Source organism: Pinus tabuliformis, chromosome 7 (genome assembly GCF_031772625.1).
Source record: "Pinus tabuliformis cultivar Carrire ecotype Pingquan chromosome 7, CPIR1, whole genome shotgun sequence".
Taxonomy (NCBI): domain Eukaryota; kingdom Viridiplantae; phylum Streptophyta; class Pinopsida; order Pinales; family Pinaceae; genus Pinus; species Pinus tabuliformis.
In genome coordinates, this window is record NC_142293.1 from 1396249300 (window position 1) to 1396393478 (window position 144179).

General features: G+C 37.9%; 1 protein-coding gene and 1 pseudogene across 1 annotated transcript; one reads left to right on the plus strand and one right to left on the minus strand.

Annotated features, from left to right (window-relative positions):
• Positions 1 to 9013: 9013 nt before the first annotated feature.
• LOC149252881 (formate dehydrogenase-like) lies at positions 9014 to 100138 on the plus strand. The gene is made up of 4 exons (XM_089454301.1): positions 9014 to 9337; positions 51229 to 51438; positions 51602 to 51753; positions 100069 to 100138. Exons 1-4 carry the CDS (start codon positions 9014 to 9016, stop codon positions 100136 to 100138), a joined length of 756 nt encoding a protein of 251 aa, XP_089310427.1.
• A 27505-nt stretch (positions 100139 to 127643) lies between these two features.
• LOC149252882 (purine permease 1 pseudogene) lies at positions 127644 to 129117 on the minus strand (annotated as a pseudogene).
• Positions 129118 to 144179: the final 15062 nt, after the last annotated feature.

A 144179-nucleotide genomic window follows, 5' to 3' on the forward strand; every position in this document is an offset into this window, starting at 1 on the left:
TTGTGTAATGTTTACAGTTCATATTTATATTGACAAGTGTAAGGATGTTGACGATGCATAAATATTCAATAGTACCCTGTATTTCATGAAGTTCAGGATGTGTTTCTAGAAGAGATTCCAAATTTTCCTCCCCACAGGGAAGTGAACTTTTCTATTGAGTTGGTACGAGGAGAAACATCAGAATCAAAGGCACCATATAGGATGAGCACACAAAAGTTAGTTGATTTGAAGTTCCAGCTAAAGGAAATGCTTGATAAGGGATATATTAGGCCAAATGTATCACCTTGGGGTTCACTAATATTTTTCGTGAAGAATAAGGATGGTACTCTTATGTTATGCATTGATTACAGGTTACTGAACAAGGTGACGATTAAGAAAAAGTACCTGTTGCCGAGGATTGATGACTTGTTTGATAAGTTGAAAGGAGAAGCAATGTTCTCAAAGATTGATATGAGATCAAGATACCATCTAGTACACAATAAAGAAGATGACACCTACAACACTGCTTTTAAGACCAGGTATGATAAGAAATAAAGTTACTACAGGAGGTTCATCACGGACTTCACACATTTCATATCCTATTACAACATTGTAAAGAAAAGGTAAGAAATTTGAATGGATAGAGGAATTTGTAACCAATTTTAAGCTGTTGAAGCAGTTCTTGACAAATTCTCTAGTTCTTAAAATTGAAGATCCAGATAAAGAGTTCATGGTGTGTATAGATTCTTGCAAAAGAGGCATTAGTGGAGTCTTGATGCAGGAGGGATAGGTGGTGTGTTATGAGTCCAAGAAATTGAATGAGCATGAGAAGAGCTATGTGACTCATGATCTTGAGTTGGTAGCTATTATTCATGCCTTGAATATGTGGAGGCCTTATCTACTTGGTAGGAGGTTTGTATTGATGAGAAATCACATTAGGTTGATATATCTTATTCACCAACTAAATCTGAATTCCAGGAAGGTTAGGTGGTTGGCCACGATCAATGAGTTTAACTTTGAGACTAGATACATTAAGGGTAAGGAGAAAAAGGTTGCGAATGCTCTCAGTAGGAGAGTGAAGATGAAAAATGTTGTAATGGTGAGCTCGTATGGGACAAATTTATTGGATCAGATCTTACAGGCAGGAAAAAAGGATGACAAGTAAAAGGAGCTTCGGCATAGGTTACAATAGGGTACAGGTGATCAGGATGTGGACTATCATCTCACGGCAGATGGTTTGGTGAGATTGAGAGACAAGATCTATGTGTCGAGTGATAGTGGGGTGAATAAACTTATCTTGAGGGACTTTCATGTCAAGCCATATTCTGGTCACTGCGAATATCAAAAGAAATTCAGAGTAGTGAAGATGTTCTACTGTTGGCCAAGTCTGAAGAAGCAAGTGGCAGAGCTTGTGGCTATATGTTTATACTATCACCAGGTGAAACTAAAGTGTAAACATCTAGGTAGTTTGCTTCAGCCTATTCCAATTCTAGAATGGAAATGGGAGGTCATTTCCATAGATTTCATTACTGTTATTATGAGGACATCGAGGTAGCATGATTGTATCATGGTTGTGTTTGATAATTTAAGAAAGGTAGCTCACTTCATTCTAGTCAAGACTACTTATTCATCTAGTGAGGTGGCATAGGTATTCATCAAGGATATCATGATATTACATGGTGTTTTGAAGAAGACTGTGAGATAGGGATGCTAAGTTCACTTCCAAGTTTTGGAAGGAGTTGTTTGCATTTCTGGGGACAGAGTTGGCATTGAGTACAACTTATTATCCGCATACAAATGGACAGATAGAGAGTGTCAACAAGATTCTAGAAGATATGTTGAGTATGTATGTCATGCACCAACAAAGGAGATGGGAGGAGTACCTTCCATTGGTCGATTTTTCTTACAATAATGGTCATCATGAGTCACTGAGGATGAGTCAATTTGAGGCACTATATGGGTGGAGTTGTAATACTCCCATCGGCTAGATTGATCCAGTGAACAGGGTATTTATTAGATCAGAGATGTTGGAAGAAATGGAACAGGATATGTAGGTTATAAAGGAGAATATAAAGGAAGCACAGGACTGATAAAAGAGTTATGCAGACCAGCACAGGGCATTTAAGGAGTTTTAAGTTGCGGAGAATGTATATTTTTGCATCAAGCACAAGAAGATCTCCTTGAGGATTAGATCATGTGCCAAGCTAGATCCATCGTATTGCAGGTTTTCGAGATCCTTGAGACGATTGGACCAGTGGCCTACATACTTGCACCGACTCCGACAGTGAAATTCCATTATGTTTTCCATGTTTCATTTCTTAAGAGATATGTAAAGGATGTTTATAATGTTATTGAATGGTTATTATTGCAGGTGGAACTAGAAAGAGAATTCTAGTTGGAACCTCAGTGCATGTTTCAGCTAAAACAACTCATGCTTAGGAACAGAGCAATCGAGCAGGTTAAAGTGTAGTGGAAGCACTTTTGGCTAGATGAAGCTACATGGGAGATGGTTGATCAGATGTGGGCTATGTATCCTTCATTCTTTTTTGGTGGAGGCAAACGTTTTTTTGGTATTTGTACATATTTATGCATGGTTTATCCTGTAAATACTGCAATGAGTTGTGTTATAAAGCTGAAATAAGTAGTATGGTTGCCCTATTGTCATGATGGTTTTTCTTTTTAGCAAGTTGTTCATTATAAATACTGCAACGAGATCGGTTATAAATCTCCATGGGCATTATGTTTTGGTTTTCAGTGGTTTTGTTATTTGTAGGTGTCATTAAACATCAAGGATGGTGTTCCCCTAAGATGGAGGGGTATGTAACAAACCAAGGTTAAAATTTCATATAATAAAGTTAATAAAGGAAAAATGAGACCAAGGTCATGGGGCACATATTCCAAATTGAATGTTGCGAAAAGCATCCTAGTGGGCATAAATTGTTATTTATTATGGTGAAGGAGAAATTGATAAAGGAAATGGAAAAGGCTTTGAAAAAGAAAAAGGGCATTATTTGGTATTTTATTTATTAAAATCAAGGAAAATAGGAGAAAAGGGAGGTGAAAGATCACAACTTACATGTGAGGAGGAAATTGAAGGAAAATTAAGGAAAATGAAGAAATTAGGGACATCAATAATAAAAATACATCAGAGCATCTGTTTGGGGCCTTTTTTCAATTTTGATTTGGAATTAGACTCAAATAGGAGAAGAGCACCAAGAGGAGAAGGAAAGAAAGGGAATAAAAGGAAGGAAAAGGAAATCAAAGGAAAGCAAGAATCAAGCAAGGAAATGTTGGATCAAGTAGCTTGAGTGAGAATAATTATAGGTAACATGTTTCAAGTATGATTTCCTAGCTTGTTTTTTCATGCATGGTATGTGCATGTGTTTATTTGGTTCATTTTATATCATTGGCATGGGTTTTGTCGGCTTTTGACAATGGTTTTAGCCTTGCCTTGCCACTTTCGGACAACCATGGTTGGATGTGATTCTTTCTTGGTTGAGCTTTGGATTGCTATAAGGTTTTTTATCCAAGTGAGGTTGTCTCAAGAAAATAACAATGGTTGGCGGTGGATATGGGTTTCCCCTGGAAGCCCTCAATAGGGGGATGGAGACAAGAAAAATCCTTAAGGGATCGTGAAGAAATTTCGAGGCATCCAAGCTTATTTTCCTTTTGTGATATTAGGACCGATTTAGGTGAGATCACAGTATGGTGAGGGTGGAGGTGGTTTAACCTTCAGATTCCCCGCATTTTTTATGGATTGGTTTATCCCATGAGATCCCACATTCATGCTAGGAATATAGCATGGGGATGATCAACTGAAAGAAAGATTCAACTTAGCTCAATCTCTGGTCGGGTGTACGTGGAAATCCTTGACTTGGTTGGATTTTTCATATGGTTAATAAGATCTAAGTTCCTATTTTTTTTATGAGTAATTATACTTGCTAATATGTGGAATTAATGGTCGTTGTATCATTGTTATCTACCTGGTTATTTGTTGGTCATAAGAATGGTTGTATGACATATTCAATTATGAATCTTATCACATTTTAATTAATGAATGTTTGGTTAATGAATTTAACACCTAATTGGTGTTATGGAATCTATTGTGAGAAGGCATTGGTCCTTCTTGTTAATCCTCAGATAAGTTTCAGATCCCTATTTTCATATATGCATTAATGACCTGTAGGTCACATGTTCATCATGTGTTTGACGAAATGGATGTCCTAGTTGGGAGGGGTCAGGTCAAGTGCTTGATCAACTTTTTGGCTTATAATATTTTTTTCTATGTTATTTATCATTTATGGAAGTTTCATTGAGTTATGGGCAGAGGCTTAAGTCCTATCCCTAAAATGGTGGCTTAGAATTCAGGGTCACTTACACAGAACTGACTGAAAAAATCCATAGTCGCTGGGAAGTAGGAATATCAGAGTGACTGGAGGCTTACATTCACTTAGAGGTCTTTTCAATGGAGCGACTGAGAACCCAAGTCAATGAAAAAGAGAGTTATCTCATGGGTTGGACACTTGGAGGGGTTGGGTAGCTCCTAGAGGTCCTGTAACACTTGAGGGAAGTCTGTAAGGTCTTAATTTTTCGACTCCATTTCCTTAAGGTCATATACGAGGTTGAGTCTTATCATAGTGACCCTCAACTCATGTTTACTCGAGGAAAACCAGTGAAAGGGGTAACTGTGGGAGGAGGCATTTACAAAGATGATCCTCTTGGGCTTGATGAGAAAGTACACATGCTCTCCAACCTGAAACTCCTTGAATGCTCTGTGATTATTTGCATAATTATTTTGTTTGTACTATGTTTCCCTTAAGTTCCTTTTTATAACCTGTATCTCTTCTCCATCTCTACAAACATATATGGTCCAATTAGCACCCTATTCATTGGATCACTCTAGATGATAGGAGTATTACAAATTTTCTTGTAGAGAACCTCAAATGGACTCATCTTCAAGGAATCTTGATATCCATTATTGTAAGAAAACTCCACTAATTGAATTTACTCCTCCAATTTCATATGTTGATGCATGAAATACATTCTCAACATATCCTCAATAATCTTGTTAACACTTTTTGTCTGCCTATCTATCTACAGATGGTAAGTTGTGCTAAAAGCTAACTATGTTCCCAATCCTACAAACAGCTCCTTAAAAAACATGAAGTTAACTTGGCATCTCTATTTTATATAATCTTCTTGAGAACTCCATGCAACCTCACTATCTCCATGATGAAGATATGAACCACTTCACTAGCTAAATTTGTAGAATTCACTACAAAGAAGTGAGTCACCTTGCTCAACCTATCAACCATAACCATGATGGAATCATGTTATGTCTTTGGAAATCCAGTAATGAAGTCTATGGAAATGACCTCTCATTAAATTCCATTCTAGAATTGGAAAAGGTTGCAATAGATCAGTTGGAGTCTTTCATTCATCTTTCACCTACTGAAAGTCCAAGCACCTTGCAACAATATTAGCCACATGTTTCTTCAAATTCATCCAATATTAGATCTTCTTGATAAATTTCAAAGTATGATGGTATACTAGGTGGCTTGAATATAGCTTGACGTGAAACTCTCTCAAGATAATCTTCTTCAACTCACTACTATCTAGCACATAAATCCTACTCATGGATTTAACCAAGTCATTTTCTGAGAGGTGATACTCCTCATCCTGATCACTTTCACTCTGTTGTTGTAATATCTACCTCAATTGTTGGTACTTTTGATCATTTTTCCCTTCATGTAATATTTTCTCCTATAAATATATCCCATAAGAGCTCACAACTAAAATATGATTCACCTGCACTCTCCTACTGAAAGAATCCGCAACTTGATCCTCCTTACCTTTAATTTATATGATCTCAAAATCAAACTCACTAAGAGTATCCAACCATCTTTCATGCCTTGCATTTAGATTGGGTTGGTGAAATAATTACCTCAGTCCGCTATGATCACTCATCAATGAAAATATTCTTCCAAGGAGATAATTTCTCCACATCTTTAATGCATGAATGATTTTTTCCAACTCAATATCATGAGTCACGTAGTTCTTCTCATTCTCATTCAACTTCCTTGATTCATAGAAAACCACCTACCCTTCCTGCATCAGGACTCCACCAAGTCCTTCCTTGAAAGCATCTGTAAAAACCACAAACTCCTTATCGAGATATGCAATATTCAAAACTAAACCATTGTAAAGAATTTGCTTCAACTGATTCAAACTAGTTGCACACTCCTCAGTCCATTCAATATTATTTCCTTTCTTCTACAAATATGTAATAGGATAGCTAATATTGGAGAAGATTTTTATGAACCGCTTGTAATAACCTGCTAAACCCATGAATGACCTAACTTCATCGACATTTCTTGGAGTGGCTACTCCATTATATATTTAATACATTTTGGATCCACTGTTATTCCTTCCATGGAGACAAAATGTCCCAAGTAATGAATATAAGACTGAAATAAATTTCACTTGTTGAGCTTGGAATATAGCTTATCCACTCTCAACAATCTCAACACTATTTCCAAGTGTTATGCACGATCCTCCTCATTCTTTGAATGTACCAATATATCATCATCAAAGACTATCACAAAATTATCCACGTAAGGGTGCAAAACAATATTCATCATACACTTGAAGGTGATTGGAGCATTGATAAGACAAAAAAAAACCACCACAAACTCATAGTACACATAACTTGTACATAATACATTCTTGTAGATGTCTTCTTATTTGATGCCCTCCTAATGATATCTTAATCTTAGATCAATCTTCGAAAATATTGTTTCTCCCTTCAAGTGATCAAACAAGTCATCAATCCATGGAAATGAATACCTATTCTTAATTTTCACCTTATTCAACTTCCCTTAATCAATGCACAATATGAGATATCTATCCTTCTTCCTTATAAACAACATTGGTGCTCCCCAAGGAGATACACTTTGGCTTATGTATCCCTAATCAAGCATTTATTTAAGCTGTAACTTTAGTTCCACCAACTCTGGAATACTCAACCTATAAGCTGCGTTAGATGTTGGTGCTACTACTAGTATCAAATAAATAGATAAATCCACCTCCCTATGAGATGAAAACTCTCAAATGTATGCAAGAAACACATCCTGAATCTGTTGCAACTCAGGACTCCATCATCCTCATCTTCCTTCCCATTGTCACTGGAAACATTTACTGCAAACAATAAGCATCCTTTCATATGGTTGTGCTTAACTTGCATTGGTGTAACCATTCCCACTGATGTAGACTTCTTCTTTCCCTTCATTACTATCTCTTCTCCATCATCATCCAAACGCTCAATGGCCTTCTCATAGAAATCCACCTTAGTCTTATGAATGAAAATCTAGTTCATGCTAGAAAACATGTTAGATGAACCCAAAGGAAAAATATTTAGATGTGTTGATGTAGCCATAACATTAAGCTCAAATGCACAAGATCTCACCCAGTGATGAAATGTTCTCTTAGTCCCTATCGCTAACTACACCAACCAAGATTCAACATGCCCTTCCTTATTCAACTGGCACTGATCAACCAAGTCAAGACTAATATAACTATAATTTGATCCAGGATCAATCAAAATAGAAACAACTTGATCACAAAGCCTACCTTCCATCTTGATAATGGATTTATGATGAACTTCCTTCATGTTATCCATTGTTGCATAGATCTTAGGAATTCTTTGACCTACATCCCAAACTATTTTCACTTCCTAATCACTGCAAATCTGACGCCTTCCACAGTGATGTGATGGAAAATCCCTCTTACAATGGTCTCCACCGTAGGTATAACACCTCAAAGGTTTTGTACCATCGCCTTTATTTTTTTTCTCCTCAGTTTGAGACCCATTTCCTATCTCTGTTGCATTGAACATCTTATTAGGTGCCACATTTTCCTTGTCACTTGCATCCTAAGATCTTCCTCCTTATTGAGCCATTTTCCTTTAGTTTCCTCACTACCATTCTGTTGTAATGTTCAAAAACCCCCCCATTTATTGATTTAATAGTTAATATTCTATTGATAAATGGGGACCCTTTATAAAAAATTCTCCAAAAAAATTAACACTTAAGCACTTTCTTTTTGAATTCTTAGGAATAAATTAAGATATCAAGCCAAACCCCTTTGTGACTAGCAATTCTCGATTTATCGCATATCTTCGGATCATGTGTGTTAAAGGTTAATTAACCAACCGGGATTTTCGATTTTCGATAAGAAGGGATCACCGTAATAAACTTATGATATCATTAAACTTTTATTTAAAACTAAGACTTAAAGTATTTCTTGCATAATAAAGTGCTTGTCGCAATCGCATATCGGAATTCACAAAAAAAAGAACTAAAAAAAACCTTTAAAATATGTGAATTGTGATATTGCGAAATAACAAGCCAAAATTCATTGCATCTCGATGCTTTACTCATAGACCAATCTTGTAAACTATGAAAGTTTGTGAAATGCAATATGACCCAGACCTGATGAAAGTATGCGATAAATGTTATAAACTTTGGTTAAATCCAGCGCATAGTAAAAGGTCACTTTATGCAATAACTATTCATTTAAGCAAAGTTCTCTTTAAACGATAAAAGGTACACCACTCACATCGCATCTGGCAAAATTCTAAACAACTCTGAAATAACGCATAATAAAAAATGTGATATTCAGATTTGCAATATTGTGATAATCTTTATCGCAATCGCATAATCGATAGTTCGCACTTTAAACTCCTGACCTTAAATTTTTTCCTTGCATGTTTGTGATGGAATGGCTTAAATGATAAAAAAGACCATGATAAAAGATCTTAGTGCATATTTAATGAGTTTTAATGGCATTTATGTTTGAAACTGCTCGATGTGATTTGATATCTTTCCTCTGCATTTTTGAATAAAATCTTCTTCCTTGTCACCTTTCGAAATTAATTGTATCATTGAATTTTCACTGTCTTTTTCGCTCTCTGTTTATCTTATAATCTCCATTGCTCCATTCCAGGGAACCTCCGAAGAAAACAATGTTGGAAAAGATGGTGAAGAAGGGAAAAGCTACTGCATCTGAGAAATCAGACATGATACCACTTTTCTTCGATACCACTTGCAACAAAGATGGAGGAACCACATCTTGGGAAGCTATGTATAACCTACTGGAAGAAGAGAAACCCATGCCACTGGAAACAAAGGAAACAAATGATGTCGAAGAATCATCAGACGTTACCTACTTTGAGGCAGCATGTTCATTTTTACATAGAACAACAGAAAGACCTAAGATATTACCATACACAAATATGGTAAAATGGGTGATTCATGATGTAGATTTCTTAGACAGAACTTTCAAGAATTCAAGACATGAGGTAATGGGGTCTTTCACACCAGACAAATTGTGCCAAATGTACCATCTACTAGAGCCTCAAAATCTCTATAAGAAAGGTTTCCTTGAAAATTTCGCCAAAGAGAATGAGGACCCATTGGACATTACACAGACCTGGAGGTCAAGCAGAGGAAAACTCAAACGAGAGAAATCTGGTATGTGCCAAAGAGCATCCCTCTCTTCCCCACATAATTTCGCAACTGCGATGTTGTGTAGATTATTTGGTAAAGCTGGTAGTACCAAATTTTCTATAGAGTGGCTTCCATTAATTGATACAGCAGTTAATGCAACAATTACAAACTGGAGTCAGATTTTATCAGATAATTTAAAAATGGCTATTAGGGAATATAAACAAAAGAGAAGTGTTTTGTCAAGAATTTTTTCCCCTTTCTTCATGAGTGCTTATGTTATGGACACGATTTATTTTTTTCTCAATTTCCAAACATGGGGTAGAAGTGGACTATACAGAACCCTCTCCCCATCGATGTATACCATAAAATCTTGTGGGAATCCCAATTCAATCCCTATTTTTACAAAATCTTCCAGGGTATTATGCTGCCTATTCATAAAACCATTTTTGATAGAACAACCCCTAGGTTTTTTGAAGAATCCAAGATAGACATCTTGCCAGTTGCAAGATGGTTCGGTGAAGAAACGTTCACCTATATCAGAGTTTTTGGGAGCATTGTTCTTCCACACGTCTTCCCATATTATGTTCCAGATAAGCCATTGGCCAAAGAGATAGCTTACAAGACAACAAGGGAGGGCGATTTAACCAAAGGCTTGAGGGAACAGAAGAAAGCCATTTGGCCAGCCTTCCCATTATAATGTGGCACTTTCACACTACATGACTATGGGCACATAGTAAAATAAGTAGAGATTATTATGTCTCTGAAATTGGCCACAGTTCCAGGGAGACAATATGACCCAAATCAAGTTGCTAAAGACTTTACCACTATGGTTAAAGTCAAACAGTTTACTCATGAAGAGGATCTCTTTGATGACCTCTTTCAAGGAGCCGAAACATTTGCACAGGTCCTACATTTGGCATCATTATAGTTAAGCCCAGATGATATTAATGTTTTTCATGTATATAAGAATAAACTATTGTTAAAGGTCCCATTGGACCTATTACATATTGAACCAATAAGAGAACCGTCTCCTTGCGTAAGCTGGGAGGGAAGTTCAAAGGAAAATTCTGATGAGGATACCCAAGAGAAGTTGACTCATGAGTCAAAACACTCAGAACAAGAATCTCATAATGGAGACAAAAATCCTAATAAATATTCTGAGAAAGATATAGAAGGAAATACCGAGGAAACGTTCGAACAGGCCTTGGCCAAGAAGCAAACAAAGGTTCGTTCCACTTCAGCTCAATCAGGGAAGATTCCAGTCATTGACTAGACAAAGAATGGAAGAAATTCAATAAGAAGCTCCAAATAGGCACAAATCTTAAGGAAACATCTGAATTGCAAACCCCCAAACAGGCTCAGCACAAAGAAAATCCAAAGACAACGTAACAAGGGTCTACAAATACTCAAGATATTGAGGTTATTCCTGCTTTTCTTACTTCTAAAATTGTCTTCAAAATTGACGAGATACCTCCATTAGATATATTCTACAGTCCTACTCATAAGGTTGTAGTTAAAAGACAAAGAAAAAATAGGAAGCTAGACACCACGATTATTGCAACTCTAGAGAACGAACCAATGGATTTTGTGTGGAAGGACACTCCTATTGACCCATCAGAAAATATTACGAAGTTGTCACAGTTTGCAGGAGCTTATGCCACAATGACCATTGATAAAGTAACAGAAGTCCAACTATTGCTAAAAGAAAAAAAAAAATAGAAAATTATTTTTCTTGAACAACAATTATAACAAGGAAAAAATAATCAGCAAGCAGAAAAACATGTAGCTCAACTTCAGAGGGAATTCAAGAAAATGAGGTTACAACACCAGGCCATATTATCATAAAAGGATTCGTAGATTCGCCAAATGCAAGCCATGGTGGATAGATTTAAAGATAACCCTCAAAATGGCGAGTTCATCAAAGAAGAAATCAAGCTAAATTCCCTATTAATATAGCAAGAAGAAATGTTCTGCCAGAAAATCTCACAGATTAATCCTTATTGTGAGACAAGTGATAACTTGAAAAAACCAAATGACTGATATGAGGTTTGAATATGAATAAATACATAAAAATATTTTTGAATTTATTACCTGGTAGGAATCTGATGAGGGAAGAAATATTGACCTACCAAAAATAGAAGAATCCCATAAAGGCATTCTGTTTACAAATTGGGATACATGGTTAAAACAGGTAGAAAGGGTGATATAAATAGCAACAGGTGCAGCAAAAAGTATAATAGAATTCATTAATGAAAACCTCCAAAGCGTTAACCTTTTGAAAGAGTGCATACCAGGGTTTCTACCAAATATCAAACAACTAGAGCAACAATGGAAATAGACAACACAGACCAAGTAAGAAGCAATTAAACAGCTGACCAAAATGGATTGGGAGACATAAAGGCAGTTCTAGTAAAACCACATAGCCAGTGGATGACTCTGCGATGTTTAACTACCTCGGCACAAAATATGATGCCAGTTTTGTCAGATGCCATATTTACTGGATAGTTAAAATCCACAATCGGCCAGCCACCTTAGCTCAAACCAATGATAGACATTTGCAATCTCAAAGATCAAGTTAGTTGACTAAGATAGTTCAAGTTGAAAGGAGCTTGTCATTAGTTTAGTTCTATTTTTAGTTTTATTTTTGCTTACTCTGAGGAAGGTTGTTTGAAACCTCCTTAGCATTTTTTGTAATTAATAATCTATTTTTGAGGCATGTATTTTAGTATTTAAACCCCTCTCATGCATTTAGATAGGGGTCCAGAATTTCATCAAAAACACTTTTGAAGACATTACACTTTTGTATTTTTGGGAAGGTTTTGATGAAATTGATGGAACAAGATCTATTTTTCTTTGAATATCGAGCATGCTCTACTGAAATTACAATCCTGTACTCTTAGAGTGTATTTGATTGGATGAAATTGGATCAATATTGCTTAGCCCATGAGCATCACCTTTCATATATGGTACTTCTATCGAATGATTGTGTTTTATTTATGCATTAGCAATACTCTTTCTTTTGATTGTCTTATGTATGAAAATCTAAGTTGTAGTTCTGCATTATTGCACTTTTATATGATGTTTTAACTCTGATTCCATTTTGAATACATGAACAATTATTATATGGGATACAATTTTCTCAATTTTTTTGTCTAACTATTTATTCAAAACAATTATCATTAAACAGTTTCATTTCTTTTGGCAGTTGAATGATCTTTATTACCAATTTCTTTGAGACATCTTTGTAGATCACATACCTTAGTTTATTCCCGGGTATATTTATGTTTAGATATTGTTAGATTAAGATATATTCATGTGTTTATTATTTAGATTAGATTATACTTAGTTGAATCATTCCTTGTTACATCTTATATCACCCCAACAACATCATCAAATCAATCATCTCTGTGAAATTGCTCCCATTATCCCCAGTTGGAGTCACTATACCAAACATAAAAGAAGTTGCTTTCAAGGTCTAGACTGGGTGGTTATCCCCCATGTTGTCGCAACGAATTTTGAGGCTTCAACACATACCAGTCACGATTGGACTTAGTTTTGCACTTTGACTACTCATAACAATGCTTTGGCTTGCTGATGGCTTTCTCTAATGACCGAGGCTCATCAAACTCAATCTAGTCTTTGAATTCCAATGGTAATCCATTGATGATCCTTTGGATCTTCGCTTTCTCATCCTTGAAATAAGGAACATATCTCAATAGCTCTAGAAATTTGGTTATGAAATATTCGTCTATCATGGAACCCATCCCAAGCTCATAAAATTTCTTGGCATTTCCGTCATAATATCTCAAACATATACTTCTTCATGAAGAGTCGTTAAAACTCATCCAAAATCAGCTCCTCTTCTATAATCCATCTGACATGCTTAACACCTTCCCACCAGATATATGATTTTCCCTTGAGACTAAAGGTATCTAAATGGCTTTCATGTTCTTTGAGTAATCATGCAATATAAAGAGTTTCTTAATCCCAAGAAAGCATGCTTCTACATCTTCTGATTTCTTCATTTGTCCACCAGAAGTAGGAGGCTTGGATTTATTTAACTCCTCAGGAAAGTATCCCTTCTCACTCCTCCTACAAGGATGTTGGCGGTGATGATGATGATGTCTCTCAGAACCAAAGCTAGAATAAAATCCATGAGTTATATTCCTCCTCTCAGGTGTATCCAAGTATCTTCCACCTTTTACTATATCATTTATGTCCACCCTGTACCCTTTCTATGACCTACTTCCATCCACATTGTTAGTTTCTTCTTCTTATCTGTCCCCATGACTAATCCCCAGTTGTCCCTGATTTTGTAAATATGAAAGGTTCTATAGGATGACTGCATTAACCTCAGCTTGCATTTCTTGATCTCTGATAATCCTTTCTTATGCCTCATTGTTTTTCTAGAAACTCGTGATTTAAGCCTTCAAACCTCTCAATGTATCTGCCAAACTAAGAGAGTATCCCTTTCCCTGATTCTCAACTGATCTCTCCCATCCTACCAATGTCTCTTAGGGCTTGTACAAAGAGTCATATGAATTGTACCCAACTATTATTCTCTTCATCACATCACCTTCTATTGTTTCAATATTCCATTGTTAGTTAACTAAAAACATAATAAAAATCATACCTAAATGTATCTCAGGGGGGGTTATTGCATCTACACAGGCCAATCCATATTAGCATAATAAAACATCACAAGAATACCATCTCATACATGGATATCATAACCATAACAATAATTAGTTAACATGCTTGCACAATAAACATATAAACAATTGACATGCATGCATAAAAATCTGAATTCACCCTAAGGTCTAGTGTTGCAACTTTTCTATGATACCACCCTGTAACTCCCCACCCCACATTTTACCCCCTTTAACTTACTCACCAGAGTAAACATGAGATGATAGTTACTATGCATGAGCCTATTTCTAATATGAACTTATGGAAAATGGGGTTCACATGTCTAGAACCGACTACAAACACCCAATGACACATGCTCACACTATTATCATCCTAACTTGATCCAACACTCTTTCCTTTTAGCTTTGTTTCCTTAAATTTAATGCAACTTTATATTTTTGGTAGTTTTTCAGGTCCTAAACTTCAGAGGTCATTTTGAGGGCCTAAATGACATTTTCAGGGAAAACAAAGAGATCGGAAAAGTGTCGAAACGAGGTATTATGATAATTATATGGAGATCGTATGGAAATGTTATGACCCTAGAAATTTGATGGTCCAAGTTATTCATTTATAAAAACAATTTGTAAAAAAATGTACCTATGGGTCATTAATTCATATCTATTCATTGATTCATTAGTTTCATCAGAATTTCCTCAAGAAGGCTTACTTCCCTCTTTTACTAGCTACAACAAAACAAAAATTAGCACATGCATTCATATAAATCAACCATGAGCCATCAAACCATGAATTAGACCTACATAAAGGGCACATAATATAATAAGTAATATACCATGCATGTAACCAACATTTAACCAGAATGAGTCCATGACAAACTAGTCATATAAACGACAGTAAATCAACAATTATGTTCATTAATCATCAATAAAGAATAACACATATTAACAAATGCATAGTGCCAACCAAGTCAGGTACTTCCACGTACCACTTGACCATATATTAGGCTGAACCAAATCTCTCTTTAAATCAATCACCCCAGTGCCATATTCAAAGCATGAATATGGGATCATATGGGATAAAACAAAACAAAACCAACCACAGAATCTATCACCTAAACCACCTCTACCTTAAACCACGACGATTTCACCGAAACTGGTCTAGAAATCACTAGCACCAAAATAATTTTGGATGCCTTTCGATTTTCTTCACCATACCCAGGGGAATTTTCCTATCTCCACCCATCCGCCAAGAGTTCTAGGAGAAGCACCATTTCCACCCTAAACCCTTGGGTATTTTCCCAATACCACCTCAACTAGGATCCAAAGTCTATCAACCACCTAAATATTAATAAAAATATGGAACCCACTACATCATGTATATATAAGAAATGGAAAGGCAAGAATGAAACCACTATCAATCCAAGAAAATGCCATGTCAATGAAAACATAGTGACCAAATAACCAAATACATGTACCATCCATCCAAATTTCAGAAAGGAAGTCACATATGCAAGCCGTTACGTGAAACATTATCCTACTATAATTTATTTTACAACCTTCTCCTTCGTTGCACACAAATTCATTTTCGTTTCTGCTTTCTTTTCTCCAAGTGCTCTTTTTCTCCAAGTCCAAGTGACAATGCTTGTATTTCCAAGTGAATGCAAGAATGCTCCCAAAGTGTAAGTGTCTAAGAGTGAAAAAGTGACTAAGAGAGATATAGAATGTAATTACTCTCCTTTTGTTTCCTTTTCCTTTTTGTTTTCATTCATTTTCCTTCGTTTTCTCTTGAATGCATATTCTCATCTCTTCATCTTCCTTTTCTCCTATTTTCCTTTATTTATTTTAATTAATTAACATTTATTTCCTTTTGCCTTTTTCCAATGCCAATGAAAATTTCCATAGTCAATAATAAATCACAAGTGATGAACACTACAATGTTTTCCCCCTCATTCATCTTGGAATACGTGTCCCATGACCTTGGTTTAATTTATTTACATGGAAAATCAACCCAGGGATGTTATAGTGAGAAGATCGCCAACCATTTGGATTGATTCTCTAGTGGTTCTAAGTCCTCTTCTTCTAGTTACTTTGGGTGTCAAACCATTATCCTAACCATTTTGGTCTTGAACTCCTAATCCCATATTAGCTGTTTCCTATTTCTCAGTTCCTAGTCTGCCTAGGGTTTTTAGATTTTATAGAGCTCCTAGAATTGATATTTTTGTTGGTCTAGAATAAACGTCAGATCCAATGTCTACATTCTACTACTATACTAGCTAATATTTGTCCCTCATTACTGAGATTTCCCCAATCTCCTTTGTTCCCATTCTTTCCCTTTCAACCATGGGTGTTTTCTCCTGATTCGGGATTTCTAACAAAGCCTTTGAGGTTTTTTCTTTGGCATTGCTTTCTCAAGGGAATTGTCCCTTCTTGATCCAAGTTCGTTAGATCCTCTAGAATTTCTAGGTTACCTTCTTGGGTTGAGAGCAAGACATATTTATTTTTTGTTGGGATCTCATTTGTTGTTGTTGTGCCTTGTTGACTTTTATGGTTTTTCCTTTTACTAACCACGTTCTAAAACCCTCAAGAGTCATATTTTCCAATTGTTTTCTTCATTTTAGCTTTATTTAGTGGGAAATCATAGAAAATATTCCCATACCCATGGAATATCCTACACTTGAGGGGAACATGTTCATAGCCAAGAGGTTTTTGTCATACCTCATCATGGTAATCAGTCTCTACTAATGTCGGCAAAGGTTGTTATATATTCATGTGAATGGAAATCTTAGCATAGGAGGTATATCAACCTATTTTTCTAACATTCAAGTTTCTAACAAATTTTCCAATGGATTTACCAATACATTCAAGAATTGTTGGAACCCATAAATTTTCTAGTAGAGAAAACAATTTCACCCATACTGGGGCCACTAGGAATTGTTCCTTCTATAGATTGTAACACTCCTCCTAAAACCTCATGAACAAACCCACATTATTGAAAAAATATGGTATTTTTTCAAAGACCTAAGCCTTATCTTCCATACTAGAGAATATCATTATGAAAAAACCTTTTTCCCTGAGTTTAAAATCTACATGACTCTTGGGTTTCCATTCATTCTCAATCCATTTAAAAAGATATCTCTCAAGAGGCTAGATAATTATGAACTTTCAGATGAGTAGATGATCCTTCATGTATTGACTATATCCTTCCAACTTATTGTTTGGAACCACATACTTAGGGATTACCACAACTTTAGGAAGACGTCTTCATTTAAGGTGAGATTTCAATTAAGCTACAAAGATAGTCTTGTCCTCAGTATTGTCATTTCCCTTACTAGTGCTTGATCCACTTGGATTGGATTGGATTCGTGATTCCCTATCACAGTCGCTATATATGAGGGGTTCACACCCCTCCTAGCATGCCCACTCATTGATTCAATCAGTGATGACAATAATGGAAGTCACCAAAAATGGTATGGAACTATATTATAGTATCGATTTTATTAGCAATAGAGGGATGATTTAGAAATTATTCAAAGCTAAATATTATCCCGAGTAGGAACATATTTTAAATAATTTCCTTCTCCAATTTCACAGTATGCTTATTATTATTATTTTTTGTGGGGTAAACACCCATGGGGGGATTTGAACCTTGATTCTCACAATTGACATATTACTTCATAACACAATGGTCACCAATTGAGTTCCCCCCTACGTTGAATGTATAGTAATTACTGTTAGCATAAATAATTAAAAATTTAAAAAAAAAATTACTAAGCATAGAGATATTGGAAAATGTGTATTTCTTCTTTTCTAAAAATATTTTAATGTTTTTCAAAATAAAATATTTAAACTTATACTGTAATTGAAATATTATGTTATTCCATGCGAAAAAGATATATAATTATTTTTGTACTTAAAATAAAGGTATAAATGTTATTTAAAATTAATTTAAAAGAACAATAATATGAAATTTCAATAAAAGATTGAATATCATTTATAAATATAATATTTCAATATCTAAGTAAAATATTTAAATCTTAATACTAGTTTACATATGAGCTAAATGTATAATTTCCTTTCGTACATAATATGGATTTGAGATGTGGTTAGATGTGCAATATCCTTCCTACATAATATAGAGTTTACATATATACACACACAAAAACCAACTTATTTACTTGATTAAGAACAATTTTTAATAGTTTTAATTTGTTGTAATCTATCTATTTTATGTTTTGGAAGGTTTAAACATATTTTCCAATCTATTTTTCCCAAAATAATTCAATGAGCATTTTTTGTAATATGATTTTTAAACTCTCCGCAATTTGATTGCCCTAGGGGTTTTTTAGAGTGCTAAATCTATACATGCAGTCGAAAACCCATTTTAGACAACAAAAATTAAGATTTGGCCAAAAAATATTAGGTAGGCCAAAAACTCTGAAAGGTAGCATGTTTAAACAATGTCTTTTAATTTTGGATGGTTTTCATGTAAATATTAAAATAGGCGAAACAATTATCCACATGGAATTATATTATGCAAATTCTACAATAAGACCTTCACTTTATGGTTCAACCAAATGTTTCAAAATAGATTTTTTTATTGATATTGAAAAAACAATATTTTTTCAAAGTTAAACAATATAAGTTGCATGGTCAATGTTAAACTAATAGTGCCACTGCTACAAAAAGAGGGATTTTAAGACATTTATTTAAGACTAAATTATCATTTCATCTTAAAATTTTCAATTTTTCTTAAACTAATTTCATCTTAAAAAAAATTGTTTTCTCTTAAATTATTATTTTTAGTTTTGTCACTTCTTTTCCTTTATTTCCCTAGTCCTTTGGTGTCTATTTATTTTTTTGATTTGCAGTAGCTCACTACTCCCCTTCCTCTCAGAGGGAGCGGTCCTCCTCTGCTTCTTCTGGGCAAGGGAATCCACCTCCTCCTATAGGTGGGACTCAAAGGTTACAAGCACAAATTTACAACTAGATGAAGGCATCTGCTTCTTCATCCTTGTTCGAAATCTTATTCTTAGTTGTGAATGGATGGGATTAGAGACTGCGTGGGGATTTTGTTTTGCGAGGAGTTAGAGTTTTCATTCATAGAATAGGTAAGGAAAAGGAGAATCCCATCTGATCGATAGTCGGGCCCATGCTTTTAAGACCGATATCTAGCCCCTCCCATAGGCTATTATACTCATCTCATTTGGTCTGCAAGGTTAAGGTTTGTCTGGCCTCAACCTAAGGTTTGTCTAGCGCCAAACTTCCTTCCTTGTTGGAACAATAATTATCAATTAGCTATGGGATCAAAAATTCTGGGCTATGAAAGTGCTCAACAAATTTCATGTTTGTAAGTAAGAACTTCCTAAAGACCTACCTTCAGCAATTTAGCATTTTCGTGCCCCAATGGAATTGTCTACCTAGAACATGCTTTGGGAAAAGCTTCGTATGTATGCCGAGAGGGATTTGTCTTTCACAAGATATAGCTAGACTTTTATTCTCCCTTCATCTTTCTCCAGAATCCATAGGGCCTGGTCCACTTTTGGACTCCATAGGAAACTTCTCTAGTTTGCAAATCCTTCTTCTCAGTGGTAATGGAAGTTGACTGCATTCCTGAGATTGGATTTTTCCTGTGATGATGTGATTGAGAGGTTAAAGGGAGGGAACATTATAGGTAAAGGAGAAGGGATAGGAATATTATACTAGGGCGTTATCCTTAGTGGAGAAGAAATTGTTCTGAAAAGGCTTCCAAATATAGGCAGATGTTCTTCACATGATCATGGGTTTTTAGAATGGATACAAACATTGGGTAGAATCTTCCATAGTCTTCTTCACATGATCATGGGTTTTTTACAGATATCCAAACATTGGGTAGAATATTCCATCACCACATTGTGAGACCTCGCTTCTTCTATGCTTTTATATGAATACATGCCTAATAGAAGCTTGCAAGGAGAGATTTTGCATGTGAAAATGGGTGGTCATGTTCACTGGGATACAAGATATGAGATTGCACTAGAGGTTGCCAAGGGACGTTTCTACCTTCATCACAATTTCTCTCCACTTATCAATCAGAGGGACATAAGATCCATCAACATTCTCTTGGATTCCAATTTTGAATTTCACATTGCAGATTTTGGCCTTGCCAAGTTTTTGCAGGATTTTGGTACTTAAAAATACATGTATGAAATAGAAGGTCATTTTGGCTATATTGCACTACATAGGTATTTACATGATTTTCAATTTATCTTTGGTTTTTCCCCCTAATTACATCCATGTAGGAAGTGCAATGGCTACTCAAATGCATAACATTATGGACATTAAGACTTGCATCTAGGTAATTAAATTCCAACACACGGAGGTTTTGTTAAGAAAAAATGTAAAGTATTTGTATGAAGGACCTACTTGTCTAAAAATATTCATTTGGTTCTTCAAATAATTGATAATATTGGATTAATACCTTTGAAAATCTCCCCATTGTAGTGGTATCCAGTTTATTGAAAACAAAATCTGAATGTGTTCAAACAGTGTAGTGAGTTTATTATTCATTCTTGAGAAATGAAATCCATTCATTTTCCATTTCCACATGTGTATTAGTTGTGTGCACTACGATGTCTTCAAATATTCTAGAATGTGTAACACCACACCCAATGAGGTGGTTACTATAAAGAGTTGATTCCCAATGTACAGTTTTGGGAATGGGATCTACAAGTTTAGTTTTATTTATTTTTTTGGATTCATTTTATACATTTGGTGCATGTTTCATCACTCAAATCCCCATGTTCAAGGACATAGACCTAGTCTATCTATATAACATGTTAAATTCCAAAGCAGCTAGCAAGCTAAACAAATATTGTTGTCTTATAGGAACATGTAACCCGATGTATTCAATCAAAAATTATTAAGACAACAATGAAAACATAAAAGGTGAAGTGAAATGATATGTGTTTATGTGTGAGAAATTTAACCATAACTAATATTTCCCTTTCTAATTAAATTTACCTCTAGAGGCATGAGATGAGCACTTTAGAGATACTAGGCACCCTCATAATTTTGATCCCACTAACTGCAAAATTTGGAAGAACTATGGAATATTTTAATATTATTCCAATGTTTGGTATTCTCAACATAATGCACCATCCATATAGGGAAATCATTGAGTTGGTACTCATCACAGTTTCTTCCTACAACAATGTATACCCCTCCTTTGTTTGTAATCATAAAGGCAAGTATCACCAGGGATATCAACAAAATAATGAACACAACCATGAGAATGAGATATATGACTAAAAATATAGGACCCTCCAAATTTTACCCATGAACCATACTTGAACATACAAGTTAGTGTTAACCCACCTTACTGAAAATAAATATATACGAGGAAAGATAACAGAAATAATAGATTCCGAGCCCTAATTCACTTTTCAAGAAAAATGAAAACTAATGCAACTCTTATTGATAATGTAATGACCAAAGAGGATTCAGAGGTAGAGGACTCAAGAGACCCATGGCGGTTATATCTTTTGAAGGGAGAAATTTCATTTACTCCAATATCTAATATAGATACATCTTGATGCACCCTTAAGTCAAAATCTCAAACAATTTTGTGCCTATTTTTGCAATTTATTGTATTTGAGATTAACTAGTCTAGTCTGTCATATATGTAAACAATTTAAATAAATTCAATGTAGACCAACTTGCTTTTACCGTAGAGACAAACCTTGCAAATATTTTAGGCAGACAAGGTAAGGCATTCACAAGTTCAATTGAGGGAGATAGAGACCTTAACAATGTTAGTAGGACATAAATTGCTCCAACATGTACCAAAGTATCTAAGGCTTTAGTGTAAAATACCATGGCATCCCCTGTCACCTAATGTACAATTCTTATTTTTTGCACTTTATCATTTTCTAAATTGGTAAAAGATGCATAGTTTTTCTCTACAATTTTGCAGGAATGAAAGATAGTATCATATTCACTTGTCAACACATTTCAACAACAATCCTTATAAGGATAACGAAATGGTATTGGAGCCCCTATTCAATATTTATAACTATGTAACTTCTCTTGTTACACTTACCTTGTCATTATTGTATCATTTCCTGGCACTAATGTCGATGTAGTGCCCTATGCAGGTAATCATTTTCCTTTTTAGGATGAGAAAAAGTGTTTACCCTACCTGTTACATTCCTCAAATGAGTACTTGTCCATATACCGACAGTGCAACATTATGATTCTCCCAACACACCATTTGGATTACATTCAAACTCCATAACTCCTCAATGCCCATAGGTGCACTATTTTTTCCATGTTTCTAGACCATTGGGCACAAAAATATATATATACCTTGCGCAAGTGAGTATATGTCACTACTCCCAACTAGTGCAAGAGTGTGCATGATCCCATAAGCAACAACTTAGATTTATGAATAGTGGAGATCCTATTGTCATTTGATATAATGAATGGAAGAAATTGTTCCTTTGTTTAATCTAAAAATAATGCCAATGGGCAAAGGTTAGAGTTGATAATTTGAAAATAAAACAAATTTACCTTACTCTTCTTCTTTTTTTGCATAACTTTGATCCTGAGGTGAGGGGTTGCACTATAAATTTGGAGCTCAAGGATTATCGACAAACCCCTCCCCTTTCTCCTAGGTTATGAAGAAGAGTACTTGGAGAAAATTCTTTAAGATAATGAGACACATATAGGAGAGCCATCCGGTGGATACCTTCTCCATTGCGTGTTCCACAAGTCATAATTCTAATGTTGTTGTTCCAAATGGAAATTTGTTCTCAACATTAAAAAAACGGGAAAAGGTTTAATAAACATGTCTTTAAGTCATTTTCACTCAACATGTAAATCCAATGAAGAAGGCATTATTATTTAGTTGATATTTAATGGAACTCAAGTCTCAGCCATTGTTATTCATCTAATTGTTTTCCTTGTCATTTTTCCCTCTTCACTAAAAATTTCTCAAATTACTATTTAGCAATTTAGTCTACCAAGTTTTTGGCCCAAAAACTCATGTTATAGATTTATTTTAAACCATTTTTATAGTCATTTTATTGGCTTTTAGGTCAAGCATAATATCTCTAACTAGTTGCAGCACTAATACCATATTTTAGTAATATGGTGAATTTGCAACTTATACACATAATAGGTTGTAAGGAAAATACATGACTTTTTATAATGTAAACTAGGGTCATGTTGACGGTGTTGGACCTACTAACATTCAAGGGATCTCCCTGAAATGAAGTCCAAATTAGACCTCACACCATTTGGTGTAGGAGTCCCATCCAAAATATGGTCTGGTTTCCGATGCAATGGGTTTTAATGATGTGCCTTGGCTGCAAGAATGCATAGAGTGATGTATAGTGACTTTGGTAAGAGAAAGTGTGTGACCTTGCAGAAAGTCAAGTGTGATGCATGGAGGTTCTAACACATGAAAGGGAAAATGAGTGAGCCCATTAGAATCCTGTAATAGTAAGCAACTTGATAGGAACACACGAGCATAAATGAAATCAGAATCCAATATACAAAGTAGTTCATGAGTTAATAATGATGGAATTAAACAACAACACGCATAGTTCATAAGAATAAGAGAAATATTTCATAAGAATAAGAGAAATTTAAATAACATGCATTGCAAACATAACAAGAATAGTCCTACTATATTCACAACACACACATGAAAATGTGTCTTCTCTGATCTTTTATTAAGTGAAAGTTGCAATCATGCATACACCATTGAAGGGCCACTAGCCCCAATAGTGGAACATGAAGTCAAAATCACATGCTTCTCCAAATAAATATACTCTCTCTATGCTACAAATAAGTCAATGCTCTAACAAAACTCACAAGCTCCTTATTCTAAGCCCAAGCCTAGCCAAAAGCCCTTTGCATGAGTTATGAGGGTGTATTTATAATAAGAGGGGGTGAATTTTCAACTCCCCTTTGTGACTTTTAGACTTCGCTCATGACACTTCAACTTCTTTACAAAATGACTCATTACATTACGTTGTGACTCTTCACATTCCCATATTGACATTTAGAATTCCATTTACAAATTAATTACAAAAAATATTACAATTTACACTCGTACCCATATAAGAAAAAAATGGGTAGAGCCAACTAGACAACCTAATAAGACAAAACATAGCATGCTTGAGTTTGGGAAAACTCCAGCTCAACAACTTCCACCTGATGTTGTTGAAATATGGCAACAAGAATATTCCAACAAGGATAATTTTAGGGGCGAATGTTCGCCCTTTGGCGAAATTAAGGGGTTTTAAATTTCTAGTGGGCGAATATTTTGTATCATAGTACATTTTTACAAATCACCTCAAATAGCCCACCTTATTTTAAGGGAGAGGGTAAAAAAGGTAAATTTAGCCCTTGAAATTAGGACTTACAACCTTCCATTCGCCCATTTTCAAGAATAGGTTTTATTTAAGTGAATCCATTTGCCCATTTTCAAGAATAGGTTTTATTTAAGTGAATCCTATGGGCCAAATACCATATTTATAAAAGAGGTATGGTAAATTAATAAAAATATAAATAAATGAGAGGTATGGTAAATAAATAAAACATTTTTTATATTTACTCCATAAGTCACCTTATATACATGTAAGGGTGTAAACAAATAAAAATATAAGTAAAGTGGAGGTATGGTAAATAAATAAAACGGCTTTTTATACTTACTCAAAAGGTATGGTAAATAAATAAAAATATAAATAAACTAGACATATCGTAAATAAATAAAACCTCTTTTTATATTTAGTCCATAACCCTCGTTCTATTTATGAAGGCTCAAGAAAGAGGTTTTATTTAAGTGAATCCTATGGGCCAAATACCATATTTGTAAAAGAAGTATGGTAAATTACTAAAAATATAAATAAACGAGAGGTATGGTAAACAAATAAAACATTTTTTTATATTTACTCCATAAGTCACCTTATATTTACGAACACTCAAAAAATGGGTTATATTTAGGTGAAACCTATGGCCAAAATACTATGGGACAAATACCATGGACTAGATTGTTATTAATACCATGCAAAAATCCCATTATTAACCCTAATATGAGAATTAATAAAAATAAAAATGGCACATGGTATTGACCTATGGTATTCACCAAAATGGCACATGGTATTGATCCATGGTATTCACCTGGAACGTAGCCTATTTAAATGGGGGAATTAAACGAGCATGTAGCCTATGCCAAGATTCACCAGGACTTTACAAAGTTTTATTATTTAGTCAAAGACTCGCCAAGATCTTACAAGATTTTATAATTGAGTAAAATATTCGCCATGCCTGGTGAGAGATTCGCCAAAAAATTATATATACATATTATATTATTGATAAAATCGCCTTCCATTTTTCCTATATACCAAGGAGATTCGCCCATTTATTATATTTATAAATTTAGGGGGGTTCTTAAAATTTTCCTTGAATTTAATTTGTCCTTGAATTAAATTGTCAATTAAAATAAAATTTAGTCTTAACAGCTACTTGGAAATAATTAATTAATTTATTTTAAATTAATTAGTTGGAGAAATTCAAGTTAGAAGTCTTTCCGAAGTCATGCAAGAGTTATCCCTTAAATTAAGGAGATAAGATTGAGTTATATTTGAGTTGTAATTAGTTAACTCAGTTTACTGAGTTAAGTCCAATTAAATTAGTTCCAAACTGTTTGAGGAACTAATAGTGAGTTAACAGTTAGTCTATGCATTAATGCACTCAACTAGTGCTACTCCAGTTAACTGAAGATTCCCTCATCAAAAACTCATGCATGTCTATTTTGAGAAAGACCCAGTTGAGATTAAAGTCAAGGATAGTGTACTATCAGTTGCATGTGTTTTCTCATGGAGAAAACTCATGCATGCAGTAAAGGATTTATCCTTGAGGATTGCGCAGTTTTTGAGGATTAGTTTTCCACTTGGTAAGAGAGAATCATCCACACGGAATAACGCAAGGAAATAGGAGATTGGAGGGCAGAGAGGAAGGTTGGAGAGAAGCCAAGATTTACTATGAGCATCTATGATGATTGTACTAATAAATGGCTAGCTATGAGAGCTAAGGATTTGTATAATTCCTATGTATTTCCACCATGTATGATAATACAATAGTGTGGGGTTTTTAGCTGAGCCTTTCCCCAAAGTATTTTCATGTGTATTTTGTGATTGATTCTTCTTCTTCTGGTTATATTGTTCAGTTCAATCTTTAAGCTTCTTCAAATTGATAGTAGAAATAGGTTATAGTATTCTGCTTTGATTTATATTGCATTATCGGGTTAACCTACATAGATTTTTTACATGGTATCAGAGCTAGATTTGTAGAAATTATCTACATGGTATTAGAGTTGTGAACAGTATACTGAGAAGAGAATTCGAAGTTTGAAGTTCGAGGTTGTAGGTGAAAATCGAATTCATATCATACTTCAAGGTTGGCCAATGATGTTCTATGGATTGAGACTCGAGTATGCCTTGGAAGGTAGCTCGAATTACATAGCATGGAAAGATAGAATGGAGGCTATATTAGAAGACAATGGCTTGAAGGAATTCATTGATCAAGAAATCCCAAAGCTAGCTTCAACTAATGCACAAGAGTTGGCTGAGTGGAAGAAGTGTGTGGCGAAGGTGAGACGGATCATCCTTAAGGGAGTTCGAGACCATATTGTCTCGAGTCTCCATGGGAAGGATACTCCATTTTCAATGTGGAAGACATTGAAGGACCTCTACTAGAACAGTAGTGACCAAAGTAAATTGGCACTCAAGGATAAGCTTCAAAGAATAAAGATGGAGAAGGGCAATACTATTTCCACATATCTGAACAAGCTCACCACCTGCAGAGATGAGCTTGGCAGTTTGGGAATAACTATTATCGATGATGATATGGTGAGCCTCACTCTCCTTGGCCTTCCAAAGAGTTGGAATAGCTACCAGGACTCTGTGAATGGAAGGGAGAAACTACCGAATTGGGAACGAATATGGTCGGATCTTATGCAGGAGGAGATCGGGAGGAGCACACAAGATGGTTCTTCATCTAGGAATGATGACGAAGAAAATCTGGCCTTAGCAAGTAAGTCAAGGAAAGGGAAGGGGAAGGCTTCCCATTTCAAATCGAATTCTTCTCATGGAGGGAAGAAGGGTGACATGTCTAAAGTAAGATTCTTTAATTACCACAAGATGGGACATTATGCGACTAATTGCCCATCAAAGAAGTCAAAGAAGGGATCCTTGAAAGGATCGAAAGGTGAGGCATTAGCCTCTCAGTTCGAAATGGTCTTTACCCTCATTGCATGCATGGTGTCATTGATGATGGGTTGTGCTTGGTATCTTGACAGTGGACCCTCATTCCACATGACCGGTGATAAAAATTTATTCAATGCCTTGGAGGAGAAAGACCTCAAGATGCGCATAGAGATGGGTGATGACGAAAGGTATAATGTTTCAGGAGTGGGCATGATTGCTTTTCAGAGGGATCATGGAGCTCCTCTCACCCTGACATATGTGATGTATGTGCTTGGACTGAAGAATAACTTGGTATCGGTCACAGTGTTGAAGGACAAAGGCTATGATGTTGTCTTCAGTAAAGGAAAGGTGCTCCTAAGACACATAGCCATGGGTCATACCAAGAGGATAGGGATTTGGGTGAAGAATCTCTATAAGCTAGAGGTAGATGATTGTGGAGCATTGAGTACGAAAGAAAAATTGGTGCAAAGCCAAGACATTAGCGAGTTGTGGCACAGGCGGTTGGGCCATTTGCATCATGGGGCTTTGAAGATAATGTAGCAGATATCTACAGGACTTCCCAAAGGTAAACTTGAGCAAGTTGACACATGAAAAAGTTGTACCTTGGGAAAATAAACCAAGTCTTCCTTACATGATCGAGATAGTCAAGCAAAGGCTATCTTAGGGCAACTTCATAATGATTTATGTGGACCATTCTCGACAGAATCCTCAGCAGAGCAAAGGTATTATGTGATTTTCATTGATGACTATTCTCATAAATGCTGGATTTATTTCATGCAGAAGGACCAAACCTTCACAAAGTTTTGTGAGTTCAAAGCTTTGATCGAGAAAGAGTCAGGTAAGAAGATCAAGGCCTTGAGAAGCGACAACGGTGGAGAATATGTCTCTCAAGAGTTTAAGGACTTCTATGCAGCGGAAGGAATTAAACAAGAGTTTACGACACCTCAAAACCCACAGCAGAATGGGGTGGCCGAGAGGAAGAACAGAATTATTGTAGGGGCAGCACGGGAAATGTTGCATGACCAAGGCCTACCACTTCACTTGTGGGCTGAGGCATGCAACACAACAGTCTATTTTCAAAATAGAAGCATGCATCACATACTTGGGATGAAGACACCAACGGAATATTTCTTCGGTAAGAGACCAGATGTGGGTCACTTCAAGATCTTTGGCTCATCGATATATTTCCATGTGACAAAGGATGCACGAAAGAAGCTTGAGTCGGCAGCAGAGTTGGGGATGTTTGTGGGGTACACTAATACACCTCACAACTATCGGGTTTACTTGCCTACCAGTTAGAGGAAATTGGTTCGCAGAGATCTCAAGTTTGATGAGCAGAAGGCCATCCGAGCTTCCCTTGAGAGGGAGCTCCAACTACAGGCTATGGAGGAACTGTTGGTTCCTAAGGAGGAGGAGCCTCAGACTGATGTGGAGCAACCACATGTAGAAGTTCCAGGAGTGGAGACATCCACTCAAGCAGTGTCTTCCAGAGAGGGACAGAAGTACACAAGAGAAGCTGATAGATTGTTGGAGGATGTGAGAGAGAATGTTGGAGCACCATCTTCTCAGAACAGACAGAGGAGGTCACCTGAGAGGTACACTGGATACATGGCCCTTGGTGGGGAATGTGTTGAGACCGATCCATCTTCGTTTGAGGAAGCAGTGCAGCAACCGATTTGGGTTGATGCTATGGTGGAGGAGTATGACTCCATAGTTTGTAACAATGTTTGGGACGTGGTTCCGAGACCAGAGAACAAGTCAGTTGTGAGTTCCCGTTGGCTTTACAAGGTGAAGCGAGCTATTGATGGTAGTGTGGAGAAGCATAAGGAAAGATTTATTTCCTGTGGCTTTTGACAGGTCGTGAGGATCATGTTGTTGCAGTATATTTCGACAAAGGAGCAAGATGCTGACATTTTGACAAAGGCATTGTCAAAGTGTAAATTTGAGTTCCATAGAGACAAGATCGAGGTGGCAGATAATCCCATTCTTGTTGAGAGGGAGTGTTGAAATATGGCAACAAGAATATTCCAATTTAATTTGTCCTTGAATTAAATTGTGAATTAAAATTGAATTTAGTCTTAACAGCTACTTGGAAATAATTAATTAACTTATTTTAAATTAATTAGTTCGAGAAATTCAAGTTAGAAGTCTTTTTGAAGTCATGCAAGAGTTATCCCTTAAATTAAGGAGACAATATTGAGTTATATTTGAGTTGTAATTAGTTAACTTAGTTTACTGAGTTAAGTCTAGTTAAATTTGTTCCAAACTATTTGAGGAACTAATAGTGAGTGAACAGTTAGTTGATGCATTAATGCACTCAACTAGTGCTACTCCAGTTAATTGAAGATTCCCTCATTAGAAACTCATGCATGTCTATTCTGAGAAAGACCTAGTTGAGATTAAATTCAAGACAGTGTTCTATCAGTTGCATGTGTTTTCTCATGGAGAAAACTCATGCATGCAGTCAAGGATTTATCCTTGAGGATTGCGCAGTTTTGGAGGATTAGTTTTCCACTTGGTAAGACAGAATCATCCACAAGGAACAGTGCAAGGAAATAGGAGCTTGGAGGGCAAAGAGGAAGGTTGGATAGAATCCACGATTTCCTGTGAGCATCTGTGAGGATTGTACTGAGAGTTGGCTAGCTATGAGAGCTAAGGCTTTGTATAATTAATATGTATTTCCACCATGTATGATAATACGATAGTGTGGGGTTTTTAGCTAAGGCTTTCCCCAGAGTATTTTCATGTGTATTGTGCGATTGATTCTTCTTCTTCTGGTTATATTGTTCAACTCGATCTTTAAGCTTCCTCAAATTGATAGTAGAAGTAGGTTATAGTATTCTACTTTGATTTATATTGCATTATCGGGTTAACCTACATAGATTTTCTACAGATGTCTCTTAATGAAATAACGATGCTAATCTTTGAACTGCATAATGTTATCCCCAAAATATGTGATGGTGTCAAGCTAGAAGCGGACTCTAGCGTCCATGGCATATGGGTACACTAACTTGGAACCAGTTTCTGTTTCCTTCTTGAGTAGGAGCAACATTGTGTGTATTTGAAATTTTGAACAGGGCCATCAATGTACTTTTGCATATTATATCTATTCACTTCAAGGCATTCCTTGATGGTTTCCTATCTCCACTATTCTAAATATTCTTCTATCTCCTCCCTGACCTGGTTCATGTGCTTGATCTTTCTGAGCGAACCGAATGATGGGATCTTATGGGACTTCACCAGGGAGTCCAGGTTGTTGTATAACCATGCATATAAGGCTTGAATGTTACCAATGAATGAGGCGACATGTTTTTTCTCTGGATCAGAGTTTGAACTCTTGCTTTCTCCATCTTTGCATTTTTCTTTGTTTCTTTCCTAATTCAAGTGGTGCCCCTTTATATCACATTGACCATTCATGCATGACAGTGATGGAATCTTGTACATTCCTAAGAGTTTTGAAAAAAAATTACACTACTATTGCAATCCATGCAAGTAGACAAATTCCTTATGCATGGTAATAAGCTCCTCATAAATATTATTCATGGTCTCTCCAAGTGTCAATACTTCACCAAGCATCATTGCCTTAAGCTCTACTAGATGGATGACCTGTGCAGAAGCTTCATTCTGAGCTATTGCTCGAAGCTATTCAGCCTCTTTCCTAATATTCTACAAGTTCTTTGTCAATTTTCTTATTCTCAACCAAAAAATAATATGTATTTGACTTTGAAGCACCTGTGAAGGCCAAGTAGGTTGCGGAAATGATACCTGGATTTCTTCTGGTGTTGGTCATGATCACCCTTTCTCTAATGAATGTAGGAGATGCAAGGTCATCTGGAAAATGTTTCTTCCTCGCTTGTACAATATTTTTTCTGAAGCTCATCATAGGTCATATTGTATGTATCCATCATCGAACAATCTTTGACAGGATCAATATCCTCTTCCTGACTTGGAGATTGCTTTGCTGGAGGATGGGGAGATTGAATGGTGATATGTTTTGCACTCGACATCAATTCGAAAACCTGGTTCTATAGATTTGGTTCCTCCATGTATTCAATTTCAATCAACTCCTCTATCTCTTGAGCGACCTCTTTATCCATCTATTTTCACTACTCATCTGACTGTTGGTTCTTCTCTAGCTCCTTAGATTTCCTCTATGTTTTCTATTCTGCTATTGTGATCCAGGTGGCTCTAGACATGCCTAGAAATAGAAGTGATCTTGAAAAAGTTTAAAAATAAAAGTCTTGGATTGAACTGAAACCAAGACCGTATAGTAGTGCATGTTTTCCTCATTACAATGTTGTGAATAGTACTCAAATCCGAGTTCATATGCTCAAGATATCACCAATCAAAGTTTTGGTCAAACTAGGCCAAGTGGTAGTCACTAATGAGGCAACAATTTGGAAAAATACAGCCGCATCGAATCCGGCCAATGGAAAGGGAGAATTTGTCGCCTCTTTAATTTTGCTGCTAAACCCCAAAAATTAGTCGGAAATGTTTTGCTAATATGCTATTAAAAACAAATATATATATATATATATATATATATAGATATATATATATATATATATATATATATATATATATATATATATATATATATATATATATATATATATATTAAATGGGTGGCGGGTCGCCACCCCTGTCACTCTCGCCCAATGACCAACACATATATTATATATGGTGGCAGGTCGTCAAACCCCGCCATGAAACAACAACCATTACCATATTGTATTTTGGGGTCAGTGAGTGTCGAAACTATGCCAACTAGTGGGTCGGCCCACTGGCAGTGGCCCCACTCCAAAAAACAACAAACGTTAACATAAACCGCCAATCGAAGTTCACATAACCACAAACCATTTAAAACACCAATGGTTACATTACACCAAACACGTCGTTTGTTTGTTAAAAAATATTTAATGTGTGTTATTTGGAGGAGGCCTACAGGTTCGACCCCGGGACCTCAGTCCACCAAATATGTCCATCCACCAACAACCCAAGTGAGCCTCTCCTTGAGAAATCTACCCTACCACACATATTTAAAACCCTGCTCATTTCTCATTCCAAAACAAAGGAAGAAGCGTTGAACGAACAATATTGAGCAAAGTAGAAGAATGACTGGTGGAACCCAGCCTATGCGGGGCACATTTATTTGGGAAGGAACATTTTGCCAGGGAATATTCCAAGAAATATTCTTATGCAGAATCTTGGAGGAATCTAAGAGATTCCCTCGAGGATGATTTTTCACACTGAAAGAAATATGCCAACTTTCTACTCAAACTAAATAGAATTTCATAGGGAAGGTGATGGTGTTGTCCGCTTCCCTATTTGAGCAGCAAAAATTCAAGAATCCAACACCAAGGAATCTTTGCAGAATCTTGTGGAATCTAAAAGTTCCCTTGGAGGCTGGCTTTTTACAAAGGCAAAAGGATGCAGACTTTATAGTCATTTTTCATAGAATTTCACAAGGAGCATAGTGGTATGCTCATAATTTTCATCCGAGTAGCGAATCTTTTGGCCATATCCAGGAATGAATCTTTGAGGGAATCTTCAAGATTCCCAAGGATCCACATTTTGACGTGTCAGAAAGGGGCCAAGTTTATAGTCGTTCAACACGATTTCGCACCACGAATTCTATGGTGATGTTTGTTTCAACAACTAAGCTTTGCATTTTCAGGCCATCCCCGAAAGTGGACATATATGATGCAGTTATGCCATGTCTTTCTTTAGATTTGTTGAGATGATGATTTTTTTCTCGAGACCCTTGTTACCATTATGTTTAAGGTTATTTGTATGGCACTCCACGTGATAATTTTTTAGCTTTTCATGCTAAAGGATGGCCCATTTGAGTGAGAGTTCCTATAGGAAGAACGTCTCATGGAGAGACATACCACTCTAGTTGAAGGAATTTATCCATGTAATGAAAAATAATGTATGATGTACTTATCATCATCTTGAAACATTTAATGAAGTAGCCTCCCTACTCTTGACACCAGGCCCGGAGATGTAACCCACACTGGATGAACTCTATTATCAATGTGTGTGCGTATGTTTTGATTTGATGGTTTCCATCATGTTTCATCTTCTTTAAAACATCCACATGTGGATTTTCATACTCTTTCATATGCAATTTTTCTAACATCACAGAAGTAAAAGATCTTGGTTAATTTTGGTATCTGAGGAGATCTATATCATATTTCCTCCTCCCTTTCCCTTTTGTATTCTTCTTGCTTCTACTTCTCTTCTTCCTCTTTCCTCTTTTGCGCCTGTTCTTCATTCTTCTTTCACTCTGGTTCCTGCATCCTTTTTTTCCTCCTTTCCTTTGCTTCTAAATCTTCTTTCATAATGGTTGGACATGCTTTCATCTTGCATTTTCTTTCTCCCCCTGGACTGTGCACAACCTTCCTCTTTCCCTTCTTTTGCATTAGGTCGCACACTTCAGCTGGTGTTGCCTCTGGAGTAGCTTCTTGCTATGGAGCAACCTATGAAGTTCATGCCAAATTGATTGGTTCATGGAAATTGGAGCCATTATAACAATTCCTCCATTCATCCTCCTCTGGTGAGTGAAAGGTCCTACTTAGCCACTAGAAATGGATTCTCACACAGTGGTCCTTGCAAATACTCATATCACATGGATTGACATCTCAAGTACCGAATGAAAAGTTATCTATCACTTTCGCTTCGGTATTTGCAACTTTGGATTTATTGATCTTGTACAATCCAACATGCATAGAAAGAGCTGGACAAGGTGATTTCTTCTTCCTATGCAACACTGCTGATAACCCCATGGAGAGATGATATGAAACTTCTTGCATGACTAACTTATCAATGGCATACCTTGGTAAAAGATGCAGCGACTTATGTTCATTGAACACTCTAAGGAAAGTGCCATCAGACGAGGAAAACCAATATGATATTTGTGATACTACTTTCATTGCCCCATGTGACATGCAAGGTGGCTCTTCCTCAAATATAATCTTGTATAGCAGAATGAGGAAGTGATTAGTTACCTTCTCCATTACTCCTCTATGGTTGCACTCCGAAATAAGCTTGAAATAAACATACATGTAAGGCTCACATGGTGTCAAAGTCCAATTCATGCTAGGGAATTCATTGTGTGTGCAAATTGCATCTAGTATATATGTAGACATATAAATTATAGCTTTCCCGCCCTTAGGAGGACTAAGGGCATTAGACACATGGATCTGCAACTGTTGAGCCAACAAATCTGACCAGTTGAATGGTTTATGTTCGTTCACAACCTGGTCCAATAAGAAAACCCACCCTTCGAGAAAGGTCTCGGTGCTCTGGTGACCATAGATTATGCAACATAACATGATCAAAAACTTATAGACCCTTCTGAGAGATTTTCTTCTTGTATGTGTTGGTGGGTGTCTGGCAAAACTTCATTGGCTCTTTCACCCAGCCTTCAACAATCTCCTTGGTGCTCAGGTGGTTGGTATTTGCATAGAATTATGAATCCATCAGAGATTCTGGCTCAGGTAAGTGGTACAGAAGATGATAATGTTCTGCTAGAAAAGAAGCAAGCCTTTGTCCGATGATACTACCAAGATTCATATTCGTTTTATCAGTGTGAGACAATATCCATCTAATAAAATATGCACATGGAATTGTTGGGTACCTACATGCAACCCTGTGTAACCCTGAATTCTGAATATTGACATACACTTGTGGGTCTTCCAGATCTACTTTGAAGTTTCTTGCTGAGAATATTTCAATAACCTTATACCATGTGATATCTAATTCCTTTTCTACAAACAATTGAATTTATGAGTATACTAGCAAGTAAAATGTTGTACTCTCAACTGCCTCCCAAGTGCTTCTCTATGTGGTATCCTTTGAAGTAGTTATTGTGTTTGCCATGTTAATAGTGGCTAATGAAGAGAAATTCCCAACACCTCTAATACCTTTGACAAGACACAACACTCATGGTAGGAAAAATTAGCTTCAGTAAATCAACTTACAAAGCAATATTAGGCACAACCATGTGCATTGACTGGGAAAATTGTGCAATTATGGAAGTGACAGGAGACTATTTGTAGGCTAATTTTCTATTTATTGGGAATTCTCATCCCAACTTGTTTGCAAATGACATGATAACTAACTACATTCTCCCTAGGAATTCCAACACAAGAATAACTTTAAAGTCATCCATCTCCAATATGTTAGAGTCTACAAGGCCCTTCCACTAGTCTAATTGTACATGAACTATGGATGCAACCCTAGTTGTTTGCCTATCCTTAGTATTGACTACCTTCATTGAAACATGAATCCACATTCATCAGGTCACTTGACATGTCACTTAGTGGCTTGAGGTGCTCACTACCTAACTTAAAGAAGACCAAGTGCCCCACTAAAAACTCCATGTTACTAACTATGTTGTGTAACTATTATTATGATCATAAGATAGTTGCCACCTTAGAATTGTGATTTATGATCTTGCATTTATGTTACTAATGTTATATCAACTATGTTATGTTACTAATGTTAGATCATAATGATAGTTGATTACCGACTGGGTCTCATAGTATGTACATATATTTAATCAAAGTAGGAGTACATGCATCATCAATGAATGACAAGCAAACATACAATATACCATCATCATCATAGTATCTCATATACATGTACATCATAAGAGTATCATTTGTTGGAATAATAACAAAATGCTAGGACGATAATCATTGCTTGTATTTCTCTCTTCACACTCCACTGAGGTACCTCTCTATAGCTCTTGAAGTATATAAAACTCTACTTTCCGTGATGCTTCCTAGTCTGTCGTATGTATGTAGGGTGACCTTGAATTTGAGTCGTTCTGTAAATGTCTAAGTCCTTCTTTGGGTGAGGTGAAGTGAAATGGAATTGGTCTAAGAAAGGTGAATCAATCACTACAACAAAACCAGCGATTAGCGTCCCTTTTTACTTCTTTTTTTGCATCTAGAGCCCATTTTTGGTGCTATTTGCATCCATTTATCAAATATGGTGCAAAACTTGACACAAAATTTGCATCAAGTTTTGCACCAAATCTTACACCAAGTTTAGCACCAGGTATTGCAATAGGTTTTGCACCACGTTTTGCACCAAATTTTATGCCAAGTTTTGTGTCATCCTTTACACCAGGTTTTGTTCCAGGTTTTGCATCAAGTTTGGCACCTAATTTTGTTTGACATACTTTTGCATCCTCATTTGCATCCACTTTTTGCACCTACACTTGCATCAACTTTTGCATCGACTTTCGCATCCTTTTTTGCATCCTTTTTTGCATCCTTTTTTAAATCATTTTTTGCATCCATTTGTGCATCCCTTTTGCGCCAAGTTTTACATCGTGTTTTGTGTCTAGTTTTGCATAAAATTTTGCATCTACTTTTGTTGCATCCACTTTGCCCTCTTGTTTGGCATCCATATTTACATCCTCTTTTGCATCTATTATTGTACCCACTATTGCATCTAATATTTTTGTGCCACAATTAGTGCCTAGTTTGGCACCTCCTTTTGCACCCACTTTTGATTATAATTTTGCATCCACGTTTGCATCCTCATTTGCGTCTAGGTTTTCATCAACTACTACATCTATTTTTGCATCCCTTTTTGTATCCAATTTTGGACCGGGATTTGCATCGGGTTTTGTGTCTCGTTTTGCATCTACTTTTGCATCGACTTCTATTGCATCCACTTTTGCACACAATTTTGCATCCACTATTGCACCCATTTTAAATTTCACTTTTTGCATCCCTTTTTACATCTTCATTTGCATCATACTTTGATTCTTTTTTTGCATCTATCATTACATCCACTTTTGTTATGCCACAATTTGCACCATGTTTTGCACTCACTGTTGTATCCACGTTTGCTTCCAATTTTGCATCCATGTTCACATCCTCTTTTGCATCAAATATTGCATCTATTTTTGCATCCACTTTTATGTCAGGTTTATGCATTGGGTTTTGCATCTCGTTTTGTATCTACTTTTGCATCTACTTACATTATATCCATTTTTTGCATCCAATTTTGTTTTGCCTGTTGCATCAATGTTTGCTTCCACTTTTACATCCATTTTTGCATCTTATTTTGCATATTTTTTGTCTATTGTTACATCCACTTTTGTTGCACCATATCTTGCGCCTACCATTGCAACCACATTTGCTTCCACGTTTGCATCCCCTATTGCATCTACTTTTGTTTCATCCATTTTTGCATATACTTTTGTTTCCGTTGTTGCATCCACATTTGTTTCACCACAATTTGTGCCAAGTTTTACACCTACCATTGGACCCATGTTTGCTTCCACTTTTGCCTTCATGTTTGCATCCAAGTTTGCATTGACAACTGCATCTACTTTTGCATCCACTTTTGTGTTAGGTTTTTCATGTTGTTGTGCATCTACTTATGTTGTATCCACTTTTCATCCAATTTTACTTCTATTGTTGCCCCCATTTCTATGTTTGCTTTTGCATCCCTTTTCCAACACTCATCATATTTTCTGCATTGATGATATTCCATATGGCATTGACAATTATGAACAATTGATGACAATGTCAATAATATTGACAATGATGAAAATGAAGATGATGGCGATGACATGAATTGTGATTATGATGATAAAGACGATAGTGGTTACAATGACAATGATGATGATGGAAATGATTATGATAATGACGATGCTAATGACGTTGGTGAATCTTCCCAATTTTAGATGTTGTCATTGTCATAATCATAAGCATTATCTTTGGTGTCATGATCATCATTTTCATCTAGGTCATCATCAAAAACAATAATGGCATGAATGATGATGATGCATGATTACAACAATGTTGATAGAAATTACATTAATGATGATGATGGGGATGATAAAAATGACAATGACGATGATAATGGTGGTGATGATGATCATCATCGATCATCTGTCAAAAATAGAGTTGTTATTTCTCTTACGTATATCAATGTGTCCTAAACAACCCTTTTCTAGCACTGATCACATTTTTTGGGTTGATGATATTTCTTACAACATCTACAATTATGAACAATTGCAAACAATGTCCATAATGATGATGATGATGGCATGAATGGTGATTATGATGATAATGTAATGATGGCAATAACAATGACAAGGATGATGGTGATGATGATTGCAATGATTATGATAATGAGAATGACCTTACAATCTTATGGATTCGTGAACAATTACTAGTTTCAATACCATCTTCTGGATACGTATTACTATCATACTTTTTAAATTTTCTGTCTCTCTTGAGGTATCTTACTAGAATGGTGTTGTCAACACTAGAAAGATATCTTGTTGTAATGGTGGTTCTAATGTTAGCACTAGCAAAGTTTAGTAGGGAGGATGCTACTACAAGAGGAATTCCTTCTAAGTGACTATGGCATTCAAAATGAGGCTTTATGGGCTGCTTGTTAACACATGTTCTCATGCTCATATAAAATTAATGTGAAAAGTTGCTTTAATTGGTTCCCATGCATAATTGATATTGATAATGGGGTGGTATAAAATTGTAATGGGCATATCCGTTAGTTAGTTATGATGGGTCAACAACATTGAAACCATCCAAGTGACATTTCACCTTGGAACAATCGTCGCTCGTGCGAAAACACGAAGTTTATGTAAATGAAAGTTGTGATTGTAGTGGAATTAAAACCATCGAGAAATATCAAAGAAGACGTTGCCTACCAGTTTTGAAAGACAACCAAGGCATTGAACAACTATTTGCGTTAGGATGTAGTGAGGGAATCGAAGGAAATTTGGCAGCCCTAAGTTGCCATTACTATTGCCAATCACACATTCAATAGTAACCATAAAAGGTAGCCACATATAAACAGAACCTCGAGGTGTTGACAGTCAGAATCTATTGTAATAGATTTGGCGTATATATAGTTTTGTGTTTAGATGAGAATGAAGTGGGATTCATCCAGGGTTCGGCTCAATCCTCATCCATTCCATGCAGTGGTGTTTAATTCGCCAAGCAAGAGAATATTACGTGAGTGTTCAGAGTTAAATCAACAGAAATCAAGGACGTGTGATTGTCAAATTATTGCTCCTCCCTTATGATTGAGCGCTTGATGCAATGGTCATTATCCTTGGGTGATACTTTTATTCCCCATTTTCTATTGACAAAGTAGCGTTTTTCTGTTCGATTATGATAGGATTGGATGAACGTCGGTTTGGGTGGATGTAGACCCATGTTTTTTTGTGGTGATCTTCAAATGTCTTGAGGATAAGAAAAAAATCCTTGACCAAGGTCCATGGTTTTGGGGATGAGTTGGTCTTCTAGTGAAGCCATGGTTTCCCAACTTCAATCCTCTCACTATGTTGCCGATGACTACTCTAGTATGGGTAAGATTCCCAGTTTTCCCATTCACTTTACCCATCTAGATCTCTTAGAAAAAGTGGGCAATTTTATTGGAAGATTCGTCAAAGTAGACAGGGAAAGACTTTTGAAAGGCATTTTCACCTATGTTTGCATATGTGTTTAGGTAGATCCCAATGAAGTTTTGCGAGATAAAATTGAGCTCAAGTGGATGGGAATTGTGTATTCCCAACCCCTGGACTATGAAAATACAACTTTTCGATATAGGAATTACCAACAAGATAGACACCTTCAAACTGTCTGTCCCTTTCCAATAGGGGCTTCCTCCTTATAGTCATCTAAGAACTCTAGCTGCAGTTGGAGGGATCTTAAGGAAAGAGAGGGATCCAAAATGTAACACCCCTCCCTTGTGTGTCAAACTTTGCAAACCTAAGCTGAGAAAAGCTAGGTATGATGTGTAATATAAAAAGTAAATACATTATTAATAAATTAATCACTTGGAAAAGCGAGACACCAAGAGATGAGATTCTTGCCAAATCACATTGGTGAATGGGAAAGGATAATTCTTTCATGGTAAAGCTTCTCGATTTAATTCTAGATAAGTTGGATGGATTGGAGATAAATATCCATTGAGAAAAACATAAAAGTTGTGCGGGAGACAAAGGCAATCTTCTATGAGGAAAATCCTCATGGGAGAGAAAGGTGAGCTTTTATGAGATAAGCCTACGCAAATGGATAAAAGGATCCATAAAAGCGAGACACCGCTAATGGAAACCATATCATGAAAGAAGGTATTAAATACCCATTGCATAGATCAATTGGAGGCGGTTGATCCATGGCAAGAACCTCGACTCGGTGGTGAACTAAAGAGTCATTTCTAGGTTGGGTAGCGGTGCTCTGTTTTCCGAGTGTCGTTCTCTCTTTTGATCTAGTTTGACTCACTTGCGTGGATTGTTATGTATGTTGGTTTCTTACCCTCTATGTTATAAATTCCTTAGCATATGAGAGAATTTGCTTGAGTTTTAAATGCACTGCATGTGGCGTTAATGAGATGATTTTATGGATGCACATAAATGAAATTCTAATTACAGTCACAGTATGTGGATCTTATGTAGAATTGGTGTTAACCTGTCTTTTGTTAAGATAGTGAATAGTCGTGCTTGAGCTGCTATGCAAATTTGTTAACTGTGGTTAAGGCTCGATTGTATAAACTATGGTACAAGTTATTTGTGCTATGCATCCAATGCTGCGCTTCTGATTAATTGTGCATAATCCCTAAGATACACATGTTAACGTGTCATGCAACTGTGGCAGACGGATTATTGATTATGTATGATAAATGATTTTGTTTTGAAACGGTAGAGCCTATGGTTCGGGTTATCTAATATATGCATTATGCATTATAGGATGAATTGCATCCATTGAGGCGTTCTAATTATTTATTCGTATTGCATAAGATATATGTCGGTGGTACTTTCGGCCATGACAATAGGAATATGAACATGCTATATGGCAAATCTAGTTATTGTAAATGGATGACCTGATCTCCATAAATGTTGGATTGAATCCTCAAAGGAGGGATACTCGAATGCGGGATATTGAATAATATTGATTGATTCCTCCTCTGTGATGTGATGTAGGCATGGGTAGAAGTGCTTGTGTTAGCTTTGTTATGAGGTAGTTGTATATGAACGCGTGTGACAACCATTACATCTAAATTTATTACAAGCTAAAATTAGTAAAGGAAACCAATATGTTGCCTTTAATACTGTGGCTAGGAGGTGTCTACTGAAAGAGGACCCAAAGTTGATCATAATTCATGGAACAAGGTACCAATCAACCTTAAGCACAATGCAAGAATAGGATGAAAACCTTAAGCATGACCACCAACTCATCAAATGGCCTTGAGGCTGCAATATGCAAGAAGAGGATGAAAAACATTGACTTTGAAAGCTTTTACAACCAGAGAACCTTAAAACCCCAACTCCCTCCTTAGGACAATTGTATTTGAGTTTACCAAGAGTTGGCTTCCAACACACCCAACACTCAATGCCAAACATGACATGGTACACTAAAACACAAAGACTGTAAAACCTTTCAACATATCGACAAAGTACACATTCTTCCTTGAAATACACATTCTAAGGAAACCCACAAATGACTTCTCCTCATTTTGAGGATGGTACCTAAGTTAAATTGGATTGCATAGGGATTTCTTAACACAGGGTTCAAAATTATTACAACAATATACTCATTAATCACTAAATATGTCATTTGTAGGAATTGCAGTTAGGTGGGGAGGATAACACTCCTATCCATTTTTAAAGCTACACCCAATTAATAAGTTCTCCATGTGCCACAATAAATGCAATTTTTATGACTATAGTGACACATCCCTCGAGATTTCCTTCCACACCAACACTTTTATCCATGAACTAAAGAGTGACTATTTCATTATTATATTATACATACATGTTAATATAAGCATTAAAATTTGTATTCCTTTGTCAAAAATGCTAGTCCAAGAGATACATTTGATCACCTTGTCTTGTATCCAATATCCAATGTTGACCCCTATATCCTTAGATCTAGAGTGAAGGTTTCATTTCTAATGTTGTGTTTGAGCTTAAATTCTAATTAAATATTTGGGTTAGCCAAGGTCATTACTTAACTTAATGGCTTTGCAATATACAATGTATCATATTTTTTTTAAGTTCAATTGGTGAGATATGTCTGGGGGATTGAACTTTCGATCACTTGGATACACAAGGGCTTGCCAACATGCTTTTTTCCAATTGTGCTACTACCCTCAGAAAATATACAATGTATCATATTAACATCCACTTAAACCAAATTGACTTTTGGGACACATGTCTCTTTGATGATGAAGGGAATTCAATTATGTGATGTCAAACACATTCCCTCACAAACACTCACAAAGACCCTACACTTTTTAGGGTTCGAACCTAGGTTGTCTGTTATGAAACCAACTCACAAAAAGATAGAAAAGATAGATAAACAACTTAGAAATCAGCCTCTTCGAGGGGGCAACCTCCTTTACATTACACAAAAGAACAATTATTGGATGATACAAATGACAAAGCCTCATTTCTATATATAGGAGTCTAAGGGGTCACAATATAATCAAAGTCAACATAACAATAATAATATAAGGGCACAAAAATAACAATAGTGGGCTTCTATGGGGCACAATAATAACAATATGGGGACAATAAGGGCACAACAATAACAGTAAGGGCCACAATGACACTAGTAATGGTGGAATCACTAGTGTTATAGGGACCTAACATTGTCTATATGGAAACACTGTATAATTTTGAATTTATTTATTGTAGATTTGTACATAGATGGATATTCCTTTCTTTGCATTTATCTTTTAGACTTCTTGCTTTCACCAATTGATTTAGAGCTTATGGAGTCTCAAGTAGCACCAATCCCCTTGCTTCTATTGGATTGAATAACATGATTTCTCTTTTGAAATCCATAATATCTCATTCACATGCTTCCTATTTCTCCCATAAGACTTTAGCACAGACTCCATGATCATGTTTGTGTCCCTCTTAATAACGCACTCCTTGGAAGGGGCCATAAAATCTTTTATTAGGACTAAACTTGGATGTCTCTTCTTTCTTGCCCTTTGATTCTTCATTCAATCATACCACCCAACAACTTGTTATTTTTCCATTTTTCTTATAATGACCTTTGTTGTTGGGAAGGTGCCTTTCAAGTATTTTGTCTTTGCATATAGATACACATAAAGTATCATTATTTTAATCTAATGGACGTGGTTGTTAAAATCACCAATATTTAATTAAATATGCATTGTTATACCTTTGCTCAAGTCAACTTCAATTCAAATTCTAACACATGTGTGTATACCCTTCCTTGCTTAGTTTGTAGATTGTTGTAAGTCCCCAATATATTTATGTTGCCTTTTGAAAGATCATCTCATCCCAAAATTAGTAGGGGGGATTCAATATTCAAATCTGGCAGAGTGGGGTTGAAGAAATGGATATTGAAGATGGATTCAATTATAGAAACTATCTTTTGAAAAAAGGTTAGTTTTGCCCCAAAAAGAAAGTCCCTCCTTTGAGACCTTGCCACAACTTCCATAGTTGTGAAATTTTACAATAATAGAACCTCTAGAGTAGAGGTTTAACATATACTTAGAACTTAGGTTGGAATTGATTTGATTCTTGAACTCTTTAGATGATGACTAGAGATCATTAAATACATAGTTTGAAGCGTTTGCTTGTAGTTATTAATGAACTTGTTAACCATCCATAGATGAATACTTCCCTTCCACATGTGCTTGATTTTGTCAATAATGAAAGAATCCTACTATGTTTTTGGTATATTCGACAAGACTACATCTTTAAAATAAACAAGATTCAATTCTTAATGCTTTGCAATCATGTAAGAGGGAGGGACAATCGAATTCACGCAGGAGGAGGTATTCCCTTTGTTTAGCGAAACTCTACAGAGATAAAGCACTAAATGCAAGATTAACCCCTTGTTTATGTGATAATTAGGGAATATATATCTATTCTCTCAAAGATTAGTCTTATATATTCAAAAAGAATTTCTCATTTATTCTAAATAACACTTAACACTGTTTATAGAATAATTTCTCACCATTACAATCACAATAATCATTTTTCAAGGCAAAAACTACATCAAAACTTTTTGAATATGCAAGTAGATAATCTCCACAAATGAAGATGAAAACATATTTTGAGCATGTTTAAAGTGGATTAAAATATAATAATAAAAGACACAACAAAAATCTTGATACAATAATAGCTCAAATAATTATCTTTAACAAAAATCTATTAAAAATTACTATAAAATTATAAAATGAAATTAACATTAATAAATAATCAATTAATTTATATAAAATCCCAATTTAATAATGAATAATTACTTAATTCTTTAAGTTCCACTTCAAAGAAAGCATTGACACATCAGCTAGAGAAGGGTGCATTATTGTTTCGGAGTTCTATGTCCGTCGCATCAATATTTTATTTGATGTGCCCAATTATTTTTCCAAAGTAAAACTATTATTCAGCGTAAATAATAGAATGTATAATATTTCAAATTCTATAAAATGTATAATATTTCAAATTCTTTGAAAATCCGTTTTACTGAAACACAAATATATGGCCGTCGATGACATGATCGGATGGTAGATATTCTATCCCGCCTTTAAATTCAAATCCTCTTGGTAGTTTGGCGCCATTGCGCGTATCCCTCTCAACGAGCTCAGTAGCTCGCATATGAACAATCATGGTTTGCAATCGCATAAACATTGCCCCAGAATCGATCCACGAGCCACCAAATCTCTCTCTGCATGACTTCCAATAGTTCATCTGCATTTCTTCGTGGTCAAAACGATTTCAGAACAAGGTATTTTTCTGCAAGAGAGTGCTAAAATTGCAAAGCGCCATTATTTTCTTGTCGCCGTCATGAATCCTCTATGCCTTGTCCTAAAGAAATTATTTAGAGTTCTTGATTGGAAAAATTTGCCATATTTCAACTTTCTGGAAATATTTCAACTTTTTGCCTTACAGTTCATTCCCCAATGTCACTTCAGGAGCATGCAGGTAGTGATAAAACTTGGGTCTGGCATGCAACTGATTTCTCAGATGGGGAACTGAAGGAAGAACTCTTCTGCATTCGTCTTGGCTCTGTAGACAGTGAGCACTGTTCTTAGACTCTTCTAATCCTTGTTATGATCTTTTCTTTCTGTCTTGTATTTTTCTTTGATAAAATCAATGTTTGAGTACCTATATTCTTGGATCATTTCATTGAAGGGTTGATTTTGCCTATGTTCTTAGGATGATTTTGTGCAGATTATAGTGGGTTGGTAAGGGATCCCCCTCCCCAAACACCCTATCAGCATAGTTAAGACTTGAGTTTAGGGTGGCTTTAATTATCTCTGGTAATAGCAACTGATACGGAGGATTGTGCATAACCCACCCCCTTTTTTATTCCAATAAGCAGAGGTGGTCACTATGGTAATCCGATTTCAATTTGTAGTTAGAAAATGGGGTCACAACTTTCCATATTTTTTGTTTTGTTTTGTCTTTTTACATCAAACAATAGTATATTTATTAGAACCATAGTCAACTAAACAAACAGGAAACAAATTATTTGACAGGTGGAAGAAGTGATAGGCTTAGAGCAATTGAATTGTAGGCCATGCTTCTTGACAAATTGATGAACAGATGTCTCCTTACTTGAGATTTAGGTTGGCACCATGGCCATCCTGTCCATCATTATACACTAATCTTGTCATTATCTTCTTCACTGTGAATGACTGGCATGTTCCCTGCAAATAGATCTAGGCATAGAGGAGCCAATCCAAGAACAGTAATCTCTAGCACAAGACAATATTAATGATCTAAATACCTAATCCTGAAGCATGAGTTTGATTTTTCTCTACTGGTTCTGAATCTCTGATTGAGAATCTCCCACTCGTCATTATCAAACCTTCTCCTTCATCATTGGCATCAGCTGCACTGCTGAGGTACTTTGGTTGGTTGTCATTGGACTTGAGAGCTTGAAGTTTCAAATGATTATAGTAACAGACAGCCAGAAAAGCTAGTCCACACCCACTCAAGTTTATGACTGTAACCTTTTCATTTATTACAGACAAAGATTATGTTATGAGCAGCCAGTCCTTGACAAGACCAGCAACATTCATAGTCAAGGCTGAAGTCTTTCCTATCAGAAGAAACACTGCAAGATTAAGAGCCAAGGCACAAGCAGAAATGTCATGTAATCCAAATCAAAGGAAGAGACCCTGATTATCAGAAATGGGTATTCTACTAAGGCCCAGGGGGTGCTGAGAAAAACAAGGCAACAAGGAGCAACAAAGATGTGATGGGATTCAACTTAATCCCTTTTGATGTTCGTGGAATTTGTATGAGAACCAATTGGGTAGTCTCACATGCAACTGCACTTAACTGGAGAATCACCTCCCATGCATTCATCTTGGCCTCCCCATAAGCTGAAATAGTAACTCCAATGGATATGGCCAACATATTGGCCTCGGGCTCACCTTTATAAGCTTCTTTCTTCAGGGAAACCACAATCAAATACACAGCAATGGCAATTAGAGCTTTCAGCATTTGAAATAATGATACTGAGAGGAAAACATAGGCAGAATTTGAAAACCAGAGACCCAAAGAATACACTTATCAATACTATGGGTTCAACGAGCTTGAAGACTCTTACAATAGCAACAGCCAGTGTTGAGTAGAAGCCCATGTGAATCATGGTGGGACTGATCACACTAAAGTTGTCAAACAATGGCAACTCCAATGGATATGGCCAACATATTGGCCATGGCCTCACCTTTATAAGATTCTTTCTTCAGGGGAACTGCAATCGAATGCATATCAAATGGGCACAAGAGCTTTCAACATTTGAAATATCGATACTTTGAGAGACATGCACCAAGGGCTGCATCATTTAGGATTTGTACTCAGTTTAGGTGTCATATTCAAGGGGAAGTTGTTATGCTTTCCACCACTTCATAGATTGTTAGAGTGATGAAACAAAAGAGGCTCCCTCTTGAGGCTAGATTATGTCATTCATATCAGCTGTGTTGTTGATGTCCTAGCTCAGCTTGGTCTTGCCAAAACTCTGTTGAGGTTCAAAATTTATTATAAACTGAAATGTCTTCACAAGAATTGACCTCATAAAATGCCATAATCACAAGATATGCCATACATGGCTGTGATTATGGCTCGCAAGACCCTTAGACTTTGAGCAATGATGCTCACAACATCACTTATGATTATGCACTCTACAATTCTGTGACTAGCTGAATGTCAAGCAATTGAACCGCGATTTAAATCCTATTTTGTCAACAATAAGTACTATACTTTGTCTTTATTTAGTGTAGAGAACCAAGCACTTATTCTGCTCATCTATAGAAGGGACAATGGTTGTTTGCCTATGAGGTATAAGGAAATCCTATCAGATGTTTTGTATTTTCGTATGGAATTGAATCATACTTCTGCACACTGTAACATTCATATATATCAACCTGTAGAGGCTTTAATAACACCTGGTATTCTGGTTAGTGATTTTATTGGACCTCATGTGCATATCCTACATGCACAGGATGGACTATTCATATGTTACAGGGTATTATTCTTATTATTTAGGGTGCACATCTTCAGGTGCTCAAGAACGATTACTAGAACAGTCAGTTAATTCTGCAATTTAAAGGATGAAAAAGGAGGTTATAGGAGTCTAGTTTTGGTTCTCATCCACAATGTCACACTAGTCTGCCTGGGCATGGTTCTCATGGTTTAATAGTGACTTGAGGAGTCATAATACCACAGATCACTAAACACGAACAGCTAAGGTAGCCCAAGGACAATAGCCATCTTTACACATTAGCCACCTTCCACCTATTAGACTAGCCCTACATTCAGCAGAGCAGAGATAATATTTTCAAGAGTTTCCTTGCTTGGACATTAGATGATAGGAGAGCCGAGCATCATCATTCCTATGCCTCCCGTAGGATCACACAACTGGATCCTTTCTTAAGCTTTTGGCAATTCCAACAGTGATCCAATAGCCTGGTTCCCACCACCATTGACATCATCCCATCCCTCTCTCCAGACTTTTAGTGCAGACACTCTGTTGTATCCCTACATTTATGCTACTATTAGATAGTTTGATGGTTTTTTTTTCCCGTTTTGATGCCTTGAGACGTGAAGATTCAAGAAATTTGATCGTTTTGATGCCTTGAGACATGAAGGAATTTGATCTTGTTGAAGGCTGAAGCTCCGCATTTTTTAATAATTCTTTTGTGCCAATGGGCTGTGTATCACTGTTTGGAAGAGACGTGCACAGTAGCTCTTAGAATAATCATTGAATCACCCACCACTGTTGCCTAGCAGGCCCCTTGAGCTTCAGGAAGCTGGAGGCCTTTGAAGAGGGCTTGAGCCTTCACTTGTTTGTTCACGAAAATACCAACCTGCCGTAATATCGACTCTCTTGATTTCATCTGAAGTCAATGAAGGCTCCCTGCCCCTGCCATTCCAGGTTTCTTTTAAAGGTGCCATCAAGGAAAAGGGTTGTTATACCTTGATCCAGCATCCAGGGTTTCACGTCTTAGAGAGACACATCTTGAGAAATAGGTGGATGGTCCATACTGTCTTCCCAAGCTTAATGCACTTGCCATTGCGTGGGATACATGATAGGTGTTTCCAAAGGAAACGGGCCAAGGACTCGCAGAATGGCGAGACAGGGGATCCTTTTATCACCGACTTTGTTTGAAATAGTTATGGCGAAGTCCATCTTTCCACCAGGCCACTTTGTCGGACAAATATTTCAACAACAGTTTGGCTTCCCTGGCTTGGTTAGATATCATTGGATCTCTTATTGCCAAGCCCCACTACTCTCAAATGGGGCTCGAACCATAATCCAATTGATTAAATTGAATATTTTGTTGTCCGCTGTCTCCTTTCTACAGGAACCACCTTATCTCTCTCCCAAGGATATAGGTAACCTACCGGTGCCAAGAGGGTTGAAATCAGGAAAAGTGACAATACATCTTACCTGGATTATCATATTGATATTTACTGTGACTAGATTGATTCATTATCCTTTTGGCTGTACTTACCCATGGGTTTTATTTTGCTCTTATTACATTCCTGAAAGATTTGCGGAAGATCTCAAAGCGCTCTTCTTTGTTTAATCTGTCTGTAATGATTGTTTTCCAAAATATGCTTGCAAAAATATGCTTGAGCTATTTTGACATATTTAATGTTAATTTTAAGATATAGGAATGGTATTGGGTTTTTCCCTCATGGTACAGAAATGGAAAGAAGATGAAGTGGACAACAATAATTAGAATTATTCTTAGAAATTAGTTAATGGTTGGTATTGAAATAAAAATAGTTATTGTTTTAAAAAATGTGATTTTATAATAAATTAATAACAATGAAATAATAACTCTCTTGTTTATATTCAGCCTGTAGGCTATTCAATTCCATATCATTCCATTATTATTTACAACTCATTTAATTGTCAATCTCATGCTATGATATTGGCTTTATCCCCAATTTAACATGTACTGCAGATTTACCTTGATCTTCACTTGTGTTATTGTATGTTTTTGCAATTTCTTGGAAAGCTTTAATGCATTTGGTCTTTTATCGACTCCTTTGTAATGGTGAGATTGTACTGTGTAATAACTGTTCTCCTGTAGCTTTCGTATTTTGGATATGGGGCATTATATCTCCAGAAACACAGATAGACTAACACTCTCTTTATTTTCCTGTAAATAAAACAGAGAGTTTCAGGTGCTTGAATCAAGGGTGGAACACTATAATGCTAAAGAGGTTCAAATTTGAAAATTGTTGAATGCCTTTCCTCCATAACAACCGAACAACTCTAGCATAACAAGTGAAACAACTCTTTAACAAAATGGAGAGGGGAGGTGCAAGTAAAACAACTCTTTCAAAAAATGGAAGCTCTCTCAAATCAGGCAATGATGACTCCAAGGACTGCCTTTTGAGTTCTTTAATTTCCTTCGAACTCTCCTCTCCTTTTAGCAGACATTTCAAGGGCAAAGATAATTGCATTTCTAGCCTTCCCATTTTTTGTTCCTTTCTTGTGGTGGTTTTCCCAACAATTTCCACCCTAAGTAGCGTTGTTGTGGACGAATTTTACTATTTTCTTATAAATGACATTTTGCTCCTTCCTTCGAACGTTTCGAACAGCTTTAGGTACCATTGTTTCCTTTAGAAATGACGGTTCCATGTTTAATTCGTTGTTTCGTTATGATGTCCTCTCTTTAACCGTGGTGACCTACGTTTAGGTTGAGATCAGCTCCAATGGTTGATGGAAGAATGATTTGTCTAATTGTAGGATGTTGTCAATAGGTTTGTGCAAGGCTCTGTCTCATTAAGTGCCTTACGGAATAATTTTTACCCTTCACAAGTGGCTCCCACTCTCAACCCCTCTCCATTAAATCGACCCCTCTCCATTAAATTTGAACATGACATTTCATGAGTTAAATCCAACATAAACTACTTGATCCACACTAGATAGGTTTATTCTATTGTTAAATTTGAAAATGACATTTCATGGGCTAAATTCGACACAAACTGCTTGATCCACACTTTGATAGGTTTATTCTATTGATATATATATATATATATATATATATATTTGTTTTGGTTACACTTAAACTACACAATTGTCATTGTTATATTTTTTTAACTTTATTTTTTCTCACTTTAGGAGTTACTTTTAAAACAACGCATTTTATTTATTCTATTGTTGTATATATATTTTTGTTTTGGTTACACTTTAACTACACAATTGTCATTGTTATATTTTTTAACTTTATTTTTCTCACTTTAGGAGTTACTTTAAAAAAAACGCATTTTATTTATATTGGATATATTTTTTAATTCCATTGATTTGTTTGTATCATCATTGGTTGAAGATCAGCGAAAGTAATGTGGTGTCCGTGGCAGAAGATGAGCTAATGCGCATTCTCATATTGATGCGAAACTTTGTGCCTGGATATAAGCAAATTGTCGAGGGTGATTGGAAAGTGGCAGCAATTTCTTACAGGTCATATGATCTAGAAGGGAAAACTATTGGTTCTATTGGTGCAGGGCGTATTGGCAAAGAACTACTTAAGCGTTTGAAGGTATTCATTCTTAGGAACTAGTACTACTTCATGATGTTGCAAACTTATTTTCAAAAATCAGTGCTCCATAATTCTTACGCATGCATGCTGTTTGTTTCAAAATTTCAATCTAATAATAATAAACATTACATGATGTTGAATTGAATTGCGTTCCTTTGTACAGCCCTTCAATTGTAAGCTTCTTTACCACGACCATCTTTCTATTGGACCCGAATTGGAAAAGGAAACTGGAGCAACATTGGAGACAAATCTTGACGAAATGCTACCTAAATGTGATGTACTTGTCATTAATATGCCTCTTTCTGACAAAACTAGGTGTGCCTTATCACAATTTCATAAATAATCTCTTCCATTATTCACTCAAACATCAATAGCACCTATATATTTTGTACAACTTGTGAACAAAAACCTAATTATTGTTTCTCTTGCCCTTTCCTTTTGGTTACAGTAGGGGAATGTTTAACAAGGAAGGTGTTCTCTACCAAGCCTATCTTTTCTCTCAGAATCTTAACATCCCCTTTGCAAAGGGTTTCATTAGAATGACAACAACCCGCATTTAAAGCATTTCTCCACCCATCCTAATTAGAAATACAATTTTGGGTTCTCTACTAATTTTCTCCACACCCATTTAATCTAACAATGGACATAGAGCATGTATATTTATACTTGTGTGTTGGAAATACCATTTTATACTTTAATGTTTATTATTTTTGTTTTATTATTATTACTTGAATTTCTTCTTAACAAGTGGTTGTGTTTCTTTTGGTTTTAGTGAAAGTATGGGCTCCAATGTTGGCTCTCTTATTATGGAATATAATTCATCTTTGAGAATTTTTCAATTATTAAAGTAGGTTAGTCAATTGCTTAAAATATTAAATTTATTTCAAAAAGTTTTTGTTACTTTATAGGTTAGACACTGGCTTGAAATATTAAACTTATTTCAAAATGTTTTTGTTACTTTATAGATAAGGCGTAGATTTCTTGGCTCTATGATGAAAATAATGAAGGGAAAATACATGTTAATATGTTACTTGTGCTCTTTGACTGAAAAATACACGGTGAGAGAAAAATGTATATTATGCTAATTGAGGAATGTTTTTCACTTGTCGAACTTATAGTATTGAATTTAACACACTAACACTTTACAACAATGAACTAACAATATTCATGATGAAAATAGCAATATGGAAGATTTATCTGCATAATGAAAAAGGCAATATGGAAGATTCCAATCACGTTCCAAGGCATTTCTTAAAATGTGGATGTGACAAAAGGTTGTTGTGGAAGTTGTTGTTTGTATATGGAAAATTTCTTGATCATTGTGTATAATCCTAATGTTGATAGATATGTCTACTAAATGCTTCCAGTTAATGGGGCATTGATTTGAGCATTCAATATATTTTTATTCTTTATCAAAGTATTCTTTTGTTGTATTTGTATTTTTCAATTTATGCCTTACGGCGTTTCCTTTGCAACATCTAGTGCAAATGCTAGTATATCTTACCTCATTTTATGGTTAACATTGTATAACAAAAACATGCGTTGTGTTATGTAATTAATACTAACATGTAATATTGATTTTTTTTGTCAGAATGCTATAGGTAATGATTTCCAAGACGATGATCCAATTTATGTTCAACATATATCAGGAGATGATGAGGATGAGGATGAGGATGATGGTGGTGAAGGAGGAGATGATGATGATAGTTGCGGTGTTGGTGATGATGTGGATCAGAGTAATGAGGATGGTCAAGATGATCATGAGGATGATCTTGGTGGTGGTAGCTAGGCATGCACATGCATTGTTTTTTATGAAGAAATTATTGTGTAGAATGACATTGTTATGTTTAGATGGGTGTTGTGAATTTACCCTATATCAATGAGACATTTTGATTTTGTAATCATACGATGAGTTTGATTTATGTATGTTGTTAATTTATTGTAGAATAACGATATTCATGAAATATTTTGATTTGTTAATCATATTTGAATTTTACTTGTTTTGATTAAAAATAATACTGATTTTATTAGTATTATGTTGCTATTTTATACATGTTTTGGAAATTGTTAATGACACATTGTTATTTTTTTGGATGGATGTTGTCAATTTCTCTTAAATTTCTTTACAAATGATTTTGAATTGTGATATCTGCTTTAATGATATTTAGAAACTATCATATATTTCACTATGAATCTATAAAGGGGGTCATATATGTAAAGAAAAATATACTCTATATAAGAAGTCAAATGCGGATGTAACCATGGATGCAAAATTGAAAGTAAAATTGGATGTTAAACTAGGAATTAATACAAAATGCAAACAATTGACATACAAAGTGTTTTAAATTAGAAGTGAAAAATTGTGCAATAGTTGACACAAAGAAGGGAACAAAACATGGCATACAAAAGGATATCAAATTGGGCAAAAACAAGGACACATAAATGGGCACCAAATTAGATGCAAAAAAAGACAACAACTAGATGTAAAATAAGATGCAAAGTTGAGCGTTAAAAAGAAGCAAAAAACATTACAAATTAATATGCCAAATGATGATGCAAATAATGGTGTAAATTTGGGATGCAAACTTGGGTGCAAAAAAGGAAAAAAAAAAGATGTAAGAAAAGACATAAAACAAGATGCAAAATGGGGCTGAAAAAAGGTGAAACCAAGGATGCCATATTGGATGTAAAAAATGATTCCTAATCACATGAAAATTTAGGCTTGAACTCAGACACAAAATTATATGCAAATGTGGACACAAAATGAGGCAAAAAAAGATGCAAATTTGGATGGTGAAAATGATGTAAAACTAGACACCAAAAAAATGCAAAATTGGATGAAAAAGTCAGTGTAAATAATGGTGCAACATTGGACACAAGTAGACACAAAAAAATGGTGCAAAAAGGGGCATAAAATAGCTTAAAATTGGATGCAAAACTTTGTGAAAAAACAAATACAAAAGTAGACGTAAAAAATGGCTCTAAATTGAATGTACCATTAGACACAAAATAAGATGCAAAGGTGGACACAACACATGACTCAACATAAGATGCAAATATAAATGAAAATTTGGATGCTCAAAATGATGTAACATTAGATGCAAGAGATGGTGTTAAAAATGATGCAAAATTGGATGAAACAAATGACGCAAAATATGGTGCAAAAAGAGATGGGAAAAATGGAGACAAATCAAACATAAATGTGGATGTAAAAAATGGTCCAAAAAAAGATGCAAAAATGGGCACAAAAATGGATGCAAAATTTGGTGCTAAATCAAATTCAACACATGGTGCAAAGATAGGCACCAAAGCTGGTGCAAAAATAGAAGCAAAAACTAGTGTAAGACTAGATACAAAACCTGGCGTAAGACTAGATGCAAAAACTGACACAAAATGGATGCATAAAAAGACGTTAAATTGGATTCAAAATACAGTGTAAACTTGATGCAAATGATGGTGCAAAAATGGAAGCAAAGAATGACACAAAATAGGAAGCAAAAGAGAATGAAAAATAGATGCAAAAAATGACACAAAACTAGAAGCAAAACCTGTCATAAAATAAGATGCAAATCTTGGTTCAAAATTTGACGCAAAAAATGATGCATAGTTTGGTGTAAAAAATGATGCAAAATCTAGCGTGAAAAAGGATGCAAAATCAGTTGCAAAAAAGGACGCTTTAAAAATTGTACAATAGAGCCAGATTTAGCGCCAGGTTGCTCATCACAATTACAAAAAAAATGCACTAAAATCTGGCGCTAAATCTGGTGCAAATCGCTGGTTTTGTTGTAGTGAATAAAGGTACTTGCAGGTTTCTCTAGTCACTAAGGAGTATACAAAGTAATCCAGTTGGAAGCCAAAGTAGGAGCATAGGTATGAGTCATCTACCACTGGGCCTATTTCTTTCCATTCCATTTATCACATTATTTAATTTTTATAATCTTTTATTTTCTACAAATATTGCGTTTAGTTAGATCATATTTTATGTTATGTTTAGTTAGATGAATCCAATAACATCTGATATTTATTGGAAAGAAACTAAATTCATATTGATAAGATAATATGTAATCTATGAGTACACAACTATGTGGTCATTGTTATGCCAATATGGTGGTGTGTCAAGGAGAGGCACACCCTTGGAAATGGAATTCCTCCTCTCCTTTGGCTCCATACATGGGATTTTCAATGTTAAATTATAGATATAGGGGGTTATTGAATCTATTATTCATTACAAAACCAATGGTCTCATATACATATGTAATGGGTTGTAGCCTTTCATTGTATTTCTTCATGATTGGTTTATGAAAATATGGTCCATAAATTTTAACCTTCTTCTAAGTTTTAAATGTTTTTTCATTATGAATTTTCAGGGCCCCGTGTCATATGTCCTTATAAGAGGGGCCATAGTTTATGGGCAAAGTGGGTGTTTTCATCACACCTAGGTTCTCATAACCCAATAAGAAAACCATGGCTATAACTATCATTGTTGTGTGGGCGCATTTAACAACCTATTACCTTTATTTGTGTGTTCCACATTGTTATAGACATTTTTGGGCACTACAACCCCAAGCATGAAATTTCCATAAACCAAGGGCTCCTAAGTCCCTAAAAGTGATGTTCTAACCCCTAAAGGAACAAGGTCAACTGATTACAGCTTCTCCCAGAGGTTCTCCATGAAAAACTGCTCAGAACTGGTCAAAACAGGATCATTTCAGCTGCTCCATAGGCAAAGTGCGTTGCATCTCATCTAAATACACTGTGTGGGTGCATTGCATTTCAAAAATCCCTTCTATGGGGTGCGATGGGTGAGAAGTGACAAATGGCAGTGTCATTCCGCGAGGTGGAGAGGCATGGAAACTTCTAGAAACTTCTCCTGTGACACTTGCCTCTCTGAATTCGACCAAGGATGAGTAAGAGATCATCAATCTCCAAGTGGAAGCAAGAACTATCAGAGGGAAGAAACTAATCAAATCACAAGCTGACTCATATCCCTTACAGATATCTATATATGGATCCCTCATCCCAGAGATCCAGAGGCTGGAATTTTGCATATTGTAAGGAATTGTTGTTGGTTTCTTGAGACAACATCAGATTGTTGGGTGATCTAAGCTTTGTATGAGGTGAAGAGGGGCTTCCTTGCTGAGAGGATGATGCTGGGTCAGAACAACTGGTTGTAACTCCCTTGGCTCTTTCTTGTTTATCAATAAAAGCTATTCAAGTTTTCCTCCATACTCTTGTGTCATTTATTTTTTATGCATTTGTATGGTCAATTTACATCTAATCCTAGATTGTTTATGATTATAGATCCATGTTCTTGTATAGTGCTATGCTACTGTGATCTTACAAGTACTCTGTGAAGCTGAGCGTACAAGGGAGCAAGTAGCGAAAGACTATCAAGAGAGAGAGGAATCGCACTAGGAGATTAGCACAAGACAGAGGTTGGTCTTCTTTGTTCTTCTCTCATCTATATTTCATAAAGGAAAAACGAAAATAGCTTTACTTTGTTTGTTTCTAAGGTAGCTACCACACCTTAGTGGGATACAGTTCTGTGTAGACACTTTTCCCTGTAACAAAATGGCGACTCCGCTAGGGACGAATTAGTTTGTTTGTTTATCTTCCTTCTTGTTTATTTTATAAACATACAGACAGAGCCTGAAGTCGAGCCAGGTAGCTTTCGAACTGTATTTTCTATGCAAATGCAAAGTAGATAAATGTCGCTTCAGTCAATCTCTGGGATTTTTTTATAACTTAAACAACTGATTCATAAACTCTTTGATTGCCCCTTGTGGTAGCCCTCAGAACCTCCTTAGATCTACCCCTGATTGTTGCATTACTGATTACCATTTGCTCATCCAAAACCCATGAAATGAACTGCAAACTGTGACCCGGAACCCAAGCAAAGTCTCGTCTTTGGTCCAGCGCAGGTACTGTTATGTGAATCTGAAATTCAGTGCACTTCCCGAGTGTAGTAGGTGCGCTGCATTTCAAATTCCCTGTGTTACAGGTGCGCTGATCAGACTAGGCATTGTTCAGTTTTGGTTTCTGTGATTCATTCTTTCTAGTTCTATTCATGAATTTTGCTGCCTGTAATCAGTATATCTCTGTTTGAAACACCTTTTCCTTGCTTTTATTCCACCTCCGTTGTACAAAAGAACTGTAAATGTTTTTGTGTATTTGTTGAGTCATTTTCAGTTCTCCTTTGCAAAAAGTAACGTAATTGTACTATCGTCCTTTGATTTGAAAGTGTCGCAAGTGTCGTTTTCAGTCATAGGAAAGAGTTTGGTTGCTGTAGATAGTCAATTATCCTGTTACTATTGTATTTGGTCTGAATTTGTAATTTTTCTATTATCGAAAACAAGTATTCATTTCCCAATCATAAAATGTTGTGATTGTCTCCATTTTTTATTTTGAAAAGAAACTTGTTAATAATTGTCGCTTGAAAAGTAATTCAGATTTGTGCATTAGCTTTCTTTTTACCATTCACATACTAAGAAAGCCAAAAATAAATACATGCATGTGCATTTGCATTTAGACTGTTTGATTGGTTTGATTTAGGACTGTGCATTTAGTGTGTGCTCTTTGTTCTTTGTGAAAGAATACTGTCTCTCTTTCCTTAGTAGCTAGGATTTTCATTGCACAAAGAAGATAAAAGACTGTTTATCATCTTAGATTGCATTTACATCTCGCGATGAACCTGAAAGGCAAATTTCTTAAACAAGATCAACTATAAAATAAATTCAATGAATCTAACAATGCTTTGGAACCTAACGCACAACATTTAGAAGTCTAGGCTAGAGACGTATTTCGGCGGCGTAAAGCCTGGTAACTGTTGTTCTCATTGATGGTTGGGTGATTCCTCCACTTTGAGACGATAAGTGCCAGTACGGACTTGTGCTCCCACGTACCGTCGAGTATATTTTGGGAGACCACAATAGGCTTAATCCTTTATCCATAGGAAGCCGTGTGTGCCGCCCTATCGATCGCAATGCACTGAACACAACATTTGGGAAGATTGACTGCCGTACCGTAAAAATTATTCTTCAGTTTTGCGATTGGTTTGGTAATCCCTCTACCTAGATTTCCAGAGCAGTCCCTTTTGTTCCTTTTCAGACTCCTTAACGGAAAAGGTCCATCTAAGCACTTTTCACTCCAGGCTCATTAAAAATCGAAGGCGACTAGAGTCATCTTTTGTTTTTCTCAACTCTTAAAAATTGAAAAAATAAGTTGTGTCAAAGCGTCTAAAATTCATCTAATTCAAAAACATACTTCCCCTTGATTTTTAGTTGATCGAGTAATCTGAAATCATGGAAGAAATTCAATTGAAACCCCGTCGTTTGCGGAGGCTTACGAGTCAACTGTCTTTGTCTCCGAAGTCGAAACAAGTACAGACAAAGCGAACTCGTTTAACCGGTTCCAAATCTCCTGGTAAAGTTAGAACAAGTGTTCCAACAACATCAGAGACTCTGATTACTCCAAACATTTCTAGTATCCCTGCCTTTACAGAAGAAGTTCAACAGCCACAGAAGGACGGTAGTACTGATCCTAGTCTGAGGGTGAACACTTGTATCACTAAACCAGTTTCATCTACAACCGGTTTGGAAAGTGTTGCTCCCCAAACATATGTCGCTGCAGATTCCATACCTTCTGCGGCACCAGAAATATTCTACGGACCTAACGGTCTACCCCTTCCACCTGGTCTGATTGCTATAGAAGAGATTGTGGAAGATCCTCCATCTAGTACTCCATCGCATTTTGGAGTCGGGATCACTCTGTATCCTTCTTCATTAGAAATTAGTCTATCGCCAGCGGAAGCTCCTCTAGAATCGCTAGGTAATCTTTTAGATAGACTAGAAATGTCTGAACAACCGTCAACATCTAGGATTGTGTCGTCTAACACAACGATGGCAGAACTTCCTGCTATCACTCCAACAATGTTCGCCGGTATACCATCTATCCCAACTAGCTCTCAATCGCTAGAAGGAGCCCACTAAAGGGCCATTTCGACAGTATGGTCTGTTCCAGTTTGTTCATCCGGAATAATATCCGGAAACTCTTATGTTGAGTCTCAACAAATTGATCCATTTGGAGGTTAATTTGGGCAGTCCGGCCCTCAAGGGCAAACCATTCCCTTAAGTACCGGATTACCACTGTATGGGGGGCAGTATACCCTTTCATTATCCCCTCCGGGAGGACAGCCATATGGGAGTTCACAACAAAATTTGAGTTATGCTGGAATTACGTCAAGCGGTTGGGTACCAATACTACCTCAACAACCAAGAGTTGTATATTCGATGCAACAATGCTTACCTATGTCAAGTATACCAACTATGCCAGCTATTGTGATGGTGTCGCAAGTTCAAGCACTGCCTGTTGTATGCCAACCTCAGGTTTCTCAGGTTGTAATGCAACAGCCCCTTGACCCTGCAACTCAACCACAATCGTCGACTGGTGGAATGACACAGGTTCAAACGGGTACAATTACCCCTCATCTTGGTCAAACAGTTAGTATCGGGCAACAGCACATGGCTTCACAACCATGGCTAGTGCAATACCAACAACCGCAGTTCCAACAAGTATACCAAGGTTCTGAGCAACAAATCTTTGCGAATAGTGGGCAACCGTATATTCAAAACGGTCAAAATCAACCATTCTACAATGGTCATGCCCACCAACCTTACCAAAGTTACCAACATCAAATGCATTATGCTGGTATGCAAAGACCAACTGCTCAGGCAATCCCATCTTATCCTGGGTATGCTTCACTTAACCTGAATCAATAGTTACCCTTCATGGCAACTTTAGAGTTACCTGATTTAAATCGGTTAACAAACGATCCAATCGCTTACACCCCTTGGTGGCCAGCGATTCCGCATAAACTTCCATCAGATATTCCTAAATTTAATGGAAATCCAGGTGAAGATCCGTCGAATCATGTAATGACCTTTCATCTGTGGTGTTCATCAAACACCCTAAATGATGATTCGATTAGGCTTCACCTTTTTCAGAGGACGTTAACTGGTCCGGCAACAAAATGGTATATCGAATTGCCTATAGCTTCATTCAACAACTTCAGTACCCTAGCCACAACCTTTTTAACCCATTTTCAGTTACCGATAAGGTACGAAACGAGAACGGAACTTCTTACCAATTTCAAACAAACAACGGCCACTCACATATCTGATCATATACATGAGTGGTGACGTCATTGTAGAATGGTGAAAACGTATGTTCCCGATCAGCTTTTAGTTGAATGGTTTATTAAGTCATTACTGCCTTCCATCACGGAAGATGTGGCAAAAGGGGGAGTCGTCACTGAAGAGTAGGTTATCGCTCGTGCGCAATATTTGGACTTGATTTACACTCAGTCCGGCATGCTCTACGATAAAATACCTGACACTCCTAGACAGGAATTCTCAGTTCCTCCTCCTCCTAAATCAAACAATGACTCTCATGCCAGTGATGGCGTGATTGGTGCAACAGACACGAAATCGACAAAGGCTACATCTAAAAAGGCCCGTAAGATTTCCGGTCAAAATGAAAAAGAGGAACTTCTTGCCTCGGAAGTAAATTCTGTAACGACAAATAAAGCCAAAGAAACCAAGCAACCAGGGGGCAAGAAGAAAGGCAAAGGGAAGAAGAAGAAACAGGAAGAATCATCACCTGAAAAATCTTTTGCAAACCCTCTTGGAAATAGGAAACCAAAAAATCCATGCTTCATATGCGATGAGGATCATCGGACTGCAGATTGTCCACACAGAGCTGAGCTTAAAAATTTCTTCAAGAATACAAAGACCTCAGCAGTATTAACTAATCCATTTCCGAATCCAAGAACAAATCTGGTTGATAGTGGAAATGCTTCCCCGTGTCAAGTGCTGATGTTTTCTATTTCCAAACAGCAAAATGATGCTTTGATATTGACAAGGAACAAGGATTATGGGAATCCACAGCTGTCAAAGAACAAGGATAGAGATCAACCTAGTAGTTCGACAACAACTTCGACAGAAGTTGCGCCACCCATCATTCCCGAGTTGACAATAAAACTGCCAAAGGGAGTAGTACACAAGTCGACGTTTAATCCCCGCGCTAGAGCGGCACAACATTATAATGTAGTGGAAGATTTGGCCCAATCGCCATCCGCTATGTCGACTCTTGAGGTACTACAAAATTGCCCATCCCAAAAGCAAGCTTTATTATCAGCCATTGGTGGGATAGACCCAAAGGCAGGGAAAATTTTAAGAACCCCCCTAAATTTATAAATATAATAAATGGGCGAATCTCCATGGTATATAGGAAAAATGGAAGGCGATTTTATCAATAATATAATATGTATATATAATTGTTTGGCGAATCTCTCACCAGGCATGGCGAATATTTTACTCAATTATAAAATCTTGTAAGATCTTGGCGAGTCTTTCACTAAATAATAAAACTTTGTAAAGTCCTAGTGAATCTTAGCATAGGCTACATGTTGGTTTAATTCCCCCATTTAAATAGGCTACATTCCAGGGGAATACCATGGGTCAATACCATGTGCCATTTTGGTGAATACCATGGGTCAATACCATGTGCCATTTTTATTTTTATTAATTCTAATATTAGCGTTAATAATGGTTTTTTGCATGGTATTAATAACAATCTAGTCCATGGTATTTGTCCCATAGTATTTTGGCCATAGGTTTCACCTAAATATAACCCATTTTTTGAGTGTTCGTAAATATAAGGTGACTTATGGAGTAAATATAAAAAAAATGTTTTATTTGTTTACCATACCTCTCGTTTATTTATATTTTTATTAATTTACCATACCTCTTTTACAAATATGGTATTTGGCCCATAGGATTCACTTAAATAAAACCTCTTTCTTGAGCCTTCATAAATAGAACGAGGGTTATGGACTAAATATAAAAAGAGGTTTTATTTATTTACCATACCTCCATTTTACTTATATTTTTATTTGTTTACACCTTTACATGTATATAAGGTGACTTATGGAGTAGATATAAAAAATGTTTTATTTATTTACCATACCTCTCATTTGTTTATATTTTTATTAATTTACCATACCTCTCATTTATTTATATTTTTATTAATTTACCATACCTCTTTTATAAATATGGTATTTGGCCCATAGGATTCACTTAAATAAAACCTATTCTTGAAAATGGGCGAATGGAAGGTTGTAAGTCCTAATTTCAAGGGCTAAATTTACCTTTTTTACCCTCTCCCTTAAAATAAGGTGGGCTATTTGAGGTGATTTGTAAAAATGTACTATGATACAAAATATTCGCCCACTAAAAATTTAAAACCCCTTAATTTCGCCAAAGGGCGAACATTCACCCCTAAAATTATCCTTGCCCAAAGGATTCCAATCTTGTATCCTTCGATCATAAAGGATACGATCCTCATTTACCAGCTCAACTAGCTTTCCTCGTTCAAGTGAAAGCCCTCAACAAAACTGTTTATCGAACAATTATTGATGAGGGGGCATCTACATGTATTATGTCGATGAGTTGCTGGAAAACTTTAGGATCTCCAACCTTGTCGCGATCTTCGACGACATTAAAAGCATTTGATGGACAAACATATACCCCATGTGGTATTCTAAGTAACTTGAAGGTTGAACTAGGAGGGAAAACAATAGAAATAGATGTTGAGGTAATCGATGAAAATCTCGATTACAACATCCTACTGGGAAGACCATGGATATATGCTATGGCTACTATTGTGTCGACCTATTTTAGGAAGATTGCATTTCCCTTTCAAGGAGGGATTACAATCGTAGATCAACAAAACTTCCTCCCCAATGGTTCTCAAGTTACGGGAAGCATTCCAATGATCCATGGAAGCCCCCATTCACTTCAAAATATCGGAGTAGGCCTACTAAAAGATCCTATATTAATGGTAACTTTCGCCCTTCCACCTCCAATCAATTTGGTGGAAGTAGCGTCGGTAGGAACCTGCAATATGATATCTTCTAAAAAGATCTCAGAAAACAATATTGACATGGATCATGTGTAGGTTTTGCCTCCAAGCCTAACAGAAATATTGTAGCAATCAATGTTCCTAGCATGGGAGGCAAACCCAAATCAACGCTCATCAAGCGTTTGGATAGATAGGTCTAAGAAATATGGTACCCCTTCAGATCCTTGGTCACGAGTGCATGTCACCGACGAAGGAATTGATCCATCAATGGTAATTGAAGGGGCACCATGGGATGATTACCACCATCGTTCCCTTCTTCTGGATTGTGAAGAAAATACTCCTAATAACCTTTAACATCCTTCAGTTTTTGATTTCCTATCAAATACTGTAAACACGGTGGATTCCGAGCAAAACTTGTCCAACATTGAAGAGACTATCGCCATAAATATCTCGACCAAAACAGATGTTGTAGAGAATATTTATGTTGGAAAATGTTGTTCTCCTTCAGAATTGGAAATATATAACGCTCTTTTTCGCAAATTCAGAGATGTCTTTGCTTGGTCACATAGTGAAATGCTAGGCATTGACTTGAGTATCGTTGAACACGAAATCAAGATGTATCCAGATGTCAAACCAGTACGACAACGGCTACGGTAGGTGCACCCTGGTCTGCTTCAGCAAGAAAACTTCGGGTATAGGGTAGGTTTCCGCGAGAGATATATGAATGGACCGTACCCCCGTCTGTGATTGGAAGAGGGGGTTAGACTGGAACAAGATTCCCTCGTCAAAGTTATGTGAGTGGATTGTCTCACCTTTGTCTATTTCGGTAGACATCGCCGAAGAAGTGTTTTGTTTGCGCTGTGAATAGAACAATCTTTGGTAACCTGAAAGAGGTAGACCTTTCCTGATAAAACAAATGTTTTGTCGGTGATTTGAAGGGTGACCTTGAAACTCTGTTTTATACCTGGGGGCATGCAAACCTTTTGGCGTACAAGCGAAGAACGATCATTTATCTGTTTTTTGGATTGGTCGTTTCCTAACTTGCATAAAGAAAGGATGTGGGGCAAAACTCTAAAAATTGTCGTTATCATATATGGGACATTCTTATTATACGACTGGATTAATCGAGCAGTGTTACCGCAAGGTTCAAGCTCGTTAAAAAATAAACCCGCATCGAGCAGTTTCAGCACATAGTTCAAGCTCATTAAAAAATAAACATAAGCCATGAGCAAATGTTTCCCTCTGCGTTTAAGCTCATTAAAAAATGAACTATTTCTCGGTAAATAGCCATCGTGAATGTAGTACTTCAGCCGTTAAAAGCCTTGGTCATGTTCTCATCATCACCTCCACTCTGTATTAGCTGATCATTCACCTCCATTTGATTGTTTACCCATTTTAAGGAACAGCTGCGAAGAGTGATCTCACTAGCCATCCTTGTAACGCTGCTGTGATTGGAAAATTCCAAACCTTACCTGGAATCAGTTGCTACCCAATTTTATCACTCGTTCCTCAAAAGACGAGTCTCCTTTAAGCTCTTTTCAATTGACTCATAAAATATGAAAAGATTGCCGAGCCATTGGCCTCTCCAGCTCGTTAAAGGGACCGAAAGTGCTATCCCTCCTTTAGATTTTAATCTTTTTGGACTTGAGGGATTATTACACAAAAATATCGAGCGCTTGTTTTGTTCGGCTCGTTAGAAGTATCGAAAATTCATCCCTTCTGTATTGTTTTATACTTTTTCGGACTTAAGGGATTAGATGACGAAAAAGGAATTTTGGAGTTTCCTTTACGTTCCTTTTCAGACTCTCTAAAATTGAAAAGGACCGAGTTATCTTTGTCGTTAAACTCGTTAAAACTTAATAGCGACAAACTTGTCCATAGTAGACAAGAACAAGTTTCACTATCGCTAGGCTCGTTAAAACATAGCGATGGGTTTGCCCGAAGGGAAAATTATAGAACAAGCATATGTTATCCTCCTCAAGCTTGACAAAAATAAAGAGGTACTGGTTAGCAATGACTGGGGAAAAATTGGGAAGAAAACTTGAAGAAACTTTGTTGGTAGCAAGTCGCTCTTGAACATGACACTTTCACTTCGCATCCAAGTCGGGTTGGGTTGTTTCATTCACCGGTCACATCACCATGGTCCCATCACACCATCCACATTTGGGGTTAATGCTACCAGTCCATCATGTCAGTGTCGCTGATATGTTCAAGAGAAGTCATTCAGAGAATTCACCTGTGTCTCACCCGCTACAATACATTTACACTCCATTCTTTCATGACTGCCACCTTGAACCTTATGTCATCAGATTGTTTTCACCTCCATTAAAATCATTTGCTCCGTTCCGTGTCATTGATGTGGGATTCATTAAGGCCCTCCTATGATGGATCGCTTCTTGTCGACATCAGCTCATTATCCAAGAAGTCGATCTAGGAACACCCCATTCAGTACTTTGAAGCTTGCATGCCTCAATGGCAAGTTTCTCACTTCCAGCGACAGGTTTACATCAATAACCTTCGACCGAAAGATTTTGCGTGGTGTTCGACGCCAAGTCCTTTATTCACACCACGTGAATTGTACTGCAATACCTTGAGGATCATTAACATTATCGGTGATTCCTCTCGCGCCTGTTAACAACTTACATCATTGGTTGGTAATCAGGCGATGTCTTTCCATGTTCGACTCCAGAACATCTCTCAAATGGATAGACTTGTACTTCAAGTGAATATCGAACGAGATTGAAGACCCCGGATCTAGTTTCATCCATCCGGGCTGCGATATATATTCAGGGAAATAAAGACATCAAATGTACATCATTGCTGCACAGATAATCATCCAATCAAAGGGATGATGACTCTACCAGAATCATCAGTCTACACTCAGACGATTGTCTGTCCTATGTACATGAAAGTGAATTTATAAAGTTGAGCATGGGAATGCCCGCCTCAGCTAGATCATGAAAATATTATGAAGATAATGTATTGTATTGTATCTTATTACAGGTCTCCTCCCAGCTTGAATGAACTTCGGATCCTCATAATAAAGCATTTCACCTGACATCAAAAGATTAATGACCTCATGCTTTAGGGGGCAACTGTTATAGACATTTTTGGGCACTACAACCCCAAGCATGAAATGTCCATAAACCAAGGGCTCCTAATTCCCTAAAAGTGTTGTTCTAACCCCTAAAGGAACAAGGTCAACTGATTACAGCTTCTCCCAGAAGTTCTCCATGGAAAACTGCTCATAACTGGTCAAAACAAGATCATTTCAGCTGCTCCATAGGCAAAGTGCGTTGCATCTCACCTAAATACATTGTGTGGGTGCGTTGCATTTCAAAAATCCCTTCTATGGGGTGCGATGGGTGAGAAGTGACAAATGGCAGTGTCATTCCGCGAGGTGGAGAGGCATGGAAACTTCCAGAAACTTCTTCTGTGACACTTGCCTCTCTGAATTCGACCAAGGATGAGTAAAAGATCATCAATCTCCAAGTGGAAGCAAGAACTATGAGAGGGAAGACTCTAATCAAATCACAAGCTAACTCATCTCCCTTACAGATATCTATATATGGATCCCTCATCCCAGAGATCCAGAGGCTGGAATTTTGCATATTGTAAGGAATTGTTGTTGGTTTCTTGAGACAACATCAGATTGTTGGGTGATCTAAGCTTTCTATGAGGTGAAGAGGGGCTTCCTTGCTGAGAGGATGATGCTGGGTCAGAACAACTGGTTGTAACTCCCTTGGCTCTTTCTTTTTTATCAATAAAAGCTATTCAAGTTTTCCTCCATACTCTTGTGTCATTTATGTTTTATGTATGTGTATGGTCAATTTACATCTGATCCTAGATTGTTTATGATTATAGATCCATGTTCTTGTATAGTGCTATGCTATTATGATCTTACAGGTACTCTGTGAAGCTGGGCGTACAAGGGAGCAAGTAGCGAAAGACTATCAAGAGAGAGAGGAATCGCACTAGGAGATTAGCGCAAGACAGAGGTTGGTCTTCTTTGTTCTTCTCTCATCTATATTTCATAAAGGAAAAACGAAAGTAGCTTTATTTTGTTTGTTTCTAAGGTATCTACCACACCTTAGTGGGATAAGCAGTTCTGTGTAGACACTTTTCCCTGTAACACACATGTACTTGGGAATTGAGTTGCCTATCCCAAATAAAGGAAGGCACTTTAATTCTATACTCCTCACCACTTACATCTAATTGATGTTAAGTGATAGAAGACTAATTAATTCCCACTCTGATTTCTAGAAGCATATACCATCGAACTCCTCCATAACATCGATAATTAGATCTACTCTTTGTCTATTGATGAAAATTTTAATTGCAATTATTTAGTAACAAAGGAAACCTAGTAAAAGAATAAAGCATTGTATATTAAGAAGAGCAAGAGGAGTGGTGGTGACGCATTCTTCTATTTGCAATGGCGTGGAATCAACATCCAACAAATATCCCACAGGTAATCTATTTTTTTCTTAATTAATGTTTTCAATGATGGTTGACTCACCAACATTTGCTCTCACATCTAAATTATGTACCTGATCCAAGTATTTCTTTGAAGAAACAACAGAAACCATATATTATAGAAAAGTTTCTTAGTATTCGATTGTGTTTTATTTCTTCCACTATTTTTGTATGTATTCCTCAATCATGGACAATTCCCATATTTTGACACCAAAAGTGGAAACGTAGTAAATCCAAGGCTGGAATAAAAGATAATTAACCTAAACAATGAAAACATGAGTTTAGGTACTTAGCGATATTAGCCCATATCGTAAAGCTTCTTTAACAGAGATTGAATAATATTTGAAGAGAAAAAGAATTGTAATGTACACGCTAGTAAATTAGATGTTTGGTAAAGTAGGCATACTGCATATAGTGGAAACCAAGTGCATGAAAAACAAGTGTTAATAAAATTCGAGTCGGTGGCAACTAAGTGCATGAAAAATAAGTGTTTATCAAATCCAAGTCGGTGACAACCAAGTACATGAAAAACAGGGGTTTGCCAAATCTGATGCACTGGTAGCCATTTTTTAGGCATTGGTAACCATTTCCATTTCCAAGGTGGTGGAGCACGCAAGGGGAAATTCTCAATTACTCAATTCTTCGAACCTATTAGCTTGACAGATGGGTAAAACTAGCCACCTCAACTAGTAGCAGCTAGATGGAAGAACACTCTTAAAGGTGTATGGGGCTGACACATTTGAAGTTTTCAGAGAAGCTGGCTGGGAGACGATTTTTGAACTCTTCACCAGGTATGACCTTAAGCTGACCAGTGATTTCATTGATTCATTTAATTACAATAGCGCTAGGGTTCAGGGGCTGCTATTTCAAGTAACAGAAGAAAGCATCATTGAGGCAACAAAAACACCAGTTGAGGGGCAAAGATGGTTTAAGAGACAGATGGTCTAAGGAGTAAATTTAAATGATTTCTTGAAGGATGACAACCACGATCTAGACTGCAGCATTGAGGTGCACATAAATATTTTAAAGCCATAATGGGTTGAGCATATGAGGAAGATTCATATTTTCTGACATGTGATGGTCATTTTTCCAAAATTTTCTTAGATTTCTTGTACATTTGGCTGGTTTTAGTAGGATGAAATCTCCTTTTTACCTTCATCAAAGCTTGGTTAAGATGGTGGCATCTGCAAGAAAAAGGAGTGTTTGGTATGCACATGATGTATACCACCATGGTTTGATCAAGATGTTATACACCCATGAAATGAAAAAGAAAGCACAGTAGATGAGGAGGACATTGGAACAACTCTTTTATAGAAGGCATAAGAAGAAGAAAATTGTTGCAATACAGGTTGAGAAAAGTCAACAAGTTGCTGTAAAAACAACAGAAAAACATAATAGGGCCTGGTCCACTTTTGGACTCCATAGGAAACTTATTTAGCTTGCAAATCCTTCTTCTCAGTGGTAATGGATGTTGACTGCATTCCCGAGACTGGATTTTTCTTGTGATGATGTGATCGAGAAGTTGAAGGAAGGGAACATTATCGGTAAAGGAGAAGGAATAGGAATATTATACTAGGGTGTTATCCTTAGTGGAGAAGAAATTGTTTTGAAAAGGCTTCCAGATATAAGCAGATGTTCTTCACATGATCATGGGTTTTTAGAATAGATACAAACATTGGGTAGAATCTTCCATAGTCTTCTTCACATGATCATGGGTTTTTTGCAGATATCCAAACATTGGGTAGAATCTTCCATCACCACATTGTGAGACCCTGCTTCCTCTATGCTTTTATATGAATACATGCCTAATAGAAGCTTGCAAGGAGAGCTTTTGCATGCGAAAATGGGTGGTCATGTTCACTAGGATACAAGATATAAGATTGCACTAGAGGTTGCCAAGGGACATTTCTACCTTCATCACAACTTCTCTCCACTTATCAATCAGAGGGACATAATATCCATCAACAGTCTCTTGGATTCTAATTTTGAATCTCACATTGCAGATTTTGGCCTTGCCAAGTTTTTGCAGGATTTTGGTACTTCAAAATACATGTACCAAAATAGAAGGTTATTATGGCTATATTGCACTACGTAGGTATTTACATGATTTTCAATTTATCTTTTTTTTCCCCACTAATTACATGCATGTAGGAATTGCAATGGCTACTCAAATGCATAACATTATGGACATTAAGACTTGCATCTAGGTAATTAAATTCCAACACGTGGAGGTTTTGTTAAGACAAAATGTAAAGTATTTGTTTGAAGGACCTCCTTGTCTAAAAATATTCATTTGGTTCTTTAAATAATTGATAAGATTTGATTAATACCTTTGAAAATCTCCCCGTTGTAGTGGTATCCAAGTTATTGAAAACAAAATCTGAATGTGTTCAAACAGTCTAGTGAGTTTATTATTCATGCTTGAGAAATGAAATCCATTCATTTTCCATTTCCACATGCATATTATTTGTGTGCACTATGATGTATTCAAATATTCTAGAATGTGTAACACCCCCCCCCCCCCCAATGAGGTGGTTACTATAAAGAGTTGATTCCCAATGTACAGTTTTGGGAATGGGATCTACAAGTTTAGTTTTATTTATGTTTTTGGTTTCATTTTATACATGTGGCGCATGTTTCATCACTCAAATCCCCATGTTCAAGGACATAGACCTAGTCTATCTATACAACATGTTAAATTCTAAAGCAACTAGCAAGCTAAACAAATATTATTGTCTTATAGGAACCTGTAACTCGATGTATTCAATCAAAAATTATTAAGACAACAATGAAAACACAAAAGGTGAAGTGAAATGCTATGTGTCTGTGTGTGAGAAATTTAACCATAACTAATATTTCCCTTTCTAATTAAATTTACCTCCAAAGGCATGAGATGCGCACTTTAGAGATACTAGGCACCCTCGTAATTTTGATCCCATTGACTGCAAAATTTGGAAGAACTATGGAATATTTTAATATTATTCCAATGTTTGGTATTCTAAACATAATGCACCATCCATATAGGGAAATCATTGAGTTGGTACTCATCATAGTTTCTTCCTACAACAATGTATACCCCTCCTTTCTTTGTAATCATAAAGGCAAGTATCACCAAGGATATCAATGCAATAATGAACACAACCATGAGAATGAGATATATGACTAAAAATATAGGACCCTCCAAATTTTACCCACAAACCATACTTGAATATACAAGTTAGTGTTAACCCACCCTATTGAAAATAAATATATACGAGGAAAGATAAAAATAGAAATAATAGATTCCAAGCCCTAATTCACTTTTCAAGAGAAATGAAAACCAATGCAACTCTTATTGATAATCTAATGACCAAAGAGGATTAAGAGGTAGAGGACTCAAGAGACCCATTGTGGTTATATCTTTTGAAGAGATAAATTTTATTTACTCCAATATCTAATATAGATACATCTTGATCCACCCTTAAGTCAAAATCTCAAACAATTTTGTGCCTGTTTTTGCAATTTATTGTATTGGGATTAACTAGTCTAGTCTGTCAAACATGTAAACAATTTAAATAAATTCAATGTAGAGCAACTTGCTTTTACCATAGAGATAAACCTTGCAAATATTTTAGGCAGACAAGGTAAGGCATTCACAAGTTCAATTGAGGGAGATAGAGACCTTAAGAATGTTAGTAGGACATAAATTGCTCCAACATGTACCAAAGTATCTAAAGCTTCAGCGTAAAATACCATGACATCCCCTATCACCTAATGTACAATTCTTATTTTTTTCACTTTATCATTTTCTAAATTGGTCCAAGATGCATAGTTTTTCTCTACAGTTTTGTAGGAATGAAAGATAGTATCATATTCTCTTGTCAACACATTTCAACAACAGTCCTTATAAGGACAACTATGTAACTTCTCTTGTTACACTTACTTTGTCATTATTGTATCATTTCCTAGCACTAATGTCAATGTAGTGCCCTATGCAGGTAATCATTTTCATTTTTGGGATGAGAAAAAGTGTTTACCCTACCTGTTACATTCCTCAAATGAGTACATGTCCATATACCAACAGTGCAACATTATGATTCTCCCATCACACCATCTGGATTACATTCAAATTCAATAACTCCTCAATGCCCATAAGTGCACTATTTTTTCCATGTTTCTAGACCGTAGGGCACAAATATATATATATACCTTGCGCAAGTGAGTATATGTCACTACTCCCAATTGGTGCAAGAGTGTGCATGATCCCATAAGCAACAACTTAGATTTATGAATAGTGGAGATCCTATTGTCATTTGATATAATGAAGGGAAGAAATTGTTCCATTGTTTAAACTAAGAATAATGCCAATGGGCAAAGGTTAGAGTTGATAATTTGAAAATAAAACAAATTTACCTTACTCTCTTTTTTTTTTTGCATAACTTTGATCCTGAGGTGAGGGGTTTCACTATAAATTTGGAGCTCAAGGAAGATCAACAAACCCCTCCCCTTTCTCCTAGGTTATGAGGAAGAGTACTTAGAGAAAATTCTTTGAGATAATGAGGCACATATAGGAGAGCCATTCGGTGGATACCTTCTCCATTACCTATTCCACAAGTCATAATTCTAATGTTGTTGTTCCAAATGGAAATTTGTTCTCAACATTTAAAAAATAGGAAAAGGTTTACTAATCATGTCTCCAAGTCATTTTCACTCCACACGTAAATCCAATGAAGAATGCATTATTATTTAGTTGATATTTAATGGAACTCAAGTCTCGTCCATTGTTATTCATCTAATTGTTTTCCTTGTCATTTTTCCCTCTTCATTGAAAATTTCTCAAATTACTGTTTAGCAATTTAGTCTACCAAGTTTTTGGCCCAGAAACTCATGTTATAGATTTATTTGAAACCATTTTTGTAGTAATTTTATTGTTTTTTATCAGGTCACGCATAATATATCTAACTAGTTGTAGCACTAATACCATATTTTAGTCATACTGTGAATTTGAAACTTATACACATAATAGGTTGTAAGGAAAATACATGACTTTTTCTAATGTAAACTAGGGTCACGTTGACGGTGTTGGACCTACCAAAATTCAATGGATCTCCCTGAAATGAAGTCCAAATTAGACCTCACACAATTTGGTGTAGGAGTTCGATCCAAAATATGGTCTAGTTTCAAATGTAGTGGGTTTTAATGATGTGCATTGGCTGCAAGAATGATGTATAGTGACTTTGGTAAGAGAAAGTGTGTGACCTTGTGGAAAGTCAAGTGCGATGCATGGAGGTTCTAACACATGAAAGGGAAAATGAGTGAGCCCATTAGAATCCTGTAATAGTACGCAACTTGAAAGGAACACACGAGCATAAATGAAATCACAATCCAATATACAAAGTAGTTCACAAGTTAATAATGATGGGATTAAACAATGACACGCATAGTTCATAAGAGTAAGAGAAATAGTTCATAAGAATAAGAGAAATTTAAATAACATACATTGCAAACATAACGAGAATAGTCCTACTATATTCACAACATACACATGAAAATGTGTCTCCACTGATCTTTTATTAAGTGAAAGTCGCAATCATGCATACACCATTGAAGGACCACTAGCCCTAATAGTGGAACATGAAGTCAAAATCACATGCTTCTCAAAAGAAATATACTCTCTCTATGCTACAAATAAGTCAAGGCTCTCACAAAACTCACAAGCTCCTTATTCTAATCCCAAGCCTAGCCAAAAGCCCTTTATATGAGTTGGTGTATTTATAATAAGAGGGGGTGACTCTTTGTTATAGACATATTTGGGCACTACAACCCCAATCTTATATGTCAATAAACCAAGGGCTCTTTAACCCCTAAAAGTGTTGTTTCATACCCTAAAGCATCATGGTCAACTGATTACATCATTCCCTAGAAGTTCCACCTAAAAAGACACTTAGAACTGGCCAAAACTGGACCATACTGACTACTCCACTGTCAGGGTACGATGCATACTAACTTCTACACTAGCCAGGTGCGATGCATACTGAAGAGGCCTTATGTGGGGTGCGATGAGCGAGAATGGACAAATGTCCGAGACAGTTTGCTAAGTGGATGCTCATGGAATCTTCTAGAAACTTCTCCTATGACACGTGCCTCTCTAAATTCACCCGGGGATGAGTAAGAGATCCAAGAAATCTCCAAGTGGAATGAAGAACAAAAAGTGGAATGACACTAATCAAAAACCCAGATATGACACACACCCTTGCAGACATCTATAAATGGATCCCTCATCTGAGAGATCTAGAGGCTGGAATTTTGTAATTTGTAAGGAAGTGCTGATAGTTTGTCTTTGAGAAGGAGCATTGTATTGTTGGGTGATATTGCTTTTCATGAGGTGAAGAGGGCTTTCATGTTGGATCAGACAGCTGGGTTGTAATTCTCCCTTCTACTTTAATAAAGTTCTTTGAGTTTTCCTCCATACAATCATGTATTTGTGAATGTTGTTATTTATGAATGCCATTGTATGTTCATTGTATTTCTGATTCTGCAATGCTTATGATATAATAGATCGAGATGCTTTGATAGTCTTTTGTTACTGTCTGTCTACAGGTACTCTTCAAGCGGGATAAGTACCGAGAGAAGTTGCAAGTTCTGTCAAGGGGGAGAGAAATCAAGCAAGGAGTCAAGCATAAGATCCAGGTTGGTCCCTTTGCTTCTTATGAGAATTGGCTTTGAAGCAAGTATTGTACTGCTACAATTTTGTCATGCTTTTGATGTGATGTGGATGGATCCAAGCTAGAGGAATGACTTTGAATCAAACACAATGGTTGTAATTCCTTCTTCTATTCAATAAATTATTTGAACCTTTCTCCCATATGTTTGTATTGTCTTATGATGCTTATATGTGTGAAATGAATCTGATTCCATTTACTTGTATTCAATAGATCTTTTTCTTTGATCAGTTCTTTGTCTTCTATTTGTGTTTACAGGTACTTATCAAGTGTGTTAAGTACGAGAAGGAGCAACAGGATTGATACAAAGGAGACAAGAGGAAAGTGAAACTACAAGTAGTTCTTCTCATCCTCTTTGTCTTATCTATTGCTTATAGGAAAAGGCTAAAGTGCTTTAAACTGTTGTTCTAGATATGGCTACTTATCTAGGGAATTAGTATTTATCCGTAGCTACCAAATTCTTCAAAACAAATTGGTGACTCCACTAGGGATAGATCACCTTTCCTAGTAGCTTATCCACCTCCTAAGACATCCTTATAGACCCTACTTGTGTTCATTGATTGTATTTTAGCTCTTCTGCATTGAAAATTTGGTGAAAACTGTGTGAAATTGCCTTTTGAAATGGCTCACTGTCACCAACGCAGGCTTGTGAGGGACACAATGCATTGCAAAGCACCCTTGGCTTAGGGACAATGCTCTAAAGCGCACTGTCTCCCATTCAGAGCTGTGCTGAGTTTCCCACCCTTGGAATGTGTCTTTGCCAACTTTTCTCTGTTTGTTTGCTTGTTGATTGATCAATGAATGTCATGTCTCAGAGAACAAGTTTCTAGCTCCTTGTCTAGCCCTACTTTGACTTGATTGATTAATGTTTCTTAAATGTTTTCTTTTTCATTATCGATCTATAGTCAAAGTTAGAATATAATTGATTAATATTTGTTCGAAATAAAGTGCCGTAAAGTCTTCTTTTCCTTTGAAATAGAACTGTCGTAAAAGTATTCATTCTTATTAAAGATTGATTGATTGTATGTGCATATTTTTCCTTTTGTTCATATTAACATTAAGGAAATCAAAAATAAATACATACATGTTGCATTGAAAAAGTCTGTGTGTGCTCATAGGAATAGTGTAGGGAAATTGCATTAGATTGTGCTCTTTGATTTTTGATCGAAAGAAATCTGATTGCTCTATCCCTAGTAGCTAGGATTTTAATTGTTAAATTGAATGGAAATAATGCTTATCATGATAGTTGCATTCCTAGGAATTTCATAATACATCACGTGGTGAACTTGAAAGGCAAAGTCCTAAGCAATATCAACTTAAAATTAACATCAATTTACCTAATGGAGCATTGTCATTAACGAAAACATTTAGTGGTTCTAGGCTAGAGACGTGTTCTGGTGTCGTAAAACAAAGCAGTTGTCACTAACTTGTCTGCAATACATCACGAGTGTGATACCTCATTCCATGTACGTGAGTATATCGTAGCTCATCCACGTACCTTCGGGTATATAGGGCGGTGTTACAGTACGTAAATTATATGGGAATGCTCTCACTGTGCAGTTTTGCATTAGACAACGCTTATACAGATTAAGCCTCCACGTACCTTTGGGTATATATGGGAGGACAACACTAGGTTTCTATCCATCCTTAGGTAACCGAGTCAGCTACCTTGCACACTGTGATACACCGAACACAACATTCGGGGAGATTACCTTCCCATACTTCTTGGTTCGCTAGGAGGTATTCTGGAGTTCATAGTTGCTTGGTAAACCTTTTGCCTAGCTTAACCGTTTTTGTTAATTTCTTTTCTGATAATAAAATTAATCAGCAATCATGGAGGAACATCAACCCTTACCTCATCGTTCGCAGAGAATAGCGAGTAAACAGCCTTTGCCACCCGACGCTACACCTATTCGTTCAAAGCGGTCTCACTTAACTGAGTCAAGTACCTCAAGAAATCCTATTTCTTCATCTAAATTACCTGAATCATCTATTTCAGTAAGTACTGAGACTCTAGTTACTCAAACTATTTCTGGTACATCCGTTTCTAAAGAAGAAGTTTCATAATTACCTGAGGACATTATCACTGATATTAGTGAAACAGTAACCGAAGTTGTTCAACAACAATTTGATCCTCAACTTGAAGTTTCTCAACAAGAAATTACTTCTGAACTTGAATCAATTCAACTAGAAGTTAATCCAGAACCTATCATAGTTCAAACAAAAGTTACATTTGAACTTGAAGCTGTTTAGGAACCTCTCCTTGAAACTGTTATTCTTTTACCCGAACATCTGGACTTCAAATTTGAACATTCAGAAGTTTTTGCTTTACCGGAAGACGTTCAACCGGTTACCCTTGAGACATCAGTAACTACTAAAACTTCCACTTTATCAACACTAGAAATCTTTTACGGACCAGAAGGTGAAGTTCTTCCACTTGGTTTAATTGTTGTTGAGGAAGAATTGGAAGAAGATTCTACACTTGGAACCCCATTCCACTTTGGAACTGGGCTTTATCTTTACCCTCATACTCCTCAATTTACTGCTCTGTTTGATCCTGATTCTTTTCAAGTACTCGTCGATTCTTTAAGACAACTTTTGGGTCAGTTAACTATGGCTGAACAACTGTCAACATCCCAGATTGTATCATCTGATGTAGTTGTGGCAGAATCTTCTGTCACAACCTCTTCGATGTTTTCTACCACACCTGAGTCACACCTCTATGGTGAATCATCTATCCCAATTGGTTACAAATCTTTATCAAGAACCCACTAAGGGGTTGCTTCTACACCATGGTCATCACCCATGTCCTCAACCAGAATTCTACCTGGTTCCTCTTTAATGGGAACTCAACAGTTTGACCCTGCATATCAATATCAAACTAGGAAATCTAGTCAACAATGACTTATGTATCCATTAAATATTGGATTTCCACCATATGGAGAGCAATATGGTCATTCACCTTATCCTCCCTAAGTAGGACCATCATATGGTAGTATCCTGTAGTATTCAGGTTAGCCTGGAATTCGAGTCTGTCAATGGCAACCAATAATTCTAGTTCAACCAAGGCTTGTGTATCCAACACAACCAATGCAAACTATGTCATCTATTCCTACTACACCTGTTGTTACCACTGTACCGCAGTCACAGGTTCAAACTATTGTATCTCGACCAGTACAAACTAGTCCTTCTACCTTGCAACCACAAGTTTTGGGTCAAGAAGTTCAATTTTCTCAGGCTGTTGTACAACAACCACTTGTGTCCGGGATCCAACAACCTCAGGTTAGTATACCTTTATCTAGACTAGCTCAGTCTTACACTAGTATAGTTTATTCACAACCTAGTCAACCTTTCATTGTTGGGCAACAACAACCGTTAAATCGACAATAGTTGTACCAACAACAACAATAGTTGATTCAACAACCGTGGCAGCCCCAATTTCAACAGCCTCAATTCCAGCAATTCCAACCCCAATTTGGACCTACCCAACAAGCTCAACCTGGTTTTGGCCAATATCAAGCTTACCAAGGTCTTGGTCAACAAGGCTTTACAGGTTATGGACAACCACAAATTCAACCTGGTTATCAACAACCACCTTATGCTGGATTTGTTCAATAACAACCTTATCAAGGTTACCAAATGCAGATGTCCTATGTTGGTATGCAAAGACCTGTTGCTCAGGAAATTCCATCGTATCCTGGGTAAGCTCAACCTGACCTGAATCGATAGTTTCCTTATGTAGCAACTTTAGAATTACCACATTTAAATCAGCTCACTAATGATCCAATATTATATGCACCTTGGTGGCCGGTAATTCCGCATAACTTACCTTCTGGCATTCCGAAATTTAATGGGAATCCCGGAGAAGACCCATCAAATCATGTCATGACCTTTCATTTGTGGTGTTCATCAAACTCCTTAAATGATGACTCAGTTAGACTCCATCTTTTCCAAAGAATGCCTACTGGTCTAGCTGTGAAGTGGTACATTGAGTTACCATGAGCTTATTTCGACAAATTTGTGACTTTAGCCACCACATTTCTGGCTCACATCCAGTTACCTATCAGATACGAGACTGGAACAGAACTCCTAACCAAATTTAAACATACTACTACTACACATATATCAAATTGTATTCATGGGTGGCAGCATCACCATCGAATGGTTAAGACATATGTTCCTGACTAGCTTTTGGTTGAGTGGTTCATGAAATCCTTATTGCCATCAATCACCAAGGACGTGGTGAAAGGTCGAGTTGTCACAAAAGAGAAAGTGATTGCTCATGCCCAATATTTGGATTTTATTTACACACAATCGGGCACGCTCTATGACAAGATTCACAATGCACCATGACCAGCTTTCATTGTTCCTCCTCTTCCACAATCAAGTAAGGACTCTCATATCGGTGATGGTGTGATCGATTCTTCGAGCACGCAAACAGAAAGAAGACAATCTCATCAAACTCTTTCCATTACCAATCAAACTACCAATGCATCAGAAGACACTCTTGCTTTCGAAGTCAATGTCATGTCATCTGACAAAGGAAAAAATCAAAAGCAACCAAGAGGCAAGAAGAAGGGGAAAAACAAGAAGAAACAAGACAATCCCCCTCAAGAGAACTCATCTGATTCCTCTACTTTGGCAAGGAAACATCATTATCCATGTCTAATCTGTAATGACGAGCATTTTAAAAGAGATTGTCCACACTGCTCAGAAGTCTCTAAATTTCTAAAGACTTCGCAGTGTTGACAGATCTGTTTCCAAACCCGGAGACACATTTGGTTGCGACAGACCATGCTTCGACATCCCAAGTACTTATGCTATCCATTACAAAGCCACAAAACAAATTTTTGGTGTCAACAAGAAATAAAGATTATGAAAATCCACTGCCATTGTCGAACAATCAGGCCATTGATCAACCTAATCCTTCGACTTCGACTTCATCTGAAATATTCCACCACCTATTGCACCAGAATCGACAATAAAACCACCAAAGGTAGTTGTGCATAAATAGACATTTAACCCTCGAGCTCGAGCAGCTTAGAACTATAACATAGTGAAAGATCTTGCTCAATCACCTTCTACTATGTCGACACTCGAGGTATTACAAAACTGTCCCTCCTAGAAGCAGGATTTACTGCCAGCAATTGGTGGAATAGACCCTATGGATTCTAATCTTGTGGTTTTTAACCATGCGAGATATACACCACAGTTAGCGACGCAATTAGCTTTCCTAATTCAAGTAAGGGCTCTCAATAAGAATGTTCACCGAACTATTATTGACGAGGGGGAATCTACTTTCATTATGTCAATGAGCTGCTAGAAAACACTTGATTCACTGCCATTGTCATGATCACCAACCACGTTAAAAGCTTTTGATGGACAAACGTATACTCCTTGTGGGATTTTGAGTACCCTGCAAATCGAACTAGGGAACAAAACAGTTACTATTGAAGTTGAGGTAGTTGGCAGACCCCTCGACTACAACATTCTATTGGGAAGGCCATGGGTATATGCTATGGCTACTATGGTTTCCACATACTTACGTACTATTTCATTCCCTCATAAGGGTGGAATCACAGTTATCGATCAACTTGCCTTCTTTGCATCTAGTTCATAGGCTACGAGAAGCATTTCGTTCACACACGGACCCCCACTATCACTTCAAAGTGTTGGTGTAGGTCTCTTTAAATATCCTTCCCTAATGGGTACTTTTACGCTACCGTCACCATATGATTTGGCAGAAGTGGCAAGAGTAGAGACTTGCAACATGATTTCCTCCACCTCATCTGATTTAAGGAGGATTACCAACGATTCAGAATTTGATAACAATATTGAGGTTATGCTATTAAGCCCCATTGAGCTAGCATAGCAATCAATTTTTCTAGCTTGTGTGGCAAACCCACATCCACTTTCACCAATTTTATGGTTAGATTATTCGTTACAATATGGTACTTCTTCAGATCCTTTTTCACCTATACATTCTACGGAAGAAGGAATCGTCCAATCAATGATGATAGGGGAAGAACCTTGGGAAGATTATCATCATTGTTCCCGTGTTCCAGATGACATCAAAGATTATTCAAATGAACTAAACCACCCTTCAATTGTTGATTTCCTTTCGAACTCAGTTTACGTAGACATAGTAGATTCCGAGCGAAACCTGTCAAATATTGAAGAAATGATTTCTATTAATATTTCGACCAAGCCTAATGTTGTAGAAAGCATTCACGTCAGCAAATCTTATTCTCCATTAGAACTTGATAATTACCATACTCCCTTTCGTGAATTTAGAGATATATTTGTATGGTCTTACGAGGAGATGCCAGGCATTGACTCTAGTATTGATGAACACAAAATCAAAATGTACCCTGATGTCAAGCCAGTACAACAAAGGCTTTGACCTGCTCATCCAAAGAAAGCCACTACAATTAAAGCAGAAGTTGAAAAACTTTTGCATGTTGGTTTCATTTACTCTGTACCTCTTACTAACCGGGTTTCCAACCTTGTTCCTGTCATGAAGAAACAAGGGACAATTAAAGTGTGCGTCGATTATAGGGATGTAAATCAGGCCTGTCCAAAAAACAATTATCCTACTCCTTTTATTGACCAGATTATTGATGAATGTGTCGGATGCGAAATATTCTCATTTATGGATGGATTTTTCGGTTACAATCAAATCAATATCTATCCACAGGACCAATCTAAAATAGCTTTTATTTGTCCATGGGGCACATTTGCGTATAGGAAACTCCCATTCAATTTGAAGAATGCAGGGGCCACATTTCAAAGGGCAATGAACTATGCCTTCCATGACATCAAGCACATTGTTCAACCTTACCTTGATGATTTGCCTGCTCATTAACGAAAGCGGACTGATCACTAAAAACATTTGTGAGCAATATCTTTACGGTACTGACACTACAAGATAAGACTCAATCCACACAAATGTGTGTTTTGTGTTGGTTCTAGTTGATTGCTTGGATTTGTAGTGTATAGAGAGTAGATTCGACTCGATCCATTAAAGGTTCAGGCAATTCTTGATTTGCCTCCACCTTCAAATCTTTTACAGTTACAAAGACTCCAAGGGAAGGCTAACTTTCTGAAGAGGTTCATTCCTAATTACACTGAGATGGCTAAAGGTTTTACATGTCTTTTGAAAAATGGGATACCCTTCCATTAGGATTAGTTTGCGCAAGCTTCCTTTGATGTTGTTAAAGATACCTTGATTAGAGCGTCACTAATGTATTCTCTGAATTATCAAAATGACTATTACCTATATCTCGCCACTGCAGATACAACCATTGGCATGGTTTTAGTCCAAGAGGAAAATGGGATTGAACAACCAATTTATTATTTGAGTCGTAATCTTAATGATACAAAAATTAAGTACTCTTATGTCGAGAAACTAGCTTTGGCAGTTGTGCAAGCTGTTTAGATATTTTTCCATTACATCCTGCTCCGGAAGTCCACTGTCATTTCAGATTGCAACACTATGACATACATTTGTCACGTCAATTGCTGGGGGGAAAATACTCAAAATGGATAGTCATTTTGCAGGAGTTTGATATGGAATTCATCAAGTCCAAATCAAAGAAATCTCTAGTTTTCGCGGAGTTACTTTGCGACCTTCCGTCGACCTCCATTGATTCAACATCTGAACTATTGATTTTGGATGAGTCTCTGTTTCTGATATCATCATCTGACCCATGGTATGGAGATATACTGATCTATCTCCAGACCCAAATTTTCTGGCCTAATACCTCTCACTCGCAACAATGACATATTCGATACCAAGCTAAGGATTATCTGATCATTGGTGACACCCTTTACCGTCGTGGTATCGATACGATTTTACAGAGGTGCCTCACGTATGAGGAAGTCGAGAAAGCATTGAATGACTTCCATTCAAGTGCTTGTAGTGGACACTTGTCTCGATATGCTACCGCACAAAGAATTCTCCATGTTGGTTACTTCTGGCCAACTATATTCAAAGATTGTATTATTGTTGTCAGAAGTTGTCATGCATGCTAGATATATGACCAAAAAACCAGATTACCACCTGCACCATTGCATCCAGTCATTGTTGTTGGACCATTCACCAAATGGGGCATTGACTTCATGACATGTAACCCCACCTCGGCCGGGGGGCATGGGTATATTATAGTCGTCATTGACTATTTTACCAAATGGGCCGAGGCGATGCCAACATTGAACAACAATGGCGAAACGGCTGCTCTTTTCTTTTTTAACCATGTGGTTGCCTGGTTTGGTGTACCACAAGCCATAGTTACAGATCATGGGTCACATTTTCACAATCACATGATGACTGAGTTGACTGCTAAGTTAGGACTGTCACATGATAGTTCTACCCCTTATTACCCACAAGTGAATGGACAAGTTGAGGCCGTCAACAAGGTCCTAAAGTGGATGTTGCAAAGAATGATGGGGGTTCATAAACGAAACTGGAATTTAATACTATACTTTGCCTTGTGGGCATATCGAATCTCGATGAGAAATGCGACTGGATTCACACCATTTCGGTTGATGTAGGGTTTGGAAGCAGTCTTACCAATATAATGTGAAATTTCATCGCTCAAACTCGCGATTGACCTGTTACCTGACACTTCTAACGAAGAAGCGTGTTTCTTGGAACTAATCCATCTGGATGAAACCCTTCATGATGCCACATTGGCTAATGAAGCACATAAGAAATGAATTAAGGAGCAATATGATAGAAATGTCAAGCCTCGTATCTTCTCAAAAGGAGACCTGGTCTTGCTTTATGATCAAGAACCTGATAAACTTGGAGCAAGAAAAATTGAACCAATGTGAATGGGTCCTTATATTGTCAAGCGTGTTTTGGAAAAAGGTGCCTATGAGTCAGTATATTATGATGGTATTCCATTGTCGCAACCCTTAAATGAGTTGTACCTGAAATGTTACTATGCTTGATCAAGTGTAGTAAAACTCACTGTATATATTCTTTCATTGCATGTGTGTGTGTGTCTTTTAGAGTTTTTATCTGGTTAGTAATTCACTTTGCATTTGTTGCAGATGTTGGAGTCTTCGAAACCTTTTATTGGTTACACCGATGGTGCTAGTCGTAGTATGCAGAACTTGTCTTATGTAGCATGGGCTATTTGCACTCCAAGTGACGAGTTAGTGAGTTTTCAAGGGATTTTTATCAATCGATCAACGAACAACACTGCTAAGTATAGCACATTGATTGAACTTCTCTCTGATTTCATTTCACTTGGCATTCGCCGAATCATCATTAGGCTAGACTCACAACTCGTTGTACTACAACTAAAAAACATTTATACTATCTGAAATCCAACAATTTTTCACATGTTCCTTAGAGTTCGTATTTTGGAAAGGCATTTTGAACACATTCGATATCAACATATTTCAAGAAATCTTAACACATTAACTGATTTTCTAGTGAATTATGTGTTAAATAGACATTTTCAACACATGTAAAAGTAATATTTTCAATTCACATCATCAGTTGAATAGGATTTCTTACAACCATAGAGAACTCTAAAAGTAGAATAGATAGGTGTTTTAAAATCTTTTACAAAATTTGTGTCCAAGATACGTTTGGTCATATGACCCAAAAAACTCAAAATGCATGCAAAAAACATCCTAAGTAGATCTATTGGTGCTCATGATAACAGGTCACAGCCTGTGCTATCATGCGCAAAAGCCTCGCCCAACGGCTAGGAACACCAATTGTATGGCGCTGCAACTTCATAGGTAACTCCTCGATCTGGACATCCGAAATACCAAGGGTTAATCCCTCTATGTGATTGTGCAACTCTGCCAAGGTCTCGGCCAAATCCAAGTCTTGGAGAACAGCTCTCCCAATGTTTCTCTGAACTAGCCCACTTGCACCCTGTTGGTGCCCCACAGGTCGAACAGTACCCACATCTGCATGCATGAGAATGATTTTAGTTTAGTCTTGTAAACATTAAAAACACAAAAACACGTATAAACTTGAAAAATCAAAAAACACTTTGGTCAAACAATTTACCCATAGCACCCCATTGTGATCCAACTAGTATAATCAAATCTGGATCTCCACGGAAATCCATCCCTAAGTATGGATGCTCCTCGATGACAAGATGTTGTCGCTTGAGCCAACTAAAGAATGTAGTGGACAAAATGGTTGTTGACTGATCCGCATGTTGAGCCATCAATTCAACCCACCTCTACATACGTAGATCTCTAGGACCAGCTACACCCAGTGATACATGTTGTGGTTGCATCAATGGGATTCTCTCTAAGGTAAAAGCAATTAAGATCGAACCATAGCAAAAATTCTTCTTCATACCACTTTTTACCTTGGTCAGTTGTTCTTTTAGTGAAGAAAGCACAGCCTCGCACCAATTGAAAACTTTTGTCTCTAGACACTCCAGTGCGTACAGCATATATGATCTGTCTGACAAGTGTAGTGTCACACTGCCAGCCAATTTTGTGATTGTTAATAGGATCTTTCTCAAAGGAAAATCACCTACATCTCTGATTTTTATTTTCCCATCCTTGCTAGGCTATGTACCTGGCTGACAAAACTGTCTAATATAATCTCTCACCGATTCACCTCCACGGGCTAATCCAGAAAGTGAGATGGGATCACCTCGCCTCGACAGCCCGGTAAGAAAGTAAATATCATCAATGGTAATAGGGACCATCTTGTACCTTATGTGAAAAGTCTGATCGGTCAGATCCCAGACAACTTGAAGTATTTGAGTAACCCACAGTTTTTGAGGGCCTCAACTGTACCTAGATTGTTTAGGGCAACCATGTCTTTTTCTTCATGCTCTCTTTCTCACCATGTAATCAACATTATGATCCTATGAAAGCCTGAAACACAATGATAATCTTAGTTAGGATCCTTTCCATGCAAAAACCAGGACAAATTTTGGAGCAAACAACTAAATCAAACTTGGGAAACTCACCCAGCGCAGACCAGGCATAGAGACAGTGCATTGCAGAGCATGCAGTCTTCCATCTAAGTGCTCTTCAGCACAATTTTCAATGTGAAAGCCTGCACTGGTCCAAGGGCGAAAAATGAAACCCTAAGGGACCCAAGAAACCCTAAAACTTGCATGAAATGACAAAAGAATGACCTGAAAACAAAGAAGAGAGGTTAAGCTCCTACCTGGTCCGAACAGCTCAAGAAATGGTCCACGGAATCTCTTGCAATCAGCTAATGAAGTTCGAGGTAAAAACTAACTCAGAGCACAAAACTGAATGGTAAGTTCCAAATGGTAAAAAATTCATGGTAAAAACTTGTTTTATGTTTATTTCATGTTAATTAATCAATTAAACATTAGTATTTGCCTATTTTTGCCTATGAATCAGGTATTTTTAATCCATTTGGTGGTGTTTTTAGCAGGTTTTGTAGCTGACTTACAGAATTTGATGTGCTCAATTGTAAATTGTACCTTTGACCATAGAGCACACTTTTATCTCTTTTTCGAGCTCTGTTAAAAATGAAAAACGAAACCCCTTGGAGTCCTCTTAAAGCTCTTTTTAGACTCTCTAAACATGAAAATGTTTCCGAGCGCTTGTCCTTTCTAGTGCATTAATGGATTGGAAATGACATCTCTCTTGTATTATTTTATGCTTTTTCGGGCTTGAGAGATTAATTTATGAAAAATAACTTGTGGAGTTTTCTTTTTGTCCCTTTTCAAACTCTCTAAACATGAAAAGGACTGAGTTATCTTTGTCGTTAAACTCGTTAAAACATCAAATAGTGACAAACTTGTCCATCTAGACAAGATCAAGTTTCACCTTCGCTAGACTCGTTAAAACATCAAATAGCGATGGATTCACCTGAAGGGTGGAATTATACAACAAGCATATGTTATCCTCCTCAAGCTTGATAAAAATAAAGAGGTACTAGTCAACAATGACTGGGGAAAATGGGAAAAGGGGAAAACCACTTTATGGTAGCAGGTCGCTCTTGAACATGACACTTTCACTCCATCACTGTGACTATTTGGGTTGGGTTCTTAGCTTGATAGTTATCACACCATTGGTCTATCATACCATCCATCACTTTGTTTTGGTTCAATGCTAGCAATTCATTTCAGTGACACCGACATGTTCAAGAGAAGTCATTCAGTGAAAATTCATCCTTTGCAATACCATAAACCTTAATTTTCATGACCGCCATTCCTAAACCTTATCTCACTAGTCAAATTCCATCTCTAAAATCACTACAATTGTTTCGTGTCATTGATGTGGGATACATCAAGGCCCTCCTGCGACGAGTCGTTTCTTGTTGACATCAACACATTATCCAAGAAGTTGACTTAGAAACACCATACCAGTGCCTTGAGGCTTGCATACATCAATGGCAGGTTTCTCACTTCCCTTGATAGGTTGACATAAATGGCCTTCAAACGAAAGACTTTGTACAGTGTTCGACATCAAATCATCCATTCACACCATGCAGAATGTACTGCAGTACCTTGAGGATCATTATTATTATCGATGATTTCTCTCGCGTCTGTTAACAACTTACAACATTCGCTGGTAATTAGACGGTGTCTTCCCATGTTCAATTTTAGATCATATATTCACATGGTTAGAATTGTACTTGAGCGAACGATTGAATGAGATAGAAGACCCCACATCTAGTTTCATCCATCTGGGCTGTGATTTCAGGAATACTAAATCATATGTACAATGGCTTTACATTGATGGTCATTCCGATCATGGGTCTATATCTGTAAATGACTATTTGTGTACATGTAATGAAAGTTTATACGCTGAGCATGGGTATGCCTTCCCTCAGTGATGTAAAAATCAAATATCATGATATATGCACTGTAATTGATACAAGTCATCATCCACTTCGAAACCTCCTCATCACATCGTAAAGAATTTAATTCGACATTTGCATTTTTCTGACTTCATGCTTTAGGGAGCAGTTGTTACATATCCATTTGGGCACATCACTCCCATCATATAGATCAGTGTTTTAGGGCTCATAAAACCCTAATTTCAGTTGTTACATGCCCTAAACAAGTCACCCCTTTGAATGCCTCCTTCCCAGACAGTTTCATGACTTGAAGACATCCAGAAATGGCCTCTAGAGGGACCAACACAGGTAGGCCCATGTAAGGGTGCACTGCAGAGCAATTAAGTCCATGCCAGGGTTCTCTACAGAGCACTTAGGATTCCTTTCACCTACGCTGGGTGAGTTTGAGTGAAATTCACATAGGGTTTGGGGAATATTCTTATCTCTTGGAGTCATCTAGAAGGTTCCCTCACTTATCAACTCCTATGAGCTCGAAAATGGATGAGGAATGAGTTAAGATGCATCCTATCCTCTCATCCCTTCCTCCATGGAACTAATTCTAAGTATGGAAGGCCATTCAATACCACCATTTTTGACAAAACCTCCTTCATCTCCATATAAATTGACCACTCATCTAAGTACTTAGGGGCTGGATTATGTTGAATTGTAAGGAGATAATGTTTCTATGAGAATTGGATTTGAAGCAAGTATTGTAATGCTACAAGTTTGTCATGCTTTTGATGTGATGTGGATGGGATCCAAGCTGGAGGAATGACTTTGAATCAGACACAATGGTTGTAATTTCTTCTTCTATTCAATAAAGTATTTGAACCTTTCTCCCATATGTTTGTATTGTCTTATGATGCTTATATGTGTGAAATGAATCTGATTCCATTTACTTGTATTCAATATATCTTTTGCTTTGATCAGTTCTTTGTCTTTTGTTTGTTTTTACAAGTACTTTTCAAGCGTGTTAAGTATGGGAAGGAGTGACAGGATTGATACAAAGGAGACAAGAGGAAAGCATAACTACAAGTAGGTCTTCTCATCTTCTTTGTCTTATCTATTGCTTATAGGAAAAGGCTAAAGTGCTTTAAACTGTTGTTCTATATATGGCTACTTATCTAGGGAATTAGTATTTATCCGTAGATACCAAATTCTCCAAAACACACCTCCACCACCACTGCGATTCAGTATGGCAAACACAATGAAGTTGCCTTTGTTTAAAGGCTTGGGAAATGAGGACCTGGACTAATTCTGGTTCGTTGTGAGCGTTGTATGGAAAGATAAAGGTGTTATAGATGATAACATAAAGAAGGCTACACTAGTTAGTGCTCTGCAAGATTGCGCGCTAACCTGGTATATTAAGTACTCCAGCAATAACCTGAATGCTAGAGTAGTAAACATCCAAGCTGCACTAAATAGGTAATTTAGCAGGCCTAAATCTGAAGCGCAGTCGATTGTGGGATGGAAAGAGATCATGATGGTACCAGGCAAGATGCCTTGAGAACTAGATCAGAGGCTGAAATTTATGATCCGTGAATCCAACATGAATTTGACATATGGACATTATCGCAAGTGGTTTGTGGCTTCGCTACTACCACATTTAAGGAGTGCGCTATCGCAACAAAAGATAACAACTTACGCAGAGGCCTCGGAGATTTTCATGAGACTACATGAGACCCCGATGCAAGATCCCAACCTAGGAGTTCAGCAGATCCACGCATAGCTGAAGAATATGTGCCTTGAGATGCAAAGCTTGAAGCAGGATAGGACGGTTCGACCAGAGGTACGCGAAGAAGTATGGTGCATGAAATGCAAGAGTCATGGTCATGAAATTGTCCATTGCCGGCCTTTACAAATTACCTTACAGGAGGAGGACTAATGCCTTTAAGGCCATAAGCTCAAGCAGGACCTAGCACGGTGCCCGCTTTGTGGTGTGTTATCTGTCAAATAGCTGGAAAACATGCCACGGATAACTGCCACTTGTTATAGAAGTATACACAAACTTCGCAACAGTTGTCCTGCAATTTTTATAGTTCGGTGGGACATGACGAGTGTACTTGCAGGAGCTATGAATTGATGATGGATAGAAATCCCACCTAAAGGGTTCAGGCCGAAACTCGGCCCCTTGACCAAAATGCAAGGATGATGCGAATAGGATTCAGGGGCATAGATGAGGCCGAGGTGGAGAAGGACCTAGTAGAGGTCGTGGACAGTTGATTTTCTACAATTGCGGAGGGCCACAACACTATGCCCACGATTTCACTAAGCCAACGCGCCCATCGTTCAAGTATTGCACTCTCTTTGATCATGAAATAGAAGATTGTCCTACGTTGATAGCTAGGATACGTGACAAAGGAGCGCTACTGTCTCCTCCGACTCAGAACCTGCACATGATGAGGTCTAAGCCGCACGAGGAAGATTTGAACATAAATATAATGTTCCGAAGTGGAATCTCGACGAGAGATGACAAGGGAAAATAGCCAGAAGACAGTACATGGGTTCACAAAGCCCTAGCGAAAGAGGCCAAGTTTGATTTGGAGCGTGCTCGGGAAACCTTCATGGAAGCTAAGAAGAGCTTCACTGAGGCCTCCACTTTAGGAAGCAAAGCTAAACTAGAGTTGGAGATGGACCCCTCCATGCTCAAAACTTTCCTCGAAACTTGTATGAAGTTACTGTACAACAGTAAGGTTGTCAAAGGGTTACAGGAACTTATCAATAGATGTGATGGGACCGCGCTAGGTGAACCACGTGTAGTCCACAAGATCGGAAAGCACAAGACAAGGATGAGGCGTGAAATGTGACTCATCGCATAGATAGGAGAATACGAAATGGATCAAGTTTTTCTGGATTTGGGATCAGATGTGAATGTTCTACCGAAACAAACATGGGAGCGAATGGGGAGACCTGCACTGCAATGGTCTCCAATTCAACTAAGGATGGTGAATCAGTAGAAAATAATACCCATTGGGTGGCTGTAAGGAGTGACAGTGGATATTGAGGGAGCGAGCGTGCTAGCAGATTTTGAGGTAATAGAGATTGTTGATGACAGCAATCGCTACCCCGCACTCTTGGGAATTGATTGGGCTACTGATATGAACGGGGTAATCAATCTAAAGAAGCAAAAGACAGTCTTTGAGAAGAAATCACTGTGCGTAATAATACCCCTAGATTCTGTTGAAGTATCGCGCTATACGGAACCGGTCCGTGACTATGAGAGCGATGATGACTTGGACTGCATCTATAAGATAACAGTGCGAGACAAAGACTGGGTAAATACCACCATGGATGGGTGGATTACATGGGAGCACAAGAGCTCCTACACTTTGAATTCCGATGAAGAAATAGAACGTTAGAAGAATCGGTTACACGAAATAACTACATTGAATTGCAACATGATGACCCGATCACTACATTATGTATCATCAGAGGTAAGATATCTGCCTACTTGTGATGGACTGAATGAGGTGGATATCTTTTTGGATGCATTTGAGAGGGAGGTGCCAGAAAAGCAACGCTTCCAGGCCTTGGACTAGGTACTGCACGCTATGCCCGCAAGATGGTGGGGTACGCACAAGGGGAGTTTTGAACGCGGGACCAGACCACCTGTTGCACATCGAGACAGGGGAGGAACCCACTAATTTGGAGGAAGGATTACCTGATGCGCAACTTTTTACTGTTCGCATTGTGGATGGACATTTTGAGGATATAATACACTTCCTAACAACTAAACCTGTGCCAGAAGGATGCTCTATCCAGTAAAAGAAGGAATTAGTGGTGCACGTGGCAAATTTCTTTATCATTACTGTGCATCTATACAAGATGGGGAATTATGAAATACTGCGAAGGTATGAACCTGAGTTTGAACGAAGTAGCATCCTTACAGATGCTCATGGGGGTCTCGTGGGAGGAAATTATGCAGGGAGAGAAACCGAGCAGAAGATTCTATGTGCAAGGTTGTGGTCACCAACCCTTCATGAGGATTCAAAATCATATTGCAAGGCGTGCGATGTATGTCAAAGAACTGATAGGCCATCGTGGAGGGATGAAATGTCTTTGAGTCCGCAAATGACATTGCAACCTTTCAAAAAGTGGGCAATAGATTTTGTAGGACCAATTTAGCCACAAGGGAAGATAGGCGCGACGTATATTATCACTGCAATGGAGTATTTGACTCATTGGGAAAAAGCGCAACCGATGAAGGATTTCACAAGCGCGACTACCATGAAGTTTCTATTTGAGCATGTACTGACACGATTTGGCTGTCCAAAGACCTTGATGAGTGATCATGGTATGCACTTTCTGAATGAGATGATCAACACACTAATGAAGGAATTTCAGGTGTATCATCAAAAGAGGACACCTTAGCACCCATAGGCTAACGGGACAGTGGAGGCATTCAACAAAGTTCTTAAAAACGCGCTGACCAATGTATGCAATGCTCAACTTAGTGATTGGGACCTACACATACCTGCAGTATTTTGGGCTTATTGGACAACGTGTAAGAAGTTAACAGGACAGACACCCTTTAGGCTGGTATACGTGGTTGAAGTTGTGATGCCTATGGAATACAACGTGCCTAGTCTGTGCATAGTAGCGCTCACAGGTATGACAAATGTGAAGCCCTAGAAGAGAGGCTTGCGCAGTTGGATGAGCTGGAAGAAGAGAGATTTTTGGCTGGATTTCGCCACCAAGTCCAAAAGTAGCGTGAAAAGGTGTGGCATGATCAACATATTCATATGCACACCTTTAAGGTGAATGACTTGGTGTTGTTGTATGACAGTAAGTTTGATAAATTTCATGAAAGCTAAGAATGCATCAGCTGGGGTCGTATGTTATTAAGGAGATTACTGATGGTGGCGCAGTCCAATTGGTTAAGTTGAATGGAGATCTCTTCCCAGGAAAAGTGAATGGCAGTCATTTGAAGCCATACACAGGTGGCCCGGCCATCTGACTAGCCAACAAAGCACATTCTTAATGCTCCAGGTAGTTGAAAGGAGGCGAAGGACTATAAACTACACTACCCTAGAGCTGCGCGATTTCAGGACTACGCAAAGCAGTGAAGTGTCACAGGGTTCATGACAGTGCGTAGGTCTGCTGGAAAGTGACCGTTAAAGTCACTATTCACAATTTCATGGTTGGTTTGAGGCCAAATGAAGCGGGCAATAGGCATTTAAGGCGAATTTTATGGGCTAGATTCTTGAAAATCTGCTGCCAATATAGCATTAATGGACCAAATGTCTGGGGAACGGTCGAATTCAAATTCAAAAGGCCCTATAAATTATAAGTGGTTGTCCAGCGAAAAACACTTACCATTTTGAGAACTGAATTGTTGCGCCATCAAGTGTGTATAGACCTTTCAAATTTTGAGGCTTTGAGAGCAAATTTAGTGTTTGAAACATTTCCGAAGGAGACAAAGGACCTTTTGACTAGAATGATGTCGACACCCGAGGAATCTGCGTAGGAAATTGCAATAGTGGAAGCCCCAGAGAGCAGTAGAATAATCGTGGAAGTCCCCAAATCAACCCAAACACCGCGACCTAAGAAGTATAAGTGGGCCATGATCTCGGTACGCGTCTTGCCAAGAAATCCACAGAGAACCAAGCTCACCCTATAGGAAAAGGGGAAGCTCATTAATTTGGAGGCTGACGAGGAGGAATTTGAAGAAATCCTGGTGGAAGAGGAGGACGAGGAAGTGGAAGTTGAAACCCAGAGTGCGGACCCTATTACCAGGCTGCCGGAATATGTTCCTCTGCAGAAGGGTAAAGCCAAGGTGCCAAAGGACATAGATGAGAGTAAGAGCTCTCTGTAAAATCCACTACTCCTAGACAATATTGTTTTTTAGGGACTGCACTTGGGGCGGTTTCATGTATTGAAGTTTGAATATTGGGATCTCACAGACCATGAGAAGTTCCCACATTTAGTGACTATGAAGCTAATGTGCCAGAGCATGGACACGATGGCTACAATGATTGAATTGGAGCTGCGCACATGGCTCAGAGGTGTAGAGAAAGTCGGGTTGCTAAACCTGCTCCCAGTGCCTCATTACTACCATGCCCCAGTGACCGTCTTCGTCATCAGGCAGCTACTTTGCTTGGTGCATGATGGGTGTTTGTGGCTAGAGGAGCCCATTCCCATCACAGACCCTTTGATTCATCAGATTACATAGCTGCCTTACTCAGGGGAGGATCCATCTAATATTTCCGAAGGAAAAGGTGGCGAGTTGGCTCTTGCGGAAGAAATGAAGAAGAGGTTCAAGTTGGAGAAGAAGAAGCGAGGATATGCCATCTCTAGCATTAACAACCTTGTAGTCAAGGTTGTGACACAAATCCTAGCATGGAAGGTGATGTGGAAGTGTCGTGCGGATGAGGTGCCCACGCCTGTGGTTGCACTAGCGGCCTAATGTGCGGAAGGAGTCTAGTTTAACTAGGTGAACTATCTATGCCGCGAGTTCCCTGCGAATTGTCGTGAGTCACAGGAGCAGGGCAAAATGTTTCATTACACATGGCTCCTATTGTCGATTGTACTAGTGGCATGGGAGCTCCTGAAGATAGCTAGTTCCCTTCAGTTGCGCTGTACCTTCCAAGGGTAGCGAAGTGCGCTTCGATGTGGGAAACCAGGGATGTGCAGCGGATAAAGGAGAGAAAGATATTTTGGATATTAATGGAGATGAATATCCATATGGGGATCAATCGCAAGACATGATTGTCACCCATAGTATACGCCAGTCTACAAAGCTTTGCAGAGTTCAAAGCGGATTTCCACCATGTCTTCATTAGGGCGAGGAAGGACCCTACGAAGACATGGCACAACTTACCATATCTGGTGACTGATGATGTGATATTTGTAGTCCTTGAGTCTTGGCCACTGGAGTGGCGTGCTCCAGCTAACTCCGTGCTAGAAACAGACAAGTCTGCCACATAGTGCAAGAAGGAAGAAACAAAGCTTCAGATCGCGTAGCTAATAGAGAAGCACAGGAAAGAGGAAGTAGAGGCTAAGGCCCAAGCAACGCGTGATGCAACGAAAGTGGCGGAACAACAGAAAACAGGGGAAGAAGAGCGTGAAGGATAAAATTCACCTTCACCTGGCACTGAGGCAGAAACAAAAACATAACAAGGTGGCACGGCCCAGCAGAAAACATCCACCCAACTCAAGCATCCACAACCGTGAGAGCAGATAGTGCTGCGAAAGAAAACCAAGGCATCCAAGACGTCTTTCGACCCAATCACCCTCACTAAGGGGGATTTACATGACATTGGAGAAACAATGAGGGATGTCACTGTGGAGGCCCTCTAACAATTTGAAGAACATCAACAGATGGTATTGGGGATCTTCGAAGAGAACTACAGGAGTTTCAAGTTCGCACTCCACAGGCTAGCACATTGTCCACTAGCCTCGCGATTGGCACTGTAGCTGTCGAGGAGATGTTACACACAAGGGTGACCAATGTGATACTGCTACTTGATGGGGCACTCACTATAGAAAATGAGGCAGACAGGCCTAAGGTTAGTAGTCTGAAAGGGGTAGGATTGAATATGGTCACACTCCTTTGGGAGACGCTCTACCTCTTACAAGACAGAGTCACCGTGGAACTTAGGGCCAGCAAGAGTCGCACTCTATAGGTGATGAGTGAGTAGCGCATCAACATTGAGCGGTTGGGCTTGAAGCACAATAAAGCAGTAGAGAAGAATAAGCAAATAATGTAGGTTGTGGAGGAAGCCTGCCAGATGGTACCAGAGTTGGACATTTAGGCAAAAGAACTGGTAGAGGCGCGCGTCCGCAAATTGGCCACAGGGGTGTGCGACGCTCAAGCAGAGATGGCTAGGGTTCAGCTAGAGATGAAGCTATAGATTGCAGAACTGCAGTTGAAGGCTTAGCCTTCAACTTCGTTGGAGATCTAGGAACATCGTACCAACGTTGTTATAGTAGCAATAGCGGTAGTTGATAGTGCAGTGGTAGACTACATGCAGCTGTTCGAAAAGTCATTCGAGGTCCTAACCACCCTGCAAGAGGACCCAAATGTAGAGCGCCTAGAGACAGAGGCGCATGAGGTAAAACAGAGGTATGACGAGGTAAAAGGGACCACATAGACAGTTTCCCTTACATAGAGGTGTGCAAGGATGCAGGAGACAAAGGCGTAGAAGGAGAAAGTGGATGTCGCTCAGCACAAAGAAGAGGTCTCAAAAGCGTGCCTATAGCCATGGATTGATGAGGCTTACATGATCATAGCCTCCATTGAAGGGATGCTCGCAAAACTACAGGCATATCAGTAGAATATTTAGAGCAGTAGTTCAGCAGCAATCACCGAACAGCATGTGGAAGAATTCCACCAAGCAGCTGCTCAGTTCACTGTCGAAGTTGCGATGATCAGAACAGATATGGGAGGTCTTTGATCTAAGATCTATGCACCTGCAGAGTGACTCGAGGGCAAGTCATGATGTTTGTGTTGGGGGCCTGTTGGGCACAGGATCCCCCAAGGGTATCTTTGGGGCTTAAAGCCCATATTTTGGTCCAATTTTTGTAATCCAAATGTAAATACTCCACATTTTGTGATCGTGAAGCGCATAGATGTTAAAGAGTCATAAGGTTGTTCGCCCTTATTTTGATAATGTAATGTTAGTTGTAAAAGATCTACCCATGGTCCACGGACCATGGGATTGTATAAATAGATCTAAGCTGTAAGTAGATAGAAGATAGAGAAAATGAATGAAGAATGATCAAAGATGTATGAGAGATAGCTCTGAGTAGAAGTCTAAGTTTGGGTCGTAGCATAGGTACAGGCTTTGCAGCTGAGTGTGCAAAGGCCTAGAAGTCCACAGCTGAGTGCGCGAACCCTTGCAGTTGAGTGCGTGGGGTGATTTGAGTCTATAATCATCTAGAATTATCAATAAAGAGAAGTATTCTATAATTTCCATGTCTTTTTTTCCTGTTTACACATCTATTATATTGGGTATGAATTTCGCTTCTAATGCTTATATGATGCACGAATGTGTATAATTGTATTGGTTAAGTGAACACAAGTAAGAACATTTGTTTACACAAAGATAACTAATATTTGTTAATAAGATAAGTAAGATACTTAACGTAGTTTGGGAAATGTCACAATTCACTGCCCTAGCAGCACGAAAGCATATCAACCGCTGGTTATGGCTGCGCAGAAGCTGATGGTAACATTTCGCAAAGGTATTAAAGGGCAGAACAGAGGGATAAGTAACCTACACAAAGGCAGGTATAGTTTGAATAAATTAACATCGCATCCATCTCAAGGGTGTGGAAACTTAGTTCCAGCATCCCGCCATACTCCTTCGAGTGAGACATCAGTCCGCACTCCGCGGGCTGATGCTGAAAGGGCCAGTAGTGTAGGGATTTGTTTGGCTAACTCACACTGAACCTGTGTCAGGCCCCCACAAGCCAACATGGTATGAAAAACAATGGTAAACTCCGACACATCTTGGTCCCTTCCCAGTCGCAGCATTGTCCACTTTATGTATTTATCCTCATAGCTCCTGACAGGGTAGTACTACTCCTTGATGGAATCCCAGAATGAGTTCCAAGTGGGTGCAGCTGAAAACAGTGAGTTTGTACTTTCATCCTTCTGCTCACAGTAGGTTTCTCACCAGTCCTTGATGTGGGGGGCTGCTTTGAGAAGTGAAAAAGCGATCTTTTCCCGACTAGAAAAATCATGAACGGGAAAATATGCTTCTAGCAGATTTAACCATTTATCTATAGCGTCTGCATCAACCTGACCCTCAAATATTGGAATGTGAAAGTTAACTTGTACCTTAAAGGGTGTGGTGCTTCCAGAGTAGTTGCCAGAAGTAGATGTGTCACCCTTGGTAGCGACTAAAGCATCTGGGCAAAGTTGTCCATCATCGCATTCCTTTGTCACACGAGGGTTTCTTCGAGCAAGATTTTGATAAGATCTCCTACCCCTTGTCTTTCTTTTCATCTGACATGCGAGACCATCAGGATTTTCGAGGCTATTCTTAAAAAGGTTTGACCAGTTCAAGTCCTAACTCCTTATATCTCGACCTTGTTGGGGACATGCAAAGAAAAATACAGAAAGAGCAAACCGCTCTGATACACTAATCCAGATTTAAACAGGAATGCAACAAATTACAGATATTACCATAAATAGAAATATGCAGTAGAAATAACTCTTCATTTCACTAATATCAAATACTGAAATATGCTTACAAACAGAATGGAAATAAGACTAGCTCTGGCGATGGTAGCTTATCTCTGAGAAGAGATTTGGTGGCTACATGCCTTTGAACTATGTTACAATGAGGCTCAAAGGCCTAGTTATTGTTGATAAACAATGGAAAACCCTAAACATCCAAAAACCTAACCCTAGGAGATGAAGAGCCAAACTACAGGCCCTGTTTAGGTAAATTGATACATCAACTTCCTAGGGTTGTAACTTTGGCATACGATCTATGTTTTACGCGCACAATACCTCGTTAGAAATATCTATCCAAGGACTACAATTTTTTAGTGAGAAACAATGATAAAAGACCCATGTTACTCTCAGTTTTCCGAAAATACATCGTATGGGGCCTCAAAACGGCTTTGGAAGTTGAGGACCCGAAAAACTGCCAAAAATAGTAAATTGTGCTACAAATAAGGAAACTGAAAAACTGAAAGAAACAATGGTGGGGGTCCAAGTGGAATAGGTAGGTGGCCACCAATATCTACCTGGATCAGTGAGGGCTACTAATTCTTGGCACAACCAGCGCACAAAATATGCCATTAACTGAATATTGCTCCAATGGAAAATTGGAATATCTAGCGAATGAACTTGATGGAACCGAAGACATGCAAGAAGCTTAAAATGATATTTAAACAAAGTGGAAATCTGACCTTCACAAGTGACGTATCGCATGATGAAATATGAAACCTCGACCCATGGGTGCAGCAAATATTTTCGATCATATCTTCTCCCCATCTGAACCATGGTTTCTCTTGCCTGCAAGAAAAATTCTAGAAATTCTGGCAAGGGCATTCTCCAGGCAAACCATTTCTGCCCTCCTTGTGAAAATTCGATAATAGGCGAGATAATATCCTATGTTACAGGAATGTCCAACCCACAAAATCTAGAATAATTCGCTTCCAAATTTAATGCAAACTCGATTGTAACACCTTCGTCGAACCCCTAGAACCTCTCAAAGTAGGTGTGCCATCCGACATCCTGAAAAACCTGTCATACATCTGGTTGATGTCAGACCTACACTGTATCTTATGGCTCATGCCTAACATCTTGACCACCCATTCCACCAGTTGCTATCTAGTAGCACTCGAAGTAGAAACAAAACCATTGAGGGGGTGTTAGCCAGTAAAGTTGCAGTGACAGGGATTGTGGTAACAAGGAATGTGGTGACAGGGAAATATAGAAAAAGGTAATGGTAAAACCACTGATAACTCCGTGATGATTATAGTAATTAATATAATGCATTGGAAAAGACAGCAATTTAATGTTTTCATACATGATTCAAGTTCTAATGTGCATGGATAAGTGTGCGAGCTATGGTGGGGATCACAGATTGATATGGATCATGTTGGTAATGATTGTGGGATGTACAAGTTGGCGCGAGATTTAATCTCAATGATGGTTTGACATTATTGCTATTAAATACAATATCTTTAACATTAAATACGATACCTCCCCCCAACTAAGGGATGACCGTCCTCAGTCATGTTTAGTCTTGTCATAAGTGAAATACCAATCAAATCCACGAAGTTAGTTGGGGATGTACCTAGCGACTTACCTTAACGAAGTATCAACGTGGGTGGAGTAACAACATTGGTAGAGTGTTAAACAACATTTTGTCACTGTCCTTGTACTCCCCATTCCTTGATCCTAGAGGACCTCTATAGTGAACCCCGCATGATTTGCCTTCATGGAGAAACTCCCATCATGTCCCTATCCATGAGCAGATCATTTCCCTTTTGCACCATTTCCCCTAAAACTTCTGTTTTTCCCAATTTACAAGGCCTACACTAATGAACTTCGTCTCCCCCACATCGATGTGCAGATATTAGCACTGTTCCCCACGTCGATCGGTGCTACTGGGCTGTGTTCCAGTTGCATCAGTCCTATTATGGATTTTTTTTTTAATTAGAGCCGAAGCTTCCATCTCTAGAAGCTCCGTAATGGAAGTCTAGTAAATGATTTGGCTAGATGGGGTCGAGGATGATAGTTTGGGCTCCTTTCCCCTATAATGGTGGAATTACCTCAAGGGATAAGTCCTTATCCCATGAGAAGAGGATCCATCTACCATCCATATTTCTTATATAAACCTCCCTTCTTCCCAAGCACAAACTAGTGATAGAGTTAGAGTTTTGGCTAAGTGTGAGTATGCTATTCTAGACAAGCAAGCTATTACTAGTTGTAGCCATCTAGCTGTGTGAGGGAGAAGTGTGTTTGGCTTGGAGTGAAGCCTAAAGGGAAGAGTCTTTAAACTATTGTTGTTGGAATCCATCATGAATTGCGAAAAGAAGTGTGTGGGAACCTAGTCTTGTCAGAGGAAGACTACGATGTCAAGACAAATGGTTGTAATCTCTCTTTGATATTAATATATGCAACTATCGATTGATTTCCTACATGTTTTGTAATATTACATATTCGTGTCTTAATGCTTCTTGATTAATTAAGTAGGTTGAATTGCAATTTGTTTATTATTGTGTTTGTGCGTTGTTGCCGTTTACTTGTTTCAGGAACTTGAAGAAAGGAAGCGAGAGATTGCTGAAGCGAGAAAGCGAGGACACCATCAAGAAGGATAAGTGACCAAGAGGTAGGCCCTCTTGATTGATTCTAACCTAAGGAAATCTTCCATAGAATGTATTTGTTGTGGCTAGATCCATTATTGGGCTAGAGGAATTTGTTCGTGTCTGCACTTATAATTTTACTTCACCACAAATTGGCGACTCCATTGGGAGATCCCATCCTTTTGTTTGTTTTGAATTTCATGATTTCGTGAGAACTTTGCTATTTTTGTGTTTTCCACTTGGTTTTGTTGTTCTTCTCCTATTTACTAGCCTAAGTCTAAAACTCATAGTAGCAGATTTGGTCCCTGTTTTGAATTTTTTTTTATTTTTCCTTAGTTCCCTCTAACAGCACATTTAATCGGCTAACAATCGCATCGATCAACACGACTTACAGAGGAACAGTCACGTCAATTAGCCTATGGCACTTGTTATCAGTTAGGCAGTCGCGCCAATTCCTGTAAGTGAAGATTAGGGCTAGGCCCCAATCTTGGCTAGTGTGTTCTGCTCTTTTTTTTTTACCCCATGAATCCTTTTGACTGTTTTCTCCCTGATTAGGAAGCTACTTTTTATTTGGTTTTGCTTGCTTGTAGGCTTGTCATCCTGTTGTTTGATTGATCGATTCATTGAGTGGTATGTGACACTAGGTCATCTAGTTAGTCACCCATTCCACAGCTTGCAGACTCATCAAGCCTAGTTGTAGGTGTGTTTGCTCCTTGCATTTGTTTTTGGTCCTCTTTACGATTTTGACCTCTTTTGCACAAGTTTTGAAAAGTTTCCTTTACTTAGTTGAACGTCTTTTTCCAGCATAGATTACATTGTCGGTCTTGTGTTTGATAAAGTCAGTGTTTCATTGATCTAAATGAACTTCTATTTTCATGCTTTCATCTGCTTAAAGAGCTCATAGTCTCAAAAACATTTTCATTGGAAGATTGTATGCGAAAAGTGTGTTTCGTTGTTTCATGAGAAAGTATGAAATTCTAGCTTGTTACATCATTATGATTTGCATCGCTTAAAAACTAGAATTGCATCAGCATTTGAAAAAGGAAGAAATTTTTTTCATTTTGAAAGGACCAACAGATAAGTGCTTGTCAGGAAATTAGGAATTGGAATGCATTTTTCATTAGTTTATTTTTTGAAAAAAAAAAGCGAAGTAGTGAAAAATCATTTCATTTTCAGTTGCTTGATTGTTTGCATTTGATTGAGTAGTTTCTACCCTCTCTAGTGTAGGCATTTCATCGAATTGAAAGGGTCTTGTCCCATTTAGTTACATTTTAGGTTTTTCGAGTAGCATCGCTAAGACATGAAAACTAAAACTTAACTCAAGATCAACTTTAAAATGAATTCAATTAACCTAAGGTGCATTTGACATTAACGATCATATCTAGAAGGTCTAGGCTAGAGATGTGTTCCAACGTCTATAAACCTAGTAGTTGTCGTTAGATTCGGCATTAGACAGCAGTAGCACAGATTTGTGCTCCCTGTACCATCGAGTATATAACGGTAGACCCCACTAGGCTGTAATCCTTTTATCCTTAGGAAGCCGAGTTGGCCACCTTGTGAGCGTGATACACCGAACACAGCATTCAGGGAGATTTCCTGCTCATACTTCCGCGTTTGCCAGGAGGTATTCTGCAGTTCACGGTTTCCTGGTAATCTTGTTTACCTAGATCATCCAGAGTAGTCATTTGACATTTTTGACTCTTTAAACTTAAAAGATCATTTGAGCACTTGTCCTTTCGAGCTCGTTTCCAATCAAAAGTGATAGAGTCATCTTTGTTTCTTTCTCGACTCTTAAAAATGAAACAACATCATTATTTTATGCGTCTTAATAATTGATTGCCCATGATCCAAAACATCCTGTTAGATTTTTGACCAAATAGTGAGTTCCCTTAAAAGGACATTCTAAAGCCTTGAAGTTATTTTTTTTGCCGACTAAGGCAAGTTCATCGTGGCTAAACCATCTGTTTCACCCAATTCCTCTTCCTCTCCTCCACCTAAAAGATTGTCTGAGGAGTTGTTTCCTATGTTATCAGAGTCAACCGAGGACCAAAATGTTGAACTTGCAATTGTTTTGAGTGTTAAACCATTTTCATCTCGTCCTATGCCTACTTTTGATTCAGGGTCATCGCTAATCTTGGCCCGGAATCTCTAGATAATAACTCCAAAGAACTCACCAACCACTGACAGTTAGCTTGGACTGGTTGTCTATCCTTCAAACCCTCTGTTTGAAACTGTTGAGATATCACCGCAGCGCCCTTATAGTCTGTATGATCAATCGGGGTTCCTTTGGAACTATCCCCTAGTACGCATTCGTCTATTTTTCGTCATTTGTTTTCAGACATGGAACCCGAAGGTGATGCTCTAGTCACTTCTCTGGATGAGTCCAAAGTCTCAACTCCACATGTTGTTGAGGGGGAAGAATTGCAGTTGCAATTCCCTCCCGAGGATTTCCCTTATTCCGAGGGTATTCCTACCATCTTGCCACCTGGCGATGTGTCTTTAGGGCACTTAGTTTCAGGCACACCTAGTGCCTCATCACTCTACCAAAATTCTGTTTGGGCATGAGGCATCAGGTCTGTTAGTCACAAACATGACTTCCCAAACAATTGTTACTCCAGTCTCAGTGCAACCCACCATCTCGAACACTCTTGTATCATCGATCCTAGTTACGCGTCAGTATTAACTGGTGGTTTCAAAGATTGTCTGTGCCATTTCTTCTTTCCCATTAGTCAGTGGCCAGATTATGCCACTGCCTGGGGGGCAGAACCTGAATGTCTCTATGGTTTCAGGTACCACTAATGTGAGCGGCTCACAAGCTCACATGTTTGGTATAAGCCAACCCTCTTCTAGTATTATTTACAACCCCGCTGACCCTACTAGATCAAGCAATGTCCAGTACCAATAGGTTCAGAATCTTGGTGGTCCGTTTCGATCGAGCAATGTTTAGTATCGGCAGCCCTATGGGATCAAGTCGAATACCAAAATCCTTACGTTCCATATGGTTCTCAAGGATTGGTTAAGCAAACTTACACCGTCCAACTTGGGCAGTACATCTAGCCTGTTTACAGCCAGATTCAGTTCGGTAATTTTTCGGGCATTGTTCAAATACCCTTGCAACAACAAGGACAACCTTTACAACAACCCGGGCAACCTTTTTTACCGCAAGGGCAACCCTTGTTGCAGCAAGGGATTTCCATGCAACATCAAGGGAAGATTATCTTGTAGCAAGGTCACTCGCAACAACTGCAAGGTCAATCCTTACAACAGCTGCATCAGGCCATGCAACAGCATATGCAATATGCTTTGCAACCCACACCCTCGCAGGGCCAACCTCTGTAAACCCAAGGACAAATTTTGCAACCGCAAGGTCAATCCTTGCAATAGAAAAACTAACCCGGGCAGTAGTAACCCTCTTATATATGTATCAACAAGGGCAACCTTTGCAGGGACAGGGTCAAGGTCAAATCCTACAGCAACAGGTACAAAATCCTCTTTTCCAGGGCCAACAAGTTCAGAATCTTGCCGGTCAAGGGCATCAGGTACAAGACACCTACGTCCAAGGGCAACAAGTGTATCAACCTTATGCCCAAGGACTGCAAGTCCATAACCCTCTTGTTTAGGGGAAACAGGGTGAACAGCCTTATGTTCCAGGACAGCAGGTCCCATATCAGTACGTCTAAGGTCAATAGGCTCAACAGCCATTCAACAGATACGTTGCCTATCAGTAGCCTATGCCTAGATAGTTTCAAGGTGTTCAAGGTCTGAACCCTCCCTTTGGTCAAGGTAACCCGCAATGCAGGCAACCTCAGATCCCATATGGCCAAAATCCTTACCAACAAGGATGGGCTCCTCCTTATGGGCCCGCTTATCGACCCTCCATGCCTTTTAATACTCAGTTACCTTTCTTGGCTACACTTGAGTTTCTAGATGTATCACATCTTACAAATGACCTAATCCTCCATTCTCCGTACTAGTCTCCAGTGTTGTCCAAGATACCATCAGATTTCCCAAAGTTCAATGGAAAACCTAAACAATATCCTGAGGCCCACGTTATGACATATCACCTCTGGTGCTTGTCGAACTCATACGTAGATGATTCCATTCGTCTTCATATTTTCCAATGGACCCTCACAGGTGCCACAGTGAAATGGTACATCAAGATACCATGAATTAATTTTCATGACTTCAATTCATTAACCATGGCCTTCCTCATGCATTTTCAGCCATCGGTTCGTTATGAAACGGGCACCTATTTGCTCACATCGCTTAAGCAAGACATTGCAAGGCACATCTCTAATCATATCCATGAATGGAGGCGCAGACATCACCTGACCAAGTTCGAGATAGATGATCAGTTGCTCACCAAATGGTTTACCAAATCATTCGTAGCCCAAATTCCTCGCGATATAGCTATGGGTGGATGCATCACTGAAGAGCAAGCCACCGCTTGTGCCCAGTACTTGGACCTAGTCTACTCTCAGTTTGGCACCTTATACAAATTGTTACCCAATGCTCTGCAGCCATCATCCGATCCTGCAGCATCAAAGTCACCCGATGTCCCTCCCGTTGATGGAGTTATTGGTTTAGTATCCCGGGCCCCTGCTAAAACTTCTTCCAAACAGAAGTTGGTCTTGAATGCTGCTACCAACAGTTCATCTCAAAATCCTCTAGGCCCTGGTAAAACCTCAGAGGTCCATGCTGTCCAGTCTACTGCAGTGGACAAATCCTCGAAAGGAAAAAAGAAAGGCAAAGGCAAAGCTAAAACTGATGCCCCAAAACAGGGTCCTCACAAATCATCTGCTGGCGAATCCTTGCAACGGAAACCTAAGTATCCTTGCCTCATTTGTGAGGAGGATCACTATACTAAGGATTGTCCAAGACGATTGGAAGTTAGTCGCCTGGTCAAAGGGGCCCCTGTCGTCCTCAAAGAGCCATTTCCATCTCAGTAGACTCAGATGGGAGACCAACCTCGATCTGCTTCCTCTGGATCTCAAGTGTTCATGATGAGCATGCCCATTAATGTGGCAACTTGATCGAAGGATTATCAAACTCTAACTCTCATGGTAGGGAAATAAAAAGAAGTTGCACCTTCTTATTCTACCCCGAGTTCTGGCCCTTTACAAATTGAGTGCCCTAACCTTGATTCTGCTATGTGGCCACCCTCTCGAAGTGTTCTACAGAAATCGTCGTATAATCCCAATGCCCAAGCCACTCAGCACTACAATATTGTTGAATATTTGGCTTAGGTGCCATCAGCTATGTCATCTCTAGAGGTACTCTAAAGCTGCCCATCGCAGCGGAAATCTTTGTTGTCAGTTATCGGGGGCATCGATCCCACCAATTCTAATTTGATCTGTTTCGATCTAGAGAACCATTTTTTGAGGCTCCCTCATTATATTTCCTTTCTTATTCAGGTAATCATCAATGAGAATACCATCCACCACACTGTCATTAATGAAGGTGCTTCCACCTGCATCATGTCAACTAGATGTTGGAAGGCTATTGGTTCCCCTACACTAAACCAGTCTTTGAACACGTTGGAAGCTTTCGATGGGCATGATTCATGGCCCTTTAGTGTCTTACCCAACCTTGCCATCACCCTGGAAGGCAAGACAGTGCAATTTGAAGTAGAGATTGTTGACGCCAATCTCAATTATAATCTTCTACTCGGACAAAGCTGGACTCATGCCATGAATGATGTGGCCTCCTCTTTGTTTCATGTGATATGTTTTCCCCATCAGGGGAAGATTGTCACCATTGATCAACTGTCTTTCTTTGCCTCTTCCTCGTTGGATGGAAATGTTCCATACATCAAGAACTCTGGTGCTCCCTTTGATAGTGTGGGGGTAGGTCTCTTCAAGGATTCTGCCTTAATGGGAATTTTTCCACTCCCACCTCCTCATGTTTCCTCTGTCAACATGATCTTGGTCAAATTTGATCCCTGGGTCATACCTGCACCAGATCTTGTTGATGCATGGGGTGAAGTCATGCCACTTAGTCTCACCGAAGTCAATTACGTGGAGATTGTTTCCGCTTTGAACTCTGCATCCTCTAATTCTCATATGTCTGGTTATGCTACAACTCATAAAATCCTTCACGCTGGTTATTTCTGGCCGTCCATCTTCAAACACTGCATTCTTGCTATCCACAAGTGTCATGAATTCTAAATCTACCAACACAAGATGCGCACCCACCGGCTCACCTACACCTTGTCATTACCATTGGTCCCTTTGCCAAATGGGGCATTGATTATATGACATGTAACCCTCGTTCGGCTGGGGGGCATGACTATATTATCGTCGCTGTGGATTATTTTACAAAATGGGCTAAAGCGATGCCTACATATTCCGCAGATGGTAAGAAAATGGCTCAATTCATTTTTAACCATGTTATTTCCAGGTTCGGCGTACCCCAATCCATTGTCACAGACCATGGCTCCCATTTCATAGATTACATGATGGCAGAACTAACATTTGCATTAGGCTTGCGCAAAGATGGCTCGACCCCATATTACCCTCAGGCCAATGGCCAAGTTGAAGCCGTGAACAAGGTTTTGGTCACCATGCTTCAGTGTACTATTGGGATGCACAAGTAAAATTGGCATCTCATGCTTTTTTAAGCTCTATGGGCCTACCAAACTTCAACCAAAGACACCACTGGTTTCACATCTTTCCAGCTAGTATATGGTCTGGAAGCAACATTACCAATCGAATGTGAGATTCCTTCGCTCAAATTAGTTGTTGAACTCCTCCCTGAAACATCACCTCAATAGAAACGCCTCTTATATTTAGAACGACTGGACGAGACTCACTGTCTTTCTGCCTTGGTCATCGAAGCACAAAAGAAATGGGTCAAAACCCATTTTGACCAGTCGGTCCCCCCTCGCGCTTTCTCTGAGGGTGATTTGGTCCTTCTATACAACCAAGCTAATGATAAGCTATTTGCAAGCAAGTTCGAACCTATGTGGCATGGGCCCTATATTGTAAAACGCATTTTGCAAAAATGGAGTTTATGAGCTTATTGATTATGAAGGAAATCCTCTCGATAAGCCCCAAAATGGGCTTTACCTCAAAAAGTACTATGCTTAGGTCATCTTGCATGGTTACTTATGTACATTTGTGTGTGATTCATTTTTGTACAACATGGTTTTGTAAGATAAGTTTTCAAACAACTCTCTTGTTTAATATACCTTTCTTTCTTCACAGATGTCTGCGACTCCTCATGTTGGTTTTGCCAATGGTGCTTGCCGAAGTGCCCAGAACCTATCATCCATGGCATGGGCTATCTGTGACCCTAACGGTGAGTTTATTGACCTTCAAGGTATCTGCCTAGTTCATACAACCAACAACATTGTTGAATATAGTGTGGTCATCGAACTGTTGTCAGAAGCCATCACCCTAGGCATCAGGGAATTGGTTGTCAACTTGGATTCACATCTTTTCGTCCTTCAACTCAATGGGAAATATTCCGTTAGGAACCCTCAAATATTACAAATGTATCTCCGTATCCGTCTGTTGGAAAGACATTTTGATTATATTACATATCATCATATTTCTAGATGGATGAATACATTAACAGATGCATTAGCTAATTATGTGTTGGATAAACATTTATGAAACATGTAAAAGATAAAACAAACCATTTTTACCATAATAGATGGGAAAATACAACATATATATATATATATATGTGTGTGTGTGTGTGTGAGAGAGAATTTTTTATACATCAAAACCCCAAAAAAATAATACGTGTGTCTATAATAGCATCAGTGATTCGCAGGCCTCGTACATCTATGGCACGTAGGCCTCAAAAATATGCAAATATTGCACCGAGGAACTACTCGGCATGGTGGTCATGATAGCATGAGATAGCTCATACAACACAACTCAATAATCAGCGGATCCGATCTGAGACTCCCACTATGTGCCTCTGGTACCGTTGGGGCATGTCTTCTATTTGAGCATACTTTGGGATACCATGAGTCAACCCCTCAAGGTTCCTCGCAATCTCCTCCTTGTTATCACTCCCTTCCTGATAAGGGGAAACAACATCAATAGGTTGGGGGTAGTGCTTGGCTATCGGGGACATCCTGGCTAGCCCCTCTGGTCCAACATTTGCATAGACAAGTGAAATGTTATAAGCATGCATATATCAAAAACAATTAAAAAACATCAAAATCAAAATTTTATTTCTTACCTTCGTCATTGAAGTCCTCCCCATCTGGTAAGGGCATATTCGGGTCTCCATAGAAATCAGTGTCGTTGTATGGCCAGTCCTCCACGACGATCTTTTATCATTGTAGCCATGAAAAGAATGTCGATTGGTAGGACATTTGCTGACCCCCAATAATCTTGGGCATCAAATGACTCCAACGGGCCATCCGCAGATCATGTGGCACAGGAGGATCAACCTCAGTCAACTGATACTGGAACAATGGCACTCGTTCCAGGAAAAAGGTCGTGAGTACTGATCTGAATCCAAATTGCTTCAGATTCCCCACCTTGGCTCTCGACAACTGGGGCTTGATGTTCATCTTCATGGCCTCCACCCAGTTGAAGATCGTAGGAGTTGTTCAGTCAATAGCATAAAGGAACTTCGACTTGTTAGTCTCATGTTCCACCTGGGACCCTACCACTCTGTTGATGGTCAACAAAAGCACCCTTAGTGTAAAATCTCGCACACTGGAAACCTTGATCTTCCCACTCTTGGATTTCAGGGCCTTAGGACAATGCTCGGCAAGCAGGGAATATATGCTTGCCCCGACCGGACGTGATCCATACAAGTTCATTGGCTCACCTCTGTGAGACAGTCCAGTGATGAAGTAGATGTCTAAAGTTGTCAACTTCGGCTCCTAGTCCCCAATGACAAAAATCTTAGGATTGATGTCCCAAAGGCTTATCAAGTATCGAAGCAACTTGGGCTGGGCCCACATCCCTGGTGTAAGGAAGAATTTGAGGAGCCCGCAAACCCTCAAATCCTCCAGGCAATTTGGATCATTCAATGCCTGGGTGTCAACATCTTCATGTTCTCTTTCCTTCCAATCCACCATTTTTGGCAAATTCTCTCCTGCAAAAGCCATTTACTTGAGTCAATGATTAATTTTGGCACATCAAATCCAAGTTTTAACGGTCAATCCTTGAGGAAAACCGTTTTTTCCCCTTTCACAACGTTGATGCGCCTTTTCTAGAAACAGTTGCATAGGTCGGTGCAGACAAGTGTGTAAATCACCCACGGCTGGCGCGGTCCTGTGCCCAGAAATCGCGTCAACCGAGGGTGAAAATTTTTCTCAAAAACCCCCCTAAAAATACAAAAATGGCTAAAAATAGAAATGAATGGCATGAAAATGGAGCTCAAGGCTTCGGCTGTTACCTGGAACTGACGGCTCGTTGATTGACATCCTGGATCTCCCATAATCCACTCTGGAAAAACTAGGGAAAAAGTGGGTGAAAAGTCTTCATTGCAAAGGTAAAATGGTAAATGGTAAAAACATATTTACTTTTCCCCCTTTTATTCATTTTTTCATGAAAATATTAGGTTTTGTAAATATTTTTGACCTATTTTGCCTCAAGGACTCGATAATACACTTTGCCTTACTTGTGCAGCAATAGGTGATGGATGTTCAACGATGACACTGAGTCACATTTCAGCTCTTTTCTCGACTCATTAAACTCACATGAAAAGATTGCTGAGTATTTTTCCCTTTTTGACTCGTTAAAGAGAATAAAACTGGGGGGTCCGCTTTAAGCTCTTTTTCGACCCTTTAAAAACAAAAATATGGCCGAGCCCTTGTCTTTTTGAGCTTGTTAATCGATGCAAAACGTTGTGTGCCTAGTATAAGTTTACCGGCTGGGAAGCACTATTTACGAAAAAGGTACTCCTTGACTAAAATGGTCAAGCGGTTCTCTCAAGTATTGTTTTCTACCTTTTCGGGCTCGAGAGACACAAATGTATGAAAAGGGACCATGTGGAGTTTTTTTCTACGTGTCTTTTTCAAACTCTCTAACCATGAAAAATATGTTGAGTTACACCTTTGTTGGGCTCATTAAAATATTAAAACGCCATCAGATTCGTCACCATGATGAACATGAGATTCTCCTTCCTAGGGCTCATTAAACTTACTAGGTCGGATTCGTCCGAAGGATGAAATTACAGTGCAAGCATATGCTATCCCCTTTAAGCTTGCGATTAAAAAATAATTGGGGTACTTGCCAGAAATGGTGGGGGGAAATTTGGAAATCTATCAGTCAAGTCAGCAGCTCACTCTTGAACATGACACTCTTTGCTTCATGTCAGGTTGGGACATCTTCCTCTATATCATTGACCTTCCTGGGTTTGGACCATTCATTTTGCCTTCCATCTGATCCCTACCACGTCATCACGACCATTGATCCTATGGATCCAAAAGCTGCCAAACTTCCAGTTGTGTCGCCAATATGTTCAAGAGTTATCCTTTTGCAGTTACACTTACCTCTGATTTTCTATATCATCCAAAATAATTTTGAATCCTCTCGTCTCACGTCGATGATGTAGGATTCATTATGGCCCTCCTCCGACGCGGTCATTTTCTGTCGACTTCAACCCATTATCTGGGAAGTTGACCGAGATACTCCCTTCCAGTACCTTAGAGCTTACATGCCTTAATGGCAAGTTCTTCGCAGTCGATGATAAGTTCACATCATTGGCTTTCGATCGAGTGATTTCGCGGATGTTCAACTTCAGTTCCTGTATTCACATTCCATGAATTGTGCTGATAGTACCCTGAGGGCCATTGTCATTATTGGTGGTTTCTCTCGTGCTTGTTAATAGTTTACATCGTTGACTGGTAATCAAGTGATTTTCTAGCATGTTCAATGTCAACAAATCTATTCGCATGCTAGAATCTATACTTTGATCGGGTCGTATTGGAGTGCAAGACCCTAGACTTAGATCACAAAAAGGTCTAGGTTGTGAAGTAATGTGAAATGGTTTATGATGATATGCATGTATCTTTCAGATGGCTGGCTAGGACTAGACCATGAGTTATCATATATGATCCTTCTCATTATTGGATGGTTGTGACCATACCTTGCTTTCATTATGATCCTCTTTGACAGATGGTTGCACCCATACCTGGATCCATTTACATGATCATTCTCTGGATGGTTGCATCCATGTCACGATTCATGTATCATTTGACATAGATCTTAGTTTATGTATATGTATCTATACTTTCTTGCAAGTTTTCCAACAAAAGACCAGTTCCCCGCACTGATTTATAAAGCATTTCATCCCTCACTCTGGTTTGGCCTTCATGCTTTAGGGGGCATTTGTTACACAACATTTTGTCACTATCCCTGTACTCTCCGTTCCTTGATCTTGGAGGACCTCTATAGTGAACCCCACATGCTTTTCCTTCATGGAGAAACTCCCATCATGTCCCTCTCCATCAGCAGATCATTTCCCTTTTGCACCATTTCTCCTGAAATTTTTGTTTTGCCCAATTTACAAGGCCATTGCTAATGACCTCTGTCAACCCCACACCAATGTGCAGATATTATCACTATTCCCCATGCTGATTGGTGCAACTGAGCTGTGTTCCAATCACGTTAGTCTTGTTATGGAAAGTTTTTTAAATTAGAGTCGAAGCTTCCATCTCTAGAAGCTCCGTAACGGAAGTCTAGTAAATGGTTTGGCCGGATGGGGTCAAGGATGAAATTTTGGGCTCCTTTCCTCTATAATGATGGAATTACCTCAAGGGATAATTCCTTCTCCCATGAGAAGAGGATCCATCTCCCTTCCATATTTCCTATATAAACCTCCCTTCTTCCCAAGCACAAACTAGTGACAGAGTTAGAGTTTTGGCTAAGTGTGAGTATGCTATTTTAGAAAAGAAAGCTATTAATAGTTGTAGCCATCTATTTTTGTGAGGGAGAAGTGTGTTTGGTTTGGAGTGAAGCCTAAAGTGAAGAGTCTTTAAACTATTGTTGTTTGAAGCCATCATGAATTGCTAACAGAAGTGTGTGGGAACCTGGTCTTGTCAAAGGAAGACTGCGACATCAAGACAAATGGTTGTAATCTCCCTTTGATATTAATATATGCAACTATCGATTTATTTCCTACATGTTTTGTAATATTACATATTTGTGTCTTAATTCTTCTTGACTCATTAAGTAGGTTGAATTGCAATTTGTCTATTATTATGCTTGTGTGTTGTTGTCATTTACTTGTTTCAGGAACTTGAAGAAAGGAAGTGAGAGATTGTTGGAGTGAGCAAGCGAGGACCCCATCAACAAGGATAAGCGACCAAGATGTAGGCCCTCTTGATTGATTCTAACCTAAGGAAATCTTCCATAGAATGTATCTAGACCCATTATTGGGATAGAGGAATTCATTTGTGTCCGCACTTATAATTTTACTTCACCACACAAAGTAAAAACAAAGAAGGAGTAACAACACCTAAGGAGTAACATTATCAACGGACTTACAACATCTACGAAGTAACGACACTAATGGAGTAATATCATTGACAGAGTAACAACACCAACAAAGTAAGAATTATCGGTGGAGTAACAACGCCAACGGAGTAACAACATCAACAAAATAACAACATCGGTGGAGTAACAAGATCAGTGGAGAAACAAAACCAGTGGAGTAACAACACTAGTGAAGTAAAAACATCGACAAAGTATCAACATTACCGGAGTAACAACACTGACGGAGTGACAACAACAGTGGAGCAACAACACTAGTGAAGTAATAACATCAACGAAGTGTTAACACTAGTGGAGTAACAAAACTTGCAAGAAAAATAGCATTGATAGAGTAGTAACAACACACACACATATATATACTTAAATAATAGGTGCAGAGGAAGAATTCTATGCATAAACAATTTGAAAACTAGAATTATCAGAGAAATGCTTAATAATTGAGCCCCTAGAAGTTTGACAGTGATAAAATCTGAGGCAGTGTCCATTTATAGTCAAAGGAGTATGTGCCTCATCGATTGTTACAAGTCTAACAATCCCATTATCAAACATTGTGTCAACTTAATACGGTCCCATCCATATAGAGTAGAGCTTTCCCTAAAAGTCCTTGAACCAAGAGTCATAGAGCAACACCCAATCTCCTCTTTGAAGCACCTTTTTCTTCATGAATTTGTTGTGTCATTTGGTTTGCCGCTGTTGAATTGCAACAATATTCTATATAGCTATCAAACAAATTTTATCTAACTCATTTAGCTGTTCCATTCAGTGTTTCTACGCTGCTGAAAGATCCAAACCTACTTCAAGAGATGTCTTAAGTGTCTTAATTTCGAGTTCCACCAAAAACGAAGGATATTTCCCATAGAAAATATCGTATGGTGAAAATCTTGTTGTATTCCGCCATGTCATTCTATACACCCAAAGTGCTTAAGGAGTTTTTTTAGCCCAGTTTCAGTGATGGTTTGCTACAGTCTTCGTGAGGATATTCTCCAGTACCTTATTTGTGCTCTTGACTTGACCATTCGCCTGAGGATGATATGGAGATGTCACTCTATGTTTGATTCCATGCTTGTTCATGAGTGATGCTCTTATATGTGATGTGAACTGTGCTCCTCCATCTGAAACTATCTCTCTAGGAGCTCCGTACAGAGCAAAAATTTCTTCGAATAAAAAGTTTGAGACAACCTGTTCTGTGACTTTTGCAATAGCTTTGGCTTCTACCCACTTTGTCACGTAGTTTGTGCATACCAGAATGTGGACTTTCTGATGTGAAGGAGGATTGAACAGGCCAACGAAATCGATATCCCATTTCTCAAAGGGCTCAAGAACTAATTGAGGTTGTAACAACATCTCATATGACTACTAGGTTGACCCATCTGTTGGCAACTATCGCACCCTCGAACATATTTCCTTGCATCACGAAAAATAGAGGGCCAATAGTACACCATCTACAACACCTTATGACCTATTTTCTTGTTCACAAAATTCCCCCCACAAGGGCCATCGTGGGCATCTTTCATAATGTCATAGATGTCATCCTCACCTACACAGCTCCGGATTTACTGATCAAGTCTTGTATAGAAGAGGTATCCCTCTATCCATGAGTAACGACACTGTGATGGATTATACTTTTCTTCTCTTTGTATGGCAAATGATGAGGTACTTTTCCTGTAGCAAGATAGTTAGCAATATATGCATACCACAGAGTGTGAGTAGAAATTTCAAGAAAATGTTATACAGAATCTATGGAAAAACTCGTTATCAGTTTTTTGGAAATCCAACATTTCGAACTAGCTATCTTCATTTGGAAAACTATCTTCTATAGGTCTATCTTCATCATTAGTATTCAGCCTAGACAGGAAATATGCTACTCCATTATCTTTTCCTAGTCTATCTACAATGGTAATGTCAAACTCTTGTATCAACAATGACCATCTTGTAATTCGACCAGGAGTTATCGATTTATTCATCAGATACTTGATGGTTGAATGATCAATGTACACGAAAGTGAGATATCATGTAATATAATACTAAAATTTATTAATAGCATAAATAACAACCAAAAACTTTTTTTCAATTACCATATAGTTCAGCTCAGCAAGATTTAGGTTCTTGCTGACATAGTAAATCACATATGGTTTCTTGTCCTCCTGTTGTCCCGAGACTACCCCTACTATTGTATGAGAAGAATCTGTGCAGATATGAAATGGGAGCTTCCAGTCAGGACCACGTAATATCAGAGCTTTACATACTAGTTCTTTGATTTCCAATTACATGCATTTGTCCACACAAATTTTTCATCATTAGGTAATAATTGGAAAAGTGAAAATGTTATCTTAGAAAAAAATTCTATAAAACTTCTATAATATTCATCATAACCAATAAAGCTACATACTGTCACTCGTGTCTTTGGTGTAGGAAAATTTAATATTACCTCTACCTTGGCAGGATCAACCTGTATTCCTGCAACTAAAAGCACGTTTCCCAAAAATATTCCTTCTTCCATCATCCGGTGGCATTTTATTGTGCTAATAGAAACATGTGTCTGTTTTCATCATTCAAGTACTTTCTCTAAGTTTTCCAAACCTTCTTCGAAAGAATCCCCATACGGGGTGAAGCCATCCACGTAGATTTCAACACTGTCATTAAATAGATCAGAAAAAATTCCCAGTATTGCCCATTGAAAGGTAACGGGCACATTCACTAGGGGAATTTTAGGGTCTAAAATGGGCCTCCTAAGAAAAATGTACAACCAAAATAAACTGTATAAGAACCAATAGGATTCAATATCATGATGTCAACCGTGGGGTATGATTCGCCATTTTTGGAGTAAAAAAGTAAAAGGATTAAAAAATTATAAAACTACTTTTTCAACTCGTATTTTCAACTTATCTCCCTAAGGTTTTACTCAAATTTTGAGTGGGGGTACTTGTTGGATGAAAAAATTAATTCCTCATCCAAGGAGTACCCATGTTGCATAGTTTTGATGGACCCTGCTACACGAAAAATGAGAGATACATGAAAAAACGTGATTGCAATCACATATTTTCATGTATTTCTCATTTTTTGTGTAGCAGGGTCGATCAAAAGTATGCAACATGGGTACTCCTTGGATGAAGAATCAAATGTTTCATCCAATGTTTCATCACATGCATCTATCAAGACAAATTCTGCATCTTTAGGTAATAATTGGAAAAGTTAAAATGTTATCTTAGAAAAAATTTCTATAAAACTTCTATAATGGCCAACATAACCAATAAAGCTATGTATTGTCGCTGGTGTCTTTGGTGTAGGAAAATTTAATATCACCTCTAACTTGGCAGGATCAACTCATATTTCTACAACTAGAAGCAGGTTACCCAAAACTATTCCTTCTTCCATCATCATGTGGCATTTTATTGTAAACTCATAGGGAGATAAGTTGAAAATATGAGTTGAAAAAATAGTTTTTTTTCCTTTTTCCCCCTAAAATTTGATTATGTAATCTAATATTATTTTATCATTTCCATTTTTATTTTATAATTTCATTTGGAGGTCCATTTTAGACCTCAAAATTCCCCTAATGGAAGAGGCCAAACGGAAGGACTCAATATGCGAAGGTTCCCCAAGGGAAAGTAAAACTACTTTTATCCTGATCCTCAGGAGTTATTTAGATCTAGTTATATCCACTAAATACATCTAGAAAGGAGAAGAACTTATTCGTAGCTAATGTATCGAGGAACTGGTCAATAAAGGGTAAGGGATAGTGCTATTTTTGAGTTGCTTTATTCAATTCCCTGTAATCAACACAGATCTGCCACTTGCCATTTTTCTTCGAAACAATGACTAGTGGGGATACCCATTGAGTGTCTAAGATGGGATAAATAAAGCCCACATCTAGTATCTTCTATAGTTCTTCTTTTATGTATATGTGATGGGTACATAAATCATCAGGGATTCCTTTCATATCGATATATTCCTAGGCAAAAGCTTCATTCTGATCCTGAAGGACTTTCAATAACTGTTCAAACTAGGAAGGTGAAAGATTAGGATTAACCTTCAATGTTTTCCCTAGATCGATTTCTACAAGAATACTGTTATGGGGTGCAATAACAGGAATGTTTTCAACTTTGGTTTCTAGTTCAATGGTTTCTTGAATGGTGCAACTCATAACATATTCTAATAATTGGCGGGTTGAATCAGAAATAGAGTTGGGACTACTGATAAATGTGCTAATAGCATCATCTTTCATTTCATCTTTAAAATAGAGGGCTTCACCGATGCTAAGAATTGATCTAATATCTACATTTTTAGGGTCAAGCTCCTCTGTAGGTGGAGATTTTTGTATTAAGGTAAATCCTAGTTTAACTGATGAACTTGGTTCTGCAGGGGGATAAAGGATAAGGTTCTTTGTGATTTCCCCATTGGATATTACCATATTTCTCGATCGACACCCAATATAAGTGTCTGCGGTCGCAAGCCAAGGTCTTCCTAAAATCAAAAGATGTCCCCCGGATGGAGATTGGGTATGCAGCACCAGAAGATCGACAGGGTACTGCCACGAATCTACAAAGATAGTCACATCTTCTAACTTCCCTACCAGTCGTACAGTGGATCGGTCTGCAAGTTCTAAGACTGTAGGAGTTGGTTTAAGATCAAGCAGGCCCAAGGTAAGTACAGTTGCAAAAGTTATAACATTAATTAAAGCTCCTAGGTCTACCAGCACATTTGGGATATCAACTCCATTAATCTGTACTATAAGAATTAGGTTCCCTGGATCCCCATATTTAACAGGTGTAGGCTTTCCCAACATTATATCTGATAATTTCCCATGACATGGATAGTGAGTGGATCTTTTGGTTTTCTTCCAAGTTTCTTAGAACAAAATTCTTTTATCATTTTGGCATAAATCGATACATCCTTCATAGCCTGAAGTAATGAGATTTTGACAAATAAGTTTTGAAATTCCCCCAAAAAGTCAAATTCAGGATGAGGAATTTATTTGCTCAAGGATAGTCTCTCAAGATAAGGTGGACTAGTCTAACATCCTCAAGTAACAATTGTTTGAGAATGGGGTTGTTGTCCCATGGGAACTTGCATGAATCACCCCCAGTTGTTCTAGCAGAATTCCTAAGTTCTGGTTCTAAGGCTTCATCATCAGTATGTTCAACAATTATCGGTGAAGTTTGAGTATTTACCGCCCGACTGGACTGAGGATTCAATTCATTACATTCTATGGTGAAAATACTCTGTGAAGGAAGGTTGAGTGTCTCAACCTATTGAAACCCCCTATTGTTTGGTTTCGGGTTAGATTGAATAGGAAGTTGTGGACGAAGAGGAGGATTACTGGTGGAGGCATTAGAGGGAAGCTGTAACTTTTGTTAGCACATAGGCTGGGAGAACTATCCCAAAGGAAGAGGAGGTCCATGCCATCTCTAGAACCATGAAGGGGTTGGACCAAGTTGGGGGGATTGTGATTGCCAAGGCATTTGATATTGATATTATTGTGGCCATGTAGGTGAAAAAGGTACAGACTAAGGTCAAAAATTCAAATTATTAAAATACTCATAAGGGTCTTGAGGCATACCTTGATTCATGTTTTGTGGCCATGGTTTCCATGGTTTCTTTGATCCCATGAAATACAACTGGTCTACCTCTTCATTTGCTCCCTAGAAAATTGCCTTTAGCCCAAGAAGAGATGGACACATGCTAGTGGAATGACTCTTCTCACATATCGCACAAGTTTCAATAGTATTGACTGGAAATTCCTTCAGCGGGTGCTTCTTCCTGCATTGAGAGTAGAAAATATCCGTTGCCCTCTCAGCTTCCATCTCTTTCTATTTTTCCTAAAGAACATCCAGCTGTGAAGACAATGTGCTTAGAATATCAATCCTTAAATTATCCAACAAGTTTCTGATTTCTACTTTTGTAACCCCATTGTTGGATGTCTTGAGAGCTCATATTCCTTGCTTATGCCTTGCAAATCCATCTGAATATCTAATTTACAACTCACAAATGGTGTCGAATTCTTCCCTTGAATTATCTCCCTTTCCTAACACATTTAGGAGTTCAAAATATTCTTCCCTTAGTGCCCAGAGAAAGATTATCTTTAAGATATCCTTATCCAGATCACTATGGCCTAATCTTTGTAGACTGTATTTGATGCATTCCACAAATTCCTCCATGTTCTCATCCTCTTTTTGCACAATCTTAAAGATTTCCTCCTTAATATCTCGGTATTTATAGTAGTCCTAATATTTTTCAAGGAAAATCTTCTTCATGTCATCCCATGTTTTAATATATTTCCCCCCTAAACCCATAAACCACCTAAGATTTGCTCCCTTCAAAGTAGAAAGGAATATCTTCAATTTCTAAGCATCAAAAATATAGTCATATCCCCAACAAACAACATTGAATTCAAAAAGGAATGTGTCCGGATCTTTAGAAGAAAGGCCATGGAAATTAGGTAATTTTGTCAAAGGAATAGGCTTTATAGGCACATTACCTCTAATATCTCCAATTGTAAATTTCATCGTGGAATTTGGATAAGCCATGAATATTTTCCAATATTCACTTGGAATCTCAATAGGTGTTGGTTGTTCTTCAGTGCAGGGTTGAGTCTATCTAACAACACTTCCTCGATCAAATGGTGGAGTAAATTCCCTCAAGCCTTATTCTTCTTCTGAATTAGTAATGGTGAATTCTTCTGATCCTCTGATTCCTATTTCTTCTTCCCTGAATTATGCTTTTGTTATTTGGGGAGGTTATGGTTTTGAAACTAACTTCCCTCCAGATCTCATATGAGATCTAACCCTCATATCATCTCGTGACGATGCTCCTAAACTAAGCTCTTGAAATTATTTTTGGATGTAGGTAACTCTGCCTAGATCTTTCCTTCTTTTTGGGGGTCTTCCTCTACCTCTTTTATTCATGCAATCAAAAAGCGAAAGGAGAACATTCAAACAAATTTGAAGCTTAGGACCTGGAACAGGGTAGAAACTTCCCTTGCCAAGACAAGAGAGTGGCCCCTAAAAATAAAACAAAATAAAGAAAGAAACCAACCATAAAATCTAAGCTCAGGACCTGAAACAAGGTAAAAAAGCTTCCCTTCCCAGGATGAGAGAGCGGTTCCTTAAAGAAACAAGAGATAGAAATAACCAAGGCAATCTAATGCTCAGGACTTGGAGCAAGGTGAAAAATTCCCTCGTGAGGACGAGAGAGTGGTCCTAAAAAAACAAGAAATAAAAGCAACCAAAGTGATCTAATGCTCAAGACCTATAGCAGGGTGAAAACTTGTCTCCCTAGGATGAGAGATCGGTCCTATGGTCAATTCTGATCTTACTTTCGCGCCTTCGATATCCTCCCTAGCAATGATGCCAAAATGTTGGTGTTCAGATATGAATTATATAATTCACCCTTTGCCCACATTAGTTGTCAACCTGGGGTTCATTGCTTCATTTCAAGGCTACCATGCAAGGTCTATGCAAGCCACAGTTTCCTTACCCAACATTGAGCATTCAATCAACAACATAAAAATGTGTAACAACAAGTATTAACAGTAAAAAAATCAGAGTAACAACAAGTTAAGATTCACAACAAAACAACTTAATGAACCATTAAAACGATAAATAAATAAACATAACAGAAGATAAATCTACACACACCACTAATCCAATGACACCTGGTCTAGAGAGTGGGCCCAACTCCTTAATCAAGGTTGTGGTAAAAGATCAAAGACTAATGAATACTCAGAAGATTAGGATTGCATTAATCAAAATAAAATTACAGAATTCTATTGTTACATGATCATAACTCTCATATCTCTCTTTAGCGATGGCTAGCTTTTCTAGACGCGTAACCTTACTCATACAATTCAACATTACAAAGATAGTATCAACGATACCCAAAGGTTAGGGTAGTTGTCTGTCTAAAAATACAAAGTGATCATTGAGACATAAACAGAATACAAATATAGAAAATGTATTCGTCGAATAGACTCTCTTGGGTGGAATCATCGTTACAGCCAACATGCTAAGATAGTGCTACCATCTCATCGATAACCATACACTGAATTGTAGTTTTCTGATCATCATCCTTTCAAATTTACAAAGAAACATGGGTTAGAAAGTCGCATAAGCAACGCTCCCCTAGGACTATTCTTCATTTATTAATAATTCACAAAGACATGACAAATAGATATACCTTCGTTCCTTGAAATACAAATTAACCTTGCAAGGACATGAAATAGGTGAAGGAAAGGGGTAAAAACATAGGTAAAAAGTAGGCAAATTTAGCAACCAACAATTGGCTTAGCCACTTCTTCCAATGTTATTGTATGCTCGAATCCCCTGTTTGGTGGTGTCCTTGGTGGGATCTCTCAAAACAACTTCTGAAGCCTACTTAATAATGCTTGAATATCTATTGGGTATTGCTTCCACTCATCTGGAAGCTTTTACTTCGTCACCATTCATTGCATAGCCCATGCTATGTCCCCATGCTTGATTATAACCTCCCTTTTTTTTTCCATAACCACTCTTGGAGCATTGTTGGTCATTCCTTTCATTAGTACCTATTGTCCATAGGGTGTAATAAACTCCATCTCCATATTGTGGTAGATTTTTTAGTGCCTTCCTATGGAAATGAGCCACTAGACCCCCAAATGAAATTGGTATTATCTATATTGACCACACAAAAATAATTAATGAGGGTATTATTCCCCATCCTCCAACCACCTATATATCAAACCCTTTGAAGTCTTGAGTGGGAAAGTTCCTTTTGGCTACCAGTACTACATTTATGAAATTATGGGTAGAGTCACCATTAATGAGGATGGTAACTCGTTTCCCTTGACAAACTCTATGAACTCCTAAGGTATTATATCTTGGAACACAAGAGAGCTTGGCTAGAGTGGTCCCCTTTCTCTCCATTTGTGGAGCCTCTTCATTGTTCTTGTTACTCACTTCTTCATGAGTGTCTTCTACTTCTTCCTCTTTGTCACTATCTGATATTACTTATATGAGGTGGAATTTTCCCTTGGTCATGCACCTATGCCCAAGAACCCATGGTTCCTTGTGCCTGAAACAAGTTTCTTTCTCCTCATATCATCCCTTGTTTCTTTTATATTTCCTTTTTCCTTGCATGACTTCTTTTCCTTGTTCTCATAGGGAGGGATGAATTTGGTAGGAATTATCTTCAACGCCACATCTTCTATATCCCTTGTCTTGTATAAATAATTTTGAACTGTATTAGTCTTAAATGATTTGAATTGGCCACACAATGGTTCAACTAGCCCTTCCAAGAACAACATCACCAATCGATCTTAGGACATATCATTCACCATTACTTCCAATCTCTGGAATTCAATGATATATATGTTTGGAATCCCTATTTTCTAAAGCTACACTAGATCCATGAAATGTAGCTCTAGGTTTTTCTTATCAAACCTCTGAATCAGTCTCTCTATGAACTCTACGTAGGAAGTGATATTGGAGTGCCCTGGGGTGGTTAAACTATGGGGCCACCATTGTTGTGCTTCACCTCACAAGCGCAGGGTAACATGCTCAATACCCATATACTCTCTCATGAGGTCAAGCTAGAATAATGTGTCTAATTTTTGGACCCAAGCTTGAGTTGTACCACTAGACGCTCAATAAAAAGTAAGAATATTTATCTTACTCACCTTCTTGGAAAAATCGTTATTATTCCACCACCAATTGTGACATTTGGTTCTATTCTAATATGTTATGGTGCAATTATCTTGAAGTGACATAACTGCATGAAAATATTCCCCTAGTGCTTCATATTCCCTTAGATAATCTAAGAAATATTTATCTCACCCATGCTAGTTTCTAGCTTGTTCTCACAAGAATTTTGACATAAATGGCATGGCTATTCTTTTATTTACTGGTGTGGGAACTAGATTAGATACATTAATGTCTTGAAAATGATGACTATTGGATCCTCCAAGTAATGTCTTGTTCGAACCTCCTGCACAATTGTTAATCTCATTTACTTGTCGCCATAGATTGAGTGAGAGCTTTCATTGTCTAGACCATCTCCTATTTTCCTATAGCCAAATCATTCAAAATATGTTTAATCGTTTCCCAAGGTCAATCCTCACTATCTCCCATTCCTCCTTCTTCTTCCTCTAATCCTAGATAAGGGATTTCTCTTCCCTTATTTTTCCTTCTATAAGTCACAAATTTTATATCTCCCGGGGTCATTAACTATGGTAACCCTTTACGCTGACAGGATGCATAACTCTAACACAATTGTAAAATCCCTGTTATATAATTGACTTAATTTCTATAAAATTAAATTCAAGAAGTTAAACATAAATTTTTGCTAGAAGATTCAAGAATAAATTGCAAAAATAAGAGAAAACACTGCAAGCTCCAACTATTTTATTTATAAATTGGAAAGAAATTACATTAATTAATTTGGAAGGAAACCTGGAGGGGATATTTAAAAATCCATTGACATGAATCCTTATCTCTACAACTTGTATTCCATGGGGTGTTCTACCCTCCTAGAAAATGCAATTGAACCCTCACACTTCGACCTTCTTGGAAAATATTATTTTCGCCCTCAATTCAACCCTCTAAGATATTCATTTTGGCCCTTTTGGTTAATTTGATTCTGAAAACACTAGAAATTCAGTCATTTACAATTCAATCCTCAGTAATCCATGAATTTATCTACCATGAGATTAACGACTTGGCCCTATAGTATCAATTAATTTCAACCACCTTCAGAATATCCTTTCAACCCTTAGAATTATCAATTCAGCTTCCAACTTGTAGAAAAAGCTTCCCCCCTACAACACAAGAGAAACTTGGCCCAGTAACACTATAAATTTCGCCCCTACAATACAAGAGAAACTTAGCCCCATCCATACCAAAAATTTATCTTTTACAACACAAGCGAAAATTGGCCCCAAAAGCAACATAAATTTGAGCTCTAACTTGAAGAGAAACTTGGTCTCTGCAACTCCAAAAATTTATCCATCTATAAATTGTGCAATTCAATCTTTGTGCAATTAGAAATTCAACCTCTCCTACAAATAATAATGTTTTTATTAGCTTGGCCAAGAAACCAGAAAAACCAACCACCACCAACTAGCAAGTGTATTTAAACATCAAAACTAGGAATACTTGAGGGCTTCCCTCTCATAAGCTACTTGATATTTTTGTCAATTCACAATTCAAATCTCACATACCCTTTTCCTCAAGTCTCCTCTTCTTTATAATTTTTCCCTCTCCAAAATACCATGGGTGGCAAAATAATACCATGGGTCACTTATTTTTCTAAAGTGACTTTACCACCTTTTATTTAATTATTAAGATAATATCTACTAATTAATTTGTTGACCCCCTTTTTCTTGCCAATAAACTACAGGGATCATCATAGGCTATGACTTCAATTTTATTTGCTACTGTGGATTGGAAAGGGACATTACAATATGTAAATCCAAGAAGAGAGTTGAAATATGGAGGTGGATAGAATCCAATGCCTAGATGTGCTCTCTGAAGATGGTGTCTTTAAGGAAGACAACAAACTAAATGGGAAGCAAAATATTAAAACTTTTGCTAGTGGTGGCTTAAGAAAAACCACAAACCAAAAGTGTAGTAGAAACTGAAGACTTTTATTGGTGGGGGTTTAAGACTAACCACCATCTTTGGAACTTGGCTTGAAGAAGTTTCTAGAACAATTACAAATCTGGAAAGAAATTGATATATTCTATGTAATGGAAGTGCTTCCTCATGATGATTTAAATATGACCACAATCTATAGTCTAGTAGAAGCAATGAATCTTTAAGGAAGACCACAAACCATATCATGCTCTTAGAACATGAGTCTTTCTCTAGCGACAAATCCAACTTTTCCTATGGATGAATCTGGCTCTAAGGTCTAGATATTGGCTCTAGTTCTGGGTTTGGCTCAAGCTCACTTAATATGACTTCAAAACTAGTAGCTAAATAACAATTCCTTCCCTATCAGATATAAGGTAAGAAGATAAAATATTTCCAATTCTATTGTATGATCAATATATATTCTTGGTTGTTGAAGACCATTACCAAGAAGCAATTCATCTAAGAAAAATCCTTTCTCTTGTAAGGTTCTTGTGACTGGACCATATTTCTGAATGATGAGTATGTTTTCCATAATGCTTACAAGGATGAAGATAAAAAAATCTATCTTTCATGTGGCCAAATTGATGACAATGTTGGCATTTGAGAATCTGATGTGGATTTGGAGTAGTTGAAGATGATATTTCTTGAAGGAACCCAATACTTTGGAATTGGAATGATTTGGAATAGTTAGGAATGTGAATTACTTCTTCATTTTCATGTCCAAGTCCAATTCTCTACTTGTTCTTGATGACTTCTTCCCAAGTTCTAATGATGGGCTTGGGAATCACAAGCTGAACTTTAGCATCTTCATTTGAATCTACTCATCAAATGACACCACTAATATGATCATGTGTTAGCTACTGATAAGATTTTTTTCAAATTCAAATATAGAATTTTTCTAAAGAAGAAGTAGTTCAGAAATTTGATTCCTTTATCATAGTTGATCATGTTGGAGTTGTGATCTTGGTTATTTAAGACCATTACCAAGAAGCAATTCATCTAAGAAAAATCATTTCTCTTGCAAGGTTCTTGTGACTGGACCATATTTTTGAATGATGAGTATGTTTTCCACAATGTTTACAAGGATGAAGATAAAAAAAAAAAAATTACCTTTCATGTGGCCAACTTGATGACAATGTTGGCATTTGAGAATCTGATGTGGATTTGGAGTAGTTGAAGATGATATTTCTTGAAGGAACCCAATATTTTGGAATTGGAATGATTTGGAATAATTAGGAATGTGAATTACTTCTTCATTTTCATGTCCAAGTCCAATTCTCTACTTGTTGTTGATGACTTCTTCCCAAGTTCTAATGATGGGTTTGGGAATTACAAGATGAACTTTAGCATCTTCATTTGAATCTACTCATCAAATTACACCACTAATATAATCATGTGTTAGCTACTGATAAGACTTTTTTCAAATTCAAATATAGATTTTTTCTAAAGAAGAAGTAGTTCAGAAATTTGATTCCTTTATCATAGTTGATCATGTTGGAGTTGTGATCCAAGCTAGAGAAAATCAATCCTATCTTGTGAATCTTGTAAACAGGTTAGAATACTAGTGAGGGTGATTTGGATTATATCATGAAATGTAGAGAATATCTGAGTATTCAATAACTCTAACTTTATTAATTTGAGCCATTTTACAATAATTCAAACTCATAAAATGAAAGGTATCAACTTCAACTAAATATGCACCCATTTGTAATGTAAATACAAGTACAACTTATTTTTCAAAAGTACAAGTTCTACTCCCAAGATGTTGAGAATGATGATATGGCTTTCCTTGTGCAAGAACTCCAAATTTGGATTAGTAAATTGCTATACATGGGCCTAAATTTGACCCTCTTATAAGATCAAACCAAAATTACAAATTAATGCTTGCCATATTGAACCGAAGAAATAGAGAAGGTCATGATGCTCCATATACTTATTGGGTTCATTAGAAAATTGAGATATATAGGGAATAAGCCAATGAAAAAATACCAAATGGGCAAGAAAACATAATCCGAACCATGAAAATACATGACTTACTTAAAAAAGAAACCAATGCCCTTGGAAAGACTATTATGGAGCAATTAATGCCAATATGATATGGTTACTCAATAGAACAAAGAAACCAATGATGCAATCATTAGAGTGTTAGTTAACTTAGGAAACTTAACCAATAGTTATAAATTCGTAAGAAAAGTGTTATTTTGTTGAGAAACTTGAAGGGATGGATATAGGTGCATTGTTATGCAGTCATCTAATTAAACCATGAATGAGCACAATGGTAATTAGGTAGTAGATTCTAATAATAAATTGAATTGTTTGTAACCACGAGTTTGAAATTTCAAAGGAGTATGAACATAATGTAAAATTGATTTATAAAAAATTAAAAATTGCTAGTAGCCATAGAAAAACACCTTCTAGATTATTGTTTCTGTTAGGCCAAGGAAAATAATTTTTTATTTGGTACGGTTTTTTTTTTCTTGTAACCCAGAGGAATTGGCAACTAAGTCAGTCTCATACTCACATGACACAGGGTCGATTATGGTTGCTACCACTATATCTCTAGAGGCCCATAACTTATCCTCCTCTCCATACACTGGGTCACGGTTGGGGGATTGAACCTCGGATCACTTAGTTTGTATGATTTCACATCACTTCAATCAACAATTGAGCTACCCTCCTTGGACCTCGATTTGATATGTTTACATTAATGGAAATAACATTATATAAGATGAAGAGGTGTGACCTTTGGGATTCATGTTCTAATTCACTTCCTATTATGTTCTAATTAACTTCCTATTCAATTAACAACCTAAATTCAATGGATCCCGCTCTTTAATACTTTTTCCCATTAACCCTAGTTTCTTTATCCTCGAAATTTGATTTCTTTCCTCTCGAAAAAAACCCTCCCCTCTTTTTTGTCTTCCTAATCTAGTTGTTAATCTCCCCCATTTTCTAGTTAACTTGGTCCATTTGTCCTTGAAGATGAGTGAAGTGTCGACTTGAAACATTAGACATTTCACACTCACACCACAGTTTCTTCTAGAAGCAATACCATCGTTATGATCAACCATACTTAAATATCATAGAATTTTTAAATATATTTATATTGATATTTTAAAGAAGAAATCTACTAATCTTCTTCACAAACATCAATAGTGAACTATATCACTACATTGTTTAAATTGGTTGATAAATGTCAATCAATGTCATTAGTTATGAAAAGTGGAAAACAACCTAATAGAGGTCTCGTGCACCAATTTGATGTAAGCCATGACCATGAAAATTAGATTATCATTATTATTGATATTGATAAGAACTTTTGTCTCGAGATGACTAAATAGTTAGCATAATGAAATTTTCAAATCCCAAAAAAACATCTTTAGTCTTTGTGATAAAAACTCCTTGATTGATATTAAAACTGTACATTCATATAAAAACTGGTAAAAAATTAACAATAACGACGGTAAACTTTCATTACGCTGATATTCAGAAACGACAGCTCCACGTAAGAACCCTCCCAACTAGGGATGCTTTTCCGAAAAAAAAACATCTTAAAGCACTGTAAGATGGGTTTTTGCTTTAAGCTAAACCGAATAGTAATGCAATTTGATGCAGGGAGATTTCCGGGTGCTTTACCAGAGTCAACCATTGTTATTTCTTCAACGTCATGGATGGATTTGTCTTTTCACAGATCATTCATGGGCTGATGTGTATTTGCGGCTTCTCTGGGGCTTTCTGACATATTGCGCTGCTTGGGCACGTTAAGAGGCCGCAGTTTCAAGTAGCAATAGTATTCCCCATAGAGATAAGATGCGAATCCCCACAAGGCCAGCACCAGGGCCATGCCCTTCTCCGCACTGAATCTCTCATGGAACAAAACCACAGCCAGCACCTCAGTCCCGGGAATCGCAACAGCAATGATCACACCACTAAACAGAGAGCTCGCCATGCGCGTCACGCCGAAGACCCCAATGAAAAAAAGCTGCCACGCCACTGCGGCCCACACTAGAGCCATGGAGTAATCGATCTTCCCCAGACGAAATCCCTCGGCCTCCCTGTGGAGAGCCTGGAAGTCGCCATTAATGAGCATGCCCACTGTGCAAAAGGCAGTGGCCGAAACAGACATTACGAATTGCATCTCCATAACAAGCGTATACGTTATTGGGCGCTTTATTTTCTTGTAGGTCAGCTCAATCAAGGGAATAACGAAACCATAAAGGGCGGCTGCGCCCACCGTTAAGACAAACCCGACCACGTACTGCCTACTCGTTACTCCTTCAGGCCTGTCGCCGCTTGTATGGAAGGCCAACAAAACGGAGCTCGCAGTAAGCAAAACTATAGAATTTACAGAGAAAGGACTGAACTTTTGCCTGACTAACAGAAACGCGAAACCAGCGGTGAAGCCGAGATGGCTGGCAATCAAAACAGACGCAGTCGAAAGGGGGAGAAATGAAAGGCCATATGCGTATAGAAAATCGTCGGCGCCTGTCAGAATCCCGATCCCACAGCAGGCCAGGAAGAGCTTCAGGGTGATGTGATTCTCTCTGTTAGGCTGCTTTCTATATGATAAATAGAGAGGCAGTATGAGAAGAGGCCACCCCGCAGTCTCGAGCCAGGAAGAAAGCCATCGTTTGGATCCACCGTGCAGGAAATAAAATCTTGTCAACAGAGGCCCTGCAGTTGAACCCATAGCCAAGGCCAAGACGTTGAGCATCAGGAGCACCCGAGGCCTTAGGCTTTTCTTTCTGTTGGTCACATGGGATTGCAATCTTTCGTCGCCTGTGTTAGCTGCTGTTTCCATGTTCTCCATTTCAAACACAGCAGACCCAGCCATATTGAATTGGCAGGAGACCTGAAATAAACCCTATCGGATGACTCTTCGATGACTGTCGCTGTCCGGGAACAGGGTTATCGATAGCCGCCCTGTCTGACCAGGGCCCAATAATTTGTGTCCTTTGTTTGTTTCTCTGAACAATCGGCGGAGGAGCAAAGATCCTTTCGCACGGAATGTATTGCTAAAATTGTGTCATCCTTATCTGACTGATGTGCTTTCGAAAGGACAATGTTGCTCATCTCTCCTTTGTCAGTCGACATTACTTTGACTCTTCCACAAGTTCCCAACATCCAGTCCAACACTTATTAGTCCTTGAGGAATTCCTATCGAGAATGAATAGATTTAGATTTCAGCTGGATCAAATCTTCGTTATGTTTTTTTGGGGGTGAAATTCGGCATTATATTACTTTGAGAGAGAGGTACATAGAACATTACTTGGCGGTCGAGGTTGGCCCGCAGGGAAACCAGCCCGCCCACTATAGCCAATTTAAAATTTTTAAGTTACAGTATATATTATGATTGACCAAAATGTCTATGAGAACAAAGTTAGGACCAAACAAAATTTGTCAAAAAAGTACACACTGGACTTCACCACGGCCTTTTCCTTCAATACTATCATATATGGAGTAATGCATAAGAACAAAATCAACCAGTTGAAAGGAGGGACAACGTTTGGCTTGCCCGTTGATAGAATGTCTTCCATCGTCTGTTGAACACAAAACTTGAACCGACAAACCATGTATTGTCATTTGACCACGAATGTAATATCTCTCATTTTTATTTTTCATTTGAGGAGATTAACGAAGTTTATAGGTGAGATGCTAGGCACAACACAATTTTATAGTTTGAGTTTCAGATATGATTTCGGCTTGAGGAGCTTGGGTGAAAACACAAGATTGCAGCAGGGCCATAAGAGAGACAAAAAGGGAATGCACACTTGTGGAACAAGAGAGAGAAAACGAAAGGCGATGAACTAGTGGAAAGTGGGGACCACGAAGAGAGAGAGGGGCCAACAATTATAAATAGAGAAAGGAGGCTCTCATTTGGGAAAAATCTTTAGTCATTTTACAATTTCAACATTAGTTCTCTTGAGCTGCTTAGCGAAGACAACCATGTTGTTCAGCAAAAGGAATTTCCGAGCGGGAATTCCACCTCTACCTTCGGTGAACTTCAAGTGTCACCCTAGGGGAGTAAGAAGGAGTCCATCTCAGGGCTTCTCTAGGAGCTACATTGCAAACCATTTCCAGCTGGAGCGTGCTTCTCTTAGGGTGCAGAAGGAAATTCGAAGGGGCTGAGAGAAGCTAGCAAATAGTGGAGTTTTGGCTAAAGAATTTGCAGAGATTTATCCATTGGGAGGGCGAGTTTTTCTTTGGTGATTTGTAGGGCCGAGAGTGCTACATTTTGGAGGGCCGAATTTATCTATTTCTGGCATTTCTAGATAGCTACTGCGCATACATTTTGATAGGGAGATTTGGGAAGTTCGGGCTAAGGAGAAATAAAAAGGCTTGGAGTGATTTGCAGGGCTTGGAGGAGATTTTTATAGTAATTGATTGGCCTTTTATAGCATAATTATTTCTACAGGGCATTTTTTCCAGCTAGTTAGACCCATACACATTTCTTGGGGTCACCGGGCATGTTGGATTCAGCCCAAACCCTTTCTAGGTTTTTGTGGGTTTATTAAGAGGAGTCTACGGCTAATTTTATAAAAAAATTCGGACAATATTCAGGCCTAAAATCCTCATTCTTATAGAAGGGCGAATTGCTAGTTAGCTGGGGAGTCTGCATCACTTGGTGGGCTCAATTTTGGGTTGGAGTTGAGCCAAACCATTTTTGGGTATTTCTGGGGTTTTGGAGGGGAGTTCGTTGTTGCAATTTCAAGGTGATTTGAGCATTCTTCAGGGCAAAATCTCCAGTTCCATTCTAGTAGCAGTAGCAATAATTTTCTCGGTAGTGCACAGTACCAATTTGGGCCAGTATTTCCTCCAGATCATAGTTGTACTACATGGGGTTTGCATAACTTGCATAGCAAGCCCAGGTTCCAAAACTTTAGCTCATTTTATGTACTCTTTTATCATAAAATTAATAAAGTGGCTTAGATTGTGTTGCTAGACATTTTGATGTTTTAATTATTATGTATGAGCTCCAATTTATTTATTGTTCTTAGTCCATTGCTTGGTATTAGTTGTTAAATTCCAATTAGAAATATTACAATGAACCCTGAACCTCTGTTGGTTCGACATAGACCATAAGACTTTGTCACCAACTGATTCGGGTGGAGACCACAACTACTATGCGTATTACTAATAGAAGTTAGAAGAAAATGTATGATCATATTAACACGCTTGGCTTTGAAACAACCATGGGAGACACCACCTCCATCCAACATAGCCTAGACGACGTGTAATTCCTAGACGTTCCTAATTTCGTGATGAACAATAGTGCTCTATAGTTTCGGCTTCACCGATGACTTCACTGGTGGTGTCTCAAGACCAGACCCCTCCCAATTCCTTTTGTTGAACCATAAGGCTCTATCCATCGAATCCATAACAAATTTGAGCCAAAGGCCTCCAAAAGTGTCGCCCATAATTTGCAGTATGTAATGAACTAAGAGGGTGAGATACCTAGTCTCATCATCCATAGAAATATGAGAATTTCCCAAGAGACTGCGAGCATCAGAGAAGGAGCGAGCCCAAACAAATAATTTATGGCGAAATCTGGGTCTTAGTGAAATTGCCCCATTGTGATGACTCCCATCATTGATCTAAGGTCCCACACTTAGAAATGAAATCTGACTGTAGGATTTGTTGCACCATTCTGCCACAGGAAGTCGACCGACATCCACAAACCCCAAGAGTCGTGAATGGCCATGCCTAATATCCATTCACGAGAGAAAATCACAATCCCAAACATTGGCTTGGAGAATGCTTGCGAGAGAACGACAACTACAATTGACTTGAATTCTAACCATAACCATAGCCTTAGTTATAGAGAAAAATCTTTTTCCAGACCCCATGCAGGCAATGAATTCTATATTTTTCTCACACGCTACCAAATTTATCTGCGAGAGTGAATTGAAATGAAATGGGGTGATAAAACCATAATAGAAACCCATTATGATACAGAGACTAATGTACTTGTCGGCTGAGTTGTGTGTTGAAATATGGAAACAAGAATATTCCAATTTAATTTGTCCTTGAATTAAATTGTGAATTAAAATCGAATTTATTCTTAACAACTACTTAGAAATAATTAATTAATTAGTTGGAGAAATTCAAGTTAGAAGTCTTTCTGAAGTCGTGCAAGAGTTATCTCTTAAATTAAGTAGATAAGATTGAGTTATATTTGAGTTGTAATTAGTTGACTCAGTTTACTGAGTTAAGTCCAGTTAAATTAGTTTCAAACTGTTTGAGAAACTAATAGTGAGTTAACAATTAGTTGATGCATTAATGCACTCAACTAGTGCTACTCCAGTTAACTGAAGATTCTCTCATCAGAAACTCATGCATGTCTATTCTGAGAAAGACCCAGTTGAGATCAATGTTCAAGGATAGTGTACTATCAGTTGTATGTGTTTTCTCATGGAGAAAACTCATTCATGCAGTCAAGGATTCATCCTTGAGGATTGTGCAGTTTTGAAGGCTTGGTTTTCCACTTGGTAATAGGCTAATCATCCACAAAGAACAATGTAAGGAAATAGGAGCTTGGAGGGTAGAGAGGAAGGCTGGAGAGAAGCCAAGATTTCCTGTGAGCATCTGTGAGGATTGTATTGAGAGTTGGCTAGCTGTGAGAGCTAAGGATTTGTATAATTCCTATGTATTTCCACCATGTATGATAATACAATAGTGTGGGGTTTTTAGCTGAGGCTTTCCCCAAAGTATTTTCATGTGTATTGTGCCATTGATTTTTCTTCTTCTGGTTATATTGTTCAGCTCGATCTTTAAGCTTCCGCAAATTGATAGTAGAAGTAGGTTATAGTATTCTGCTTTGATTTATATTGCATTATCAGGTTAACCTATCACAAATTTTCTACATGGTATCAGAGCTGTGAACAGTATACTAAGAAGAGAATTCGAAGTTTGAAGTTTGGGGTTGTAGGTGAAAATCGAATTCATATCATACTTCAAGGTTGGCCAATGGCATTCTATGGCTTGAGACTCGAGTATGCCTTGGAAGGTAGCTCGAATTACATAGTATGGAAAGATAGAATGAAGGTTATATTAGAAGACAATGGCTTGAAGGAATTCATTGATCAAGAAATCCCAAAGCCAGCTTCAACTAATGCACAAGAGTTGGCAGAGTGGAAGAAGTGTGTGGTGAAGGTGAGACGAATCATCCTTGAGGGAGTTCGAGACCATATTGTCTTGAATCTCCATGGAAAGGATACTCCATTTTCAATGTGGAAGACATTGAAGGACCTCTAGCAGAACAGTAGCAACCAGAGGAAATTGGTGCTCAAGGATAAGCTTCGAAGAATCAAGATGGAGAAGGGCGACACTATTACCACATATCTGAACAAGCTCACCACCTGCAGATATTTGCTTGGCAGTGTGGGAATAACTACTTCCAATGATGATATGGTAAGCCTCGCTATCCTTAGCCTTCCAAAGAGTTGGAATAGCTAACATGACTCTATGAATGGAAGGGAGAAACTACCGGATTGGGAACAATTGTGATCGGATCTTATGCAGGAGGAGATCAGGAGGAGCACACGAGATGGTTCTTCATCCAAGAATGATGATGAAGAAAATCTGGCCTTAGAAAGTAAGGCAAGGAAAGGGAAGGGGAAGGCTTCCCATTTCAAATTGAATTCTTCTCATGGAGGGAAGAAGGGTGACATGTCTAAAGTAAGATGCTTTAATTGTTACAAGATGGGACATTATGTGACTAATTGCCCATCAAAGAAGTCCAAGAATGGATCCTCGAAAGGATCGGAAGGTGAGGCATTTACCTCTCAATTCGAAATGGACTTTATCCTCATCACATGCATGGTGTCATCGATGATGGGTTGTGTCTAGCATCTTGATAGTGGAGCCTCATTCCACATGACTGGTGATAAAAAATTATTCAGTGCCTTGGAGGAGAAAGACCTTAAGATGCGCATAGAGATGGGTGATGACAGAAGGTAAAGTGTTTCAGGAGTGGGCATGGTTGCTTTTCAGAGGGAACATGGAGTTCCTCTCACCTTGACAGATGTGATGTATGTGGCTGGACTGAAGAAGAACTTGTTATTGGTCACGATGTTGGAGGACAAAGGCTACGATGTTGTCTTCAGTAAAGGAAAGGCGTTCCTAAGACACATAGCCACGGGTCAAACCAAGAGGATAGGGATTCTGGTGGAGAATCTCTATAAACTAGAGGTAGATGATTGTTCAGCATTGAGTATGAAAGCAGAATTGGTGCAAAGCCAAGACATTGGTGAGTTGTGGCACAGGTGGTTGAGCCATTTGCATCATGGTGCTTTGAAGATAATGCAACAGATATCTACAGGACTTTCCAAAGGTAAACTTGGGCAAGTTGACACATGCAAAGGTTGTACCTTGGGAAATTACACCAAGTCTTCATTTCATGATCGGGATAGTCGAGTAGATGCTATCTTAGAGCGAGTTCATACTGATTTGTGTGGACCATTCTCGACGGCATCCACAACGAAGCAAAGGTATTATGTGATTTTCATCGATGACTATTCTCATAAATGCTGGATTTATTTCATGCAGAAGAAGGACCAAACTTTCACAAAGTTTTGTGAGTTCAAAGCTTTGGTCGAGAAATAGTCAGGGAAGAAGATCAAGGCCTTGAGAAGCGACAACGGTGGAGAATATGTCTCTCAAGAGTTTAAGGACTTCTGTGCAGGAAAAGGAATTAAATGAGAGTTGACGGCACCTCATAACCCATAACAGAATGGGGTGGCCGAGAGGAAGAACAGAACTATTGTAGGGGTAGCATGGGCAATGCTGCATGACCAAGGCCTACCACTTCACTTGTGGGCTAAGGCATGAAACACAATGGTCTATTTGTAGAATAGAATCCTGCATCACATACTTGGGATGAAGACACTAGAGAAAGCTTTCTCCGGTAAGAGACCAGATGTGGGTCACTTTAGGATCTTTGGCTCATTGGTATATTTCCATGTGACAAAGGATGCATGGAAGAATCATGAGCCGATAAAAGAGTTGGGGATATTTGTGGGATACATTGATACACCTCACAATTATCGAGTGTACTTGTCTACCAGTCGAAGGACAGTGGTTCGCAGAGATCTCAAGTTTGATGAGCAGAATGCCATGCGAGTTTCCTTTGAGAGGGAGCTCCAACTACAGGATGTGGAGGAACTGTTGGTTCCTAAGGAGGAGGAGCCTTAGACTGATGCAGAGCAGCCGCATGTAGAGGTTCCAGGAGTGGAGACATCAACTCAAGCAGATTCTTCCAGAGATGGATGAAAGCGCATAAGAGAAGTTGACAGATTGTTGAAGGATGCGAGAGAGAATGTGGGAGCACCCTCTTCTCAGCGCAGATAGAGAAGGTTACTTGAGAGGTACACTAGATACATGGACCTTACTGGGGAATGTGTTGAGACTGAGCCATCTTCCTTTGAGGAAGCAGTGCAGCAGCCGATTTGGGTTGATGCTATGGTGGAGGAGTATGACTCCATAGTTCATAATAGTGTTTGGGACGTGGTTCCGAGACCAGAGAACAAGTCAGTTGTGAGTTCCCATTGGCTTTACAAGGTAAAATACACTGCTAATGGTAGTGTGGAGAAGCATAAGGCAAGATTTGTTGCTCGTGGCTTTTCACAGGTCGAGGGGATTGACTATGATGAGACTTTTGCTCCTGTTGCAAGGTACTCATCTATCAAATATATGTTGGTACCATCAGCACATATGGGTTGGAAGATCCATCAGATGGATGTGAAGATTACATTCCTCAATGGCCAGATTGAGGAAGAGGTGTACATAGAGTAGCCGGAAGGTTTTGAGACCTTCGATTGTGAGTCGCATGTGTGCTGACTTAAGAGAGCATTGTACGGGCTGAAGCAAGCACCTCATACCTGGTACACCAAGATAGACAACTACTTCACTAGGTTGGGATTCACAAAGAGTGAAGCAGATACGAACCTGTACCACATCATGGTGAAAGGTAAGCTGTTGATCATCATACTTTATGTTGATGATCTCATATTGACTGGTGATGATCAGTTGATCGTGTCTTGCAAGGAGGACCTTGCAAGAGAATTCGAGACGAAAGACATGGGTCTCATGCATTACTTCCTTGGCATGGAAGTGTGGCAAAAGGATGGGGAGTTGTTTGTGTCTCAGGGCAAGTATGCCAATGAGATACTCAGGAGATTCCACATGGAGAAGAGTAAGCCCATGCAGACTCCACTAGCAGGTAATTGGAGGAAGGAGGTTGCTACTTCAAGAGAAGTGGTAGAGGCTACTGTGTACAGGTAGCTTGTGGTTTCGCTGATGTACTTAATGAATACATGACCATATTTCTGCTCTGCTGTGAACCAGCTGAGTCAAGCAATGGTTCAGCCTAGAAAGATGTTTTGGAAGGTGGCAAAGTATGTATTGAGATATCTCAGAGGCACATTTCAGTATGGATTATGGTACAAACAGATAGAGGGAGTGAAGCTACAGGGCTTCACTGATGAAAATTGGGTAGGGAGTCCATCAGATCGGAAAAGCACATCAGGAGGTATTTTCAACCTTGGGTCAGCGGTAGTTTCTTGGTACAGCAGGAAACAGAGGTTGGTTGCACTTAGCTCGGCAGCGGCAAAATACATGGCCGCAAGTTAGGTAGCATGTGAGGCCATCTAGATGCGGAAAATCCTAGTTGGTTTGTTTCATCAAAGGATGCGTCCAACTGTGATCTATTGTGATAATCAGAGTTGTATTAAACTCTCTGAGAATCCAGTATTTCATGATAGGTCCAAGCACATTGACATCTGGTATCATCAGCTCAGAGATTGTGTAGCGAGGAGGATCATGTTGTTGTAGTATATTTCAACAGAGGAGCAAGATGCTGACATTATGACAAAGGCATTGTCAAAGTGTAAATTTGAGTTCCATAGGGATAGGATCGGGGTGGCAGATAATCCCTTTCTTGCTGAGAGGGAGTGTTGAAATATGGCAACAAGAATATTCCAATTTAATTTTTCCTTGAATTAAATTGTGAATTAAAATTGAATTTAGTCTTAACAACTACTTGGAAATAATTAATTAATTAATTTTAAATTAATTAGTTGGATAAATTCAAGGTAGAAGTCTTTCTGAAGTCACGCAAGAGTTATCCCTTAAATTAAGGAGATACGATTGACTTATATTTGAGTTGTAATTAGTTAACTTAGTTTACTGAGTTAAGTCCAGTTAAATTAGTTCCAAACTGTTTGAGGAACTAAGAGTGATTTAACATTTAGTTGATGCATTAATGCACTCAACTAGTGCTACTCCAGTTAACTGAAGATTCCCTCATCAGAAACTCATGCATATCTATTTTGAGAAAGACCTAGTTGAGATTAATGCTCAAAGACAATGTACTATCAGCTGTATGTGTTTTCTCATGGATAAAGCTCATGCATGTAGTCAAGGATTCATCCTTGAGGATTGCGTAGTTTTGAAGGCTTGGTTTTCCACTTGGTAATAGGCTAATCATCCACAAGGAACAACGCAAGGAAATAGGAGCTTGGAGGGCAGAGAGGAAGGCTAGAGAGAAGCCAAGATTGTCTGTGAGAATCTATGAGGATTGTACTGAGAGCTGGCTAGTTGTGAGAGCTAAGGCTTTGTATAGTTCTTATATATTTCCACCATCTAAGATAATACAATAGTGTGGGGTTTTTAGCTGAGGCTTTCCCCAAAGTATTTTCATGTGTATTGTGCCATTGATTCTTCTTCTTCTGGTTATATTGTTCAGCTCGATCTTTAAGCTTCCGCAAATTGATAGTAGAAGTAGGTTATAGTATTCTGCTTTGATTTATATTGCATTATCGGGTTAACCTATCACAGACTTTCTACATTTTGGAAGGTTAGGAGCATGAGGGTATAAATGTAGTGGTACACCAAGTTTGGGTATGACGCATGTTTGCCCAACTGGTACTTGGAAGCTCTTAGAGTAATCATGTCAAAGGATTACGGGGTAAAGCTTCATTATGTTACATACGGAGAATCTAGTGTATAAATCATCACAATAAAGTATATAAATATTTTAGAAGATATTATTATTATTATTATAATACTAGATGTTATATTTTTATAAGTAATTAGTATTATATAAATTAAATGGTTGGTAAATATTAATAAGTATCAAGATACTTAGTTTATTTCATGAAACATTTCACTTAACAAAAAAAAAAATCATAATACTTACAAAATTATATCTTTATTTCAAATTGTTATTATTAATAACAATTAAAAATTTAATATATAAGTTAAACATATATAGGCTCAAAAAACATGTAACAAGTTTTTTAACTCTAGAGATTTACTTTACTTTATCATGAAGATTCTTAACCTATGAATATGCTTTGTTACAATACCATGACTTACTAATATCATATGCCAACAAAACCATAACTCATGTTCATATAAATTTGTTCGTTTTTAAGTAATCAAATTTAATTAAAACAATAAAAATGGCACATCTATTTTTGAGATAAATGTCAACTATAGATTGTGACTATTATTAAGAAAATTTTATAATATTTAGTGGAGGTTAAATCTCCACCATCCACTTAATAATTATAATAATTAAACTAAAATTCTAGAAATTCTATTCCAAAATAGACACACTTATTGACTAAAGTATTGCATTTATTCTAAAAACTGATGTAGAATAATAAGTACCAAAATATTTTATTTATTCTAAAGAATTAACTAGAATGGTAGGTAATATCATACAGGGGTTAGGCATTAGTTGAAGCTAATGTTTGCCATGGAAATATGGGAAAACAAGAATCATTTGACTAGTGGAATTATTAAAGATACATTCACAACTTATTGGAATATGCGGTAAAGAATGAAATGTACGAAATCCTTTAAAGTTTAAAAATATTAAATTTTTATTTAAGGAAAATTTGTATACTTAAAAAAAAATTGCAATTTTTTTAGCATTAGTATGTCATTTTTTCTCTAAACTGTAATGCATATGGGTGCATGCAAGCTATTGTTGATCTCGTTGGCGATGTAAACATGGAATCTGGAGAAACGATTAGAGGTGATTATGCCATGAAATTCAAGACAATGTAAAAATATGAAATTTAGGAAAATGTATAGATTTTAGAATATATAATTTTTATTTATAAAAATTGTGTCTAATTTTGAGTTTTCCTAATAAGAGTGAGTATGTTATTTTGGTGTAAAATATAATATTTATATTTTTGTTAATACAATCTTTACCAAATTTTTTTCCTAATAAGAGTGAGTATGTTATTTTGGTGTAAAATATAATATTTATATTTTTGTTAATACAATCTTTACCAAATTTTGTAAAGTTGTAAGGAGTAAATTGTTTTTATGTATTTTTTTAAATTATAATTATATGTATATTTATTTTTGAAGTTACACTAGTATAGATTCATTTTAAGTATGGATCTAACAGTGAATTGAGAAGGATTAAATTTTTTCACGTGCAAATTTTTTTAGAGTGCAAAATATATTTTTATGTTTCATTGTTTAAATTGTCTTTTTGAATGATAGGACCAATTAAAAATTATAAACATAAAAACCTCAATTTTTATTTTTATTTTAAAGGGGCACAGACGGATGGAAAAATGTACACATCCCCTCATACTGAGCTATAGAATGAGCCTCTCGGCTTAAAGACCTTCTATAGTTCAACCTAAAACAATCTTCATCTGTTGAGCTATTTTTCCGTGAAAATCACATGGGAAACTTGTTGTCAACGCATTTCAAACCATCTAGTGTGGTTTAATTTCTTTTGTAAGATTATGTATATCACTTCCCTCTAATCCACCAGATAACTTTCTTTCAAATGTTAAGGGAAAAGAAAAGATTATAATGGAAATAATCTAGGAACATGTTTTAAGATTTTGATATCTAAAGAAAAATGTATTAAAAACTGAGTAAACATTGTTATTATTTTTTTAAATATATAGCTAAAATCAACACAATTGACTTTAGTATGTATTTTCATGGACAATGGATTTTCCTAGCCAATATAAAATCAACATATAATGTGTGTGTGTATATGTGTGTTCTCTCAAAAACTGATATTTTCATGTATTTGCAACCCAAACTGCTAGGTTTATCACCTTGAACCCATGTCCAGAGCAACCTACTCATCGTGCATGTAGATTTTTCATTGAGAAAAAAACTAGATAAAAAATTGTGTCTACATTCCTAACACTAACAAAACACATATGTTTCTAGCAATAGGAATGGATGTGCATTTGTTGGCATTTTGGCACAGGTGTGGCGCTATGATACAGGTGTTGTCCTTGATGGCAACTCCCTTTTGATGATAGATCTCCGTTCAGACTACAGAATGAAGAGAAATCTCATATACGCAGGTTAATTAAGTCCAAGTTGCGTATACACGCTGGTGATCTACATACTAAGTCGCGTATACGCAGGTGAGCTATATATGAAGGCGCGTATACACGCAGATGCATGAACAGAAAAGGGCGTATATGTCGGGAAGCTTCCCTTTGGTCCATGGTAGTTAGTCCTCGGTACTTGAGCCTATTTCTTTGGACCAAAGTATCTCGACAGACGTGTTGATCCCTAGTTTTTAAGTTGATGGTATTGGATTTCTATGGTCTTGGCCCTTGGTATTGAGCAAGGCCTAAGGCTATATAAGGAGAAGAAGATCATTAGGCAAGAACAACTTTCGAAAAGGCTTGAATATCTGAAAAAGAAAGAGATCTGGTATGCAGGTTCTGGGTTGCTTGATCTAAGCTAAGGAGAGATCACATCGGTTGACGGAAGACTAGATCTAAGGACAAATCGGGATCTAATGGATATGGTTGATTATGCGTATTTCTAGATCTGCATACTGACGCAATATTATGTTCTGGGTCTAACTGATGTCTGGTACAGCTGCAAGTTGAGAAAATTTAATTTTAGATCTGTACGCAGGTTTCCTTCGGTAAAAGCGCGTGTATACGCGAGTTGCTCTCATTGAAGTAGCGTATATCTTTTGAAGTTTGATTTTTGGGTTTGCAATTGGGTCTGACTGTTATTGCAGAGTCCTGTAGTCTGCTCTGTGTTCTGGTGACTGGTGTTGACAGGGTTTCAGTGGTTCAGTGATTCAAAGATTGATGATGCTAGTATTGGTTGTTTTATGCTTCAATGATTTGTGAATGAATCATGGTCTTCAAATTGTAATGTTGTGCTTCAGGAGTACCCAGTCTGAAAATTGATGAAAAGTGGTACCTGAAGGAAAGAAGATTGTAGGCCTGCACCTACGTACTAGTATCTTAGCTAGTACAAGAGCAAAGGGGGCTGGAGCTCCCTTCCAAGGAAGTTTGGAGAACGAGAGAAGGTTGAAGCCTTCTGCAGGTTGTAGCCTGCGTACTGGTATAAGGCTGCACCAGTACAAAAGATTGTAAACTGAAGTTCTTATTAAAGAAAGATAGAGACGACTTGCAGCAGGTGGTTTTCACCCACATCGGGTTTCCACCTTATATCATGGTGTTCATATGTGTGACTTTTGTGTGATGATCTGTTCTGGTATACTGCATCTGTTTACTCTTAATATGGTGAATAATGTCCTAATGCATTTAACTGAAGATAAATTATAAGATTTATAGTTATATGCTGGTTTCTTTAGACACAGTAGCGTGTACACGCTGGTTTGCTTAACTGAAGTAGCGTATATGTTTCTGAGCATTGAAAAAGTTTTATTGATCTGATAACACTGATTCACCCCCCCCTCTCAGTATTATTTCCAACAATTGGTATCAGAGCAGGTCCTTCAGAGAAGCTTGATCGCTTGAAGGTAGATCGTTCATCATGAGCAACTACGAGAGAGAAGCATCAATCAGGCCACCGGTTTTTGATGGGACAAACTTCAATTACTGGAAGGTAAGAGTTACTACCTATCTTCAATCTCTTGGTACAGAAGTTTGGGACATCGTAGAGACAGGCTACACTTTTCCTTCAGCTACTCCTACAGATGTAGCCGAGAAAAAGAAATATGAAACAAATGCGAAAGCAGTCAATACTCTATTGGGATGTATATCTCAATCAGAATTCATGAAGGTAATGCACTATAAATCTGCAAAAGAAATATGGGACAAAATTGTCACAAGCTATGAAGGAGACGAACAGGTAAAGCGTGCTAAACTTCAAACTCTCAGGATTAAGTATGAGACTCTCAGAATGTATAATGATGAAAGTGTGGCTAACTATTTCCTTAGGGTAGATGAGATTGTTAATTGCATGAAAAACTTGGGTGAAGAAATAAAAGAGGCTATTGTGGTTGAAAAGGTTCTAAGATCTTTGTCCCCCAAGTTTGAATCTAAAGTGTATGCCATAGAAGAAAAGGAAAATCTGCAAATTCTCACTATGTCTCAGCTCCATGGAATTCTAACCGCTTATGAAATGAGAAAGGGAGGTCCATCAGACAGAAGAGAAGCTGCCTTCAAAGCTTCAAGCAAAGAAGATTATTATGAAGCAAGTCATGTGCCAGAAGATGAAGAAGAAGAATCAAATTTTGTCAGAAATCTTCAAAGGGGTTCTGGAAGGTTCAAAGGTAAGTTACCTTTTAAATGTTTTGCTTGTGGAAGAGTAGGTCATTATGCTGCCAAATGTCCTCACAAAGATAAGAATGACAAGGGAAAGGAACCTGTTAAATGGAACAAGAAACAGAATGAAAAGAAGAAAAGATATTACACTCATGAGGATAGTGATGGTCTTTCAAATAGTGATGAAGATGAACAAGGTAATAGATATAAACTTTTAATGGCTTTTGAAGATGATGACTACATGGATGCTATAGATGTAGATGGCTTTTATGAAGAAATGAATAATCTCAAAGTTTCCTTAGAAGAGAAAAGTGTTATTATTGATTCTCTACAATTTCAACTGACTGAAAAGGAAAAACATCTTGAAAAATTGGAATGTGAGATTGTTTGTCTTAGAAAGGAGATTGAGAAAACTAAAGCAATTAATCTCAAATTTGTTAAAGGATCTGAAACCTTGGATGAGATTATCAATGTGCAGCGATCTCCTCTGATCAAGACAGGTCTAGGATATAATGGAGAAACATCTCAAGCCTCTACCTCTAAAAGTTATCTTGATGCAGCAAGGAGAAACGAGCAAAGGCCAAGTAAAAGTCATTAGGTGAATCAGGGACAGTTTACCTCAAGAACAAATAAAGACCATCAAGAAATTCAGGGACAAACTGCCTTGAGGACAAACAGAAGCTACAATCAGCCACAGGTAAAATCTTCCCAATTTGCTCCAAGAATGAATGTGAATAGAAGCTACAATCGGTTGGATGATAGATCTGATTATCACAGAAGTTTCTTTAATGGCCAATGCTTTTCTTGCCATAACTTCGGTCACAAAGCAGCTCAATGTGTTGCCTACAAGACAATCATGACTAGAGAAGCTCAAAAGCAAGGGAGAATGACTGGAGCCATGAAAAGGACTTATAACAACTTTTTGGTTCTTGAAAATGAAGTTGAATGCTCTATTTGTAATAACTTTGGTCATGAAGACTCTGAATGCAGGAGCAGGTTCCGGAAGACAACTCAGAAGGAACAAACCTCAAATGTTAAAACATGGAGAATAAAGGAATCACAACCAGAAAGATGTGGGATAGCCTTTTATGCAGAAGGTCAAGAAAGTCTATGGTACATTGACAGCGGATGTTCGAAGCATATGACAGGGGACAAAGAAAAGCTTGAGTCATATACCGCATTAGAAAAGGGGAAGAAAGTTTCTTTTGGAAACGATATCTCTGCAGCCATAAAAGGAAAAGGTGTTGCTCCGTTGAAAGAGAAGGTCAAAGCAGGAAATGTTTTATATGTTGATGGATTGAAGCATAATCTTCTGAGTGTCAGTCAAATGTGCGATCAAGGAACAGAGGTAATATTTAGATCAAATGGATGTTGTGTTCGCGATCTTGATACAGGTAAAACAGTGATCAAAGGAAGAAGGACTCCAAATAATCTATATATCTTTGAGG

What these genes read in the sequence shown, in the direction of transcription:
- LOC149252881 (XM_089454301.1), top strand. Translation starts at nt 9,014, where the DNA reads ATGGTGAAGAAGGGAAAAGCTACTGCATCTGAGAAATCAGACATGATA. An exon ending in TCAAGAATTCAAGACATGAG is followed by an intron (nt 9,338 to 51,228) that starts GTAATGGGGTCT and finishes CATTGGTTGAAG; the next exon opens with ATCAGCGAAAGTAATGTGGT. An exon ending in AACTACTTAAGCGTTTGAAG is followed by an intron (nt 51,439 to 51,601) that starts GTATTCATTCTT and finishes TCCTTTGTACAG; the next exon opens with CCCTTCAATTGTAAGCTTCT.